General features: G+C 39.9%; 1 protein-coding gene across 3 annotated transcripts; it reads left to right on the top strand.

Annotated features, from left to right (window-relative positions):
• The first annotated feature begins 44,567 nt into the window (after nucleotides 1–44,567).
• On the top strand, nucleotides 44,568–130,889 carry PRRX1 (paired related homeobox 1). 3 transcript variants are annotated; one of them, XM_070385312.1, is made up of 5 exons: nucleotides 44,576–45,879; nucleotides 105,155–105,330; nucleotides 110,349–110,530; nucleotides 114,271–114,342; nucleotides 130,278–130,889. In XM_070385312.1, exons 1-4 carry the CDS (start codon nucleotides 45,639–45,641, stop codon nucleotides 114,323–114,325), a joined length of 654 nt encoding a protein of 217 aa, XP_070241413.1. In that variant the 5' UTR covers nucleotides 44,576–45,638; the 3' UTR covers nucleotides 114,326–114,342; nucleotides 130,278–130,889. The 3 variants fall into 3 exon arrangements, with proteins under 3 accessions (XP_005902453.1, XP_070241413.1, XP_005902454.1); XM_005902392.2 differs by lacking the exon at nucleotides 130,278–130,889 and adding an exon at nucleotides 120,066–120,202 and having other exon boundaries at nucleotides 44,582–45,879; XM_005902391.3 differs by lacking the exons at nucleotides 114,271–114,342; nucleotides 130,278–130,889 and adding an exon at nucleotides 120,066–123,380 and having other exon boundaries at nucleotides 44,568–45,879.
• The last annotated feature ends 13,290 nt before the right edge of the window (nucleotides 130,890–144,179 follow it).

Genomic DNA, 144,179 nt, shown 5'->3' with positions numbered 1-144,179 from the left:
CTTATTGGATGCCAGACATTGTGAATTTGACTTTGTTGATGGCTAGGGAGTTCTTTTGTTTATTTGTTTTCCTGTAAATATTTTTGAACTTTATTCTGAGATGTTATTAAATTATTTGGGAACACTTGGATCCTTTGGATCTTGCTTTAAAGTTCTGTTAGACATAGTGATGTTGAGTCAGTGACTAATTTTTCCTTACCTTGAGGGAAAAAAAATTCCTTCTCAGTACTCTGATCAAAGATCTATACATTATGATTTTTTTCTCACTCTTGCTTGCAGGATTGTTCCTTCTAATCCTTTTAGAGGCTTTCCCCTCAGTCTTGGGTATTTCATTGTACATATATGTTGATCATTAATTAGCTCAATATTTGAGAAGAACCCTCTACAGATATCCAGAATTTTCTCATTGTGCAGCTCTCTTCGCTCTGATACTCTGCCTGCAAAATCTAGTCATGTTTTTTTACCACCCAGGCTCCCATCTCTATCTTCTCAACTCAGGGAGAACACTCCATCTATAACTCCCCCAGTCTGTATCCTGATTGGAAAGTTTTTCTGGGCGTTAAGCTGGAACTGTAGGGCTCACCTACTTTGTCTACCATCTCTCAAAGATCATTTTTCTTCATTGTGTCATGCCTGATATATTGAAAATCAATTTTTATATGTTGTCTTGGTTTCTTGGTTGTTTTTATGTGGGATGGTAATTTATTTTGATGGTAAGTGGAAGTCTCCATATCTTGGACAAAATCTGACAGTGGTCTAAACTACTGGTTTCTTTGGCAATGTAATTCCTTAAAATCTTGATTGTCTCAACGCTTAAGAAATGTAGGAGGCTTCTCATCTACTAGCTCAGTTCCATGTGCCAGTTACCACACCCTAAATCTTACTGAGGCATAGTTTTCAGATCTGCTTTATGTCTTTGCTTTCTTATCTCTACACTTGTCTTTCTCAACTTAATAATAGCCACCTGAAGGCTTTTAGGCTCAGAAGTGAGAAATCTGAAAGTGACCACTTGTGCCAACAAGAAGGTTTTATGGGACACTTACTCTTAAACTTTTTTTCTATCTTATACTTTTTGAGGTTGATAAGTAATCAGTTTTTCCAACCCTGCATGATCCCAAATTTCTCACCTCTGTAATCCTTGTAACTTCTGCTTGAAAATTGGCCATTTTCCCCCACCCTGAGTTCACTTTCTTATAAGATTTTGATGAAAGCAATCAGCAGTAGTCAATATTCACTGCTAATTGTTGTCTTTTCTAATCTCTTCTGCTATGCATGTGGTCTAGCCTAATACCCAAGTTACCCCAAACGATAATTTTATCTTTACTTTTTCTTGGGGGTGGAGGTGGGGCTCTGAATAACATCAATTCTTTCTTTCCTCTGATGTCAGTTTTCTCACTGTCTGCTTCACACTAAAATGAAACATATATTTTAGATTTTTTAATTTCAGCAATATCTCATTTGAAAATATTAATCTCTGGATTGCGATAATTAATGTAGCTGCCATAAGAGAAACATTTCAAAGACTTAACAAAATAAGTTTAATTTTCCTCATGCAAAGTTTAATGTAGATTGGCAGTATTTCTCAGACTTGCTATGCCATCTGGCACATGTAGCCTCCAAGTTTTCCAAAGCAAGGGAAGGGAGAATGGCAGGAAACAAATCATTTCTTAACTGCCTCATTTTTTTTCCTCTCAGTTCATTGATCAGAGCTTGCCATGTGGCTCCAACTTAGCTCCAAAGATAGGAAATGTTGGGAACTATAAGGAAATAATTGGGAGAAACAAGGGAGACATAATAATTAACTAACTCTTCAACAGGATACTAATAACTTTGTATGGTGCCATTCACATTTGCTCTGTAGTCACATCCTTCTATGTATAAATGTAACTATGTAGATAATATACTATATACATATAATCTTATCATTGCATATAAATACATACATATATATATACACATATAATCTCATCGTTTTCTAAAAAATGGGCTCACGTTTATATACTATTTTTGTCTTTCTTTTTATTTAGAAATATCTACCGGAAATCTCTCCAAGTTATCTTCTAGACCTCCATTTTCATTCTTTTTAATGATTCCATAATATTCCCTGGTGTAGCTGTACCATAAGTTACTCTTTCTATACTGAGGTATATTTACTTTATTAGCTTATTCTTGTCAATATCAACTGTGTTTTAATGTTGTTGCTGTTCAGTTGCTTAGTTGTGTCCAACTCTTTGTGACCCCATGGACTGCATGCCAGGCTTCCCTGTCCATCACCAAGTCCTGGAGCTTGCTCAAACTCATGTCCATTAAGTTGGTGATGCCATATATGTTTTAATATATCTAATCAAATAAAATTCTTTTTTAGAAATGAATGGCTTTTCCCCTTCTATGGGATAGCTATTAAAGAGTAGAATTTACTGGGTTAAAATTTATGTGTTTTGTTAACTTTAATATTTTGCCAGATTGGTGGTCATAAAGGCTGAAAATATTCATGTTTTCACCAGCAATATATGAGAACTCATATCTCCATAAATGTGATAATAGATGTTTCAATACTCTTTATTTCTGTAAGTTTAATGGGAAGTAAAGGGAATTATGAAAATGCAAATTAAAGTAAGGATATCTTCATATATTGGTTGGCCTCTTCATATCCTTTGCTATTAAGATTCACATCCCATTTTTGTCAATTAGTAGGAAGATTCCATCATTATAGTAAACATCTAGTGATCTTCTGAATTGCAAATATTTTTTCCAAATCAATGTTTAAAATGCTTTGGGTATATTTCTAAATAACAAAATATTTAATATTAAAACATGTGATACATGACATTTTGTCATTCAAAATATTTAAAGTAATTTAAAATTAGAACTGTATATTAAAAATAAAAGTTTAATTTTCATATTATCAAAAGTCTTTTATACTGCTGAGTCTGTCCTGCTCCTGGATTGTACTTATTGTGTACTGGATTTTCTTGTCTTATTTTATTTTTTACTTATTTAAGGTTTTAACCCATATGGAATTAATTTTTTCTATAAAATAGGGTTCAGTTTTATTTTTTCAGATGGGTGCCTTTCTGTGCCAGCACTATTTATTAAATAATTCATTATTTTCTCTCTTTTCATATATCAAATCTTATATTTTCTGGGATTGTTTATTTTTTTCTACTGATCTATTTGTTTCTTCCTATGCCTATAACAATACTAATGCAATTTCAACTGTTTACTTGTAATATTCTGATAGTAAGGCAAGTCCCTACCACTATCCATCTTTATCAAAATTTATTTGGCTCTTCTCAAAAATGTTTGCTTCCTTGTAAACTTTGAAGTCTTTTCACTTTCCCCAAATCTCTGTAAGGATTAAAAATGAGATTACTTTAAATGTAAACAATAATTTTAAAGTTTGTGGTTTTATTATATCAGATATTTTCATCAAAGAATGTGGAAAACTTTTCAAAAAATGGTTAGATAAAAATTAGTTATGAACACATCTGTTTCTGGTACTGTTTTTGATGGTAAATCTTTAATCTTTTGACAGTCTCTTCTGTGGTGATTAATCATTGCAGTTTTCCTGGATCATCTTTGGTAATTTAATTTTATTAGGAAATTATTATTTTCTAACTTCTCCAAATTTGTTGCTAAAAAGTTTTATGTAATACTCTTTTATAATTTTTCATCTTTTATGAATCCATGATGCCGCTTTTAAAATTCCTGCAGTTTTGTGAGAGTTTTTAATCACATCACTATTTTTTTCTTTTTAAAAAATCTGTTAGGTTTATGTCTTTCCCCATCAGTCCTTTAATTGAAGATTAGACCTTTATTTGAACTTGAAGGAATCTAATATTTTTTTACTGCTTCACTTCCTTTTGTGATCTCTTCTTTCAGAACTTCCATTATTTACAAGTGAGGCTCCTGCTCTGTCCCCCAAGTTTCTCCATGATTTCCATATTTTTGAAATATTATGTTGTGCCTTGAGATATTACTTTTGTTTGCTATCTTGGGCCACTACTTTGAGTCTAGGTGGTAACCAACAATTCTACCAACTTATTTACTGAAATGCTTAGCTAAAAAATTACGATTTCACATACAGAAGATATTTTGGAGTTGCATTTGAAGCTTTATGAATTGCGTTCTATCTCCTTAAGCAGCTGTGTGGGGAGTTTCATGCATTATTGTCTACCTTCTTTTTGTAGACTGTTGGGCTCTCGTCAACTGATCGCTTTTCTTTATGAGCCCATTGACTAGTTGTTGGACCATCTCAAGTTGACTATAAGCTCTTGAATTGTGCAAGGTGAAACAGACTTTACAAACAAGAAGCTGACTCTTATTGAAGGACTGAATGAAAACCTTCTTGCTTTCTAGCCTCCATCTCGTCTAATCCCAGGTATAATGAGAGTTCAACCATTGTTTTGCTTCTCCTTAGCCTTTTGAAGACAGAAGACTAAGTACCTTCAGTGGAACTCATGCCAAACTTCTTCCATCCTGTTTTAGAACCAGGTACTTTCCCGGTTTCTCAATCTTCATCTTGGAGATCTCCAGGCTCTCCAAGACCATATAGAAGAAGGCCCTATACAACATTTTTTCTCTTGGTGTCCCATAGAACTTAGGTTTCATTAGAACATGAGTGTATACCAAACAGCTTCAGAGGTCTGGAGACTCAAAAAGCAGACTAGACCAAAGTTGAAATAAAAGGGAGGGGGGTGAAATATACATTCTGGTTACCACTTTCCTAGAAACTTCCCACTATTTTCTATAGAAATTATGGAAAACGGGAGAACACAGTAGCAGAGTGATGACTGTGGAAAACAAGGCACTCCAATTATTGCCGACTGGGAAGGCAGACACTGTGTTGCTACATCTTTCCATTTTTTTTCAAAGCAATCATAAATCCAGAATTTTATGTGCATGTGTGTGTGCTAAGTTGCTTCAGTAATGTCCCACTCTTTGTGACCCCATGGATTATAGCCTGCCAGGCTCGTCTGTCCATGGGATTCTCCAGGCAAGAATACTGGAGTGGGTCGCCATGCCCTTCTGCAGGGGATCTTCATCTTCCCATTTCAAAATATCAATGATTTGTTAAATCTTGTGGTTTTTGTTAATTCTTTGTGAGCTAAAACAAGTATGTCTGTAAGTAGAATTTAGTCTATAGGGTCCTAAGTTAGGATCTGTGGAGTAGATGTTACTCTGAGTGACAGGTGGACATCTCTAATGTTTAGGTTCTGTACAATGCAGGGAAACTATCATACTTTCTCTTTAGACAAGCTCCTTAGAGGTAGATCCACATTCTCTGTTTACTTTTGTATTTCCCAAGGTTCCAGGTGCAGCATAAAGTATGCACAGAACATTTCATGTATATTTATGAAACTAAAAGAGATAACTCTTGGTGCCATTGTCAGAAATTAATGGATCATTGTTCTAACTTTTATAAAAATAAACAGTACTGGAGTAAAAGGAGCTACTGATGTAACAGTTGAAGATATAAGAAGGATAAGGTATGGTATCATGAAAAACAAATTCCCTGAAATTCCTTTCAGCAGAGGTAAGTTGGATAGACAATTATGAGTGTTCTACAAGAGAAGAATATTTTCAAAATCTCAAGTGTCCATCTTTTCCATAGCAAAGAGTTAGCTGAACAATGCTTAATGAATGAGGAAGACAGAAAGTTCTGTCCCAACCACGTAAATTTTAAGATTTCATACAATCACCTTAATGCAAAGCTTTGTCTAGTAAGGTAATATCAGGGTGAACTCAATGCAATGGATTTTTATTATTTTTCTATTTGCCATGCCCCTCTATGAGACCTTGGTAAGGAAAAAGATACAATAAAACCATTGTCCTATATTACAGAAGCATGGGGTCTGAATATTATAATGCTGAAGAAATGATTATCTGAAATGAGAACTGAAACATGATTTCAAAATTGAAGGGAGAAAGGTCCAAAATTCAAGTTTTGAATTGCAAATCTATTTAATCTTTGATTGGGCTCTGATAGTCCATTCACCATAGTGTTGCTTCTATTAACCTGGGCCTCATTCCTAACTACAACCTGCTTTTGGAGTTTCTGGATGACATCAAGATGTGTGGGATTAATAGACAGTACCAGGCAAACTGTGTAACAATTGTGGCAAAAGAGTGTGTTCCCTCAGGAGCATGGCGAATAATTTCCTGGGTCAAAATATTAATGTCTAGACTTTCAAGGCTTCTATTATTATTCTGAGAAAAAAAAGCATAATTCTGTTGAGTCAACAGACTGTCCCGGATTTATCATTGAACCCATCTCATTTTACTCTCTAATCTTAAATTTCTTTGTTTCTCTCTGAGAAACTTGAGTTTCAAAACAGACTATTATTAACCTCAAAGATTATTGGGTCCACTTATACATGCTAGAAATATAATGTGTATAATAATACTACACATTTATTTATAATCTGTCTGCTTTCAAAGAAAGGATTTGAGGTGTGCTATTTAGAGTAAATGAAAGAGATTCAATCAGCCCTTTCTGTCTGGGAATTTGAGAATCTAAGTGTACCTAAAGAATGCCAAATATGGCAATTTTCTCCAGGACTGTCACATTGCCCTGCTTCCAAAGATATGACATCCAAAGAGTTCACAGCTGTGCTGTCATCACAAGTTTAAATTTGACACTGGTGATATCATAACCATGGAAAATAATTTTTTTAAAATATCACAGCTGAGTTTTTGGATTACTCAAATTGTCTTTAAAAAATAAGCTCCACAGAGTTTGATAGAGACTATACTGACATTAAAGGATGCTCAATGAAGGAAATTTACTTTATGAAGGAATCAGCTGTGTCAATGCTGTGCTAGCCATTCTACATCCAATATCTTATTTAACCTCATAATGACCCCACTGACTAAATATTATTATTATTCTTATTCCATACATCAGCAACAAAGTTCAAAGAGGTTAAATACCTTCTCCAAGATCACACAGCTGGTAAGTGACAGAATGAGGAAGCTTACTCATGTCTACCTGATTCCAAAGCTTCATGTGCTCTTTCCATTACAGCCGGAATGTTTGGAATTCAGATTAAATTCCATGTGGGGCCTGGATTAAAGATCTGCTCTGCGGCACCTCTCAGGAGTCAAGCAAAATAGAGGCAAATGAAAATGGTCAATTCACCTCCTTAACAAAGCATAACACACCACAGTAGCAAGGGACGGGATCTCACTATTAGGACAAAATCATGGAAGACTGAAAGCCTTTTTCTCAGTCATTTCCTCTCAGAGAAATCATGATAGATAAAAGTCTGCTATGAGTGTTTCTTCTTCATGCCCTTAAAAAAAACACAAAAAAACCTATTTCTCTAGAATACAGGAAAGGTTTATACATGAAATAAATTCATATTCAGGCCTTTTGTGAGTAATTGGATATGCCTTCTTAGGAGAGAAAAGATGGTCAACACATTTTTGGTATGTGGGAAGCAACAGGGATGAAAAGAAGAATGGAAATCCAGAAATGAGAGAGTATTGCCTGTTTATGCTATCTCTTGCTTAGGTCAAATCCTAAACATAATACTTGGGGGGAAAAGGAGAAAATAAGGTTCTGGTTTATCTTTCTTGGATAATCTAGAAGCTTGCAATGGGTCTGAAATTTGTAGCCATGTTTGTCTGAAGAAAGTCTGCCTGAAGACAATCAAGAATTTTTATTCTGTTCTAGTGATCACTAATAATTTATATCATTCTACAGGTCAAGAATTGCCATCAAGGTCTTTTCTGAGTTATTTGCTTTTATAATTTTCAGAATCCTATACATGAAAGGCACACTTTGAAAACTTAGATTTCTTCCCCCTTTCTTTGTGAATTTGATCTTTGATAGTCTTTATGTTTGAATCACAAATTATGGATTTGACTAACACTGGTCCTAGGTAGCAAATTATGCAAAACTATAAGGATACAAAAAGACTTAGTGATTTATTCTGTCGCATTGACTTTCCTGCTCAACTAAATATTAGAAAGTATAATGTAACTAAATATAGAATGTACCACAGAGCATAAGGGTTAAAAGACAGCCAAATTCCAAGCACTGCTTATAGTTGGCAACACACAAAGTTCCATTTTTAAACAACTTTCTTCAAAGCTTCTAAAAAATTATCCTGCTCTTTAGAAAGCACTGCCTAGCCCCCTCACATTGAGACAAGCCTATGGAGTTGGCAGCCATCTTGCACAGTGAAAGACAAAGTGTCTGGCTCTGAGCCAAGGAAAGCCAAAGTGATCAATATTACATTCTGAAAGCACCAATGGACCCTTTGTCCCAGGGCTAGCACTTCTGGGAGATGTGCCAGAAGATTCACGTGTGCACATATGTGCACACACGCACAGTAACACGATGATTCAGGAAATCCAGTCATATGGGAAGATCAAAAGCACAGCAGGGTATTCCTGTGACTCTGGCATTGGTCAGCAATACTTCAATGTCCACATCCAAATATGAAGGCAGCTTAAAGGGTCTACAGATGGAAGATAAACAGAAACTTGAAAAAATGTACTAAGGCAGCTTATTTTTACCCCGTTGTCCTTCCACCTACCATGAGCAGCTCTGGTGCATTGTCAATCACTCCCTCACAACACTTTGAAGTATGACTCCGTCCCTGAATCCTACAGAGTGGATGCCAGCCTGGCCTGATCTCACCTTTTTAAGCCTCTGCCCTTCAACACACTCACAAGTGTTTGGAACATATATTGGGGGTAGAAGGGAATATGATCTCAGCCCCAGGTCCAGACAGCTACTAGAACATGTCATGTGTCTGGCATTGAACAAGATCACATTGCAATTTAAAACTAACGAAATGACCTCAGTTTGGGGGAGAAAGGAAGAGGAAAGTTCATGTGGCTGATGAGAGAACAATGAAAAGATATCCACCCACCCCCCACACACAAAGACAATTTACCTAAAAATCAAGGTCATATTTGGGACCAGAAAAAAAAAATATCCAGTGGACATTAATAGAAAAACCTAATGAGGCATTTTTGCTACTGTTGTCCTTACAAATAAATTTTAAGAACACATTGAGCCAGGGAGGAAATTGGTATTCAATTTAGAACTTTTTCATACATTTAAAATCTGCCTCTCTCATCATGTTTGCAATTTTTACAGTCTTTGTTATGAATAGCTTCTCATCACATTTCTATGAGGGAGATCATCATAATTACAACCTTATGTTATGGGAGAGCAAAAAGAAGTGACTTGGCAAAGGTCATGTGGCAACGCAATGTCCTAGACAGGAAGGGAACTGATATATCTGGAAACCATTGTGAGTTGTGCATTCCAGTGTGCCTGGCAGAAAGTAAGGCTCAGGTTGCCCCAGCCAAAGTGTTGAGCTTATTCAGAAACATGAGTGCTTGATATGGATATGATGTCACCAAGAAGAAGAAATCAAACTTTTACTAGTAAAAAATTGAGCAAAATCATATTGGAAGCAAGTTCCAAAATTACTGTTACTGTTGGGAGTGTTGGGAGTAAGATAGGGAAAGGATGAACAGCCCTTAAATATTGGGCATTTGATTTAGCATTTAAATTGCTACAAAATCTGCTTTTAGCTAACAACATATCCTTTCTAAAAGTATTATATTAATTCATCTAAGGGTGGTATCTCTTTCATGAGATGTCCAGGGGGCTATTTCCTTGTGTTCTTGTATAGTCTTGTATAGTCCTCTTGGTGATGGGATGAACCAAAAATTTTATTCTAGGATGCTGCTTTGCAGTAGAAACTAGGTGTTTGAAAGTTTTACAAATAAAATATCATGAAGTTCATAATTCCTGAACAATGAATGAAGCTTTGCCCATTTTCTCAGAGGGTTCTTTGACTTTTTTAAATGTATAAGAGTTCTTAACACATTATAGATACCAATTCTTTGACAAGTATATGCCTTGCAAATAATTTATCTCTATTATGCCTCTTTATTCAATTGTTTATGTATAGTTGTATTTAATGGCATGCCCTGGCTCCATTCTTTAGGACAATTCCCTTACTACACAGTTAATGACCCAAAGGAAATTTTACAGCAATTTTGCTTTGCTTTCCTATCAACTCCATTCTTATTCAGTTTCAGATACAATTTGCTTCTGACCATTGGAGCTTCTTGCAACTTGCTCCATTTCCCTTCATTGGCCCCAAATCTGATCTGTTGTATGACATTTGAACTTAGATGTTTTGATATTCTGAAACTCCATGAAACACTTGCTGAGTACTCAACTGTAGTCAGCTCAGCTCCTTAGTTCCTTATTCAGATGTTCTGAATTTGTATAACTCATGTACCATGTTCTCATAATAGTAGATTCTTTGGTCTAACATTAAATTTCCTAACAAATAGTAAATCTTTTATCAACCTGATTTGTTTTCTTCAGGCATATATTACTACCCTAAATCATTTTGTCCGTGTCCAGAGTCAAAGGAATACTTTCGTTTCTTTATCATCTGTTTCATGCTCTCTATCCTCCTACAACTATGTAAGCTTCATGAGGTCAAGGATTTCATCTTTTCACCATGGTATTTTCAATATTTTTGGAATGAATGAATCTACATATTCTCTGCACAACCTCCAAATTTTGGAAAGCTCACTTTAGCACACTCTTTGCAACCCCATGGACTATATATTCCATGGAATTCTCCAGGCCAGAATACTGGAGTGGATAGCTGTTACCTTTTCCAGGGAATCTTCCCAACTCAGGGATTGAACCCAGGTTTCTTGAATGGCAGGCAGATTCTTTACTAGTGAGTCACTAGGGAAACCCAAGAATACTGGAGTGGGTAGCCTATCCCTTCTCCAGCAGATCTTCCAGACCCAGGAATCCAGCCAGGGTCTCCTGCATTGCAGGTGGATTCTTTACCAGCTGAGCTACCAGGGAAGCCCTTCTAATTAAAGTTCTATACTATTCTCATACTATAATATATAACTAGTTACTCTTAGCTAATCATTTTTGTTGTCATTTTATTCCCATGACACCTTTAATAAGTATGGAACTTTTAAAAACATGACTGCAAATTCTTTGATAATTTCTCCTATAAAGAAGTCAGATCTATGTCCCCTTCTCTTGATTTGGGTAAATTTGTGATGCATGAGACTTCTGGTTAAAAAAAGGCATGCAATTTCCACCTTGCTGCTGAAGCACTGCTCATGGAATCTTGAATCACCAAGTAAGAAGTTAAACAACCATGAGGCATCCATGCTATGAGGAAACCCACACCATATGGTCACAGGGTGGGGTTCCAGTTGACACTTCAAGTCCAGCCTTTGAGTTATTGCAAATGAGTTAACAGACACGTAAGAAGCCTCCAGATGTTTCTGTCCCCTAGCCATTCAAGTCACTCCCAGTCATTTGAGTTTCTCCAGCTGAGACCATTTATACCACGCAGCAGAGACAGGTCATATACACTGTGTTCTTTCTAAATGTCAAAGGATACCTGGATAAGAAGGATGATAAGAATTAATTCTTGAGGTCAAGAGTCTGGTATTTAGAGTAGATGGGTATGATAAACAACATCCTAAGTTAAGATTTCTAACCAAGGTGACGATTATTTGGATTTACCAGAAATTAAAACTCCATCCCAATAGATCAACTAACAAAGAAGAAATATTGCTTTCTATACTTCTTGGCTATTCTCGTACATCAGGAGGTATAGAAGAAAAATAAAGAATTTAAGACTCCAGAAGACTTAGGTATGCTTCTAAGATTTCTAATTTAAATAATGCATCCTGGAAGAGCACCATATCATGACCTGATAATGACATGACAATGCCCTCCAGTCTCAAAGCACTCTAGAGCTTGTACAATGTAGACCCAAGACTTCATTATAGAGGCTTACTGCTTATAAACACCAAAATTCCAAGCAAAGACTCTTAATATATAAATGAATAAAGAGTCAAAAGAAATGAAACCAATATCTGGGGTTTTCTGCTACCTATCTGGCTTTTTCTTCTAAGTGTTCTGTAGGACACCGCTTCTTCTTGGCTATTCCAAGCATGATTCTAAGCCTCTGTTCATCTCTATTTCACTCACATTAGTGTCTTAATCTATTCAATAAATAATTGTTGAATATTTATTAAGTGCCAGACCCTGGTACTAAGAAAAAGGAAAAGAGATAAAAGGAAATATTTCTACCCCAAAGAAGTATATAATTTACTGAAGATAGAGAAATACTACTTAAAATTTAATAATACTGTAAGATAATAGCTATAAGTGGCATATGCACAAAGTTAAGTGGTATTTTAAGGGAAGCACCTGACTTTATATACGTCCAGCAAGGTTCATCAGAGGACACAACATTAAAGCTGAGATTTAAATGGTTAAAGCAGTTTGCAAAGGGTTGACATCAGTGTGGACAAAGTTATAAGGAAGCACACTATATATGAGAATTCAAGCTGATTTGGTATTACTAGAATTTAGAGTTAAAAGAGTGGGAAGTGAGGATAAGGCAGTGGACAGAGTCAAATAAAGGTCTTACATGACTGGCAAAAAAGGTTGTTTTGTGTTGTGACACACTTTTTTTTTCCTCTAAGCAATGTAAGTTCATTGGAGAACAGGTGTCCTGACAACAAATTCCCTTAATTTTTGTTTGCCTGAGAAAACTTTTTATTTCTCTTTCACTTATAAAGGATAGTTCCACTGAGTAAAGAATTATAGATTGGTGGGGTTTTCTTTCAACACATTATTTCACACTACTCTCTTCCTTACATGGCTTTTGAAGATAAAGTGAAGTTGCTCAGCCATGTCCGACTCTTTGCGACCCCATGGACTGTAGCCTACCAGGCTCCTCTGTCCATGGGATTTTCCAGGCAGTAGTACTGGAGTGGATTGCCATTTCCTTCTCCAGGGGATCTTCCCGACCCAGGGATCAAACCTGGGTCTCCCACATTGTAGACAAATGCTTTACCATCTGAGCCACCAGGGAAGTCCAGTCTGACGTAATTCCCATCTTTGATTTTCTGTAGGTAAGGTGTTTAAACTCTGGTTTCTTTCAAGATTTTTCTCTTTGTCTTTGATTTTCTGCAATTTCAATATTATGTCCCTATGTGTAGGTTTTTTGCTTTTTTTATTCTGTCTTGCTTGGTATTTTATGAGCTTCCTGGACCTATGGTATCTATCACTAATTTTGGAAAATTCCCAGTCATTGTTGCTTCAAATATTTCTTCTGTTTTTATCGTCTTTATTTTCCTTCTAATATTCTCATTACATGTATGCTACACCTTTTGTAGTTGTCCCTAAGTTCTTGGGTATTCTGTTCAGTATCATTCTGTTCTTTTCATTCTTTTTTTCTCTGCATCTCAGTTTAGGAGTTTCTACTGATATTTCTTCAAGTTCTATAATTCCTTCTTTAAGTTGTGTCCAGTCTATTGAGGAGCCCATCAAAGCATCCTTCCTTCTTGCTACAGTGTTTTTGACTTTTGGCATTTCCTTTTGTTTCTTCAAACTGTATTTTTTGTCTTTTAGTATGTCTTGTAACTTTGTATTGAAAGCTAGAAATGGTGTACTGGGTAAAAGGAACTGCCATGTGTGAGGTTTTATGTTTATCATACTAGAAGTTAAAATGTATTCACTGTTTGTTGTAGCTGTAGATGTCAGAGGCTAAAATTTTCCTATGGTAGTATTACAGTTGTCTTCCTTATTGTCTTTGGGTTTCTTTAGTGATATCATTTTTTTAAAAGTCTACTGCTTCTCAGTAGAACTACAGAGAATATGCTGATACCTCCAAGAAGAAATGGCTGATTGGTGCTCAGAAGGATAGAAAGTATAAGAAATCTCACCAAGAAAGGGTTCCATGCCCCAAATATGTGTGGCAGCAGTAGGAATCTATTGGTATTGAAATGTTCATGTGGAAAGTATACATTTCAATGGGTATGAGTATGGCAGAAAGATTAAAGAGGAGGCAAAAGACTTGTACTACAAAAAAATATGTTGATGAAAGAAATAAAAAATTATACAAACAGATGGAAAGATATACCACTTCCTCAGATCAGAAGAATCAATATTGTCAAAAGACTATACTATCTAAGGTAATCCACAGATTCAGTATAATACCTATCAAATTACCAATGACTTTTTTTTTTTTTTTTACAGATCTAGGACAAAAAAAAAAAAAGCTTAAAATTTTTATGGAAATACAAAAGACCCTGAGTAGCCAAAGCAATCTTGAGAAAGAAAAATGGAGCTTAAGGAATCAGGCTCCCTGGTTTCAGACTATACTATAAAGCTACAATAGTCAAAGCAATATGATATTCAATGTTATGTGTCAGCCTGGATGGGAGGGGAGTTTGGGAGAGAATTGATACATGAATATGTATGGCTGAGTCCCTTCGCTGTTTACTTGAAACTATCACAGCATTGTTAATCAGATAAATCCCAATGTAAAACAAAAAGTTAAAAAAACCACAAAATCCCAAAACAGTATGGTACTGGTACAAAGACAGACTTACAGATCAATGAAACAGGATAGAAAGCCCAGAAATAAATCCATGTATCAGTGACACAAAGAACATACTGTAGAGAAAAAGCAGTCTCTTCAATAGCTAGTGCTGGGAAAGCTGGACAGCCACATGGAAAAGAATGAACTTAGAAAATTCTCTAACACCATACACAAAAACAAACTCAAAATGGATTAAAGATATAAATATAAGACCAGATACTATAAAACTCTAAGAGGAAAACAGGTAGAACACACTTTGACATAAATCACAGCAGTATTTTTTTGGATCCACCTCCTAGAGTAATTAAAACAAAAATAAATAAATGGGGCCTAATTAAACTTAAAAGCTTTAAGGAAATTATAAGCAAAGTGAAAAGACAACACACAGAAGAGGAGAAAATATTTGTGAAAGAAGCAACCAACAAGGGCTTAATTTCTAAGATATACAAACAGCTCATGAAGCCCAATTTTAAAAAATAAAAATTAAAAAATGAGAAGAAGATCTAGACATTTCTCAAGAAGACATACATATGGCCAAAAAACACATGAAAAGATGCTCAACAACACTACTTATTAGAGAAATGCAAATGAAAGCTACCATGAGGTATCACCTCACATTAGTCAGATTGGCCACCATCAAAAATTCTATGAGCAACAAATGCTGGAGAGGGTGTAGAGAAAAAGAAATCCTTTTGCCCTGTTGGTGGGAATGTAAGTTGATACAGCTACTATGGAGAACAGTATGGGGGTGTTCCTTAAAAAACCAAAATTAGAGCTACCATATGATCTAGCAATCCTACTTCTGGGCATATATGCAGAGAAAATAATAATTTGAAAAGGTACATGCACCCCAATGTTCATTACAGCACTATTTACAATAGCCAAGACATGGAAGCAACCTAAATGTCCATCCACAGATGCATGGATAAAGATGTGGTATACATGCACAATGAAATATTATTCAGCCATTAAAAAGAATGAAGTAATGCCATGTCCAATAAAATGGACAGACCTAGAGATTACCATACTAAGTGAAATAAATCAGACAAAGATAAATATCACATGATATTTATATGTGGAATTTAAAAAGTGATACATATGAACTTATTTACAAAACAGAAACAAATTCACCGATTTAGAAAACAAACTTATGGTTATCAAAGGGGAAAGATGGCATGGAGAGATAAACTAGGCGGTTGAAAGTAACAAATACACGCTGCTGCTGCTAAGTCACTTCAGTTGTGTCCGACTCTGTGCGACCCCATAGACGGCAGCCTAGCAGGCTCAGCCGTCCCTGGGATTCTCCAGGCAAGAACACTGGAGTGGGTTGCCATTTCCTTCTCCAATGCATGAAAATGAAAAGTGAAAGTGAAGTTGCTCAGTCGTGTCCGACTCTTAGTGACCCCATGGACTGCATGAAGCCTACCAGGCTCCTCCGTTCATGAGATTTTCCAGGCAAGAATACTGGAGTGGGTTGCTATTGCCTTCTCAGTAAATACACACTACTGTACATAAAATAGATGATCAACAGGATCTACTTATTACAGGGGACTCTACTCAATATAAAAGTATTGGGAAAAGAACCTGAAAAATAATAGATCTGTGTATGTATAATTGAGTCACTCTGCTATATACCAGAAAGTAACACAACACAGTCAATCAACTATACTCAAATATGAAATAAAAATTAAATTAAATAATTTTTTGAAATTTACAATAAGGAAAAGGAAGTTGCAAGATTTCTTTCCAGCCTGAATTTGTAGACATATTCACATTTTTATTAGATTCCCATGCTCTTCTTTAAATCAGTGGGTACACATCTACATTCAAATGATTTCAGAAAGTTATTTCTCAATTCTCTTTTAATAAGATTCATTTTCTAGAAAATTAATAAACATGGAACAGAAGTTTTGAGCAAACTAGAATTTATTGTTGCAAAAACCACTTTGGATTAAACCCAACCTAAATAACTCAGTAAAAAACTATAGAAACTCAAAAGGAATAAGATAAAATAACAAAATGACAACAAATAAGAAACTCAAAACGGTCAAACACGCTAATACTGGACAGTACGATGAGCTCCTTGGCCAGCTAGATATGACTTAAATCCCCTATGAATATGCAGTGGAGGTAATGAATAGATTCAAGGGATTAGAACTTGTAAACAGTGCACCTGAAGAATTATGGACAACGTCCATAATATTGTACAGCAAACAAAACCATCCCAAAGAAAAAGGAAAGCAAGAAGGCTAAGTGGTTGTCTGAGGAGGCCTTACAAATAGCTAAAGAAAGAAGAGAAGGGAAAAGCAAGGGAGAAAGGGAAAGATATATCCAACTGAACGCAGATTTCCAAAGAACAGCATGGAGAGACAAGAAGGCTTTCTTCAATGAACAGTGTATAAAACTAGAAGAGAAAAACAGAAGGGAAAAGACTAGAGATCTCTTCAGGAAAATTGGTGATATCAAGGGAACACTTTGCCCGAGGATGGGCACAACAAAGGACAGAAATGGCAGAGATCTGGTAGACACTGATGAGATCAAGAAGAGATGGAAACAATACACAGAAGAACGGTACAAAAAAGATCTAAATGAACTGGATTATTATGATCTGGTGTGATCAGCCACCCAGAGCCAGACATTCTGGGGAGCAAAGTCAAGTGAGCCTTAGAAACCACTGCTGTTAATAAACTAGTGGTTGTGATGGAATTCGAATAGAACTATTCAAAACCACAAAGGATGATGCCATCAAAGTGTTGCATTCAACATGTCAGCAAATCTGGAAGACCCAGCAGTGGCCACAGGACTGGAAAAGGTCAATCCTCATCCCAATTCCCAAGAAGAGTCATACTAAAGAATGTATTAACCTTAGGACAATTGCACTCATTTCCCATGCTAGTAAGGTCATGCCTAAAATCTTGCGTGCTAGGCTTCAGCATTATGAGAACCAAGAACATCCAGATGTCCAAGCTGGGTTTACAAAAGAAAGAGGAACCAGAGATCAAATAGCCAACATTCACTGGATCATAAAGAAAGCTAGGGAATTCCAGAAAAATATCTACTTCTGTTTCATCAACTATGCCAAAGCCTTCGACTGTGTGGGTCATAATAAACCATGGAAAGCTCTGAAAGAGATGGGAATACCAGACCATCTTACCTGTCTCCTGAGAAACCAGTATCTGAGTCATGAAGCAACAGATAGAACCCCATTTGGAACAACTGACTGGTTCAAGATTGAGAAAGGAGTATGACAGGGTGCTGTCATCCTGTTTGTTTAATTTATATGCTGAGCGCATCATGAGAAATGCCAGACTGGATGAGTAACAAGCTGGAATCAAGATAGGCGGGAGAAACATTAACAACCTCAGATATGCAGATGATACCACTCTAATGGCAGAAAGGTAAGAGGAATTAAAGAGTCTCTTGATGAGGGTGAAGGAGGAGAGTGAAAGAGCCAGCTTAAAACTAAACATTAAAAAAATTAAGATCATGGCATCTGGTCCCATTATTGCAAATGCAGGGGGAAAGGTGGCAGTAGTGACAGATTTCCTCTTCTTGGGCTCTGAAATCACTGCAAATGGTGACTGCAGCTATGAAATCAGAAGACATTTGCTTCTTGACAGGGAAGCTATGACAAACCTAGACAGCGTGTTGAAAAGCAGAGACATTACTCTACCGACAAAGGTCCGTATAGTCAAGGCTATGGTCTTTCCAGTGGTCACGTACTTGTGAGAGCTGGATGATAAAGAAGGCAGGGTGCTGAAGAATTGATGCTTTCAAACTATGGTGCTGGAGAAGACTCCTGAGAGTCCCTTGAGCAGCAAGAACAAACCAGTCAATCTTAAGGGGAATCAACCCTGAACATTTGTTGGAAGGAATGATGCTGAAGCTCCAGTATTTTGGTCACCTGATGAAAACAGCCAACTCGTTGGAAAAGACCCTGATGCTGGGAAAGATTGAGGGCAGGAGAAGAGGGTGTCAGAGGATGAGATGGCTGGATGGCACCACCGATGCAAGGGACATGAACTTGGGCAAACTTTGGGAAATAGAGACAGAGAGGCCTCGTGTGGTACAGTCCATGAGGTTACAAAGAGTCAGACACGACTGGGAACTGAACAACAATAACAACATGAGCTCTTATTATTAATATTAATAGTGTCACAACTTAGCCCTGTTTTACGTCATTGCTACTGTAGTTCTTTCCATCCAATGTTTCTACCCATTCAAATTCTCTTGTCTGAAACATTACAGCTGCTATAGGCATCACATAAAAAGTTGCTGCAATCATTAGCTTTTCAGTTTAATAACTACCTAAGCATTTTTTGTTTAATCATTCTGAACTCTTCTTCTCTTAAATTTCCAGTCTCCCTTGCCTCTGGATCTTGGTTTGCTCACCTGTTGATGGCCCAACCTCAGACCATCCTGATTGTTATGAGTTGAATTGTATCTCTCCTCCCCACCCAAGTTATGCTGGAGTCCTATCTCCCAGTACCTGAGACTATGACCGTATTTGGAAATAGTCTTAATAGAGGTTCCCTTGTAGCTCAGCTGGTAAAGAATCTACCTGCAATGCGGGAGACCTGGGTTTGATCCCTGGGTTGGGAAATCCCCTGGAGAAGGGAAAGGCTACCCACTCCAGTATTCTGGCCTAGAGAATGCCATGGACTGTATAGTCCATGGGATCAAAAAAATCAGACATGACTGAGCGACTATCACTTTCACTTTAATAGAGGTAATTAAGTCAAAATGACTGGTGTTCACTATGACTGGTAGCCCTATGAAAGGGGAAATCTGGATACAGACAGAAACATATAGAAAGACAATGATGTGAAGAGACACAGGGAGAAGATGGCCATCTATAAGCCAAAGAGAAAGGGCTGGTACAGATTATTCCTCACAGTCCTTAGGACTCAATCCTAATGACACCTTGATTTCAGAGTTCTAGCTTCTAGAACTGTGAGATGACAAACTTCTATTGTTTAAGCCACTCAGTTTGGGGTACTTTATTATGGCAGTCCAACAAACTAATACGCTGATCCTTATCTGATAGCACCTTGTGTGTGTGCTTAGTCTCTCAGTTGTGTCCAGCTTTTTGTGAATGGTACAGCATGCCAGGCTCCTCTGTCCATGGGATTCTCCAGGCAAGAATACTGGAGTGGGTTGCCATGCCCTCCTCCAGGGGATCTTCCCTACCCAGGGATCAAACCCAGATCTCCCACACTGCAGGTGGATTCTTTACTGACTGAGCCCCCAGGGAAGCCGAAGAATACTGGAGTGGGTAGCCTATCCCTTCTTCAGGGGTCTACACCTTGGGATACAGCTCTGATCACTGTTCCTCAGCTCCAGGCACAGAAACCAAATACAGGATATCCCATCCCACAAAACACAGCAGCAAAACAGTATTCCTTATGCTCTCTATCAGGAGAAGTAAACTGGATAGCCACACTTTGGGCTTCAAGAGCATTTTCGTTTTATGCCTCTGTATGAGTAATAATTATTAATCTCTTTCAAAACACGTAATTCACTATTGCATTTACTAGTCAATATTGTTAAAGGTATTGTTCACCGTATCATCCATAATCCTACATGGAATTCTGTGTGAGAAACTTCTGAAATTCAGTGTTTCATAATTTGGCAATATCTATGAAAATTAGAAATGTAATGATAATCTATGCCCAATAATTCCACATTCCCCTTAAGGTGGATACAAGCTTGGAGTGTTTGAAGATCAAAAAAAAAAAGGCCAGTCTTAGTCTTTCACCTTAATGAACAATCAAGAGTGGAGTAGAGTAAGAAATATTCTCTAAAAAATAAACTATTTTCTATTTGATCTTTTTGGATCCTTGGAATCTGGGGCATTTAGACTAAGAGTTTCAGTTCAACGTATATCTTGCCCATGCCATGTAGGTGTGACTCTTCACTTTGTGGATCCTCAGATATGAGAGTAAGACTACTTTCTGATACTGTTATGAAACGGGTCAGAGAGTCAAGAAACCCATCAGATGTGTCTTATAAAGTAGCTCTATAGTGTAGCCCAGATAGCACTCAAACTGACATATAGCAAGAATAGGCTGCTTATAAATTATTAATATGAAAGCTCAGAAGCCTTATACACCCAGAAGAAACAAACACTTTGCACCTGCTTCTGTAATTCTTACATAAGTGAAGGAAGAGCTGAAATTTAGACTGTTTTGTGGTTTCTTTGGCTTCTATCTGCCCCAAAGAAAACAAATACACACACAGCTGTTATAGCACTTGCTTTCTGCTCCAGAAGAGGATAAATATGGAATAGAAATCTTGAGTGCCTGCAGACGTTGCCTAATAACTAAAAAGAGACAAACACAGCAGGTCTCTCCTGGCTCCAGTAAGGAGGCAGTAATTCACTAAAGAAGGGACTCTGCACCTGCTGTGATGGCTGCTTTATGCTCATGTGTGCACCAGAGGCTGTCTGTGCATAACCATATAAGTGTAAAGTGGAGGAAGTAACATCACTACTGTGGGTCTGGAGGTAGAGAGCTGTATGAGGATCCCAAACAAAAAAAGGTAAGTGACCAGTCCTACTGAGATGAAAGCAGTCTCCCAAGCTTGGTCCCATTAAGCCAAGGGTGCCAAGGCCAAGTGTGACTCCAATTGAGAGGTAGTGACGAGAGATGGAATCAGTGCAGTTTTTTAAAAGTATATATTTTATTTTTTACATTTCATAAACCAAAGATTTGTGAATTTCCAGATCATGTTCAATTTAAACATTTTCAAAGGGTCATGCAGTTGCAATACAATAAGGTGGTTGGCTGGGGTTGGTGATGTTAATAAATTTAACACTTGTTTTTGACTGTTATTTCCTGTTGTAGCTATTGGTTGTATTGGCCAAAGATGTTATTATTTTTTTTTAATGCCATTGATTACAGAGAGACAGAATAGCCTTCAAAGTTTCCTTTGGAAAGCCCTTGCTTTTTCTTCTACTATAAATAATCTGGCAGTGATTTTTAATAAGAATCATTTGGCAAAATATGAAGATATCAATCACAAGTGCTATGAAACATTTCAGAAAAACTCATCCATTCATTCATCCAACCAGCTTTGATTGATTGCTGAGGTGACCTTGAAACTGACACCTGAAGGATGAGTAAAGCTAATCTGAAGCAAGGTAGGTGTGATGACCATTATAGATAAGCAAATGGCATAGGTTCTGATATATGAAAGGGGCTTGGAGGTAAAGTTACTCCAGTTAATGAAAGGATGTATGCTTCTAAACTCTGGTAGAATAGAGGACAAATAAGGAACAGTCCCTGCCCAGTGGGAGCTTACATTCCAGTAGGGGGAACTAGACACGTGAACTAATAAAAGTAATAGAATGTGATCAATTTTGTGATAAGAAGGTGAACTATGGTTTAAAAGGGCCCAAAGATAACTCTACCAGGCTTTCTATAATGCTTGAGCTGAGTCATGAAATATGATCACATACTCCCCAAATCCCCATTTGTCATTTCAGAGAATAGCAAATGCTCCAGACAGAGGAAACTGAAATATGAAGGCAGAAGTTAAAATAGCTTGATACATTCAGACTGCTGAAGCTAACTCCATTTAGAATAAGGGTTCATTCATATACTCATTTATTAAACAAATTTCTGAGAAGAGTGAACAAGATGTGTTCAGTCTATGCATGCATGAAACCTACTTTATAATGATGGAGGCAGATTTTTAAAGTAAAATAGGTAGCCAGTGGGAGTTTGATGTATGATGCAGGGAATCCAAAGCCAGTGCTCTGTGACAACCTAGAGGAATGGGAAGGGGAGGGAGATGGGAAAGGGGTTCAAGAAGGAGGGGACATGTGTGTACCTAGTGCGGATTCAAGTTGATGTATGGCAAAAACCATCTCAATATTGTAAAGTAATTATCCTCTAATTTAAAAAATAAAATATAAAAATGAAGGGGTATAAGTCATGGCCCCCCCAAAACAAATCACTGTGTAAGTAAAGATAAAATTACAAATTTTAAGTGTTCATAAAGGAAAAAAGTGAGAGCTAAGGTAGATACAGAGAAAGGAACACAAGGAGGAACAGAAATATTCTTTAAAGTCTAGGAAGTGCTCTTGTAAGAGGTGACTTTTAAAGTGACACCTAAAGAATGAACAAAAACTAATCTTAAGCAAAGTAAGTGTGATGACCATTATAAGTAAGTAAATGGCATAGATTCTGACATGTGGAGAGAAGGGTGGGAGGTAAGGTTAATTTATTAGTTAAAGGAACGAAGTGCATGCCATCACTTTACTAAGGTATTTAATCTCAGTCTTGTAGGCAATACAGAACCACAGGGTAATGTTGAAAGAGACAAATATGATCATATTTGCATTGTTTCTTGGCAGGGTAGAGAGGTATTAGCCACGAAGTAACCAGTTAGGAAACTGATGCAGAGGTCCAATCAATGGAGAAAGGAATGATAGAAGTGATGTTAAGGAAGGAAAATAGTAGGTGTATAAAACAAGCCCACATTTACTCAAAAAGCTGTGCGATTCGGAAAATTTAGGGCAAAGGGAAGATCAAAAAACGAGAGGAAAACTCATTGGATGTTATTTTTCATGGGACTTCTTTAGGGCCTCCTTTGTGACCCTAACGATTCTTTTTCCTTGGTTTTGAGTTTGCCTACTTAGCATGCCATGTTTACCAGAGGTCTACATAACTTTCTAAATATTTCAGAGTTATAGTTTTAGTTATGCCTAGGGCAATATATTTTTACAAATTTAAAATTTTAATTTTCTGTTAATTGTAATTTATTTTCATACTTTTCAAAAGGAAATTTTGAGCTTTATTATCTTATGGTCAGAAAAGACCTATTTTATTTCTCCTTTCTGTGGTATTCTTTATGTCATAAACTGTAGTAATAAATGGCTCTTGATTGTAATAACCACAATCAGTTCAACTCTTCTTTGTTTAATCAGTCACAGAAGCCAGTCTTTGACGATCTAAGATTTATATCTGACTTGTTAACAGAATCTTATATGCTCATTAAGAAGTTAGTTCACTCCTGCCTGAGATACAAAAACAATTAAATTCAAAAGGTATAATATCAGGTAACATTGTGTTTGCCTTCAAAGTGTCTATAAATTTCAGCAGGTGTCTTTTGGGTACTCAAACTAGCTAGCTTTATCCCAGCATCAAAGAGAATTGAGAATTGTAACATGACTGTATTCACGCAATGATGTTCTACCATTAAACTTTATTAATCAAACGTCTTTCAGCATGGTATAGCTGAGCTTCTGCTCACATGGGGAAAGGGGGAATAGGGTCAGCTGGTCATAGGGTGAGATGCACAGGGTATCAGTGACTTAATGGATCACCAAGTCCCACCAGAATTATCCTTCCTTAGGCCTGTGCATGTATTGTACACTTCCAAATATATTCCAAAGTATTCAATGTTAGTAATACTTTTTGTGAAAGTTGCTGAGTTGTGTCCAACTCTTTGTGACCCCGTGGACTACACAGTCCATGGCATGCTCCAGACCAGAATACTGCAGTGGGTAGTCTTTTCCTTCTCCAGGGGATCTTCCCAACCCAAGAACTGAACCAAGGTCTCCTGCACTGTGGGCAAATTCTGTACTAGCTGAGCCACAAGGGAAGCCATTTGATTTGTACTGATGTTAAAGATGATAAAGCAACATTATCCTACAGCCTCTGAAGTCTCTTTTTTAATTAATAAACTGTATGATAGCTCCCCACCTGATTTTCCTTCGGTCTGGGTGGCTTATTGGAATAGACTCTACATTTTAGACATTGTCCTTGGAAAATTTATGATTTATCAGTGAAAATCCTAAGAAATAATAATAATGAGAAATTTGATTGAATCTCTTGCTTAAGTTTTCCAAAAGAAAGCCAATTATAGCAATTTAATTATCTTGTTCTTTGACCCTAATATCTATAAAGTTATGTGTTCCTTCTTGGTGTTTCCATTGTAGCTTATGCGTCTAAAAAGGGATAATGTATTTTAAAACACTGTGTACTTGCATGTTATAAAACTACAAATATATAATTTATTTTAAATGTCATCAGATAAATATACATAATATGTAATAAACATTAAAATATAAACCTTTCTTTTCTATTTCCATGTAACTTTCTGTTTATTAGGAAATATCCATCTGCTGGAAATGGCAAATAGAAATGGAAAAAAAGAGTAGTTGATATTCAACTACTGACTACCAAAATGGCATTTTTGAGTCATTTTTTATGACAAGATTCTTAGAAGCCAAGCACTGTGGAAAGAGAAAATAAATCTCTAATTTTTTTTTCTACTCTTCTGAAATATCAAGAAGCAGGACAGGCTGACCTGAACATCAAGTTCCCATGGATAGAGAGAATCAGAAGACATACATCCTTTCCATATAGGAAAGTGAACAAATTTTACTTCTTTCAGCATAAAAGACTGTGGGAAGAAAAATTTAAAGAGACATGGAGGAAGTTCAGTTCCTTAGGCATTCTCCCCACAAAGCCCCACCTCCTCCATTTTCCCACCAACTCCAGGGGATTTTCCTCCTACTTTCTATTTGCAACTCTTAAAAGAGATGATCTCATAGGGTACTATCTTGTATCAAAACAAAAATAAAGAGCAAACTACATAAAACCAGAAAACAATGGAAAGAGTTGGCTGTTTATAAGACTTGAGCTAGCCCTGCAAATTCTCCATCATCTCCTTTAGTGTATGAAAAGATTCAGAAATTTGTATGCAAGAGGAGGAGCCATAAGGAAAGCAATCAAGCCATTAGACTTATATGGGATTGCTGCAACAGTGTTCAGAGCTCTTATCAAAAGGATCCTAATCTTAGGAAGCTGAGTACAGTGGGCTGAAACTGAGAGGGTTATGCAATGCTAGACAAGAGCCACATTGGAGCTTAGTGAGCTAGGGTGGAGCACTGGGGCCTAACCAGCTAAGAGAAACAAAAGCACAGTAAAACCTGTGAGAGAGAGAGGAAATAAGTCCCAACCAGCTTTGTCATAGAGGACCTAGAAATCAATGCAGGATTTATTCATGGGCAATGGATCTTATTTGTGGATCTTAGATTCTCTCTCTCCAGCCTTTGTGAGACTTGAAACCCCTAACATTCTCAGAAGCTATCCTAAGGGAAAGCCAGGGGTATGGAAAGCAGGCTGAAAGAGTGAACATTAGAATCCTCAAGGATAAGGAATTATCTCTGGGAAACTATTCAATCCCCAAGAGTCTGTGATACCATTACTTACTGAATTTAAGTTTATTTTGGCCATCCTGGATGAAGGACTAGGGGAATAGATCCATTTTAGAAATGAAAGAAATTACTTTTTTTTAAATTGAAAAATAAAGTGTTCAATCATCAACTCTACTACACAAATCATTTTCTAAACACGTTTAGATAGTGAGTTAGATAGCGAGTATATTGTGTAAAGACCCGAGTTTTCTGTTTGTTTGCTTGTTTGTTTTTTTTTTTTTTAAATCTTCAGTGCAGTGTTCAGAGCACTTATCAACAGGATCCTAATCCTAGGAAGCTGAGTACAGTGGGCTCAGCTTTCAAAAATGGCACCTTTCAAAAATGGCAATGGGTGTGAATATAGAGAAAAAATAATCTAAGTATCCTTTGATTTATAGGATATATAAGCATACATTTTATAATCCTTTCTTTTCCATTTTTCTACCAAGAAATTAGATTGATTATATTCTTTGCATGTGTTAAGTGAGTGAATCAGTGAATGAATGAGTATCTAGTGAAGAAAGGCCTGGGGAATCATTTTAAAAGTACACATTTTGCTGGTTAGGATCTGAGGTAAACAGACATGAAAAGTGCAATGAAGACAGACTGTTGAGAAGGAAAGCTCTGGGTGAAGAGATGAATACTTCGAACCTTCCAATATAGAAAATTAAGCCTCACAAGGATTACCGCATTGAATTATATTTGCCCTTTAATCTCAAATGCCATTAAAAGCAACATAAGCAAAAAAAGAATGTTGGAATCTTCACTTCATGTGCTGTCTGACAAACTATACTTTTCATTTGAACTTCAATAAAGCTCTCTTTGTTCTCTTACATGAGTAATGGGTTCAAGGTTTTTATGAGTCTTCTTGCTGCAGCAGGGTGCAGTAGCTGAACTTCTTCAACCTGTATGAGTACAGAGGATATTATCTCTAGAAGGAATATATTTCTCCAACACAATTCAAGAGCAGAGTCATGATAACAAGTCTTCCCAATGGTCTAAGAACAGGAATCTGGCTCCTGGCAGCTGAAGAACATGCTGATGCCAATATGACAAAGGCATCTTTCACTGCAAGTAAAAAATGGCACCTTTCAAAAATGGTAATGGGTGTGAATACAGAGAAAAATAATCTAAGTATCCTTGGATTTATAGGATATACAAGCATACACTTTATAATCCTTTCTTTTCCATTTTTCTACCAAGAAATCAGATTGATTATATTCTCTGCAGCCAAAGATGGAGCTCTATACAGTCAGCAAAAACAAGACCAGCAGCTGACTGTGGCACAGACCATGAACTCCTTATTGCCAAATTCAGACTTAAATTGAAGAAAGTAGGGAAAACCACTAGACCATTGGGGTATGATCTAAATCAAATCCCTTATGATTGATTATACAGTGGAAGTGACAAATAAATTCAAGGGATTAGATCAGATAGAGTGCTTGAAGAGCTATATATGGAAGTTCATGACATTGTACAGCAGGCAGGGATCAAGACCATCCCCAAGGAAAAGAAATGCAAAAAGGCAAAATAGTTGTCTGAGGAGAACTTACAAATACCTGTGAATAGAAGAGAAGTGAAAGGAAAGATATATCCATTCGAATGCAGAGTTCCAAAGAATAGCAAGGAGAGAAAAGAAAGCCTTCCTCAGCAATCAGTGCAAAGAAATAGAGGAAAGCAATAGAATGGGAAAGTCTAGAGATCTCTTCAAGAAAATCAGAGTTACCAAGAGAACTTTTCATGCAAAGATGGGCACAATAAAGGACAGAAATGGTATGGACCTAACAGAAGCAGAAGATATTAAGAAGAGGTGGCAAGCATATGCAGAAGAACTATACAAAAAAGATCTTAATGACCCAGATAATCACGATGGTATGATCACCAACCTAGAGCTAGACATCCTGGAATGGGAAGTCAAGTGGGCCTTAGGAAGCATCATTATGAACAAAGCTAGTGGAGGTGATGGCATTCCTGCTGAGCTATTCCAAATCTTAAAAGATGATGCTGTGAAAGTGCTGCATTCAATAAGCCAACAAATTTGGAAAACTCAGCAGTGGCCACAAGACTGGAAAAGGTCAGTTTTCATTCCAATCCCAAAGAAAGGCTATGCCAAAGAATGCTCAAACTACTGCACAAAGGCACTCATCTCACATGCTAGTAAAGTAAAGCTCAAAACTCTCCAAGCCAGGCTTCAACAGCATGTGCACCACAAACTTCCAGATGTTCAAGCTGGATTTAGAAAAGGCAGAGGAACCAGAGATCAAATTACCAACATCCAATGGATCATTGAAAAAGCAAGAGAGTTCCAGAAAATCATATACTTGTGCTTTATTGACTATGCCAAAGCCTTTGACTGGGTAAACTACAACAAACTGTGGAAAATTCTTCAAGAGATGGGAATACCAGACCACCTGACCTGCCTCCTGAGAAATCTGTATGCAGGTCAGGAAGCAACAATTAGAAATGGACATGGAACAACAGACTGGTTCCAAATGGGGAAAGGAGTATGTCAAGGCTCTATATTGTCAGCTTGCCTATTTAACTTATATGTAGAGTACATTATGAGAAATTCTGGGCTGGATGAAGCACAAACTGGAATCAAGATTCCCAGGAGAAATATCAATAACCTCAGATATGCAGATGACACCACCCTTATAGCAGAAAGTGAAGAGGAACTAAAGAGCCTCTTGATGAAAGTGAAAGAGGAGAGTGAAAAAGTTGGCTTAAAACTCAACATTCAGAAAACTAAGATCATGGCATCTGGTCTCATGGCATCCGGTCCCATCACTTCATGGCAAATAGATGGGGAAACAGTGGTAACAGTGACAGACTTTATTTTGGGGGGCTCCAAAATCACTGCAGGTGGTGACTTCAGTCATGAAATTTAAAGATGCTTGCCCTTTGGAAGAAAAGTTATGATCAAGCTAGATAGCTTATTAAAAAGCAGAGACATTACTTTGCCAACAAAGGTCCATCTAGTTAAAGCTATGGTTTTTCCAGTAGTCATATATGGATGTGAGAGTTGGACTATAAAGAAAACTGAGCACCAAAGAATTGATGCTTTTGAACTGTGGTGTTGGATAAGACTCTTGAGAGTCCCTTGTACTGTAAGGAGATCCAACCAGTCCATCCTAAAGGGGATCAGTCCTGGGTGTTCATTGGAAGGACTGATGTTGAAGCTGAAACTCCAACACTTTGGCCACCTGATGCAAAGAGCTGACTCATTTGGAGATGGTTGGATGGCATCACTGACTCAATGGACATGAGTTTGAGTAAACTCCGGGAGTTGGCGATGGACAGGGAGGCCTGGCATGCTGCAGTCCATGGGGTTGCAAAGAGTCAGACATGACTAAGTGACTGAACTTAATGAACCAGGAAAAATAGTATGCCTGAATGCTATGATACAACTTCTCTTTTTACTCTACCTCCAGAAAAAGAAAGCAAAGACTGAGTCTCAAACAGTCAATGGTACCCTACTTGAGAATGGGAACCCTTTGGTGAGACAAACAAAACGATTAAAATTCTGTTCCTCCCCATGATATATCTAGATTTTTCAATTGCCACTGTAGAGTAAAGTGACTCAAGAGAGTCAAGTGAGGATAAACTGGGGGCTAAAGGTAGGGAAACAGGGAGTTTTGAAGCTAAATCTATACCAAATCTTACATTTACAGTTTCAAACCATTGAACTGGCATTTCTTTACATCACTGATACACACCAGCACAACACACCATTTTGCAAGGTAGTTAAGATCGCATGCCTGACTGTCAGAGAGAACCAAATACTAATATGGCTGGGTAACTCTCCTGGGAAAATTACCTAACGGTAGTTTCCTTATCTAAAACAGGGGATAGTAAAACCTCCCTCCCAGGGTTATTGCAGAGATTAAATGAGATAATGGTTATAAAACACTTAGCACGGTGTTTGGCATACAGTAAATACTCACAAAATAGTAGCAATTATTACTATTATTACAGCTCCAAAGTTATGAAGTTGAGATCACCATGAACACCTGTGTAGCTAGGAGAACACTGTCATGTCCTTATATATTTTAGACATCTGTTTTCAGTGCTATAAACCTGTTATATCATTTAATCGAACACATAAAAGCATAGTTAAGGTTCTGCTAAATATCAGAAGGCAGTTTGTGAAAATGATTAATGCTTCTTAGACCAAGTGATATTTAAAGCATTTTTTCTTATGCTTCTACTTACTCTTACAGAAATTCTCTGTGGAAGACACGTGGTAAATGAGTGGCAGTTTCTGCAAGAAACATAATATGAGATATCTTCAGCTTTTGAAGTGGAACATGGAGGGAATCAACTTTTAAAAAAATAAATGGAACAAAAAATAAATGCTCTTTATGTCTGGAATTTTTATATCAACATTATCTTTGTGAGACCCATCCATACTGTTGCATGAAGCAGCAGATACTATTTAAGTATATAAATATGTACTAAGTTGCTTCAGTAGTGTCTGACTATTTTTGTGCTATGGACTGTAGCCCGCTAGGCTCCTCTGTCCATGGGATTCTTCAGGCAAGAATACTGGAGTGGGTTGCCATGCCTTCCTCTAGGGGACCTTCCTGACCCAGGGATTGAACCCGTGTCTCTTGCATCTCCTGCATTACAGTCAGATTCGTTACCATTAGCATCACCTGGAAAGCCCAATAACATAATTTATTTATGCATGATATTGTTGAGTATTTGGGTTATTTTCTCTTTGAGTATGTCATAAATAGTACTGTTATATATTTTTAAAATAATTTAAAAAAACATTTATTTGGGTATATATTTCATATGTTGAACTATCCTTGCATTCCCGTAATAAATCCCACTTGGTCCTCATGTACAATCCTTTTGATATGCTACTGAATTTGATTTGTTAGGATTTACTGAGAATTTTTATTTATGTTCATAAAACATATTGGTCTGTTTTCTCTTCTTATACTGTCTTTGTTAGACTTAACTTCCTGTGATTTTGTCTTTGATCCTTTGTTTAAGAGTGCATTATTTAACTTCTACAAATATGTGAATTTTCAAGTTTTACTTCTACTGTTGATTTCATTCTGTAGTAGTGACAGAATATAATTTGAATCATATCTGTCTTTTTAAATCTATTGAAACTAACCTGAAAAATGCCCCAGGTACAATTAAGGAGAATGCGTATGCTGTTATAGTTAAGTAGAGCGCTCTGTATATGTTTGTCGGATCTCACTGATTTACTGTGGTAAGTTCTCTATGTCCTTTCTTATGTTCTACCTATTATTGAGAGGGGAGTATTGAAGTTTCCTCCTGTTATTGTAGAGCTGTTTTCCCCTTCAATTCTGTCAGATTTTGCTTCGTAAATTTTGCGAGTCTGTAATTAAGTATGTAAATGTTTATAATTATAACATATTCTTGATGTACTGAAGCTTTTATCAGCACATACTGTTCTTCTTTGTTTCTTTCAACTTATTTTTGATTTAAAGTCTATTTTTTCTGATATTAGTATAGCCACTCTTGCTGTCTTTTGATTACTGTTTGCATGGACTATCTTTTTCCATTATTTCACATTCAGTATGTTTGCATTTTTGAGGAAAGTGAGTCTTTTAAAGATGGCATATAGTTTGGATCATGTGGTTTTATCCTTTCTGTCAGTCTGTGTCTTCTGATTAGAGTATTTAATATATTTACATTTAAAGTAGTTGCTGATAAGTAGAGGCTTACTTCTGTCACTTTGCTATTTGTTTTCTGTATTCCTTACAGCTCTTTTGTTCTTCTTTCCTGCATTAGTGTCTTCTTTTATGGTTATTTGATTTTTTGTAGTGAAACATTTAAATTTCTTTCTCATTTCCTTTTGTATATTCAATGGCTATGTTCTTTGTGGTGACCATGGTGATTGTATTTAACATCCTAAGATTATAACACTTAAATTTGAATTTATACCAACTTAACTCTGATAACACACGAAAAATTGAATCCTCTAGAGAGGATTCAACCTATTTTAGAAGGAAAGAAAGAGGAAAATCAGCTCAATTTAATCTAGGACTAAACTCTTCACAGCTCTGTCACTATCTGTTCCAGTTGCTGACATCACAAATTTACTGTTCATATTGTGTGCTCTAAGACCTAAATTAATAATTCTTTCTAGAAAATGCATTAGTCTTTTAAATCATGGATATGACAACATGTAGATTTACAAACTAAAAGTACAATAATACTAACTTTTAGACAATAATTAAAAATGTATTAGTCTCTTAAATCATGTGTAATAGAGAGTGGAGTTACAAATCATTGTATGATAATATTACCTTTTGTAGCTGCCATGTATTTAACTATTGAGATTTTTATTTCTTCAGATGGCTTCAATTTATTGTCTGACTTCCTTTCATTTTACCTTTCCTTTGCACATTTAACAGGGAAGTTCCAATGGTAACGACGTCTCTCAATTTTTATTTATCTAGGAATGTTTTAATTTCTCCCTCACTGTGAAGGTCAGTTTTGCTGTACATAGGATTCTCAGTCGACAGTTCATTTTTCCCTTTGAGCACTTTGAATATATTGGCTCCTGGCCCCCAAAGTTTCTTACGAAAAAAATCTGATGATCTTATTGAGTATCCCTTGTATGTGATGAACTGCTTCTTGCTGCTTTCAAGATCCTCCATTAATCTTTGATTTTCAAAAATGTTATTATAATGTGTCTTGGTGTGGATCTCTTTGAGTTCATCTTACTTGGAGTTTGTTGAACTTCTTAGATATTTATATTCATGTCTTTCATCAAATTTGGAATGTTTTCTGACATTATTTCTTCAAATACCCTCTCTGCCTACTTTCTTTCTCTTCTCTTTCTGGGACTCTTGCACTGAATAAGTGGTCTGTTTGATGGTGTCACTTAGGCTATGCTCAATTTTTCTTTCATCTTTTTTCTTTCTATTCCTCACTTTTAGTAATTTCCATTGTTCTATATTCAAGTTGGATGGTGTTTCTGCCTATTCAAGTATGCCTTTGAATTCTTCTAGTGAATTTTTCATTTCAGTTATTGTACTTTTCAGCTCTGGGATTTCTTTTTGGTTTCTTTTTATATTTTCTATCTCTTTACTGGTATTTTCAATTTGTTTACATATCAGCTTCTTGAGCATCTTTAAAACAGTAGTTTTTAATTTCTTCACCCTGTATTTCTTCCAACAGGTATTTTAAAGGAACAATTATTTATCTTTAATAGGCAATACTTTTTTGCTGCTTTGTTTGTCTTACAACATTTTTTGTTGAAAACTTGATGTTTGAATCTAATAATGTGAAAACTCTGAAAATCAGATTCTCTCCTTTCCCCAGGGTTTGCTGTTTTTCTTTCTTTCTTTCTTGTTTTATGTTTATGTTTTCTTTCTCTCTGTTCCAAGGATCAGCCTGAAGTGTAAACTTAAAATCTTCTCAGGTTTTTTCTAAGCGTTTTCCTTTCCCATGCATGGCCATTTTCTCATTTTCCTCTGTATGTGCAGTTGCTTTTGAATGCCTTAAGCTTTAGTGTCTGTCTCCCAAAAGGGGGGAAAAAAAAAAAGAGAGAAAAACAAAGTAAGGAGAGAGGGCTCTGGCCATTTAGGTCCCTTAGAAATCACTTCAGCTTGAGGGGAAGAGCTTGAAAATGGGGGAAATACAACAGTTGCCACCCTTCTTTTTGCACCTCTATGATCACAATCAGTGATCAACAATTACAGCACTATTTCCTGATATTTGGAGAGTAGGGGCTTTTTGCCTACCCCTGCTTCCACAAGCTGTGTCTAGCTGCTGCAGCAATGTGTGTATAGTTGCCTTCCGTGAGGCTGAGGCTAGGAGATGGGTAGTTACTACTGTGCTAAGAGCTAAAATTGACTCGTTAACCTCAATTTACTGTCCATGCTTTCCACTGAAAGTTGCAAGCCTTCAATATATTCCAGAGTTTTAATTTAATTACATAAGACAGATTCTGCCAGCAAAATTGTTGTCACAGTAGAAAGACAGTTTTCTGGTGCTTTCTATTCCTCCAACTCCCTAGAATTCTACTTCTCGTTATTTCTTTTCTCCACACTTCAGACTGGTTATTTTCTTCTGATCTATTTTTCAGCTCACTAATTCTCTCAAACCGTGTTAAACATCTAATTAAACCCATCTAGTCCATGGGGTCACTAAGGGTCGGACTTGACTGAGCAACTTCACTTTCACTTTTCACTTTCATGCATTGGAGAAGGAAATGGCAACCCACTCCAGTGTTCTTGCCTGGAGAATCCCAGGGATGGGGGAGCCTGGTGGGCTGCCGTCTATGGGGTCGTGCAGAGTCGGACACGACTGAAACGACTTAGCAGCAGCAGCAATTGTTTAAGTTCACTCGTTGTATTTTTTAGTTCTATAAATTCCATTTGATTCTTACCGTTTCAGGGGCAGAATTCCTAGCCTATTAAAATATAATTACTTTGATTATATTAATTATTGCTATTTTAAATCTGTGTCTGCTACCTCCCATATTTGAGGACACCTTGTTTCTGCTGTGTATTTTTTCTCTTGGTATTATTTCCTAATATAGCTTTTTTTCCCAAATGCTGGCCATTTTGTATGAAAACAATAGTGACTCTGGATGTTATATTCCTCCAGAGAGTATTCAACCTATTTTAGAAGGCAAGAAAGAGGAAAAGCAGCTCAATTTAATCCAGGACTGAGCTCCATCTTTGTAAGTTTCAATCTTCACCTAAGTTTCTTGCATTCTTAGGTTGTAGGTTTCTATATTTCCTAACAGAGAGCCTGAAGAGTTTCCTGAGGATTCTCCTCCTTGATATGCCATGAATTTCAATTTTGGTCTCCTGACCCTTTTGGATTGACAAAATTGCTAATCTGCTTTTTATTCTCATTATGTTATACTGAGCCTTTTGCCTTATGGAGATAGTTAGCAACATCCTGATGGGGAAATGGTATTAATGTTGGTCTTATTTGTCTCAGCCTCACTTCTCTATGAAATCTCAACAACCCCAAACTCTAATTTGTCTTTCTTCATGTTCATACAATTGCATAAAGCTCTGCTGGATTATCTGCTTCTTAGCAGGTACTTTTTCTTTTCTCTTTTTAAAAAAGTCTGTTGTTCTATTCCAAAATGTGGCAGAAAGTGGCAGTCAACCCAACAATTAAGGAGGCTTGGAGAAAGTTTGGTTTACTTCAAAAAGTATTCTTCTCTGGAAGACGATTTTCAAGTGTTGGTTGCCTTGGAAGCTCTTAGATATTCAGGGTAAGGAAGATATAAGTATTTCAGATTTTCTAGTTGCTCTTGTAAAGAGCATTGTTGGTCTGCTTTTAGCTACTACCTATTAGAAAAAGGGGGAAATTTTGAACTTTTGTTGAGTATTTACTATTGCCAGGCATATAGTAAGGATCTGCCAGGAGTAGATCCTTACTATGTTACATTTTTTTCAGCAGTACCTTCAGATGCTGAGACTCAGATATTAGACTCAAAGGGGCTACATAACTTGCTCAAAGTTTTTAAGAGGCAGAATCAAGAAATACAGTTCCAATGTTTTTAAATCTTTTTTCATGATACTAAACTCAACATGGAACATAATAGACTATCTGGTAATGATTACAGGTTAATGTTAAAGTCCTACTTTATGCCATTTGGCTACATATAATTGGATATCTGAAGTCCCATATAATAATTTTAATAAGGAAACTGAGATAGCCAACAGTAATGAAAATTAAAGAGGTCACTAAATTTTGCCCTTCAGATTCAGGTAAATGATTCAGACTTCTGGCTTGAAGAAGAATATGCTTAAAAGAAAAATTGCAGCAAGAGGAAAAAGTAAAAATATGAGTAGAAAAGGGGAGCTATTTAAAATTATGTATGTTGGAGAGAAGTGATTCTTGTGTATTAAATGCAGAACTGGACATCATGTTTAAGAAAAGCAAAGGTATAATTTGCATAGAAGAGGTGAATAGTAACTTAAAGTGTTGAAGTAATAGGTTCATGATCAGCGAAGTGTTGAAATAATACATTGTTTTAGACTTAAAAAAAAAAAAAAACAGATTTCTAAATTCCCTTATGTAAATTCTTCCTTCTTATCTGTAGTGGTGAAAAGCAAGAAAAGAAAGAATGGCAGGAAAATGTGACTGGAGGTAATAATCTCTGCAACTGGTATACATACGCATTACCTCACAGCACCCTTTTGAGGCAGGCAAGAAAAAAAATGTGAAATTTGTTACTACTATTTACTGTTGAGCAAAATCTAAAATAAGGCAGATATAGATGTGTTCAACATAATAGATAAAAACTTTTAAAGGAGGTAAAATATATACATACCTAACCAAACAAATAAAAGACAGAAATAGTATGGACTTAACAGAAGCAGAAGATATTAAGAAGAGGTGGCAAGAATATACAGAAGAATATAAAAAAAGATCTTAATGACCTAGGTAACCACGATGGTATGATCATTCACCTAGAGCCAGACATCCTGGAGTGCAAAGTCAAGTGGGCCTTAGGAAGCATCACCATAAACAGAGTTAGTGGAGGTGATGGAATTCCAGCTGAGCTATTTCAAATCTTAAAAGATGATGCCGTGAAAGTGCTGCACTCAGTATGCCAGCAAATTTGGAAATCTCAGCAGTGGCCACAGGACTGGAAAAAGTCAGTTTTCATTCCAATCCCAAAGAAAGGCAATGCCAAAGAATGTTCAGACTACTACACAATTGCACTCATCTCACACACTAGCAAAGTAATGCTCAAAATTCTCCAAGCCAGGCTTCAAAAGTACGTGAACCAAGAACTTCTAGATTTTCAAGCTGGATTTAGAAAAGGCAGAGATCAAATTGCCAACATCCACTGGATCATAGAAAAAGCAAGAGAATTCCAGAAAAACATCTATTTCTGCTTCATTGACTATGCTAAAGCCTTTGACTATGTGGATCACAACAAACTGTGGAAAATTCTTCAAAAGATGGGAATACCAGACCACCTGACCTGCCTCCTGAGAAATCTTCATGCAGGTCAAGAAGCAACAGTTAGAACTGGACATGGAACAACAGACTGGTTCCAAATTGAGAAAGGAGTACGTCAAGGCTGTATATTGTCACCCTGCTCATTTAACTTATATGCAGAATACATCATGCGAAATGCTGGGCTGCATAAAGCACAAGCTGAAATCAAAATTGTCAGGAGAAATATTAATAACCTCAGATATGCAGATGACACGACCCTTATGGCAGAAAGTGAAGAGGAACTAAAGAGCCTCTTGATGAAAGTGAAAGAGGAGAGTGAAAAAGCTGGCTTAAAACTCAACTTTCAAAAAACTAAGATCATGGCATCCAGTCCTATCACTTCATGGCAAATAGATGGGGAAACAGTGGTAACAGTGACAGACTTTATTTTGGGGGGCTCCAAAATCATTGCAGATGGTGACTGCAGCCATGAAATTAAAAGACGCTTGCTCCCTGGAAGGAAAGCTATGACAAATCTAGACAGCATATTGAATAGCAGAGACATTACCAACAAAGGTCCGTCTAGTCAAAACTGGTTTTTCCAGTAGTCATGTATGGATGTGAGAGTTGGACTGTAAAGAAAGCTGAGCACTGAAGAATTGATGCTTTTGCACTGTGGTGTTGGAGAAGACTCTTGAGAGTCCTTTGGACTGCAAGGAGATCAAACCAGTCAATCCTAAAGGAAATCAATCCTGAATATTCATCGGAAGGACTGATGCTGAAGCTGAGGCTCCAATACTTTGGCTACCTGATGAGAAGAATTGACTCACTGGAAAAGACCCTGATGCTGGGGAAGACTGAAGGCAGGAGGAGAAGGGGACAACAGAGGACGAGATGATTGGATGGCATCACCAACTTGATGGCCATGAGGTTGAGCAAGCTCCGGGAGTTGGTGATGGACAGGGAAGCCTGGCATGTTGCAGTCCATGGGGTTGCAAAGAGTCAGACATGACTGAGCGACTGAACTGAACTGCTGTTGCTGCTGCCGCTGTTAAGTCACTTTAGTCGTGTCCAACTCTTCACGACCCCATGGACTGCAGCCTACCAGGCTCCTCTCTCCATGGGATTTTCCAGGCAAGAGTACTGGAGTGGGTTGCCATTGCCATCCCCGCTTAACTGAACTGGAATGAACCAAATGAATGGAACAGACAACAGAAGGTGCAATCAGGATGGTTGTTGATCTATGAGCTAATACTATGGGAATAGTGGAGAAATTGGGGATGAGAAGTGAAGACCTGTTTAGAAAATTAGAGATTTATAGGATTCAGGAGAGGAAAGCAGGTGGAGAATGGGTTGTGCTTGGTTCCAGATTTATGAGAACAGCAAGCCCAAGAAGGTTATCCAAAGTGGTACACCCACTGGATATGCTATAAATAAGCACTAAAGTCAGCTGAAGAGCCTTATGTTTTAAATTGGCAGATTTTACCCAGGCCTGAGGCATTTTGTACCTGTCCTATAAGAGTCTACCCCACTTTTCCTTGGCTTAGAAACAGAGCTCTAAGGGCCCAATGTTTGGGACTCTGCAGAGGCAGCAAGCCAGCCTGGGCCCTCAACTCAGATGTGTTATTTAGGGCCAAGAATCCAGTGAGCATGCAGGTTCTCTATCAGATTGTGGTTATTAAAAAAAGCAAATCCACCAGGCTTGAGCCCTTCTGAACAGGACTGAAGGGTCAGCAATGGTTTCCCTGGCAGTGCAGTGTGCTGCTGCTTGCCTAGAACCATTCCCAGTTTTAAGCTTCCTAGTCACAGGCAATTCCCCAGGGTTTTTCTAAAATAAGAAGATAGCAAGAATTTAGTGTCCTATTTTTCCTTAGAGTCCAAAGGAACCTTTACCTGGCCATCTGAGAAAGGAAATCAACAAAGCAGAGGAAGGGAATTAACATTATTTAAATGATGACTATGATAAGGTGATTCTGCTTTTGTTTTCTTCTTGTCTAATCCTCCCTATGGCCATTTGTGGTTTATCTGAATCTGACTGTTGATTAAGACTTGATTTCGTTAGGACAGAGAAGGTATGGCACCTGTACATTCATGTTTCCTCTGAGAGCATTTGGCACATCTTCCTGACTACTGATTGTTATTATGTTTATAAATATAATGTGAATATCCTAAATATTATAGCTACATCCTCACATGTAATGTTGCCTATTCATTTGCTCCAGTGTTACTTAAACATCATTTGCAATTTGACAAGCACTTATTCAACTACTTAGTGGCTCAGACAGTAAAGCGTCTGCCTGCAATGCAGGAGACCCGGGTTCAATCCTTGGGTTGGGAAGATCCCCTGGAGAAGGAAATGGCAATCCACTCCAGCAGTCTTGCCTGGAAAATCCCATGGACGGAGGAGCCTGATAGGCTACAGTCCATGGGGTCGCAAAGAGTCCCACACGACTGAGTGACTTCACTCACTCACTTATTCAACTACTTAGTGACAGGATTGACACTAGATAAAATAGGCAGAACTGAGTGGTTACCTGGATAAGCTGGAGGTGGTGTCAAAGCGAGAGGAATTTGAGGTAACTGCTAGGTTTCCTACTGGGGAAAGGGGAGGAGCATGGGAAGATAAGGCTGAATTCAGTTTTGGACTGAATTCAGTGAGTTTAAGGTTCCCTAATACAGTGCATGGGCTTCCCCGGTGGCAAGAATCCACCTGTCAATTCAGGAGATGTGGGTTCCATCCCCTGATTGGGAAGATCCCCTGAAGAAGGAAATGGCAACCCACTCCAGTATTCTTGCCTAGGAAATCTCATGGACAGAGGAGTCTGGTGGGCTATAGTTCATGGGGTAGCAAAGAGTCAGACAGGTCTTAGTGACTAAACAATAACAAAATGAAGTGCAAGTTCATCAAGAAAATAGCTATTCTTTTTTTCAGGGTTTACTATACAGTAAGTACTATGTCAAATAACCTGCATGCATTCTCATGAATATTTGTGGTTTGTCTAATTTGGAAAGATGAGTAAACTGAGGTGTAGAGAGGTAAGTAGCTTGCCCAGTTTGCCCAAGGTGACAGTGAGTAGGTGGCAAAGCTTAAGAGTTAGATGTTAGGGTCACTGACAAACCAGTGGTAATTGACTCATGAAAGTATGAGATCTTCTACCCGTTTATTGGAAATGACAGAGAGGATGAGGAACAGAACTCCGATAATATGAATATTTAAGGCGTAAGCTGAGGGAAAAGAACCCTCTATGAAAGCCAAGAAGAAGTGGTTAGAGAAACAGAGAACCAGGAGAAATCTCGAAAACAGAGTGCTCAATACTGTCAGTTACTGCAAAGGCATTTAGCAAGTGAAAGTCTGAGAGTGCATTTGCCAACGTGCAGGTCCCCAGTGTTTTTAGTGGCACATGCAAAGTCAGCATCCAGTGATCTGAAGAATATATGGCTCCATTGAAACCACATTAGGTCCCGTGTGAATATGTTGGGCTTCCCAAACTGTAACAAAATGAACCTATTACCAGCTCACTACTTGGAAATGTGTTTTTAGTCCTACTTTCTTTGATTATTGCAAAATTCCCAAATAATCCAATAGGGCTATTGGATGGAGGTGGGATGAGTAAAAAGCATTTACCCATGCATAGGAAAAATGTGTCTAAAATGCCACTTATGATAAGAACCAGAAGTGGGAGGGCAAAGGAAAGTTTTTTCCAAGTCTGGCATAAAAAATCACCTCAGAAACACTAAAGTATGGGAATGCTGCAGAGTCTATCTTGCATTTTACTCTTTCCCCCTGGTTTTTTTTTTTTTTTTTTGGTTGTTGTTGTTGTTAACGAATATATATACTAGAATGTCAACCACGAGGAGTAAAGCATTTCCACCCCTACAGCATGTTATTTGCGTGAGGGTGGTATTGTCTTGTTTACATGTCATGGAACCTGTGACCTGTCACACGTGATTATCATGTCAGCTTATGAAAATGTCAGAGACTGCAACTCCTGGCTTCCACCTCAGAGGGGAAACTGCTTAGGGTCGGGGTGGGGGGCATTCTGCTAGCCAGATGAGGCAGAGTTCTGCCAACCCCCAGTGCCAGGGAACCCCTGGGCAATAATCAATACCAAACCTAACTATGAATAGGACCACCCAAGGGCACATGGCTGGAAACCAAACCTCCTTCCTACCTTGGTCTGATCTCTTGGCAAGTTTCCTTACTAGTCCCAGACTTCCTCCCACTTACTTGGGGAGGAATCTAGAAACAGGAGTTATTTTTAAAAGGTTAGGGCAGGAGGAAGGGTTGGAAAGCCACTCTCAGATACTGGAGCAGTCATGAGGAAGAGAGTTCCGGTTAATTACACAATCCAGAGCTTCACATTTTAATAATCGCTGATGGATGGATGGAAGTCAAGACAAAAGCCAAGGAAAGATGTACACATGTTTGGAGACTTTGAATTAGAAATGCTCTATTCTAACTCTTCCCCAAAGGAAGTCACATGGGGAAAACAAAGTAGTGATTAGGGAACTATACAGGCCACAGCCTTCTCTGAGGCCTTCTAAGTTCCCAGGCAAAGCCTGCCGCCTACTTGGGAGATGAACATGTGCTCAGAGCCACAGCTTCTCCTCTTCTGACATCTTTCTGCCAGATGGTTGTTCTCGCATTCTAGAGGTGCTTGGCCCTCCTGGTTCCTGCAACCTGAGCCCAGAGAACTTTGATCCACCAGTTTTCCCCTCCCTCTACCCTGCTGATGATCAGGACCTGGCTCCTAGAAGAAAGGAGAGGCCAGGTGCAGAGACCCTTGGTGCTCAAAAGGCACTCCCTCGCCTGCCTCTGTGTGCTCGAGGTACCGTGTCCCCACTGACTCCAGGGCTGACGCTGAGGGTTCCAGGTCGGCCATCTCCCGCCTGGCCAGCTGGCAACAGGAATGGACACCTTTTACCATTTACCGGGTGAATGAGCTCCTTGCTCATGAATTTCCCTGTAGAGTTATCCCGATGGCTTTTTATTACAATCCAGAATCTCAATACATTACAAATGTCTTGTGTAAACATAATAAGGGTGTGGATCCAATCCACTAGTAATTGTTAATAGAAAAAAAAAAAAGGCAAAACCCCCCACAAAGACCTAAACAAGCAAAGATCAGTTCTGCAGGATTTGTGCCAGAAGGATTTGCTTTCTTGGGGACCTTCCTGGAGGGTCCTCCCAACTCACCCTGCTTCCCTAGATCCCTGCGGTGAGAACTCTGGGACTTGGTCTCTGCTGTTAAGGCCTATGGATACCCTTGAAGGAGCTGCCTTCTGGAGCAGTGAGGAGTCCTGGGGACCTTTCCCACAGGATTTCAAGAAAGCATGCCTGACTGCAAGAGGTGGAGGTGGGAGTGGGGTGCCACCTGCCTTCAAACCTGGTCCCAACCTGGCATCTCTCTTCCCTTGGACACCCAGGGAGTCTGACCCTTAGTTCCAACTTATTCTGGGAATCAAGGACACTCTGTCTACCTTCTTCCCCTCAAGTAGCTCTCGAAGGCCAACCCATTCCTGGAGCGGGCCTCCCAGGCTTCGGGACTTAAGCGCAGAGCAGACAGCCCCGCTGCGGCAGCCGGACAATCCCGGCACAGTCTGCTGGTATTTGGGCTCTCGGTCCAGAAGACATTTTGGGGAAATATTGCGCATAGAAATGTACATATACATATGTATAAATTACATATTTGGTCGACAAATGTTAAGCAAATGTATCTGGTATTTCGTTGAAATTGTTAGCATCTTGGTATTGGCAAGATCGGTTGATATTATCCCAAGGGGATGATATTAGAGAGCACCTGGTTTCCCTGGAAAACACGGCGGAACAGTACTGGAGACGTTCAGTTACGTTTCCAACTGTTCATCTCTTCCCAGTCGCTCGCTACCTCTCGGTCACCAAGCAGGCAGACGGCACACCCTGGACAAGGCAACTTTCTCCGAAGCTCAACCTCCTCTCAAATGACGGAGGTCAGTGGGTCTTCGGGGTAAGTGGCAAGTCCTGTGGAGTGTCAGAGGCCTCTGGTTCCTTATCCAGACCTTTGTCACAAAGCGCAATTCGGTCGGTATCAAGGACGAGAAGAAATAGTAAAATAGAACTGTGTAATGAGGGTGGGGGAGGAGAGAAAGGCTAGGGCCTGCTCCATTTCTGGGAAGATTCGAGGAGGCTGACTCGGCTCCGGGGACAAACCCAGCGGCTCCTCGCAGTGCGTGGAAAGAAGGGAGAAACAGCCCCTCGGCCCTTTCACCCAAGCGCGTGCAGCCGGACGCCGGGTGAAAAGCTCTCTATGCGATAAAGTCGCGTCCGTTCCAGCCGGTGGCACTGACACACGTGGCGCTCGGCTTCGGGCGCGCAAGCAGCGGTTTTGGAAATCGCGCAAGGCACCCGGCTCCAACGCTCCCACTCCTGCGGGCCCACCCGGGAGTTCGTCCGTCTCCCACCAGCCTTCCGCTAGCCCTGCCGCGCAGCTCGCCCGGGCCCAGACGCGGACAGATGTTTAGACTTGGAGCCGCGACCACTGGGGAGACGGAGCGACGGGCTCGGCGCAGTGCGCGACGCTGGCGGGGCTCTGGGGCTCCCGGTCGGGGGTGCGAGCTGGCGGGTGCGGAGGAGGGGGCGGAGGGGGTAGGAGGGCGAAGGGATGGAAAGAGGAGGGGGGAGTGGGTGGACTAATGATGAAAAAGTCTTCTCCATCCCGGCTCCTTAATTAAATGCATGGAAAGAACCGAGGCGAGCACATCTGGTTTCAATCTGCAGCCCTTTGATGGCATCAAATGTTCTTTTCCTAGATCAGGGCTGGAAGTTCTGGGCTAACGATGGCCGTTTGGAGCCCAGAAACCATTTACACACACCCGGACCCTTCTTTCTCTCCAGCCCAGCCTCTGGGCTATAGCAGGAAAAGTTTACTTATCAAGCGAGTGGGGGAATGTGTGTGTGTGTGTGTGTGTGTTTAAAGAATATAAAACGCCACAAATAAGCACTTAATATTTTACTTACTCGTCATATAGTAACTCATTTCTAATGAGACTATTAAAGCTGTTACTAAATTCCAACAGGTCATGAAAAAATCGCTCAGCACCTCTCTGTCCTCTGTCAAGTTAGGGCTCAGCAGTCGGACGACAAAGCCTTATCCGTAGATTTAGACGCGAGTTGGTCCACCCCTCTCAGTCCTTCCTCCCCTCCCCCATCCCGCGCCAGCCGGCCTGGACCCTGAGCCTCCGCCCGCAGCTGCTCTTGGAGTGCCCTGCTTCCTCCGCATCTGGGCAGCGCGACCCTCTCGGCTTAGCGTTGTAGCCTGGGGAAGCAACCTTGGCCGCACCAAAGAGGTTACGAAATTGGCCAGGGTTGGGGGAAGGGTAGCAATTATGACAAACTCCTAGAGTCCTTTCTTCCAGCTAAATAAATATGTAAATTTCCTACTGCCTGGCCCTGGGATTCCTAGCTGCGCGGAGAGACTCGAATCGATTCAGCGCCTTTTAGATCTTCCCCAACCTGCCTTTAGTCCACGGAAGAAGCGTGGAAGAGCCTTCCATTATGATCGCTCTTGTCATTTTATCACATTATTTAATAGACTCTTTGCAGAACCGAATGTAGCCTTAATCTCCTTGCTGTCTCCCCTGCTCTTAGGCGCTCCTTCCACCCCCACCACCCCCAAATTGTTAGAACAGCAGGAAATGTTATTTAAAAAAAAAAAAAAGCAGAGAGAGAAGAAAATTTGATTGAGACAGTTGTGGATTTTTTCCAACAAATTTCCCCGCAGCTGTTATCAAAACATGCAAATGAGATTTTCCAACAGGATCTTAAATCTGGAGGAGTTAATGCCGAAGCAAAATAATCAGCCCGTTTGAAGTGAATGTGGGTTTCAGTTTGTCTTTTCTCCCCGTGATACTATTGCATGGGAATGATAATTAGACCTTTACTTAAAAAATCCAAAGGGGCTCTCTTCCTTTCTTTTCCCTCCCTCTTCTCCCCCTCCTCCCTCTCTCCCTCTCTCGCTCCCTCCCTCTCTCTTTCTCTCTTGCTCAGAAGTTGGCAAAGGGGGTTTTCTTAATCAGACTGTTTTCTGGTCCGGGGGAAAGGAGGAAGAAGGAGATTGTGATGGAGAAAGGGGGTCTGTAAACCGTCAGGCACCGCACAAAGGCTTTGCCACGTAATTACAGGCTCCTATTAAGTCGAGATCTGCCCTCCCAGGGGTCTCCAATTTTCTTGTATTCCCTACAAAGCCTCCTCTGCATGCCAGTTTGTGCCTTTTGAAGTGCCAGAGAGCTTCTTGATCCAACTGAGAAGGAAAAGGGAGCTCAGCGAGAAGAGGGGGAGAAAGCGAAGGGAACGGGGGAAGCCCACTACCACCCTCCTTCGGACTCTTGGAGCCCCCCGCTTTTTTTCCCCCTCCTTACGAAAAGTAAAGTGAGACTCCTGCTCTCCAATACATCTGCAAGACATCACCCTCTCCTCCTGAAACTTTAGTCACTCCTGAGAATCCACAGGAGTGCAGAGAGGGGGAACACGTTTTCTTGAAGATGTTTTAAAGCTGGAACAAGCCTTCTTCTGTTGGTGCTTGAACTCTTGCCTGGGAATAACTTTTTTAACCTTAAAAAAAAAAAAAAATCCACTTTGATTCTTCTCTCCCACCCCTTCTTCTTCTCTTCTTCTGTTTGCCTAACTCCCCCGCCCTGCTGGCCTCTCCTTTCCTCTCCCCCTTATTATTATTTTTAGTGCGTGCGTGTGGACGCTTTTGGAGAGCTGGAAGGGATTTTTTTTTTTTTTTTCTCTCCTGACTTGAACATAGGGTGACTTTTCATTTTATTTTTTGGTGTGGATTATCTCTTTGGACCGCGCCGGACTTGGCCTCAGGAAAGCAACCGAGGCTGTCGAAAGCTGCTGGTGCAGAACTCTCTGCTCTTACAGAAGGGGGTCCCCCGCCCTCTTTCCACTTTTTTTTTTTTTTGTTCTTCCCCTCCTTCTCTCTCTCTCTCCCTCTCTCTCTCCACTCCCCCCCTCTCTCTGCCCCACTCGGCTCCTCTCCCCCCTCGCGCCCACAGCGTTTGGTGTTGATTCGAGCGGGAAAGGGGGGTGGGTGGGATCGGAGGGGAAGACCATGACCTCCAGCTACGGGCACGTTCTGGAGCGGCAACCGGCGCTGGGCGGCCGCTTGGACAGCCCGAGCAACCTCGACACCCTGCAGGCTAAAAAGAACTTCTCCGTCAGTCACCTGCTAGACCTGGAGGAAGCGGGGGACATGGTGGCGGCGCAGGCGGACGAGAGCGTGGGCGAGGCGGGCCGGAGCCTACTGGAGTCGCCGGGACTCACCAGCGGCAGCGACACCCCGCAACAGGACAGTGAGTGAGGGGGCGCGTGCCCGCGGGGTGTGTGTGTGTGTGTGTTTGTGTATCCCGGATCGGGGGCGGGGGCGTCCGGGCTGGGTGGCTGGAGCTCGCCGGGCGCCGGAGGGAGAAAGTCCGGAAAGAGGAGAGGTTGGTGGCAGTGGCCAGAGGAAGGGCCGATCACAGACGGAGGGAAGAGGAGGGCTCCGCTGAGGAACGAGCCCGGGCGGACGCCTGAGGGAGGCTCCGAGGCCCCGGCTGGGGTCGGGGACACTGCCCGCCGCGGACTCTCGCAGAAGCCGGCTGCGCTGCCTCTCCGTCCCGGACGAGCGCGGCTGGCGGATCTTCTCTCCAGCCGGTCGAAAGGGCTGGGCAGGAAAAGGGTCCCAAATCGGTGCAAACTCTGGGAGCCCGCCCTGTTTGAGAAGACATCGGGTTAAGGATGCTGAGTCGGGTCCGAAGGGCTTCTCCTGGCTGGCATAAGCGGGTTGGAGGGCGGAAGGGACCGAAGAGGCGGAGGGCACCGCGTAAAGCGAGCTAGACCCGCGCTGCTTCCGCGGCGCAGCGCGCGCGGGCTCCGAAGGCCGGAGGTGCCAGAGGGGCGGCCCTGGAGCGCCCAGCTCGAACGCTGTATCCGCTCTCTGTTTAGGAATGTAGCCGACACCTGCCTAAGGGTTTAAGACTCTCGGTAGAATGAAAGGCCTGAATGACAAGGGAAAACTCAGACGAAGCAAAGGGAGGGTCCTTTAGGGGTGAAACCCGAGCCGCTGCCCCGCATGGTCCCACACAGGAGAGATGCGCGACGGAGGCCCGGGCTCCAATGCCAAGCCCGGTGTTACATTGGAAGAACTCTCCCTAATAGCTCTAAGATTTCCAGAAAAGTCCATGTAGAGTCTCCTTTTGGCACTCTCCTTGATTGCTATCACGTCCCCAAGGAACTCTCGCCTTGTTACTAGCTGTGCCTTATAAAACGTGACTTCAGGTATATCCATACGTTCTAGAAGAGTCTGTAACAGACCTGTCACATGGCTTATCCCAGGTGAAATGGGGTTGGATATTTCCTCCTCAGGGTTGCAAGAGTCAGAACTTGGCTGAAAGTATTTAAATGAGGCTGATCCCTTTCCATTCTATTATTTGCTGACTGCTCTTTTGTCTTGGAACTCAGAGGCTGTGGAACCGGGGAACCCACTGGCAATCTATGGTTTTCAAATAACAGTGCCAAGGTCAGACTCTTGGAAAACACATAGCAAAGCAAACAGGATTTAGAAACAGCTGGAAGCAAGTCCTGTGCAAAGTGGTGGGAGAGCAGCGCTGAAACAGGCCGCAGGGAGAGCCCATCCCTACCGCAGGCCGCCTGCCCGTCGCCCTGCATCCCTGGTCCAGGCCTGGGCTTCCCTCAGTATTTTAGCCAGAAGCAAACTAGGGCCCATCCACCCTACTGTGGGCATGGGCAGAGGGTGATGGGGGATCTGACCTGGCCAGGCTCTAGGGAAAAACTGAGGAATGAAGACCGGGTGTCCCCAAGTCCTGGATAATGGCTAGGTGCAGAGGTGTCCTTGTTGAGGTTATTGGCACCTTCTGGGGAGCTGCTCGCTGGTGGCACAGGCAGGGAGCAAGTTAATAGATGGTGTAGGCACTTGTAGCTCAAGAAAATGCACTGTGAAATAATATTTAAACACTTTACTAGGGAATATTTTACCAACTGAGCTATCAGGGAAGCAAAGAGTAGGGAGAACAGTATTCTGAATTTTCACGTGCCTATCACTCAGCTTCACAGCTAATTATTAATCACAGCATTTACCATTATTCAAAGAAGGCTGGAGCCACAACAGAAATCAAGGTTGTGAAGAAACTGCAGCACAGAAGGTCAGGGTGCATTGAGGGAGACCAGCCAGAGTTGCTTTGTCCCAAGAGCAAGCAGAGGGCTGTGTAAAGCAGGCCCAGGTAGGTGGCCAGAGCAAGCCCAGGGTCCACACAGGCCAGAGCTGGAGGGATGATGATCGTTCCTGTCTTTTGACTTTATGTGGATGCAAAGAGAGGAGAGTTTGGGTCCACGGTGGCCTCCTAGTGGGTATCCAGCAAGGCTGGGTTGAAGAGACCAGCTAGGAATCACCCCTAATCTGAGGTGAGGCTGCAGGCTGGCGTGGGGAGGTGACTCAGGGATGGCTTCTTCTAGACCCAGGCCTGAGGCTGGGCTGAGCACGTGGCAACTGTGGGGCGCTAGTTCGCTAGGGGACAGGCAAAGGGCAGCAGGAGAAGTCGGGGACGGTCTGTCCTGAGGAAAAGGGATGAGACCTGTGGAAACCTGCCCACTTGATACTTGAGTACATCACAGAGTTTCTAGGAGTAAGGAACGACCCAGAAAAGGAAACAGATTCTGGGGGAAAGCGTGCTTGAAGAAGAATGGTAGACAAACAGTTCCAGCAGGAGGCCACAGAATGCAGTACGAAGTGATGGGGATGAACTTTTGGACATCTGGGGAAGTAGCCAAAATCACACACACACCCAAACACCGCCATAGGCCTTGCTTTCTGGGGATGACCAGGGCCCATCCTTCTAACAAATGGGTAGTTGCTTTTAGAAGCCGTGTTTCCTCAACCTCCTTCCCTATCTCTGGGGTGAGAATAAGAGGGTCTGGTAAGTTGAGTGGTTGCAAGTGTTCAGGAGGACCTTTGTCCTTAGTCTTGGGCCCCAACCAGGAGATGCCAAGGAAGCTGTCACAGTTACCCAGAAGTCAGGACTGGTGGAGGGCTACTGGGCTTTCAGTTTGCCATGGACAGTGAGGCTCAGACTGTGAATCAGAGAAGAGTCTCCAGGCAGAGGGCAAGAGCTAGGCTTGCCAGCTGCAAGGGACAGAGGATGGCACCAAGAGTCAGGCACTTTTTGCAGCATGCTGGGTGTCTACTCAAGTGAGAAACCATAATCTCCTTTGGAGAGATGGGGAACATTTCAAAGACCCCTTTTCTTCTCAGAGCTATATAGAAACACGTCCTCCCTAAAGTTTCTATTCAACTCAAATAAGTAAAACAGACTGTATTTACACTTGCAATGTTAGATTATTAATTTTGCAGATTTTCCAATTACAAACTGGACCCATCTTAGCAAAGAGGAGCCAAGCACTGTCCAAAGTGAAGGCTTCCCACTGATCCCCTGCAGGCCACACCACAAGTCTGTTTCCCCCCTTTTTATTCACTCCACTTTCCTCTCTGTTGAAGTATTTCTTTCTCCTTTTACTGATATTCCCAACCTAGTAAATTTCTCAAACTTCTGGGTTCAAACACTTTCAGTGATTTAAGAAACGGTTCTTTAACATCGTCAGAAATCCAGTGGCTAATGGGGGAATGTGGCGTGTGAAGGGTGGGTTGGCGGTACAACAGAGGTAGTCAGGGAGAGGAAAGAGGAACAGGGCATAAAAATAGGCAGAACTACCCCTAGGAGGACGGTGCATCCCGCTGTCATTTCTTAATCTGAACTTCTGCAAACTCTTAAAAAAGCGCCTGCCTTCCACGTTCCCAACCTCTAAATTAGTGAAACCAGATTGTCCTAATAAGACCTTTTGTTGGAAACACATGTAGTCATAAAAAGGTAGACGGAAAGTCAATTAGACACGCGCGCGCACACGCACGCATTCACAAGGCGGTGCTAAGTGTGCGCCCGGAGCAGCTGGGCCCCGGGCCGCTGTGCGAGGCAAATACAGAGCAGCGGCGCGGGGAAATCGATTTGTCACAAAGGGAGAGGTGTAAACGCGGCGCGAAGGAATCACCCGCCCAACCCGCCTGCCGCACTCCCGGGGGCCCATTTCTGCCGGCTCTTCAAGGCCAGGGAAGCGCCCTGGAGAGCACCGGGCGCTTGCTTCCCTGTTGGAATTCACATCGAAACATCGGTCCCCTCCGGAGTCTCTGTATTTGCAACACCTATGGCACCAGAAATCTGCGGCAACACCCCGGGAACCTGGAGCCGGTGCCGCCACTCTGAATTTGGGCCTCAGTGATCTCGATTCAAGGGGGAGTCAACGAAATAGACCGTTTTAAGCGTAGCCTGGAAATATTTTTTACTCTTTAGAGGAGGCAGTGAAATCCAGGATCAAGGGAGGTCACTGAGTCCCCAGCGTCGAATGTCAAGTCCAGAAAAGATGTGGTGAATCTTGTTTATCTCACATGCAGGAGCAAGGGGCTGAATGGCCTCAATATTTCGAAGAAACTGACAGTCTAGTGACTTCCTCCCGCTTTGGAGCGAAGGGCGCTTGGAGTTTGAAGCGTCGGGGAGGTGAGCCTCTAAAATCCGAGGCCCCGGCTGCTAATATTCCCCGGGGCTCCAGATCCCCCAATTTTAGAAGTCAGTGAGTCACTGGCTCTATCGTACATTTCGCTGAGGAGGCCCTGGCGAGACTCCGGAGCGCCTTTCTCTCACCTTGGGCGTCATGCAACCCTGCTTTTTTGCTTGGCGACCTTAACCTTCCCCCGGCAAGCTCAGTTCAGAACTAGGGGCGTCGGGCGGGCAGCAACAGGTCACACGGGTCCCTGCAGTTCCTTCGTCTTCCCAGGGGCGTCATTTTAGATTTTACGACACGGGTAAATAAATCATCTCCAAATCAGCAAGAGTCACCCCTCTCCCGCCCCTTGCGAAAAAATACCTCAGCAATTTCAGAGCCAAAATTATGTTTCTACTTCACCGGCTCAGATCCCCTCAGATACGAATTTTGAACGTTGCTTTGGCCAGTAGCCACCTCCGAGAACATTACATTTTTTCACTTTTAAATAACATCTATAGATTTTCAACGATGAGGATCTCTAGACCAATTTGATTTTTCCTTTAAAAGATGTGTTCCTTTTACAGTTCCTCTCCCCTCTCTTGTTTACCTGTTCCCTCTCTTTAGTAGGGCAAACCGTCTAAACAGACCTGTAGCTCCCGGAAAACCCCAGTCCTTTGCCCGAGCAAGCGCCAGGGCCTCGGGTACAAGGAAGTTGCAAATGTGTGCGCGCCTGTGCGTGCGAACCTCGCGTGCCTCCCGTTCCTGGAGGTGCGCACTTTTAATGACTCTCAGAATATGTATTTATTTTTTACCCTTTAGTAGAGATGGGTCAGTAAAAGCCATAAGAAGTACACATTTTAGGAATGGGGGAGTGGATTTGTAGAAAAGGAGATAAGGCTTGCATTGTGCTCATATTTTTCTTTGCAGAGGGTGGAAGAGCTTTGGGGGGAGGGGGTGACAATCCTTCCGAGGAACAAAAACGGAGGTTCAGCATCCTCCATACAAGTGATTTGTAAGTTCAACCAACAGGATCCTCAGATCTTTCCTCCGAGCTAGGGATCCCGACATTTACAGGAAAAAATTCGGTAAAGGTCCAATTCCCAGTTGCCACTTGGTGTCCAAACATTTACAGAACTACCTGTGATTGCGCACGATTGTAATCTGATTGGACGGGTTTTTGTTTTTTTTTTTCTTTTTCTTTCTTTCTAATTGGGGTTTTAATTTAAGGTGGGGCGAGTGCCAGTCCCATAGATTTGGTACCCCCTAACTTTTAAAAAATTCAAAGAAGATGCACATGTCAACAGCATTATTATTATACACAAGATTTTGGATTCTTGTAAAATCAAATAGTTTGATGAGCAGGTTAAAAACACTCAATTAAAAACCAACCATCTCAAACAGTAAATAATGGTATCAACAAACCACCACGACCTCCTTTTCTCTGAATGCTGTTTGTTATAAAATCAATAAATGCGGAGATACAAGGCCGGGATGTCTGAGGGACAGTCATCGGTGTTTAGCGGTCAGAGGGTTTGCTTTTCACGTATGAAAATTTTTGAGCAAGGAGTCTCCACCGTGGTCTGAATATTAGATTCTTGGCGTCGTCATTTGTCCAATTTAGTGAGGCAGCCTGAAGGAAGCAGTCGTACAGAGAATTATGGGCTATCAATTTTAGGTTTAAGACCAAAAGAAAGAAAGAAAAAAATCCCACTACATTTCACTTGTCCTGGAACCACTTTTCTTGATGAAAAAATATTTGGGAAGCCGATTATAGGGGCAATAGCCACTTTAGGGGAGGGGAAGGGGAACAAAGGCACAAGTGGTGGTGAGTTAGGGAAATTTTATGAAAGAAAATAAAGAAAACATGTCAGAACAAATCAATCACAAACACAAGTGGCTTCTCAGACGAGTCTGAGGACAAGCAGAGTCAAGGATTCCGCTGCTCCCCCTGAAGCTCTCAAATGCAGGAATTTATGTAGGTCTGAGTTGGGACCAGAATGCTGTCTTTGGGTCCTTGGAGCACCGGATGGCCCAGTTGCTTTGCTGCACCACGGTAATGAGGGAGCTCTAATTCTTAAGAACTTTGGGCCTCCTTTTTACCATTATTGGTTTTCCCCAGACTCAGCTCCAAAGGAGAAATACGTTTGAAAAAATGTGTATTAACTTGAATCCCCAGGACCCGAGTTATGAGAAAAGACAGGGACAGCTTCTCTGGTTCCTGTTTTGTCTACTTTCATGGAGTTATTTGCAAGCGATGTTCTTAACAAGCGGATGAGAGACTGTAGTGAAACTTTCATGCAGGAATGGCGATCGCACTGGCCAGAACTGCAGACTCTGACTCTTTTTGCCGGGTGGGTTGCAGGCGATGTGGCGGAAGAAATAAAGAGTAAGGGAAAATTAATTCAGTAAATCAGCGAAGATAAATAGAACCATAGTATTTTAGATTTTAAAGTTGTCCATCTCTGCTGGTCTGGACAAAGATGCAATCCCCCGCCCCGTCCCACCTCAACCCTTGTCCTTCCAATTCCAAGGGCGCTGGGGCGCAGCTCTCAGCTAAATCGGTCTCTCGAGCCTTCCTAGAAGCTCCTTTCCTTGCTTCCTCTCGCCGAAAGGGGGCGCATTCCTCCCAGGTCAGGGCTGGAACTTAACCCCCGCCTTCAAAAACTCTTGGGTGCCAGCAGGAGAGAGAGAAATACTGTAGAGAGAAGACCCCTCTACACAAGTAGCAAGAGATGGGAGATATCACTAGCGTGCAGTCACTTCAGGGACTGCTGAACTGTATGCTCCACATGCGTTTTAACGGAAACAACTTCTTTGCAATGAAAATGGTGAGGATTCCAGGGTTAGCAGGAAGAGGCAGAAGGAGAGTGGGACTAGATGACCTTGGATAAGTGGGTGATTGGGCTGACGCCTGGGTCCCATGGAGAAGGAGAAGGTTTGTCCCTGTGGACGTGGGTGAGACTTTTCTGTAGATGAACTCCAAGTATTTACAGAAAGAGGGGCAGATTTGAGAGACAGGGAGCTAGCCGTATCAGTGAGACACTGCAAAATGGCCACAGAAACCCTCATAGTACCTGGAATCCTTAGATAGGGCTGAGCTTTGGCCACCTTAGAGTTCCTTTTCCCCTCAAGAAAGAACAGTAGCTGCCCCCACTGTCTTATGTGTGCATGCAACTTGGGCATTTCCAACCCCTGAATCTAACTCCTGGCCTCCACTGATCCTTCCTTTTGGGGCAAGGGTTTCAAGAGACTTACGGGAAAGATGAGGATATACCTTTAGCAAGTCTTGGGATTTTTCTACTTCTCTCTTGGTTTATTTCTCACTCTTTGACCTTGGAGGGTCAATAGGACAAGTCAAAGCTGGGAAAAACAAAGTGGCAGAATGAATATTTTGTCTTCTTAGCATCCATGGTGGTTAATACGTACTTTCCAAGATAATCTTGAGCTTGGGTATTCACTAGAAACAGAAGCATGAGGCCAGAACTGGAAGGGAAATTGCTTTCCCACAAACGTTTGTCTGAGCGTAAGAACATTTACCTCATTCACTTAATTTCTCACCATCAGCCATGTCATTATGTTTTAAAGGACCTCACAGGGCTGGAAGTTCTGTGTAGTTTTACAAATAAGCATAAAAGCAGATGGGTGCTCTTCCAGTGCTCTGAATACATATGGGGAGGCCAAATCTTTTCAAAGACAATTGAGATATAAAACTTAAAGGCCAAGGGGCCCAACTCAATAAAAATTTGAGCCAGAATATGCTAAGTTCAATCAGCTTGACTATGGGCAAAGTGAAGGGCCTAGCCAGCACTTTGGATATATACAGAGAACCATGTTTTCTCAAGTTTCCATTGTATTTATCCACACCAAGTCATGCTAGTCTACAAAGGGTTTAGTAGAATTGGCTTGGGCCTGGTGAATGGTAGGGAGACAGTGTCCTGCCCTTCTGAGCTTATCCATCATCCTTTTCTTTGAATTCATTCCCTGTACCCCAACTGGCTATCCACAACCTGTGTGCTGCAGAAAAAACTGGTGCCAGGAGGCCACATGCTAAGTCACTTCAGTTGTGTTCGACTCTTTGTGACTCCATGGACTGTAGCCCACCAGGCCTCTCTGTCCATGGAATTCTCCAGGCGAGAATACTGGAGTGTTTTGCCATGCCCTTCTCCAGGGGATATTTCCAACCCAGGGATCCAGAAGCCTCTTAAATCTAGAATCCTTAGAAAAGGTGAGGACTTTTGATCAATAATGTACCAGGCATTTTCTCATATTTGTCCTCTCTAACAATTCATTTTGTAATGGCCTAGTTAGAGACTTCATGGGGACTGAGGTTTGGGGAACTGGTTACTAGTCTGTTTCTTTTACAAGTAGCTCATAAATATGTGAAGTTGAGCATTCCAGTAGAAATAGGCATTGAATCTAAATCTTTATAACTGGGCACTGACACACATCACCATTAATCCAGACTGGGAGGTGACACTAAATAATTATGTACATTGTGACTTTTCTTTCAATTTTCTACCTGTGCTGCTTCCCTAAATGCTGGATTATAACAGTCATATACCGCTGGGCCAGGTGGCAAACTCTCGCCTGTGCTCAGTAAATGTTTATTGTCATAGAGTGAGCTCCCCAAGTTTAGTGGATCCCCTTGCCAACCTAATGTAAGAACTAGGTCCCCTCCCCTCCTCTTCACGCTCTAAACCCTTTAAAGGCTTTAGCGATCTCCTCTGTGTTGCATGCTTAGTTGCTCAGTTGTGTCCGACTCTCTGCAACCCCATGGACTGTAGCCCGCCAGGCTCCTCTGGCGTTTTCCAGACAAGAATATTGGAGTGGGTTGCCATTTCCTTTTCCAGAGATCTCCCCTAGGCTCACCATTTTAGTAACCATCTATATACAAATGACTCCCAGGATATATCTTTAAGGCCCCCCTTGGAGCTGCAGATTTGTGTATGCAGCTACCTAGACATTTCCATTTGAACAACTCAAATGCTTCAACTTCAAAACAACCAAAACATGGCATCAGTGAGCTCATTTTCCCAATCTTATCCTCTGATAGCTTTTCCTATTTTCCTGTATCAAAACATGTGGTTGCAATACTCAGAAACTTTGGACTCATCCTTGACTCCTTCCTTCAAGCCTCTGTTCAATCCTACTCTAAATGTCGACAAATTTCTCTTCTCATTTGAATTCATCTCTTTTAAAATCTCTAAAATATCTCATTTGCTCTCTAAGCCAGCTTCCTAACTTATTGGGTCTCCCTGCATCCATTGGAAGCATTGAGTGGCCCTTCTGTTTATGAAATCTTTGTTGCAAGTAATTTTTAAAATATGAATAATACCTAAGTGTGATACAGGCTCATTTTAGAAAATGTATTATTTTACATTAAAAAGTTTTAGCGGGAAAATCAGGTCACTTATATTTCACCACCCTGAGGTAGACGCAGGTAACAGTTTAATATTAAAGTATTTCTTTTTATCTTTTGCACAAAGCTTGTATTAACATTCTTGATGGCCAATTTAAAAAAAAAATTTTTCAAAGATTGTGTTTCACCCAAATTAAGAAAACACACACACACTGAACCCACTTGCTCTCACCGAAAAGTTAAACAAACACACAAACAACAAACAAAAGCTCTCCAAAGATGATGAGAGCTGTGACATCACAGCTATTTCCCAGCGTTCTCAAGTTCCAGTGGGTACATTTCCAGCAGTAAAGACCTTCTGAGTAAACAGTTTCTTTTTCTTTTCTGCTTGTTCTAGCTGGGAACCTTCCCTAGACATGAGCACATGTCTCCTTTAGAAATTGGAAAAGCCTGCATAATACCTAAAGGACATTCCGAGACCACAGTTGGAGAGCTCCAAACAAAAAAACAAAAAAATTTGTTTTTACATGATTTAGTGAGGAAAAGTGCCACAAAGCAAATTGCAGAGAAAATATCTTAAGGGACTGAAAATTTTCTATTATTGTAGATCCCTGGATCTTAACTTTCTTTTATGAAATGTTTTGAGACTCATACATGTTTTTGTAGAAAAAGGAGGAGGAAAACGATATTTTTCTGTACCCTGCAGAATGATGATCAAGCTGGATAATGACCTATCCCAGCACACAGTAGTGTGTTTTGACAGAGAAAGAAGCACTTAGCAAAATCAAAGATAATGCATTTATCCAGATATGAAAGTCGGCAGTCCCCCAGCCCTTACTTAAAGTGATAATTGCAGAGAAAATATAAATTGTTATTATGAAATCTGTGTAAAAATCATTCCCAGGCAAGTTTATGTTGAAATATTTGCCTGATGAGTGCAAATATTTTCTTTAGGGTAAGTATTAGCAAGTGATAAAACATCATATGGAACAAAATTTTAAAATTATTATTCGATAGAGCTAAATAATTCACCTTCTTCCTTCTCATGAGAAAGGGGGAACAGGGAGAGTAATCATCATTTTTGAGGACTAAAAACCACACTTGCCCAATAAAAGTTTCTGCAGTTTCCCACATTGCCTAGTTCTAAAGGAGGGGAAAAGGAGAACCACCCAGAGCGCTTTGCCTACAACCAGATGTGCTGCTCAGCTGCTCTAATCCTCAAGTTCGAGGGAAGACCACAGGATGAATCCTCCACACATTTAAGAAATAAAACGTAATTTGGTTCATTAATCATGAAACTGAAATCTGCAGTCTTGCTGCACATATTTCAAAGGCTGAATCTCCTCTGACAACAGAAAGAGAAAATAATATCACTGCACGTTTGACTGTTCTCAGCTTCCCTCAGGGAAGAAGAGATTTTTCTGTGTGTGATCATTTTTACTCAAAATATATGAAGTGTTATTTAAATTTATAACTTTTTCCCCTTTACCCTAACATTCTCCTTTCTCAGGGTGGTGAGAGTATCTGTTGTCTGCACTGTTTTGGATTTTTTTTTTTTTTTTTTGGTTTGAAGATTCAAGGCTACCTTGAACAGCCAGGAAATTCCAGCTGTGTTCGGGTAGGCCTTAAAAGTATAATAATTTAAACTGCAGTAATATACTCAGACTGCTGGTTTACTTAATTCTTTCCCTTTATTACTTGTATAAATCGATGACCTACTTTGTCTTAAAGAATTAATAACATTAATAAGAAGGATAAAGTGAGATAAAATATGAAACTACTTCACAGATTCTAAGAACATATGCCAGTGCTATTATGTTTTATAAAGGCAATTCTAAGAAATGAGTTGGGATCACATAATTCTTTTTATTTTACAGATAAGGAAACTGTGGCTTGGAGAATTTTAGTGAACTACTGTTGAATGCCTTGAATCTTTCTCTCCTGATTCCATTTTATCTTTTTTTTTTCATTGTGTCCCACCACCTTTGATGTCAACAGATTCTTTTAGATACATTACTGTCTAGGGAAACAACACTGACTTAGGAGGGTGATGCCAGCATGCCACTTCATGGTACACAGCTGTGCTGCACAAATCTCTTTTAATTCTTCTGACTCTTATTCTTTGTTATAAACTGGGCATATAACTTCCACCATAAACTGTGCCTATCTTCCTCATGGGAATGTAGCAGGCCAAAAAGACATTGCATTTGTGAAACTATTTGAGAAATAAAGGGCTAAATTTATGTACATTAGTGTATGATAAGGAATACTAATAGAGGCTTTTCTAAATTAACGTAATAAATAAAGATCAAAAGTAAGAATGAATTTCAATATATTTAAACTCTGTTCTCAGAAACAAGAATATTTAATTTAGATTTAGGGACACTAGGAGATTCAGAGCATTTTACTTTGTTTCTAGATAAATCCATGTTAAATGATGGTTCCATTATTTAATTACTGGTTGACTTTAGACAATTCTCTGGGTCTTGGTTTTCTCATCGAAAGAATTGGCACATTAATATCTATCACTCGGGTTTATTGTTTGGAATGATGAGATAATGTAAACAAAGACCCCAATGCCTTACTCCCCTTCTCCCTGAATGCATGCCCTTTCCCTGTTCTGCACTTCAGTAGCATCTCTGAGAAGTTCAAGCTCAGTTATGTGTTCAGTGTGGTTTCCCAATCCATGCTGGAGGGCATTTAATGTCACTGAAATTAGGACTATTCCCATCCTCCAAAAGTCACAGTCTTACATCATATCCCTTACTGAATGACTAGGGAACATCTGTTTTGATCTACAGTTAGGAGCTTATGCCTTACAATTTTTAGTGACACTCATAAGACCACACCATAAGTTCCTGCAGCACCAGGAGTCTAGCTCAGACATTCCCGACTAAGGTTATTTCTTTCAGGTCAACCTCCCCTTCTTTAGCATGAAACAGTATTACACACTTTTTTCAAGTTCGAGATGGCATCAGCCTCTCATATCTCCATGTGCTTCATCTATCACTACAGACCTTTATTGTGACTGAAGAAGACAAATACCCATCCCCAGTGTAGACATTGAATTTAATTATGACATATGCTTAGGATACCAGGTGTCAAGACTTCTTATCCAGATCTGACACAGCCAGTGAGTTTCTAGGAAGCCAATCATGTTACAGTTTCTCTGTGGTATAATATCTGTAACGTAGCTAACTGTCTTACCACTCCTATGAGGTTTCTGTGGGGTTTACTTAATTTTTTTGTACATGAATAATATCATGTTAACTGTGATTGTACATAAAATTGCCATTCTTTTTGCCAACTTAGACTTCCTAACCAGTTGAGTAAGATAAACATTCTGTTCTGAGTTTGATACGTGACCTGCTTGCATATGTATGGCTTTGAAATCTGATAAACTTGGAAGACATACAGACTGCATTTCTATATCATGAAGCATCCAAGACTCTTTTTTTTTTTTTCCAAGCAGTTAACGATTAACTCCCCCTGGCATTCTTCCAGAACAGAACAGCATGGCTAATGCTTGTGGTGCATGAAGAGAAAATGGGTCACTGTGGGTGAAGCACTTTGATGATGGTTTACTGCAAGACTTATGTGCTAGATGTCTAGGGAAGCAGGGTGCCATATATCTTCTGCAGACGACAGATGAGAGATCATCTCCTAAACATACTCAGTAGTTATTAGTCAGAGATTAGGAGCATAGCTCTGTCAGGATTATTGGTTTTGACATATGGAAAAGTGTTTGTGTGTTTGCTAAAAATACTTTGTGCACTTTACAGTATTATGTAGTCTCTAATTGGGGGTGTAGATAACTGGCTTACTGCCTTCATTTAGGGAGCGTGTAGCCCTCATCTAGGAAAATTGTCCTTTGGTCCTTGTAGTCTTCCTTTCTTTCTCCTGTATATGTCTCTCCCACGAGCAGTTCATTTTTAATGATTTGGAGAAAAAGGATGAAGAGAAATAAACAGATAATCTGATTCTTCCCCTAATGTGTTTGCCATCTAATCCTGTATGTCTTTTTAAAAATTTTATTTAATTGATTAATTTCTTTTTGGTTGTGCTGGATCTTCATTGCTATACTGCTTTTTCTATACTTGTGAGTGGGGGCTACTCTCTTAGTTGTGGTGTGTGGGCTTCTCATCGTGGTGGCTTCTCTTGTTGCGGATCATAGGCTCTAGGATGCGTGGGCTTCAGCAGTTGTGACACACGGGCTCAGCAGTTGTGGCTCCCGGGCTCTACTGGGCCCAGGCACAGTAGTTGTGATGTACGGGCTTAGTTGCTCCATGGCCTAGTGGGATCTTCCCAGATCAGGGATCGAACCTGTGTCTCCTGCATTGGGAGGCAGATTCTTCACCACTGAGCCACCAAGGAAGCCCTAATCCTGTGTATCTTAGAGTGTGTTGCCTAACTCATCCATGTGCATCCAAAGAGAAAGTCTTAAAATGCAGATTCCAAGACCCCATCCACACCCAGTGAATCAGAATCTCACAAACACCTGCATTTTAAATATCCTGGATGGTTTTTATACATCACAAAGTTTGAAAACACTGATGTACACCACTTTCGTTCATAGTAATTGGTATCAAATGATGTGTTTCTCTGTGGCATCCACTGTGTAATGTGTTTTCCATTGTTATGTAACTCTCCCTAAGTGTCAATCTTATCTTCTTAACTAGGTGTAATATAGTTTTGAATACAAGGGCAGAGAGGCAGATATTTTATAACTTCAGAGTACTTAGCGCAGTGTTTTTCATGTTGTAGATGGCTTAATAAAAAGCAGTTATTTAAAAAAATAAATGTATGAACAAAGTGGGAGATAAAAAAAAATATATACACAGAGCACTCACTAGGTGCCTGGCACTGTTTTAAATGCTTCACATAAAACAAAGAAAAACAGTTTGAGGCAATTATTTGGAGTTGTAAAAATCCCAACTGTGATGAATTTTCAGTGATTGTTATCTCAGCTCTTCTGGGAGAAAACCATGTGTCATAGAAGGGGCAGTCTATCACTCAGATACTAATATTTGCAATTACACTTTAGTTTTAAGTAAGTTTTCAGATGAAAATATTGCACATTTAGAAAGTTATAATTCTGTATTTAATACCTTATTGTCTTACAAAGTTCTTCCTTTCTGATGGTGGATAAAGCACAGTTTTTCTAATATTATGCAATTTTGTGTACTTCTGCATGGTCTGAGGAGGCTAAAGTTTAATTTACCCTTTTTTCAGACATTGTGGGAAGGTTGTATTTTGAAATTTCAACACTACTTTTCCAAGTTTGCCATGCTTAGAGACAAATTTATTCCATTAGCGGGCACATACATTAGCTTGGCACATACTAAAGTTACATCTCAAATGTCTCCTTTTAAGGTGTGCGCCAGGGTTTTTGCCCTAAATGGACTTTTCTGTTAAATGTCAGGCTTTGCTTTTTTTCTAATGAAGTATATGTAAGTCATAGATTGCTGTCCAAAGAGTGTGTGGGGAGATGTGGATAGCCTTTTAAATGACAGATCATTCAGTTAAAAAGGAGTTGCATTTGGAAAAGCAGGGTAAGTGTGATTTTTAGAAAGCTCAGAGGAAGAGAACAAGAAAGGAGGGCCTTTACAGCCATGAGAGGGGCAAAAAGCAAGGGGAAAGCTTTCCTGGAGTCATAGCTGCAGCAGAGACTACTGCTGAGTTAGAGGCCTCGAAGCCCATCTGGGATCCTTTGGTGACATAAACTTTGCTCTAGCGGTTTATGACATCACTGGAACCCCCTGAGTGGAATTACAACTCCATAATTCACAGTTAGCTGTTGTTTATTTTATATTTAATCATTTGTGGAGCATACTGGCAGCATACTCAGGGGAACTATGTGGTTATGCTCCTGCAAATCTTGTTGTTGCATAATTAAGTACGTCAGAAGTAATTCACCAGTGTCATAACATCCCATATTTCAGGTCTTGCAGATGCTGGCCTTGCTTGTGATTGTCCTGAAAATTATCTTTGTTGACTCACCTTATCAATGAGTTTTTCTCTGAGCTGAACAGTTATGAAAGGCAGCTGGGCTTTCTGGTTTAAATGATTTTCTGAGTAGCAAGGATAATGCTTCATAGAAAAAAATAATCCCCTATGTGATATCAATTTCTATAGTGTATCTGTAAAGTGTGCTTCAATTCCTATTAACCCCAAAGAACATAAAATGTATCAATGAGATAACAAAGAAGGTTCTTGGATTAGTAAAGTGAATTTAGATTAGTCTCTCTATTTCCTTGTGTTTGGCCCTGTGGCTCAGAGATGATCCCGCTTTAACATCTTTGGATTTTTTCAATGGAGGAAGGGAGATAAAGGAAAGAAATTTAGATTCATTGAGCACTCATCATGAACAGGTACTGTGCTGGGTGATTTATACTACTTATGCTGTTTTATTTTTCACATAATATTAAGTTGTAGATATTATCATGTCCAATTTACAGCTAGGGTTTTGAGATTCAGAGGGCGTTGAGGAACTTGCCTTAAGCCTGACAAAACCAGAACCTGCCTTGACCCCTCTGGTACCCTGTATTCCATCACCCTATCGTTTATCCTCCAGTGGCTGGAAAAGTGGAAGAAGATGGTTGAGGTGAATGTGACACAGAATGTGGCTCTTCTGTGACATTTAGCGGTATGTGGTACCCCTGTAACTGTGGTACTGGGCTATGTATTGGGATTACAGTTTAAAAAAAAAATAGTCCTTTAGAAAACTGCATTCTCACAAAGAAAACCTCTCATGACACTGGATACTTCAATGACAATTAAGCAGCAATGTTTTTAGTCACTCAGGCATGTCCGGTTCTTGCAACCCCATGAGCTATGGGGCTCCTCTGTCCATGGGATTGCCCAGGAAAGAATACTGGAGTGGGTTGCCATTTCCTCATCCAGGGGACCTTCCCAACCCAGAGACTGAACCCATGTCTCCTGCATCTCCTGCATTGGCGGGCAGATTCTTTACCACTAGCTTCCCTGGTGGCTCAGATGGGAAAGAATTCGCCTGAGATCCCCTGGCTACCCACTCTAGTATTCTTGCCTGGATAATCCCATGGACAGAGGAGTCTGATGGGCTACAGTTCACAGGGTCACAAAGAGTTGGACACGACTGAGTGACTGCTCACTCATAGTTTCCTGCTATGGAAATGATTTTTATTTTTTGTAGTGAAAAATAAGGTTTTATTTAAAAGAATCAGTCTGATTTGGTTATTTGGAATTGAAAATTCATTTTTCCGGATGCAGTGTTATAAGTAGTGATTAGGGTCCCAGGACTAAGATCCCACTAGGGGCTTCTTATTGACTCAGTTGGTAAAGAATCTGCCTGCAATGCAGGAGACCTGGGTTCAATCTCTGGGTCAGAAAGATCCCCTGGAGAAGAAAATAGCAACCCACTCTAGTATTTTTGCCCTGGAAATCCCATGGACAGAGGAGCCTGGCAAGCACCAGTCCATAGGGTTGCAAGAGTCAAACATGACTTAGTAACTAACCCCCACCAGGTCCCAGGAAGCCGCCCTCCAACGAGTAAATGTGTGATATAGATGAAGACCAGTGACAACAGGGGCGTCCAGAGAGCTGTGTCCTGGATGAGTGTCCCAGTGGCTCAATCGTGAGGAGGACAGGGGTGTCTTTCTCTTTTTACTAGTGTAAGTGCTGGGAAAATTTAGAACTGGATGAATTTAATCTCTGGGCAGCTGTCTTCAATTCCTACCTCCTGAACAGCCGTGTCTGACTCCATCCCTCCTCTCTAAGTGCTCTCATTTCATGTATGGCATGGTCACATTGCCCAGTTTCTTTAAGAATGCCACTGAGATTTCAATGCCTCAGTCATTCTGCTTACCCCTCTTCTCTCTTAGTTCCAGGAAGAATGAAAAACACACAGAACCAGTAGTTTAATGGGAAATAATATACTGATTTGCCATTATCTAGGCAAGTACTCAATAAACCCAGGGCTGCCCAAGGCTCTGTCTTCTGAGATTTGCTAATGAAACAAATTTGGAAACCTAGGTTGATGTCGGTCATGATTGTGGAAGACTCCTATTCCATCGTCTTTCTCTTTCTGTCACTCATTTCCTCGTGTTTGACAACTATGTACTGAGTACTTGCTTGTGTGCCGGTCACTATTCTAGATGTTAGAGATACAGAAGTCGAACTGTCACAGAGATGAATTGTTTCTTCTCAGAAACCTTACATTTTCTTGGGAAATAAAGGCAATAGACATGTGAATAATGAACAATTAGATAAATGATTCAACTACACATGATGCTAAGTCCTAGAAAGGAAATGAACAGGATTATATGAGCAAGAATATAAATGAAATAAATGAGCTTACCACGATGAGCATAAAGAGCCTCTCAGGCAGTGGGCATGAACAGCAAGTGCAAAGGCCCTGTGGCAGGGACAAACTTGATGGGTCTAAGGGACAGAAAGAAGGTCAATGTGACTGGAAGATAGCAAGTGATAGGATGTTTGGCAGATGAGATCATAGACATAGGGAAGGGACTGGTGATAGTGACCTTGTAGGTCAAGGTGAGACGATGATAGCCATGGGAAGCCAGTGGAGGGATTTAAGCTATGGAGTTTTAAAATCTGATTGATGTTATTTAAAAGAACAATATGATTGCTATATGGAAAATAGATATTAGAGGAGAAAGGAAAAGCAATTAGGTTATTGCAGTGGGCCACGTTGGGGGGTGAGAGATGGCGCTATTGAACCAGTGTTATGAACCGACCATATGAATATAAAGCTGAACATAGGTATAGGTGGCAGGCACCAGACTGTGGCTACTCTAGGGGCTCCAGAGGCAGCTAGGAACCTGCTGGCTTAGTAGATAAGAGAGGCCTTAACTACTGGAGGACTGACCCCAGGTGCTTACTTTTCTTAGCCTCATCTTTTCTGTATTTCCTTACCCAGGTTTTCTCTCAAACTTACAAGCCTTTTCTCAGCAGGCTTTCTGGAGTCAGTTGACAAAGAAGCGGGAGTGGTTGGGTGCAGCGGGGTGTGAAATGAGAGCAATTTTTTTCTTGAGTTTGTGATTTGAACAGTTTGAGTCTGTAATTCAGGTACTGCCTGTAATTTTCCCAGAAAGGAAGGGTTCTGTTTTAAGTTATACAAAAGTGTCCTCTTTATAATTTAGCAAAACATCAGAAAGCAGTTTTGCTAAGGACCACAGTGCAGATGCGTGATAACTGAAATGTCTTGAGACATTAGTTGTATTTCCTAGGTTGGAGTACCCACCTCCCCTCCGCTTTTAGTGCATGTGCGTGAATACGCCAAAGGTCAGAAGTCAGTGAGGTCTTTTCTCCAAATGTACGCAGAGTTCAGCTGAGCTGCAATCAGCACGTTTTACCTACCACCGATCGTTCAGCTAACAAGTATTTGTTGTGTTTAGCACCATGTCAAGCACTTTGGAGGATTCTAAAGATACATATGACACGGGCTTTGGTCAAAAAAGTCACTCATCTAACTGGTGAGATGAATCTAATACTGGCCTTCACATAGCTCACTTTTGGTATGATTTTAATACATCCAATCTTGAGATCACCAGTCCTCTATACCTGTTCCTCCTCTTCTCCCATCACACAAGGATACCGTAGGCTACCAGGTGGAACCAGCTCCAGCTTTCAACAGAAACTGCAACCCCTATTTGTCTTCTATTCTACATGCCTGTTTCTCAGCTCAGACATTTCATCTCACAGGGGCTTGATCAGATCTTTCCTTATAGTTCTTTACAGATGGAATTTTCTATGACCTGAAAGTGGTTCTAAACTGGAGGAAGAATTTTAAACATGTGAGAAACTACTAGTTGGAAAGAAGAAACTTTGAATAGATACATCTTGCTTCTTAAAAAAATATTTTAAGAACTTTTTTTATCAGCATATAATTGATCTAGAATGTGGTGTTAGTTTCAGGTATACAGCAAAGTGAATCAGTTATACATGTACATATGTCCATTCTTTTAGAGTCTTTTCCCATATGGGCCTTTACAGAGTATTGCATAGAGTTCCTGTCCTTATTAATTACCTGTTTATATATAGTGGGCTTCCCTTGTGGCTCAGCTGGTAAAGAATCCACCTGCAATGTGGGAGACCTGGGTTCGATCCCTGGGTTGGGAAGATCCTCTGGAGAAGGGAAAGGCTACCCACTCCAGTATTCTGGCCTGGAGAATTCCATGGACTGTATAGTCCATGGGGTCACATAGAGTCGGACATGACTGACTTTCACTTCCACTTTTCACTTTTTAATATATAGTAAATGGCAACCCACTCCAGTACTCTTGCCTGGAAAATCCCATGGACGGAGGAGCCTGGTGGGCTGCAGTCCATGGGGTCGCAAAGAGTCAGACACGACTCAGAGACTTCACTTTCACTTTTCACTTCCCATGCGTTGGAGAAGGAAATGGCAACCCACACCAGTGTTCTTGCCTGGAGAATCCCGGGGATGGCGGAGCCTGGTGGGCTGCCTGGCGGAGCCTGGTGGGCTGCCGTCTCTGGGGTTGCACAGAGTTGGATACGACTGAAGCGACTTAGCAGCAGTAGCAGCAGCAGCAGTGTGTATATGACAATCGCAGTCTTCCAATTTACTGCCCCCCCCCCTGCCACTTACTCCCTGGTAACCATAAATTTGTTTTCTATATCTCATCTTGCTTTTGAAGAAAATTTCGAATTACCAGTACTTTAAGCATTGTGCAGCTTGTAGTACTGTGAGAGTTAAGAAATGCCTCATTATCTCATCTTCCCCATCATTCTAAACCTTCTAAACACTTCTCATGATATTTCAAGTTATTTGGCAAATGATAAGTTATAGTCAGCATAAACATACAAGTATGCAATCGATTAAGCAGACCATGCAGAAAAGTTCAGTATTTGGAAAGAAAAGCTCAACCTCGTATAAACTGAATCTTGGAACAATATTTCAGACCCCTGACTTCAAGAGTAGAATTCAGAGACAGTTTATTAATTTCTTCACACAGGGAACTTAACAATATGTTTCCTGAGACTGAAATATTGACTTTGCAACAGGGCTTATTTGAAGTTTTATTAGGCTTCTCGCGTCTTCTGAGCTTCCACTAATGTCTTTACTAATGATTTGAAAAAAGGAGCAGAGGAAATTGGGTTGGAATAAATTGTTTTACACCAATGGTAGCTAGAACAACCAGCTGTGCACATCTCCTGATTCAGGGGGACTTAAAGGATAGTGTGAGGTGGGGAAGGCCTGTAGCCTGGGAAGGCTGGTCACAGGGTGATTCAAGTCCTGACTAGTAGCTGACTAGGGACCAGCTCAGCAGTTTTCAGAAGGCTGACTCCAAGCCAGGGGATTTATAGAGACAATCTGCAAGACACATTTAGAGGAAAGATGATTTGGGAATTACAGTGCTTTCATCCAGACTCAGAAGTTTAAAAAAAAATTTATTTCAGTAGATGAAAAATAGAAGAATTTGGATTTTGGTATCAGATAATCTAGATTTTAATCCTGCCTTTATTTTTGCTTATGTGTGCTATTTTTGGCCTTTATTATACCCGTCTATAAAATGGAATGGTAATGCCTGCTTGATTTGTCTTTTTTTTTAAATCATGGAGTCTTGAAGGGGGCATAACTTAGAAGAAAAGATGTATATGGTTTGAGGTCTGATTAACACTAATATAAAAGCCTAGTATCACAGGAGGGTAACAAACTGCTAGGGAATCAGAGGGTAGATTTTTCAAATGAGCAGGAAGACACGAGGAAAGGCTTCCTGGAAGAGGCAGCATTTCAGCGGGACTTGGATATTGTAGAATTTTTTTACAAGTCAGAATATGGTGAGTTAAGAATACTATAAACACTAGGCAAGCAAATTTCAATGGACATGTACCTGTTCAATCCCACAGAGACACTTCCAAGCCTAAGGGGGGGACCTGTGAATTTCCTTGGCAATAGCTGACATTGCTTCTCTCTGCTGTAGTTAAAGATACAGACCCTCTTCCAGGCTGCCAATCTGGGCACTTTTCAGCAGCATTAAGCTCACTTAAAAATGACTTGACACAGCCTTACATTTTTAAAAAAAGCCTGGTCAATTTTTCATCAAAAGTACAAAAAACAAGTTGCTGTTTGTGTTCCAGATATTTTTTGAAAAATATGGTCTGGTGAGTGGAGAGTGGCACCTTGGGAAAAAAGCTGGCTTAGAGGACTGAAAACCTAAGAGGGCAGAAGCGGGCAGCTCTGCACTTTATAACCCAGCTCTGCACTTTATAACCCCGCTTTTCTTTAAAGGAGCTATTGGCAACCCTGGGAAGGGGTGGGGGAAGCAGAGGGGAAGGAGAGAAGTAGGGAAGAGAATTTCTCCTTCAAACAATCCCATGGTTTTCAGCAAGGTCAAAAGTCTGAGAGTTCTGTGGTGCCTTGGGGAGTGGGACTAAGGAAAATGTGACTTGGCAAGGTCAGCAATTTCTGACACTCATTCAAATTCTAGCCTTAGGGGGGGAGCTATTTGATGAGAACAGAGGAAGAGGTGGCATGAATAGATGACATTTAACATCGGTAGGAGACAGGCGGCTGCAGCAGCTTGTGCACTCAATTCCAGGGGAGACATTTCCAGAACAAACAGAGTCACCTCTTAATTGCCTGCATATGGATTTCCCACTTGGTGGATTCTTTGAAGGTCTACGGGTTGCCGGTTGTCGACTTTAACTTGCACACTCCAGAGGTACTTCATTTCATTATCCCAGAGACTACATGTTGAGAACCCCAAATCAGCTGGAATCTAAACCTAGGCTAAACTTGTTAGAAATGTATGCCTCCTAGGTAAACGAAAACAAAGAAACTGTATAATATTTTTCAAGTGTGAATATAGAAGGCTTCTTGGACTACCTTTCGTTTTGGGGAGTAGAACTAACATTGAATACCTTGTAAAAGGTCAAGTTTTTCTGCTCGCCCTTAGTTAGAACAATCAAGAATTGATTGGACCTCCCTCCCATTCACCTCTTCAAGAGGGAGGAAATATATGTATACGTATAGCTGATTCATACGTATTCATATGTATACGTATAGCTGATTCACTTCACTGTACAGCAGGAGCTAACACAACATTGTAAAGCAACTATATTCTAGTAAAAAAATGAAAACTAAACTTACATGTGAGATGAATACCACACACAGAAAGAGTTAATTGAACACTTCCTCATCCCCATCTCAGATGTCATTTAAGCTTTTTTTGTTAATACTAGGCTCTTTCCAGAGTAACACAAAGTTAAACAAAAAGCATAGTTTTCTATGATATTAAGAGCTTTTGAAAAAAGGTCACCTTGACCATTTAGGATTCTTCTTTTTTCTTACAGGTCAGAGTATATTGTGAGTGGAGAACATAATAAATACAAAAAAGGCAAATTTCAAACCCCATATGTGAAAGCTGGTTTTTAAATAATGAGAAAATGTTGATGTCGTACATTTACAGTCTTTTGATGTTTTGTTTGGTGAACAAGTTCATGGGAGGTATTCAGGGAGGTTAAACAAAAACTTTTGGTCTATAAACCCTCTCTGGCCTCTAGACTTTGGATGTTCAGGGATGCTTCACAACTTGTGAATTCTTTCCTCTCTGTCCTGTGCTAAGCCAACAGGAGAAGAGCTTTGTTCTGAGAGAGCACCAGGACCCACTGGCTAGGAATGTGGACTTAGCACAGCAGCCCGTTTTGTTTCGTTGCCTCACTTCACTTTCTGTGATTACTCTCTGAGCCTCACTTTCCTTTTCCCCCAAATGAGGAGTGCAAACCCTCCCGTTTAGAGCTGTTGTGAGCATCCAGTGACATAACGTATTGAGAATGGTTAGCAGTGTGCCTGGTGTGTAGCAAATTCTTACAGAATGGGAGTTATTTTATAATAAGCACTTGCTTGTTATTTTACAATGGAACAGACACTGTGGAGTCCTTTATCACTCAGCCATAAAAACTGTGTGAATATTTCCTTGAAATATTTGTAAACATCTGGAAACAATTTAGTCTGAGGACAGTTTAGGTAACTAAAGGGACTCATTCTTAAAATGAATATATAGTCTCTGGAGACTCCGGGGTCAGAGAGCAAGTGACCAAATACTTCTACTCAATCCAGAAAGCTTTGTGGGGATAGAGAGCGAAACTGAAGGAGGAAGAAAGAGAATGGGTTGGAGAGAAATAGATTTTGCTTAAAGCTAAGCTTCAAGCATATTTCGTTTGAGAAACAACATGTTGCTTACTCTGTGATTTCCAAGTCAAAGCATCTAGGTTATTTATCTATTTATTTGCTGAGTGACTTCTAAGTCCAGTGCAGTACCTCTCAAAACACTATTACTGTTATTATTATTATTAAATCTATTAACCTAGAGCTCTTGGGAGATAAAGGTTAGAACTGCCTACTGAATTTGGACCCAGTAAGCAGTATAAAATCACTGAAGGGAAACATTAGCACTTAGAGTACAATGTGGATCAAAAAATGAATGTTTCATAGTGTTAAGAGATAGCTGTGAAATTAGGATACATGTGCAAAAATGAAAGCATTGGATTTTTTCTATTTTTATTAGATATTGCCTTTACTTAAACAATTCATTTGCAAAAGCAATTGGATTTTTAAATTTTGCTCTTGAAGATAATATAAAGTCGGGTATGTTTTAAGGGGTTCCAACTTTTAGCCCTTTAAAATTAACTTCAGATTCATGCTTGGGATAATGTAGACTTTAGAAATTTATTTACTTGTAAAATTTTATTTAAAAAAATTCTGGGTGCCCTTACTTATTTAGCCAAATAAGGACATTTATATAAAACTCATATTCTTTCCTGACTATATTGTTTCATAAAGTAAAGGATACTATAGCACTAAAATAATAAAATGAATAAAACACAGGGGCTTCCCCGATGGTTCAGCAGTAAAAAATTTGCCTGCAATGCAAGAGAGGCAGGAGATGCGGGTTTGATCCCCGGGTCAGGAAAATCCCCTGGAGGAGGAAAGGGCAACTCACTCCAGTATTCTTGCCTGAAAATCCCATGGACAGAGGAGCCTGGCGGGCTACAGTCCAAAGGGTGGCAAAGAGTCAGATACGACTGAAAAACTGAGCATGCACGCACACAGAATAAAACATATGGGGATACTCACTGTTTTATACTTATTTCCTTTCCAATTTATGTTGGAATCTTGAAAGCTTTGTCTTCGTTCTGAGGACTCTTTTTTTGAAAGTCTCTGACTGAGGTATTTTTTGCTTCCTATATATTCACTGTGTAATTACTGATTTCATTATTGAAACTCAATATTTCATGGTGACCCAAGTTCAAGTAAAATTCATATTATTCTTTAGCTATGCATTTTCAGTTCTTAGTTCTGTGTCCAAAAGAAACGTTATCATCAATATTCATTAACAACCAATTACTATTTAAAACCAGATGGGAGATAATCTGAGTTAAAAGTAGACGTACATTTGCACCTCTTTTTTCAGGAATTATTGATTTGTTGTTATTGTTCAGTCACTAAGTTGCGTCTGATTCTCTGCAACCCCATGAACTACGGCATGCCAGGCTTCCCTGTCCTTCACTATCTCCTGGTTGTATTAAATCCATCAGGATATACTTTTATCTTATCCACTAGTACCCAATCTTAGATTCCCCAACTTCTTACAAGCAATGATAGAAAAACTTCTAATTTTCAGTTATTTCACAACACCTAATGGAAATACATGTTTACTCTCTAAAGACAAAGAAAAATCGTGATTTATTGATTGGATTGATATTAATTTACTGTAATTCCATGGAGCTTTCTCTAGCTCTTAAAATACAGTATGTGCCTGTAACTCTATGGACTGTTGCCCACCAGGCTCCTCTGTCCATGAAATTTTCCAAACAAGAACACTTGAGTGGGTTGCCATGCCCTCCTTCAGGGGATCTTCCTGACCTAGGGATCAAACCTGCATCCCTTATGTCTCTTGCATTGGCAGGTGGGTTCTTGACCACTACTGCCAGAATATAGCAGGGGGCTCATTAAAAAGCTGATTGAATGCATAATGAATGATGATATTCCTGGCTGTCACAAGCTAAATGACGCCATAGACTGACAATTTTGAGTTTACTTAATGCACCATAACAAATTATAGCTTATTTTCTGGTAAAGTTTTTGCAACACGGAATCTGTGAGGGTGGGGAGGTGGTCCATGGAGATGAAAAGATGGACAACATTCTTTTTTGTGTGTGATGATGTGAGTGGAAACAAGGCTGTGCTTTGAGGGAGTTTTGTGTATTTAATTTTAATGTTTGTGACCAGAAGTCGTGCCAAGAAGCATGTGATTTTTTTTTTCACTTTCAGTATGATTCTAAGGTCCTGATATTCATCAGCTTAAAAAAAAATTCTTTTTTCATTTCTTAGATATTTTTCTTGCATTTGGACACCAGGTGGCGATATGAGGTGTGGTGTGGGGAGCTTGGGGCTCTGAGGTTGGATCCTGTCATAGAGTGCAAGGAAGCAGGTAATGATCTGGAGAACAAACTGATCAGATATAGTAGTGTGTGTGTTTAGAAGACAGATAAGTTAAAAAGGAAGACGTTGTAATGATTTGGCTGTATTTTGGCTAAGAAAGACTAAGTTGGCATTCATCATCTGTATGAAAACCACTGTTCTCACCAGATTCCAGACAGTTATTTCCCATGGAAAATTCAGGAGTTACCAGAAGGTGTGTATCTCCTGCGAGCCATTTTGATTAGTATTTCATAATATACAAGACCTACCTTCCTCCCTTCTCACTCTACATGGAATATACAAACCTTGGGCTGAATAATGAAAGATCAGTTCAGTTCAGTTCAGTCGCTCAGTTGTGTCCAACTCTTTGCGACCCCATGAATTGCAGCACGCCAGGCCTCCCTGTGCATCACCAACTCCCAGAGTTCACCCGAACTCATGTCCATCGAGTCACTAATCACTTAGAACAGATTGGGGGAGGGAAGTTATTATACATGATAGCACATTTTGCCACCACAAACAGTTCAAGTCTGTGTGGCTCTGTACAAGAAAAATTGGTTGAGTCTTAGCATTTAGCCAGAGTCATACCCAAAAGCAATGGCACCCCACTCCAGTACTCTTGCCTGGAAAATCCCATGGACGGAGGAGCCTCGTAGGCTGCAGTCCATGGGGTCACTAGGAGTCGGACACGACTGAGCAACTTCACTTTCACTTTTCACTTTCATGCATTGGAGAAGGAAATGGCAACCCTCTCCAGTGTTCTTGCCTGGAGAATCCCAGGGACAGCGGAGCCTGGTGGGCTGCCATCTCTGGGGTCGCACAGAGTCGGACACGACTGAAGCGACTTAGCAGCAGCAGCAGCAGCAGCATACCCAAAAGCAAAATCAGTAATTATCATTACTAGATTGGTTTCGAATTTGAAAATATGAGAGAATTCATGTTTGGCAAAACCTCCCCACCTCCTGCTATATATGAGGATTTGTGTGATAAAAGTAATTATAATATTAATTGGACTTTAAACATTCAAATGTTTTTACAGGTCAGGATGGATTAAATATGGGCCATCTAGATTTTGTGTCAGAAAGATCAGGAAGTGTGATTCTGGGAAGTTTGAATAAAATATAGTTTAGAAGCTAATCAGAGAGATGGGAATTTCAGAAGAGTAAGAGCCAGGAGAAAGAACAGTTAAGTTGGCTTGATGCATGCACTGCCTTTGGGGTCAGAACCAGAGTCCATTAGAAAAGGCTTGATGGCAGGGAGAAGGGACTAATGGTTTTGTCCCGACAAACAAAAAGTATTTAAAGATAATGTGATTTTTTTTTTTTAAAGGTGTTTCTTTGACAAAATTTGGGTTTTAGATTGCTGTGGAGAGAGTAGAGTAATTCTTCCAAGTGAGAGACATGTTTTGTTCACCAGTACAGTGGCTCAGTGGTAAAGAATCTGCCTACTAAGGCAGGAGACGTGGGTTAGATCCCTGGGTTGGGAAGATCCCCCGGAGAAGGAAATGGCAATCCACCAGTTTTCACGCCTGGGAAATCCCATAGACAGAAGACCCTGGCGGGACACGAGTTGGACTAGAATTGGACATAAGTTAACGACTAGATAACAACAGCAAACAACAATTTTTCCAGTGCCCATCACAGACCTGGAAAATTGTTCCTCAAAAAGTATTTGTTGAATAAAGGAAATAAAGCATATGGGTTGGGTGCCAGCAAGCAAACTCCAATTGGGTTAAAAAATGTTTTTTAGCCAACCTAGGTGTGAAATATAAAGTGATGTCTTAGACACTGCTGATGGATTTAATCAGATCAGTCTTAATCCAAGTAGTGAGAACCAACTTGTTTTTTTAGAGTGCCACTCAAATGAATGCTGACTTCAAGAAGATATTACATTCATTTCTTCCTTCCTTATTCCTCCCTCCCTCCCTCTTTCTTGCCCTTTCCTTCCTTCCTTCTTTTTTTTCTCATGTTTTTGTTATTATTTCAGTACACTGAATTACTTTGTTCCCATTTTTCCCTTCTCGCTCTCCTTCTTTTCCCCTTCCTTTTCTTTTTCTCCCCCTATTTTTTTGCATTCCCTTTCCCACCCTTCATTTTCTCCTCACCCCTTCTTTCTTTCTCCTTCTGCTTCTTCTCCCTCTTCTTGTATGAGTGAAAAATATGGAATTGAAATAAAAAAGCTAAAGGAGCACAGTCCCAAGGGTTTAATGTAACCTTGTACTCTGGTGGCTGACAGAGATCTAACAGCAGGTGTCAGGAGACCCGATTACCTTCTATTGCAGTGAGGAGAGCAATGCCTTATTCCAACACTTAAACCTGCCTTTTTGCAACGTTAAGAAATATTTAATGCACAATCATGTGTACATGATTCTGTGTTAACCATTCTGAGAACACAAAGTTCCTTGTCTCTCAAGAAACTTGAGTTGATAGATCTAGAATCTAGATTCTAGATTAAATAAACACAAAATAATTATAATATTAAACAGAAAGTGGCGTTATAAGAGAAGAACAAATTATTTGCTATGGAAGTTATTTTTATCTTGGAAGCCCAAAACTGAAGTAGGATTTATATTTCTGGGAAAGAATATGCATTTATTTTAACAATTTTCCAGAATCAGGAAGTTCCTAAAACTGACATCCTTATGGGTTAAAAATCTAATTATTTTTCAATAGTTTTAATATTTTTGATTAAATTTTTAATTTGAAGGGTTTAACTCAAGAGAAGAACCTTGAAAATCCCAATAAATGGGTTCAGTAAGACAGTTGAAATATTCTTCCTTGTTTCACTATTGAATTATATATTAGAATGTAGATCATTTTCTAGAATGTAGTTAAAGGATAACCTTACATTGTTATAACCCTATATTATAATGAGCATTATAACCTTATTACTAAATTCTGTATTACATTTATTTGATGAAAAATTAAAGCAGTTTTTATTTCAGGTTACTAGTATTCTCTTATTATTTTAGAATTAGATTTGTCCTAGTGTGGAATTTTTTTAAGATAAAAAATGATTGTTTATGACAAGTATTGGGAATTTAAATGGGTCCAATTGAGAATCTTCATGGAAGTAAGTTAAAGAAATCTTTTACTAATTAATGTCCCATCTCTCTCTCTCTCTCGCTCTCTCTCTCACACACACACACACACATACACACACCTCTGCCTCTCTTACACTTCTCTGCATCTGGGGCTTTTGGAATTTTTATATCATCAAAAAGGCTTACATTCTGCAGAAAGCCCTTGACCTTAAGGTACCTTGGGAAACTTTAGGAGCTGGCCTAATCCTATATATATTCCCGGCAAAATTTGACAGCCTTATTGCTTTTCATCATTAAGTGATCCTGGAACTTTTCCTAAATACTTGGGCATATTAATACCGGCATCTTGATTCATTTCCAACCCAACCTTCAATTTATTCCACTTAGGCTAGTCATAGCATTCTGCCCTGCTCCTTCTGTGACCTAAGCCATTCTGGGAGAATGCTGTATGTGCTGTTAGTATTTGTAGAGGTCTCAGGCGACAGAAGCCATAGAAAAGCCAAATAGCATGGTTTTGTTATTATTACTAATCACAGGGCTCTACCTCAAAGGAATGAGGGTGAGAAAAGATCATTTAGCTTTGATAAATGACTTGCAAAATAGAATATGCTGTAGAAAGATTCTAAATATTACTATACATAAAGAGTGGAGACAGCATGCAAATGTGATTAAGGAGGTGGGGTCAGAGGGCAAAACTGGAATATGGGTGCATTTGGGGTCAATGTGGCTGAATTGTGCTATGATGTAATTTCCTGCACATACCAATCGCAGAGTTAGGGTTTCAAGAAACAGGATATTTGATATGGCAGCACTGCCTTACTTATGAAGGGGACCAGGAAAGAACAACAGTTGACTTTCTTGCTGGGCTGTGATCCCCCACTTCCCCTACCCCAAAGCCCAATAAACTCAACAATCACTACCATAAATAATTTGAAAATTGGTATTACTAGATAAAACTTGCTCAGCCAGACTCTAAAAAGGAGAACTTCTAGGAATGAAATGGTTGATAGTATGGTTGGTATGATGAATGCATAATGAGCCATTCATTACTTGAAATTTCTTAGAGATTGAATTAAAAATGTGAGAAGATCAGACCTTGAATTGGACTAAAGTTTGAGATGAGACAAGGGATCAGGAAAGATCTATTCTCTCAGAAATCTGATCTGATTGGAGGAAAGTGAGACGTCATAGGAAAGCAATCAATCTACGTAGTATACATTGCAGGCGAGTTTTTGCTTACAAAACAAAGTGGTTGGGGGGCAGTAATTCCATTTTATTTCAGACACTTGGTTCCTAATTTCCAGGTTCTCTGTCTGCAAGAAGTAGAAATGGTATTGTTCATCATACATAGATACCACGGAGTTTTAGTTTTTGATAGTACTTCACAGTTTTTTTGGAGGAAAGTTGCTGCCACAAAGGATTTTATAACCACATTCTTTGGTTTCTAGGTGTAAGTGTGTCCAAAATCCTAGGTGCAAATGGATCCAAATTTCAGCAACACAAGGTTTTAGTTTCTCATTTGTGTTTGTTATAGTCCTTGCCAACACCTGGAACACAGTAGAAAGGTTGGATCAATTTTTAAAGCGAATTTAGGAGAAAACAGTAACTTACAGAATCTCTGAACTCAAGGTTGAAAGAGAACTTATAAATGATTGCATCAAATCTATTCTGGGATCTGGAATTCCTTCCCTGGTATTCCTGGCAGACAGAATCCAAAGCTTGCTTAAAGATTTTCACAGCTAGGGAGTGCACTCTCTAGTAGAACAGATGTTTTCTTGGTAGAATGGAAAGTATCTTTACAAAATGTATGAGAAAACTTTGTGCATGTATCTGCTTGTGTGCATGTATAATACATATGCCCATTTAGAAGAGGCATATATATTCCCTATATAACTTCATTTTCTTATTGGAAAGCTAGCCATATGGGCTAAGAAGTGTGAGCATGCTTATGGGGAAAATAAGAGAATTGGAATAGTGTTTAAAATCTGGGAAATGTGCCCACGGTATTGACCAGTCTTTTAAGAAAACATATTTAGGCTTTTAGTACCGAGCACATCTTTTTATTGACTCAGGACCTTCTACTATTTCACAATGAAAGCAGACTGTAAATAAAATGTTACTGATTTTCTTTTTTTCCTTTTTCCTGTAGTAACCAAATGCTTTCAGCCACTGGAGTCTAATGAGAAACAGCTGTGCTTGAAGTGTTGTTTCTATAGATGAAAAAATTTAAGTACGATAACATCTAAGGCTTTTTTGTTGTTAGAATAACAATAGATGCAGGAACTAAGAGGTGGCTAAAGGCATCAGTTCTTCTAATTTGTCATTCAGCTTCTTCATGAAATAAATTTGGAAGTGGCAGTCTAACAATCTGGTGCACTGGGAGAGAGGCTGAGGTTCTCTGACATAGCACGTAGTTGCAAGAACTTGCAATGGGAGAGACTAGTACACCCAGTGAGATGCCTTTGGAGGCCTGATTTATAAGATATCTGATATTAGAATGGCTAAATGCAATAACTCTACCCCCATAGACTAAGGGGCTGGAGAAGGGGTCCTTCCAGACCTCTTATTTGCAAATTCCTATTATATGAGGAATTTGAAGTAATTTGTATAAGATCAGCTCACTGATTGCAGCCGGAGCGCCTGTTAAATGCTTATTATTTTCCACCAATGGCTTTTCCAAAGCTGCCTTCTGGTTGTAACCACTCAAAATAAGATGCTAAACAAATACTACACACCTAAACATTTAGTCATTCCCCCATCCCCCCTTAGCAAAACCTTTCTGGAATGTATTTGATGCTGGTGTCGTCTCTGTGTTCACAACACTTGGTGAAGGAGTGTGTCTGTTTGGGTGGAAAGGTCATTCTTTCATGCTGCGAATACATACGCGCATGAAATTCTCAGTCACAGTTAGACAGAGAAGAATATTCTCTTCTTCAGAGTCAGGATCCAAAGCCTTTATATTGCCAGCTGTGCTTGAGGTCTCTTCCCTTTGGACACATCAAACTCCAGTCAATTATATTTCCTATTAGTTCTTTTCACTTGGACATATCAACTCCCAGTCAGCTGTATTTTCTACTACTTCAAATCACTTCCTATAATAATACTGTAAATTAACTATAATTCAATTAAAAGATAAATACAGATTAAAAACTCAAAAAGGAAGATAGAGACTATCACCACCAGCATTTTTGGATTTGAATGCTGGCAAGAGAGTCAAACATCAAAGAAATTTTGCTGCAAAGCTTTTAAATTCAGTGGGCCCTGGACTGTGCTAATATAAGTGAGGAATTGAAGTGGTGCTGTTCATTATTTTGAAATATTAAATCTGCAACATGTAAGTAATGATTTGACTAATAATTGATAGTGACTAACTATGGATGTGCTTTTTTTTACTCATTTCAGTGAGGAATCATTTTTAAAGTCTTAATTCATGAACCTGTAGTCTCATATTGGCATTAGATAGTTTAAGATATTCTAAAAATCAATCATTCTAAGTTACTGATAGATAATAAAAAGAAAATATAAAACTATATGTATTTGAAATCCTGAAACAATTTTATTTATTTGATCTTTATTCTTTAAAATAAAATGTGTACAGATTTAAGGTAAAAAACATCACTACCTATTAGTTTCTATTATAAAGTCATGTCTCCAGTCAACAATTAATTTATAAGAGGTATGAAATCACATCTCCCCGCCCCCCTCCACCCCCCCAGCTATCCTAATCACATCTTCTCTTTTCACTTCTTTTCCTGGGTATACCCCTTTTTTGCTGTATTTTCTGGGACCTTTGCTGGAACCCCAGCTGAGGTAGTGTAGCACAGGATTAGAACAACTTGGGATGATTTTTCTGGGACCTTCTAGATGTTTAGTGCAGAGAGAGAAAATATAGACATGCTTCCCTCTAGACTTCAGTGTAGAAGGCTTGGGCTTTTAGTTTCCTCTCCCTGTAATGGTGTGTGTGTTCAAACTCCAGTACAAGAGAGAGACAGAGAGACCCACTCTTCACACCTGTGCTGGTTACTCATGCAAGGTGCCAAGTAGTCAGGAGCAAAGGAGAGAGTGATACGTGAAAAGTCCCAGGGTCATATGACAGTAAGACAGAGCCCGGCGTGCTTGTCTAGAGCTATTTAGAAACTTGGTGGGTGTTACTCCCTAGGGTACTAAATTGTGTCATTAGTCACAACCAACAGTGACATGTCTGTATTAGAGAAAAAGAGGCAGTCTTGAATCTCAATATCATATTTTTTTTTGTCTTATGTTGCTTATTCCCTAGTGTACAGTTCTCAGAGAGGAATGCGCCCCAGTATTCCAATAGTTATGAAAAGATAACAGAAATACAGCTGCTGGTCCAGAAGGGATGTGGTTAAGATTTGTTAAACCTCTTGATGTCCCTTACAAGTAAAAATACCTCACTGATTAATTCTGATGTTTCAGTTTTCCAGTTAAAAAACAAATGGGCAAAGAACACATTTTGCCATTTGTGTTTGAGATTTGTATCTCTATTTACGTGCAAATTACTTTAAAAGCTAGGAAAACCTATAAAATCATAAATAGTCCACACTGGGGACTCAAACTAAGAGTATTTGTCAAATAAAATGAATTCTTCAAGATCTGCTTTGAGCTACTTTCTTTGCATCTAAGCACAGCCTCTCTTAGAGGAAGGAAATAGTAAAGTTCTCACAGAGAGAGAGAAAATGTTTACCACTCAGTAAAAATCCAGGGCCTTGCCGTATGAAAGCTTTAATTTAGCTCGGCTCACTGTTCCGTGAGTTAAGTTAGAGCACGAATAAAAGGAGATTATTTTTGGGCAGAGAATCTGCCTGGCACATTCTCTGAACCTAATAGAGATAAATAAAGCTATCCAAACGCCTGTGATTTTTGGAGGAGGTCACCCACAAGTGATAGCCCTGTGATAGTTTTTAAGAACACAGTGGACCAAGTGAGAAGGAACTTGCCCTAATCTGGAGAGGTCAGGAGCCTCAATATATGAATGCTACTGCTGCTAGGTTGCTTCAGTCGTGTCCGACTCTGTGCGACCCCATGGACGGCAGCCCACCAGGTTCTTCTGTCCAAGGGATTCTCCAGGCAAGAATATTGGAGTGGGTTGCCGTTTCCTTCTCCACAATATATGAATAGAGCCACTTAAACATACATTAACAGGAAAAGAAATGAACATGCAAGTGTGCCCGAGTGTACACAAACACACACATACACAGACACACATCAGTGCAGAAGGCAGCAAGAAGAGAAAGTACATAGGCTTAGAAGCAGAGTAAGATGTGTCTCAGTTTTAGCTGTGGTACCTACCTGGTTTCCATTGGGAGAGAGATAAACTTAATCTCTTTAAGTCTCAGTTACTTTATAGGAAAAATGGGAACACTTGGAGGGCTATCATATTGGATTGGAAAAGTATAAACATTCACAATCACCTTACAAGCCTAATATTTTAGTTTTGATTTTCTTCCTTGCCTTTACCTTTTCTGTTTTTTTCCCCCCTCATAATAAATGTAAGACAAACTCATCATTGAAACTTAGAGAAGAGTATAGAAAAGACAAAATTTTTCTATTGTCTATTATTATAACAATATATCTATTATTGCATCACTTAGAGGTGAATACTCAACATTTTGATTTATTTCCTTCTAGTCTTATTTTGTTGAATATTTTTTCACATAGTTAAGAATAAACCATATGTCTAACTTGCATGTATACATATGGACATAAATGTTCACAAGTGTTCTTTCATAACATTAAAAAGCCTTTATAAAAACATATTTTAATACTGCATATTCCTTCTCCTCATTTTTATCAACATTATTGCCAACATCATCATTATCATCATTTACGGATCACTATGTATAGTGATATATGTATGCTGCTGCTGCTAAGTTGCTTCAGTCGTGTCTGACTCTGTGCGACCCCATAGACAGTAGCCCACCAGGCTCCGCCATCCCTGGGATTCTCCAGGCAAGAACACTGGAGTGGGTTGCCATTTCCTTCTCATATATATATATATATATATAAAAACAAAAATAAGTGGTTTATATATATTCTTTTCTTTTATTTCATTCTCATAAAATATGATGTTTGTATGCTGAGACAAATATAGTCAATAAAAACAAAATATTGAAGGGAATAGTTATATTAATATGTAAGTCTCTGAGAGAAACACCAGGACCATTTAAGTTAAGTGGCAACAAGGTGATAGTAATATTGACAATGACCTCATACTTCTCTGGAGAGTTAAATCTAATGAAGATATACACATATGTTTCTTGAGAAAGATGCTGTATCATTTATATATACACTTGAGAATAATCTTTAAAAAAATTTAAAATCTGGAAAACAAAGCATCTTTTTGTTTTTCTGTTCCTAGGAAAGAAATCATTTAAAGATGGCTTAATGCCTTAGTGAAATGCAAAAAGACTTCTTCCAAGAATACATAGGCACCATTCAGGATTTGGGAAAGTGTTTTAAAATCACAGTAGAGGCCTTTTGCATATTAAAATTCACTATTTTTCTGACCAGTTAGCTTCTAAATGAAGCAGCTGAGAGGAATAAAACCATATTATTTCTTTAGTTTTCAGAAACCAATCATGTCATTTCCATTTTTATCAACAGAGCTCATTCAGAGCAGAATTGGAGCAAAGTTGCTGCTGACTTGATTTGGCCAAAGATTCCTAAACAATGCCTTAAACAACCACTGCATCTTTCTGCTGGCTTGCTGGTCTACCAGCCTCTGTTAGATGAGGTGAAGGGAGAGAGAGTGCAAGAGATGGGGGAGTCAGTCTTCAAACGGGAAAAGAGTGGGCGAGGAAGGGTCCAGGTGGCTCTCTGGGGAAGGAGCTGTTGGTGTTTAATGTACTAGTCCTCCCTTCAGAGTGGCCCGCTGGCCGCCAAGGCTGTGTTATCCTGTGTGCAATGTTGATGGTCTGTAATCCTTTGTCAGGGTAATTGACGGTGAAGTCTGCACTTTTGCAGCTAATGATAAATAGGGCTTTTAAAGGCTGTAATTTCTTGTTTAACTGATGCCAGTTGCAAATACTTTGTGCTGAGGAATAATTCCTCTCTGCCAAATAAAATACAGTGGAAGTCTGGGGCGTGTTTTTCAGCTTATTGTTAATCACAGCTTGCCTGACAGAGCACTTTCTATGTAGGAGATAAATGCTTGGGCCGTCTGGCTGCCAATTTCAGTACAGAAAGGACTTTTCTTATGGAAAAAGCTTTTCTGTTTCTCCAGCAAACATTAATAAACCTTGTTTATTTATTTTTTTAAAATTTTTATTCTTGTATAAAACTCTTTCAGAGAGGCAAATGTTTGGTTCCTTGAAAAGAGGGATTCTTTGAGTTTCTGAATGTGTCTCACTTCTTCCTCTGTTCCATCCTGGGGCCGTGGTTTGGACATAGCTCCTCCAGATAAAGGGCAAGAAGGCAACTTTCTCAATTCACAGAAAATTGAATTATGAGCAGTGGGGTTGAGGATGAGGATCCTGAGGGTTCTGCCCATTTCAAGAAAAAATGGAAAGTTATAGTGAAAAGGGCTGGAAAATGGCAAAGAGGAGAGAAATAAGGGTTCCTGGTGAGCTCAGAAAGAGACAGGCTTGCTTGGATTTGAATTGGAAAAGGCAACACAAAAACATGATGAGATATACCAGTTTGCCTTAGAGTATTTCTGCATTTCTGGCATTTTCATATATATATCTAATTACATTTTAAATGTACAGTAGAGTTAGCAATTTAAAAATATCCTGTAGTCAATATTTTGTCATATCTGATACTATGTTTATGGAAATTTTCATTTTTTAGAATAAATAAGTTGCTTGAAGTGAGACTCCTCAGGAGCTCAGGAAGCTCTAGTTCTCAGGTGGAGTGTTGGAGGGTGGAGGCAATTCCTGGTAGTATAGACCCTTTGATAGTGTTACTGCAGGTTCCTTATGGAGGGGTGCATGGTCTTTTTGGATATATATTTGGACTATTTGGACAGTCCTTCAAAGCTCTCCCATATATTAAAAAATGGTGCTTCTTCATGTCCTGAATTTGAACTTTGCATCTTCAGTAATTCAGACACACATATACTTAATAGATTGAAAGAAAGATGAGCAGGAGAGTTAAACACAGGTTCACACAGGAGAGTCAGTGAGAGATGATGGACAGGGATATTAAGAATCAGAGATGCCTAAAGCATCCTAAGCATTCAGAGTAGCAGGATGGACCACATTACTAGTACCAACCTTTGCAATCTATGTAACATCGATGTTTGCCACATGCGCATCCAAAATTGTCCTCTATGCAGTTACCAGGATGTTATCTGAAAGGCAGAACTGCTCCTGTCACCCACTCCCCTGCTGACTCCTGTGCACTAAAGGATGGAGTCCAAATGCATGTTGTTAAGAGGCCCTCCACTATCTGGTCTTACTTTTCCTACAGCTTCATCTTTTTCCTCTTAGATCTCCCAGTGCTCAGCTTCAGCAACTTTTAATAAAGTCAAGATCATGTCACTTAGCAGCTCTGCATTCTTGAGATACCTGCTTTCCAGAACTTCTAAAATTAGGACAATGCATGCTCCTTCATGGGGCTGGAATGAGAAATAAGTGAAGTGAAAATCCTCTATTAGGAATGAGTAATACTGCTTCGTAGCACTGCCTTTCCATTACCAGTAGTCTTTCCCCCCAGGTCAAAATGTGTATTTTTCCCTTCAAAATCCAGTGCAATTAGTTTCTTCTTTTCTGTGACTTTTTTCATCAATTTAGACACACTTGACCCTTGATTTGTTCCACAATTTTATAGTGTATGCCTCCATTACTTAGCTCATTTTTTTGAAGTTACTTGTTTATATATTTGTTTTTCTCAGTAAACTGTGAGCTCCTTGTGGGGGTGGGGGCCACCGACCTTTCATATCCACCAGCCAGTGGGTGTTCAATAAACATATGTTACACTGAATAGAAAGAAAACACAAATAGAAAACCCAAATTGATTCATCATTGCAATTTATTTTTAATTCCATGGTTTAAGGGCTCATATAAACTTTGGGAATGAACTCAGTTTAACTTGTTGGCTACTGATCATTCCATCTCTACTCAAGCCAAATGCTTTGCTTGCTTTGTTCAAGAACTGCACATTTGTCAGATTCCCCCCTGTGGAGTTGGCATGTGTGTGAGGTGCATGTGAGGGGAAAGCAGGCACACATTTCTGCTCACAAATGTAATTTCCATCACAAAAAAACTAAAAAGAGAACTACCCAAATTAATTTCTTAGTGGGGCTAACCAGATCCTTTGATTGAGGTTCTGATGTCTATGTTCATATGTCAAATTTTGATTTTGTTCTCATGTTTTCCATTGTTCTATCACACCCTTTCAAGGATAAACACTTAATTTTTTAATTTTATTTTGATAGCACTCAAGACAAAGACAGTATAATATGGTTCTTCCATAAATGGCAATAGCAGAGTATTTCAAACAACTGGGGATTCCAGAAAGCTGAGGTTGTGGCAGTTCAGTGATTGATGATGCTGAGTGTAATGGATGGGTACTAGATCTATGCAATTATCTTGTTCCCATTGGCCTTGTACATAATTGGATTTATCCTCCCATAATTCTGGGAAGAATTTGTAACTAGATGATCAGGAGAAGAATAGAAATATCTTGTAGGCTATAACTTCAGCATTTAATATTTTGCCAAATCAAATGCTCAGAAGTATTTCTCTGAATGAAACACCTCTTATACAAATCATACGATTGCAACCCAATCATATATATGAAGAAGTCGGTATATTTATGTATTTCAAATTCTCAGTTAAAATTATACCCAACACATGCCCACAAATTTCTGTGTACTTCTTAAAAGGTTCTTCTGTCTTTTGATAGCTTTAGGAAGGAAGTTTCATAATCTCTGCATTCTTTGAGGAAAGAATGACAGTTCTTTGAAAGACAAGCAGAGTAAAGCATTTTAAAACTTAGGCTCTGTAGCCAAACTGCCAAGGGTCAAGTGTCAGCTCTGTGCCCCTGGTCAGGCTGCTCAATCCCTCTCAGCCTAGGTTTCTTCATCTGCAACATGAGGATAATAATAATATGACCTCTTAATGAAATATAAAATAGTCCATATAAAGTTCTGAAGAATGATTCTTGGAAAATAGTAAGTACTCAGTAACTTTGTAATTGAGAAATATTAGTTAAGTACTTGGGAAATCATCTTAATGCAACATCACACCAGATCCTGGAAAATAGATAAGAAAGGTACAAAACATTGTCTCTGCCTTCACAGAGTTTACAATAATAGTGTCTTATTTATATGCATAGTATTTTAAAGATGAAAACCATCTTCTTTGAAACTCACAACAATCCATTAAGATTTTTTCATTTGTTAGTAAAGAAACTGGAGCATAGGAAGGATGTGAATTTGTTGAATGATAGTGAGGGGCAGACGAGATGGGCACTCAAGGCTCCATCTTCTCGTTAGTGTCATTTCCAGTACACGCCAGTCTCTCCCTTTGAGTAGCTATTGAGACAATGGTACGCTGTGTAACAATGTGTTAAATTGTGTGAACCAAGCACTTAAAGCAATTAGAGTTAAGAAAAGAGAACAATTGATGTGATCAAGAAGAGTTGGGACAAGTAAAATAAAATTTTTCATTAAAGATAAAAATAATGAATTTATCCACTGTCCATTTAAAATTCTGAATGCCAACAAACATTGGTTTCCCTTGTATATTAAATTAATGTTACTTAGTTTTGCTGAACTGTATTAAATTATCAATATATATTTTTCCTTAAAATTGTATTAAGTACTCTTCTCATTTCTTATACCATAAAGACATTTGGAATATAAATGAAATAACATATGTGAGGTGCTTTATGATCTTTGGACGAAAGACACCATATAAATGCAGCCTCTCAACCCTCAGAAGTTATGAACACAATTACATTGTCTCTCTCTAATGGAATTCTGTGCTCTCCAACTGCACTGAGAATAAAGTGGGAGACACAGATTTCTAGTTCTTTTCCTGAGGTTTAAAAATCTCTAGGCTGTGGTTAACTTCTGGCTTGAGACCACAAAAAACACTCTCCAAATATTCATCATATCCAAAGGTTAAGTAGGGTACAAAGATGGAATTGATTTATTGGTCAATGGTCACTGCAGTCATTGTATAGGACTCTTTGCAAACTTGCCTTCTCAGCTGTTCTGTATGCTTAGAGGAACCTTGCAAAGCAAACTAGACTTGGGAGAACCAGTGACATACGTCTTCCTGTCTCCTGTCCTGAGCCCCCACAAGGGATGATCCTGGAGAAACTCGCCATCGTGATAGTCTTTGTTGAAACAAATAAAATGGTAGACAGATCTGCCCCAACAGATCTGCACCTTGTGTGTGACAGACTACACACCAAACTCTTCTTAATCCTAAATGTCAGAGTTATTCTCTTAGCCTGGGGAATAAATTGTTTTTTTGGATTCTCTCCTTTTGGAAGAGGCATCAACTTGCAATGCAACTAACAGGCCTAAATTCTGTTGTTACTGGATCCATTGTAACATTATTTTTCCAGCCCTGACAAGAAACTGCTTTTCTAGAGGGACCCATAAAACCTACCTAGTTGCTTTGGTCTGGACTTTGAAACATATACTGCAAATGGTTCTAAAGGTTTGCATGTTACTTGGGTCCTGGTGGGATAGTGTCAATATATAAAGTCTCCAAGTTTAATTAAAAGCCTCCTTAGTGATTCATCTTTAATGCACTCCTACTCCTTTTATGTCACTTTCCTTCCTCTGTGTCTACGTTATGCAACAATTTAAGACTATCAGACGGTAAAGAATCTGCCTGCAATGCAGGAGACCTTGGTTCAATCCCTGGGTCAGAAAGATCCGCTGGAGAAGGGAATGGCAACCCACTCCCTTGGCAGATGTGGGCTACAGTCCACGGGGTTGCAAAGAGTCAGACACAACTGAATGACTAAGCACATTGATACAGCACTTAGTTGTACCGACCAGCACAACTTGGCAATTGACTTACTTGGAGCTTTATACACTCTGTCTTGGCCTATTTAAGTTTTAAACATCTGAAATATCTATTTAAGATTTTGTTGTTGTTGTTTACAGCTGAGTCCAGCTGGCACTGATATTACACGAGCCATTGTCTGTGAGCTCCTACCTAGAAACTAATATGTCAAAGTGAGTTACCAGATATAGCTGGCATGAGATTAAGTAATAATGATCGGTCTTTGCAGTTTCAGTGGGCTATGTGGAAAGCCCAAACAAGTAACATCTTTCACAATGCCAAGAACTGGTCCTTTCCACTGTGGGCAATTGGATCTGCTTCTGGTTCTCGTGTATATAGCACTGTTGCAGTTCAACCCAGGATTCTCTGAGTCATACACACACTTATACAGACACACACAGGCCCACACACATGCATATACACACAGACGTTTTATAAAATATGTCCCCCACCTCTAAATATCAGATTATTTTAAAATTTCGGAACTTTATAAAATGTTTTTTCATCTTTACTTTCTTTTGAATTGTTTGTGTATGTGTGTGTGTGTGTTAGTCATTCAGTCATGTCTGAGTCTGAATACCTGCTAAATCTAAACATTTTCTTTAAAGTTTATCTAAAAGAAAATGAGCATCTATGCAATGTTGAAATAAAAACATCCACAAAGATCATCAGTAATGTTATTTAAAGCATCGAGAATACTACAGATTTGACCACAAAAATGTGTATCCATGGGATTATATAATTATAGATTCCCAAATTTGAGATAATTAGGAAACAAATATATTATTCTTTACTATATACCTCTCTGAGGGCACAGATTTTTTTCACTGGTCAACTATTTGAAGAAGCATTTACAATTTAAAATCAGGAAAAGATATTTAAAAGTCTAATGACATGCCCTATTTGATAACAGTAGAGATGGAAACCAAGCTTGGCAAAGGTACATCCTTAAGATCACATGACTAGGAAAAAAAAAAATCACATGAATTTTTAGAACCAGACAGGTCAGGAACCCAGGTTATCTGACTTTTACCCACTGGCGTACCTCCCCACCCCAACCCTGCCAATTATATAAAATTGTCTTTATAATAAAATTCTATTAAAAGACATGAGCATCGGATTGCTAGGAAAGGGTATAAAATCACTATTGTGAAAATCTGATCTGGTGCTATGATTAATTAGAGATAAACTTTGATATACAAATAGACTCTCTCTAGTCAAAAAGTTAACTCTACCGATGCCACTTGGTGACCCCCTAGGCTTAGTGGCCAACAAAGTTAGTGCCCGTTCAGCTTTTGGGAAGTGCTGAGGCTGGTGCTAAAACTGGACATCTTCAGGAGAGAAAAATCATGATAATCCTCCAGCCAAGCAGCTTTACTCCCAGATTGACAGATCATTAGTAAAGAAAGAAATTTAATGATGTTTTCAAGGGAAGTATGACCACTAATTCTGGAAAATCTTAGTATGAAAACAACCAAATAGAATAAAGTGAAGAAGACTACCAGCGGGTCTGCAAAGCACAACTGAATAGCCAGAAAGGGACCTGATTTCCTTATAGGTAACTCCCTCTTTGGCTAGATTTCAAAAATGTAAAGCTGCAATTTAGGACGGTCTCACCTGCACTCCATATGCATACTTTCTTTAACCAATTTATAGCAAACATAACTTTTTTTCCCCAAAATCTCTTCTCCTACCTACATACCTAATCCATATTATGGTTTGGTTTTTGTGTGTGTGTGTATGTGTGTGAGTCACCTGAGTTCATAAAATCTTCCATTTTATTTCAGAGATACTTTGTTTTAAAGGTTCTACCTTTCGGTAAGCTACCCACATTGTCAAATCCTACACCATTTTACTTAGAATTGCAGAAGAATAGAGGGGAAAGAAGAAAGGCAGCAAATGAAAGTTCTATCAGTGACTAAAGAATGGTTTTGTAGTCGAATTCCACTCTAGTTTGTCCCGGTTTGTCTTTCTTCTTGGTTCAGCATATTGCTATGAAGTCCTTTCTTGAAAGTAACTTAAAAGCTGGGGAAGAAAAAAAACCTCAAGGCAGAGAAATCTTTAAAAAAAAAACTCAAGGATGTGGAAGGAAGAACGGCTGTATTGCATTAAAGACACACTGGAAACAGCTGTCAAGGAAGAGAGTGATTTAGGTGGTGACTAAAAAGCCACTGTTCTTACCCTTGGTCATCCTCCATTTCTAACTATCTTCTTTTTAATCAATAAAACTTGTTATTAGGTCTTTCCTCTCTCCTGGCTTCTTCCTGTTATTAGTTAAGCAGTATAAAGTCTTCTTGCCAACCCTCACATGATGGGGAGTTGGAAGTGGTGGCTATGACATGAGTCACAGTGACATAGAGATTACTCATAGATTTCCACTCCAGGCAGACAGAATCACCTATTAACAAGGAGTTCTTTAGGGCTGTTCAACAGCAGGGGACATGATTCAGTGGAATAAGATTATCCCTCATGGATTTTTGAGTGCTTTGCCCAAAATCTTTTTTTCTCTCAGATGACCTTAGTGCATCGGCTTCCTTACTAGTTAAAAGTCACATATCCCTAGAGAGGAAATCACCATATAATTAAGGTTTAGGTGTGGCTGACAGACAGTAATGTTCTTGTATGTTGGAGAATGAATTAGTCATGCTTTTTCCCAAGCTCCTTTACCAGTGAAAGGGAACAGAAACACAGTGACTAGAAATGACTAATTAGAAGAGAATCCAACCTAAAGCCAAACATGTATTTTTAGAACAGATATAACTAGATCAGGTCAGAACTAAAATGTTCAGTAATTCTATATGTGTCATCATCACCAAGGTCAAACATTTAATGAGTGCTATTGAGAAGTATAGAGCTCTGTTCTACATACTTACCTGCCTCAAGGCTTTCTTCTAACTAGAGAGATAATTACTGATGGGGAGTCATATACAAAGAAAGTGCATGAAAGCCCCAGATAACACATGCCTCTGGAATTTACATGCCTTGTAGAGAATGCAGTAACCCTTCATAACAGGAAAGTTTGTGTGCCAAGACTTTATAGAAGCTCATCCCTGAAAGGGCTGTCAGGTTTGATGGCTGAGTGTGAATCAACGAGGTGTACGGAATAGGCATTTTCACCAAGCACAGTTAACATATATTCATTCAGTCATTCAAAGAAAAGAGCCTAAAGTATATCAGGCACTAATGCTAGAGGGTGGGATACTACAGTTAAAAGTCAGAAAAGGTTCCTGCCCCCTTGAAGCTCATGTTCTAGTGTGTGAGCCAACCAACAACAATAATTACAAATTGTCACAAGTTACAAAGCAGATGGTTCATTCAGATGTTGGAAGGGCAATAGTTACACCAAGGTTACTTCTGCTTGGTGATCAGAGAAGGTCTCTATAAAGAGCTGACAGGTTAATGGTATAAAGAGTCAGTGGATATAGGGAAAGGCCTAGAATGTGTGGTTAGGCAAAGACATACAAGATCAAAGAAGAACATGAATGAAAAATGAGGAAGGTGTGATTTGTCACATCATCAGTTGCACAGTTGGAATGGGGTGAATGGAGGGACACGTCATAATGCAGCTGAGGAAGTGTTGCTGAACTCACACATGACAGAGAGAGGCTCATGCTAACTGTCTTCTCACCACCCACTTCTGTGTCTCCATTATCCTTCACTCGTTAATGGCTCTGATGGCCACCACATCTACTGGAATATCTTTTCTCTGTTATTACTTTATATTTCAAGGACCTGTGGCCTCATTTCCCAAATAAATTATAAAGTTCCTTGAAGGTGGACTATGTATAATATCTCTCTATTTCTCAGAGCATCCGCTTGCCTGGTGTGTAGTAGATACTTAATATTTGTTTGAATGAATGAAGACGTTGATAGTGAGAGGATGTGTAGGTCAAGAATAGGTGTAATTGTTCTCAGCGGCACCAATTTGGGGATTGGTCTGAAGTGGTTGACATAGACAGTGTTTCAGTAAGTCTGCTGTCACCCAACCCGTGGTTAGGTGGTCAAAACTAGGAGAAGTAGCAATAGAAACGGCGTTATTTTCATTTCTGTTTTTTTTTTTTTTCCCCTTTGCTTCAGTTGTATCTGACTCTTTGCAAACCTATACAGGTGGACTGTAGCCCACCTGGCTCCTCTGTCAATGGGATTCTCCAAGTAAGAGTACTGGAGTGAGTTGCCATGGCCAGGGGATCTTCCGGACCCAGAGACTGAACTCGCATCTCTCACATCTGCTGCATTGGCAAGTGGATTCTTTACCACTAGCACCACCTGATGTTAAAATAACTGCTTCTTTGTGAAAGTCACTCAGTTGTGTCCTACTCTTTGCAACCCCAAGGAATTTTCCAGGCCAGAATATTGGAGTGGGTAGCCTTTCCCTTCTCCAGGGAATCTTTCCAACCCAGGGATCGAACCTTCGTCTCCCACATTGCAGGCAGATTCTTTACCAGCTGAGCCACAAGGGAAGCCCAGGAATACTGGAGTGGTAGCCTATCCCTTCTCCAGGGGATCTTCCTGACCCAGGAATCAAACCGGGGTCTCCTGCATTGCAGGCGGATTCAACCCATTCCTGTATTCTTGCCTGGAGAATCCCATGGACAAAGGAGCCTGGGAGGCTACTGTCCATGGGGTCACAAGAGTCAGACATGACCGAGTGACTTTCACTTCTTTACCAACTGAGCTATTAGAAACCTCTTAAATTTTCTCTTTCCCTAGACTATACTTAATGGGTGAACTAATTTTTTGTTAAATTAAGATTCACGTTAATTTCAACTTGAAGACCTATCTCTGCAGAGTACTCTGAGCATGGAGGAACAGGTCAATCACCTCAGCTTCCTCCAGGAATGAGTAATTACAGAACAGTCTTCATCCAGTGCATCGTCTAGTGAAAGATTTTCCAAAACAAAGACAAGAACAAAACCAAACCAAAAGCATAACAAAAACAAAAGAACACGATTCAGTCATTGCCTGAAACAGACAATTGTTAAAAATTTTCTATTGGGCTAGATGCTGATAATTTGAAAGCAATTCTAAAAACCCACAATTCTGGATTTGAAAGAGATCTTTGTTACCAAGTCCAACCTATAATTTTTCCAGTAAGGACACTGAAGCCTAACATCAGAGATTTGGTCAGTAATCCTATTGAGTTAGGATCTGAGCCTCCTGATTGCTAACCTAAAGCCCCAACTGTCAATTTCCACAATTGCTTCATAACAGAATTTAAAGCAAAATAGGAGGAAATGTGTACACCTAGTTGTTATAATTTTAAAAAATGTATTGCTTATATCTTAAAGCAACTCATTTTACAGACAAAAATGTTGAAACCTAGAGATGTTATAGTGTGATAGAGTTCTCAAAAAATGTCCAACTTTAAATCACTGGTTACACTTTGGCTTTTTTAATTCTTTAAAGAGAATTTTAAATTCCCTTCTCTTAAACATTGTTTAAAAATATCAATCTTATCATGTTGACCATTTTGGCAAATTTTAGTCTTTATTCAATTTAGTTCTATTCAGTTCAATAGAGGACAGAATTGGTAGAGACCTAACAGAAGCAGAAGATATTAAGAAGAGGTGGCAAGAATACACAGAAGAACTGTACAGAAATGATCTTCATGACCCAAATAATCATGATGGTGTGATCACTCACCTAGAGCCAGACATCCTGGAATGTGAAGTCAAGTGGGCCTTAGGAAGCATCACTACAAACAAAGCTAGTGGAGGTGATGGAATTCCAGTTGAGCTATTTCAAATACTGAAAGATGATGCTGTGAAAGTGCTGCACTCATTATGCCAGCAAATTTGGAAAACTCAGCAATGGCTACAGGACTGGAAAAGGTCAGTGTTGATTCCAATCCCAAAGAAAGGCAATGCCAAAGAATGCTCAAACTACTGCACAATTGCACTCATCTCACACGCTGGCAAAGTAATGCTCAAGATTCTTCAAGCCAGACTTCAGCAATACATGAACTGTGAACTTCCAGATGTTCAAACTGGTTTTAGAAAAGGCAGAGGAATCAGAAATCAAATTGCCAACATCCAGTGGATCATCAAAAAGCAAGAGAGTTCCAGAAAAACATCTATTTCTGCTTTATTGACTGCACCAAAGCCTTTGACTGTGTGGATCACAATAAACTGTGGAAAATTCTGAAAGAGATGGGAATACCAGACCACCTGACCTGCCTCTTGAGAAACCTGTATGCAGGTCAGGAAGCAACAGTTAGAACTGGACATGGAACAACAGACTGGTTCCAAATAGGAAAAGGAGTTCGTCAAAGCTGTGTATTGTCACCCTGCTTATTTAACTTATATGTAGAGTACATCATGAGAAACACTGGGCTGGAGGAAGCACAAGCTGGAATCAAGATTGCTGGGAGAAATATTAATAACCTCAAATATGCAGATGACACCACCCTTATGGCAGAAAGTGAAGAGGAACTAAAGAGCCTCTTGATGAAAGTAAAAGAGGAGAGTGAAAAAGTTGGCTTAAAGCCCAACATTCAGAAAACGAAGATCATGGCATCTGGTCCCATTACTTCATGGGAAATAGATGGCGAAACAGTGTAAACAGTGTCAGACTTTATTTTTCTGGGCTCCAAAATCACTGCAGATGGTGACTGCAGCCATGAAATTAAAAGACGCTTACTCCTTGGAAGGTAAGTTATGACCAAGACTGATATGACTAGATAGCATATTCAAAAGCAGAGACATTACTTTGCCAACAAAGGTCCATCTAGTCAAGGCTATGGTTTTTCCTGTGGTCATGTATGGATGTGAGAGTTGGACTATAAAGCAAGCTCAGTGCTGAAGAATTGATGCTTTTGAACTGTGGTGTTGGAGAAGACTCTTGAGAGTCCCCTTGGACTGCAAGGAGATCCAACCAGCCCATCCTAAAGGAGATCAGTCCTGGGTGTTCATTGGAAGGACTGATGTTGAAGCTGAAACTCCAATACTTTGGCCACCTGATGCAAAGAGCTGACTCATTTGAAAAGACCCTGATGCTGGGAAAGATTGAGGGCAGGAGGAGAAGGGAACGACAGAGGATGAGACGGTTGGATGGCATCACCGACTCGATGGACATGGGTTGGGTGGACTCCGGGAGTTGGTGTTGGACAGGGAGGCCTGCCATGCTGTGGTTCATGGGGTCGCAAAGAGTCGGACACGACTGAGCGACTGAACTGAACTGAATTAGTTTGATGTCAGAGACCAGAGTAATACCTGAGAAGGGCTTTAATTTCCTCTTCAGCCTGCTTCACCTACTGTAGACAGTGTTACGGAATTATCCTTGGCTCCATCTTTATTGTGAGGAAAAACTAATTGTCTGTTCTCAGTGGCTTTCTCTGCTCTAGGCATCTGTCCTTTTAACTTGAGATGAAAAACATAAGGAAATAGAAGTCATGCTTCTACTCTTAAGTGTTCAAATGCCTCATAATTGTCTTTTGTTTTATCCAAATAAAAGAGTCTTGTTCTACCAGTACTGTCCTTTCAAGAGCTGAGCTGACTTCCTACTTATGTATATCTCCTTCATTGCTACCTGCCTCTAGCTTTATATATATATATATATTTTTTTTTAGTGAACTTTATAGATACATGGTTTTTTTTTTTTTTTCCTTGTTAATTTTCTGTTTAGTTGATCTATCCAGAAGTGTGAGTGGGGTATTGAAGTCTCCCACTATTATTGTGTTATTGTTAATTTCTCCTTTCATACTTGTTAGGATTTGTCTTACATAATGCGGTGCTCCCATGTTGGGTGGATATATATTTATAATTGTTATATCTTCTTCTTGGATTGATCCTTTGATCATTATGTAGTGACCTTCTTTGTCTCTTTTCACAGCCTTTGTTTTAAAGTCTAATTTATCTGATATCTAATTTATCTGAGTATTGTGACTCCTGCTTTCTTTTGGTCCCAATTTGCATGGAAAATCTTTTTCCAGCCCTTCACTTTCAGTCTGTATGTGTCCCCTGTTTTGAGGTGGGTCTCTTGTAGACAACATATGTAGGGGTCTTGTTTTTGTATCCATTCAGCCAGTCTTTGTCTTTTGGTTGGGGCATTCAACCCATTTACGTTTAAGGTAATTACTAATAAGTATAATCCCGTTGCCATTTACTTTATTGTTTTGGGTTCGAGTTTATACACCATTTTTGTGTTTCCTGTCTAGAGAATATCCTTTAGTATTTGTTGGAGAGCTGGTTTGGTGGTGCAGAATTCTCTCAGCTTTTGCTTGTCTGAAAAGCTTTTGATTTCTCCTTCATACTTGAATGAGATCCTTGCTGGATATATATTTTTAAAGAAACCTATTTTTTTTTACCATTTTCCTTCAGTACATTAAAAATTTTTACCCCCCAAAAATGAATCATTAAAAAAAAATGACTCATGGCAGTTGCCTCCCATAAAGACACCAGTTTCTACAGCTAATGTTGAGATTGATGTTGTGTCTTTTACAAAATGACAACAAGCCTTACTACAAAGGAAAAATGCTACCCAAAGAAGGCAGTGGCTTATGACTCCTCTGGAGCTTTGTTTGTAATCCTACTCAAATGCCCCACGCTTCCAAGGGGACCACACACCTGGAATATTGCAATTTTAGAAAGCTTTTAAAATCTCAGTCAGAACTCACTCCTTTCCCAGAACTTTGCTTTCCTTGGTTTCTTTGTATCCTTTTGGAATTCATCAAGGCGCTCAGACATTTAGAAAAAAAAAAGTCACTGAATAAATATTGAGTAATATGACCCAACTTTTGTGTTTTTAGACATGTGGCAACCAAATTAGTCAACCCAAGGCAAACAGCCTGAGGAATCATTGAATTTTCATAGCCTGGGTTTAGCTCTTGGCTGTCTTCCTTCTTCCTGTCTCTTTCTTTTTCACTCATTTTCAGTGAGATGACTTGTTAAAGGAGTAGGTTGCTTACCTGTCTTTGAGTGTTGGAATCTGCCTGCTTTCTGAATGTTTCTTTTCAAAATTTGTATTGAGAAAGGAAAATTGCCTTGTTAGAGAGCCAGGAAATTGATTAGCAGTAAGCAAAGAGATCCAAATGGGGCTTTCGGGACAAACTTCAATGCATGATTTCCTTGTACAATTTTGAGTTGATGGTCATGTTTCAGTTCTTTTTAATTTACAAAGTTTTTACTCATTTTTCAGCCTCCCTAGATCTCAACGATGCTCCCCCATCAAACCTAACTAAGCCATAGCAACATATTTGAATGTTTTTCTCACCATCTCCCCTGTTAGGCTGTGATAGAGCTCTTAGTGAGCACTTAGATACCAGCAAGCAGTGAATAGAAGAAAAAAACAGAATAAAAAAGGAAGAACAGCAGTGATTTTGACTAGTCCCTCTCCAAGGAAAAATCACAGCAGCCGTGGTTGCTGTAAAATCCACCACTTACAGATTGACTGCTATGTGTCAGTCTGTCTGCCTGCTCTGTGTTTGTTGAATTTTCAAATGACCCTAGGAAGTACATAGTCTTTATTCCATTTTATTGTTTTGAATATTGAGGCTCAGAGAAGTAAAGTGTCTTACCCAAGTCCACACAGCTGATGAAGTAGCAGGGCCTATTGGAGAACACAGGTCATTCTGATTGCCAAGCCAGTGACCTCGCTTCTCTATTCCGCTGTACTCTCCCGATTATAGTGTAGTTGCTTCTCATTAAAACACTCTCATTTCCCACTTTTCTTGACATCCAGAAATGAATTGAAAAATGGGTAAATAAGTGATTCATCCATAGAGAAATTGGGAGTAGTTTACATATCTGAAGCCAGAATTTTATGTCTTTATCAAAGAGAAGGTACTGAGTTAGCCAAAAAGTTCATGCTTTCTGTAACATCAGCTGGGAAAATCTGAACGAACTTTTTGGCCAAGCCAATATTATTGTGTACTCCTAAGATAGTTCTAATGTATGAATAATTTATATCTGATTACTACTTTGTATTCACTGAGTCCATTCTAAAGGAGATCAGTCCTGGGTGTTCTTTGGAAGGAATGGTGCTAAAGCTGAAACTCCAGTACTTTGTCTACCTCATGCAAAGAGTTGACTCATTGGAAAAGACTCTGATGCTGGGAGGGATTGGGGGCAGGAGGAGAAGGGGACGACAGAGGATGAGATGGCTGGATGGCATCACCGACTCAATGGACATGGGTTTGGGTGAACTCTGGGAGTTGGTGATGGACAGGGAGGCCTGGCATGCTGCAGTTCATGGGGTTGCAAAGAGTTAGACACGACTGAGCAACTGAACTGAATTGAACTGAGCATTGGAAAGAGCTTCAATTAAATACATAAACTTTGTACTCTGAAATTACAGTCTAAAATAGACCCAGAGTAACATGGAAAATGACAGCATAGGGGAAATTATCAACATAGTCCCAGTAGAGCCACATGGGAAGATTTGCTTTTTACCAGATATCCTCAAGATTCTGGTCAGCTGTCCTTTCAGAAAAATGTCTTAAGACAGTTAAAGTAGATAAGGTGATGTGGATTGTGTTGGTATTTTTGACTCTATGGAAATGGATTTCCTACAGAGGTAAAAGAAAATATATAAGATGAAGTGAAGAGCAGTACACACTATTATGATGCCTCATATTTGCCAGTGTTTTCTATTTCAAATGAGACTTGGCTATACTCAAAGAGCTTTCAACTTTTACCTGAATCTGCATGAAACCACTACAGCTTTACACAGAGTCACTGATCCATATTTTGGGTGAAACCCATTCAAAATAATGTTATTTCACACATTTCTAAAACATTTTCTTCTGCAAAGAACATTTACTCTCCAAATATTTAAGGTGTTTTAATCCTACAATCTAAGGTTTATGACTCATACTTGACTAAAAGTAAACCACGTGTATACCAAGTTGATGATAAAGGAAATCTGTACTCGTCAACGATCATCATGCAAAGTTCAGGTTCTGGCAGCTGAGATGTGATAATTCACCATAAGATGAATCACAGCTGTACAGTTGGACATTTGTATTGCCTGAAACCTGGTCACTCTCCTTTGTATCTTGTATTGGGGTTTTGTTGTTGTTCAGTAGCCAAGTCGTGCCCGACTCTTCATGATCCCATGGACTGCACCATGCCAGGCCTCCCTGTCCCCCACCATCTCCCGGAGTTTGCCCAAGTTAATTCCATTGCATTGGTGATGCCATCCAACCATCTCCTCCTCTGTCTCTCTCTTCTCTTTCTGTCTTCAGTAGGGCTTCCTTGGTAGCTCAGATGGCATTGAGGTAGAGCTGACTAATAACATCGTGATAGTTTCAGGTGAACAGCAAAGGGACTTGGCCATACATATACATGTATCCATTCTTCCCCAAACTCGCGTCCCATCCAGACTGCCATCTACCATTGGCAGTGTTGTTTCATTCCACTCCATTGGAGTGGAGTTCCTTGTGCTAAAAATCCTGGTCCCTGTTGACAGTTGCTGGCATTGAGTGGTGGAAGATCCTGCGTATGCTGCTGAGATCTGGATGTGCTACTGAACTTGGCTTTGGTCACTGGGATGTGCTAAACTCAGTCTACAGTCATCCCAGTGAAGGACCTATGTGCCGTTTATCAGAGCACTTATTAAAAGGATGCTGTCCTAATTAGAATTGGAGCTTAGTGTAACCAAAGAAACACAAATGAATGCCACAGCTGTATCTCACTGCTTTTCATAAGCCTTGCAATAAAAGCTAAACAGTTTTTAGTGGCTTTTACAATTATACTTCCCTTCAATTTTCCAAAGGTTACAGGGCCTGAACCACACAAATCCCATTAAAGTAAGTAGTTGTTGTGCAATATAAGTTCCTTTGAAAACATTCTTCAATGCCCATAAAATGATCAGCGGGCTCCTCTGTAGATCTGCTTGCTTGCCATGTTTTCAACCAAAAGACAGATGACAGGCTTTGATGTGGTGGTTGGTTTCTGCTACTGAAGCTGGCATTTTATCTTCTTGCATCAGATTTCTTCTCAAATGGATGTGACTCAGGCATATGAAACACATTTTTTTCTTCAGATTTTATCCCTAAAATATGTTTTTGCTGTACCTTTAAATTACATTTGGCTGACCGATTTGGAATCTCGAGTCTCCCACAAGATACAGAGCAGGAGAGGGTCAGGGTCTTTGGGAGTTAACTGGAGCCCAAGTGGGGAGTACAAAGCCTTAGTGAGGAGGGATCACTGTCTGCTGTCTGGTCCTCAGGCTTGAGGCTGACACTCCTCCCTGTCTTCTCCACCCTCCCTTCAGTGTAACTTCAGCAGTCCCAAGTCAAGTTCTGAGTGAATTTCAAGCTAGAGTCAAGAACGGAGCTATTGTTCTCTTTAACTTCTCCATGAAAGCCTGAGGCGTCTCCTCACTAGAATTTAGAGCTTTCTTTTCTAAAGAGGAGCTTGATAAGTATTCTAACATCCTATTCCATTGGAAACTCCATTCTCTTTAAGACTCTTCCTCCTGTTTGTTTCAATTATTCATTATCTTAGATCTACTTATCTTGTAGGAAATAAAAATGAAGGACTAGCTCCTTCATTTAGGGAAGAGTCAGAAGCTCTCTCCCATCTTTAAATCTGATGATGAAGCTATTTAAAAGAGAAACATGGTAAAAGAATGTTTTCTTCCTCTACAGATAAATAATTTTACCAGGGACAAAAAGATAATGTTAACCTAATTATTTGCTATATGCTATTAAAAAGACTAATTGGAATTCAGACATGATTCATCCTCTTAAACTTTAGTTAAATCACCAGGGTGGGTCCTGGTGGCTCCGATAGTAAAGAATCTGCCTGCAGTGCAGGGGACCCAGGTTTGATCCCTGGGTTGGGAAGATCCCCTGGAGAAGGGAATGGCAGCCCACTCCAGTATTCTTGTCTGGAGAATTCCATGGACAGAGGAACCTGGCAGACTACATGGGGTCCATGGGGTCAGAAAGAGTCAGACATGACTGAGTGACAAACACACCCACAAATCACCAAGGTTCTAATTTTCTGAAATTACTTCTATACCACAATACTCTTTCAAATTTTATTGTCACTTAATTTATCAAAAGACCTTATGTCTTTTTTATAGAAATACCTGAGTGCATTGAGGTGATAAAACATTTGCATAGAAAGAAATGAATCATACTTTTAAAAAATATTTGATTATACACTAAAATATGTATAGGAATTTAGATATGAAGGAATCAATATGGATTGGAGGTATCAGCAAATTTTATAGAGAAAGTAGAATTAAAGTGTGTCATAGGAAACAGATTTTGCACTGTGTCCTAAAAGGAAAGAAAGAGAAATGCTAATATGAATGTGGGGAGAAGACAGAAGATGAGGGTTTACTGCTGTGTGAAAGTAACCCTGCACATGCTTAACTGGTGAAGCAAGGACTTACAGAGGCCTTTGAAATGGAAATCCAAGAACATCTCGATCAAAGTAGCTGTCCTACATGAGAATTGTTGCATTTTTTTTAATGGCTTTTCTGGCAGAAATAACATGTAGAACACATGGACCCCCTTCCTGAGACCCTCTTTATATGACTAGTATCGATAAACCTTTTTACTGATACAGAGTTTTCCCGGGGTAGTGTTTTTTTACTTATATCTCTGACTTAATTGTCTCACTCCTGCGTGGGGCGTCTATTGTCATTTGCACTTAAAAAGTAAGGTGGAAATAGAAGTCCTGGCTTCCACACTACTATATATAGAATGGATAACCTACAAGGACCCACTGCATAGCACAGAAAATGATACTCATATTTCGTAATAACCTATAAGGGAAAAGAATCTGAACAATTATGTATATATTCTTTTGTACATATTGTACATATACTATATATATTGCATATATAAGATACTATGTAATATATAAAGTAGTATATATCACACATATACAATATTGTATATTATATATAGAAAATATTATATAAAATACATACTATATATAAAATAATATATAGAGAGAAAATTCATATACATATGGATATATATTTGGATATATATATCTGAATCACTTTGTGATATACCTGAAAATAACACAACATTGTAAATCAAGTATACTTAAATAAAAAAAAAAAGAAGTCCTGGCTTCTAGCTCTGGCTCAGTTTCAGCTTGTATTGTGATTTGAGGCAAATCACTTCATTCTTCTGGGCCTCACTGACCTCATCTATAAAATAAGAGGTTTGAATTACATAATTTCTCTGGTTTTATGTGGTGCCAATATTTTATGACTCATGAATCAAGTGAAAATTCACCTGTTAATAAGATAAACAGGTGATCTTATTTTTTTTTTGCTTGTTTTTGTTGGAAAGCATGAGAATAACTACGTTCTTGAAATTTACACAATCATAACATAATCTTCCATAAAATCTGTAAACACCTTGGATTTGAAACATAATTTTGATAAATATGTATCCATATACCCTGGTGGCCCAGTGGTAAAGAATCTGTCAATGCAGGAGACACAAGTTTGATCCCAAGGTCAGGAAGATCCCCTGGGAAAGGAAATGGTAACCCATTCCAGCATTCTTGCCTGTGAAAACCTATGGACAGAGGAGCCTCATGGGCTATAGTCTGTGAGGTCGTGACAGAGTCAGACGCGACTGAGCGACTCAACAACCACCACCACCCTGTGGTTATTCTGCGCTTTGGTGAATCCTACCTGTTCCAGAATTCCAAGTGTGTGAAGTTGCTCAGTCATGTCTGACTCATGGACTGTAGCCTGCCAAGTTCCTCTGTCCATGGGATTTTCCAGGCAAGAATACTGGAGTGGGTTACCATTTCCTTCTCCAGGGGATCTTCCCAATCCAGGGATCGAACTGTAGTCTCCCACACTGCAGGCAGACTCTTTACCATATGAGCCACCAGGGAAGCCCCTTCCAGAATTCCAAAGAATTAGCCATTTCCTGATGTCCAGTTGGCTGTCAGTATCCTTGAACAGCATCCTTCTAAACTGACCTTTTATAGTAGCTGTTTTTACGAGAAAGATAATATTCCAGCAATAATAAAAATACACTAGTTTCTCTCCCCTATATTCAACCAGAGTTTATATTCTAAGTCTTTATCGCAGGTGTTTCAAATGTCTCACATTTGTAAATGTGCTGTATTTTGTCCACATTTCCTTTCAAGCCGCTGATGAGACTGTACGGGATCCTGTTCTGTGTTCCTGGGGGAAAACAGGGAGCTCGTAGTTCGTGATTAGTGAGCAAAGACAGACAAGCCCAGGGCTGCCGCTTGAGTGGTGTCTGCTGGCCCCTCACTGTCTCTTCCTATTATATTACACTTGTGCTCTGAAGGATGTTTACCAGAGCCACACTCTGTGGACCCCTGTCATTTGTGTGTCTTTTCTCACCTTCAACATGATCTGGACTGGTGTTTTCATTTGTTAAAAACAACAAGGACATTCACTGGGAAACTTCTGCTGGAATCCTTTCAGGTCATCATAGCTATTTATTCTCTGTCATAAACTATAATTCTCCATCCCCTTACCCCCTCGTCAGGGGAGTCGGTGGTTTATGGTGGACAGTCAGTGGGATTTGAGTGAGCAGTGGAAGATTTCAGAGAACTACTGAGAGGTTCTGTAGCAGGTTGTAGCACTAAGAACAAAACATAAAACCTTCTTGTTCTCCATCACAGTTTGGCAGTACAAGAAGAAATGGGCTTCCCAAACAGCATAAAGGATTTAGAATTTGTGGCTATACCTGTGAAAACAGTTCCTCTGAGGAAAGAAAGCAAATCATGGGATTGGATTAATAAGAAATTTCCTTTACATGATTAAAATGGCCCAGGGTCTGATCACTGGTCTCAGTCTGGGGTCGGTATGGAAGTTAGAGATTTTTTCAGACTTCTGTTTAACAGGAACATGAAACGCAGTTGTGGTGCTGTCATAAAGGCATGAATGACCGAGAGAGAGAGAAGCCTGAAGCACAAGACATGTAGAACTGTAAACAAAAAGATTTGGAAAGAGAATGGGAGCAACAGGAATGCCTCCATATATTCAAACATGAAGGAGAATACAAATGCAAGGCAACAACCGAAAGATGTATGATCCTAGGTGTTTGAACTGTAGTGTTGACATTGTTGTAAAGTAATTTTTCTAATAGCTAAATGGTGGTAAAATCAAGGGTGTTGTTGAAATATTCCAGGCTTTGATTGTTGTTGCTGCTGTTGTTCAGTCACTCCCAGAAATCATGATAATCAAACTGGCTTCATTCTCAAGACGCCACTGATCTGACCTTCTTTCTTATTGAGAGTGTCACAGAAGCGCCTTCAAAGCAGGGCTCCTGGTTGAGGCACCACCATGGAAAGAACCAGAGAGGTGGTCAATTCTGAAGACAACCATATTGATGAAAGAATGAATGTCAGCAGCTTCTTAGACACGGAATGGGGGGACGGGGTTGAGATCATATGGTTTTTTTCCTACAGAAACAGTTTCCTCAAGACAGGGAAAGTTTCACATTTTCCCTGGACACAAATTCAGCAAGCACTGACTGTATACGGGTGCTCTACCTCTCAGGAGGGAACGAGCAGTCTCTGTTCTGAGCTCCAAGGGCATCACTGGTGAAGGAGCACTCGTGGAGAAGGTGGGCTCTCAGCAGAAGTCTTGGAGGCCTCAGGTAGGCACTGAGAGATCTGGGCTGGGAGCTCCTAGATTTAAGCTGTACTCTGAATCCCCACCCAACTCTGGAACATGCCCCCAGTCTACAGGAATTATACTATAGCTCAGGTGTGGATCATTCCTCCTGGGACATCAGGATTCACACTAGTAGTTTTCTTGAGTGTTTGTGTTTTCATAGTTACAGAGGGTCAGGAGACTTCTGTTGTTGTTCAGTGGCTCAGTCATGTCTGAGTCTTTGTGATCCTATGGACTCTAGCCTTCCAGCCTCCTCTGTCCATGGAATTTCCCAGGCAGGAATACTGGAGTGGGTTGCCATTTCCTTCTCCAGGAGGTCTTCCCAACCCAGGGATCGAACCCATGCAGGTGGGTTCTTTATCACTGTGCCACCTGGGAAGCCCTCAGGAGAATTTACATGTCGAAAAAAAGCGACTTGAGAGCTACTTCCATTGAATGTGGAACAAGTGGCCATGCTCTCTTTCCCTCCATCCTCACTTTCACTCCTTGTATTTTTCTTCAAGATGAGTGGGGAAAGCGATTGGAAGTGTGAGTCTGGTTCATCAGGCTGAGCATGTGACTTGGGCCTGAGCAACTCGAGCTGTAAATCTCTGAGTACTTCAGGGGCTCTGTGGTGCCTTGAGTATGAGGGTGAGGGCTAAGACAGTGATGTTAGCACAGCTGGTATCCTGCTCAGCTCCACAAGTCCAACGCTCCTGCTGAACCGAGGGAGGGCAGCCGGACAGGAGCACACTACTCTCTCACAGCCCTGGGCAGGCTGGACCAACTGGCCATGGTGCCTTTGGGGTAACTCCGAGAAAATCAAGGAGGAATCTTGATGGCTAAAAACTTGAGGACATGATTCTCCAAAGGTTCCTAAGACTTCAAAGCCCTAGAACTCAAATTTGGGGTGAAACTGGTTCAGAGGTCTTTCAGGACTGTTCTTGAGTTCTTGGTGAGTTCAAGGACAGCGTCAGCTGGGGTGGGTAGGTGTTGTAGCACTAGCCCTGATCTAAGCTGATGCCCTTGATGCCTAACTCAACAACAGCATGGAGCCTTGAACAAACAGTGAGGGATTATTTTCTTTTTCCAGGAAGATGCATGGGAAAAACAGAAATCCTTCTTATCTGTTTGAATATGGCTTTTCCTTTATAACTGCATTTGTGTTGATGTGGGTTTGTTGAGGTGACATAACCAGGGAATTGTTCGGCTCCTCGGTTATGAAACTGTGTGAATGAACATAGCATTACCTAAGACAAATGAAGTCCAAGGCAATCTCTTCTCCTTTCCCCATCTCTGGAGATGTCCAGAGAATATAGAGAGGAGTGAAATATTTCTTTAGCCCTCTTTGACAAAACAGGCTTCAAGGAGCATATGAAAAGATCTCTCTGACAGTTCAGGTCTGGTTGAAGATTTAGAAGCAACAAATAAACATCAGAACTGCTGTGGGTTCTTGGTGTATGAACTTGAGGGCACCAAAACCTGTATTTGCACCTGGAAAGTGGCATTTGGCCCTAGCACTTTGATGAGCATGGGAGCCAAGGAAACAGTTTTACTGTGGATACACAGTGAAGAGGTATAAACCAGACCTCTGACATGACTTTAGCTCCTTTATCATCAATTTCTTGTATTCCAGATGATCAACTGAACTCAGAGGAAAAGAAGAAGAGAAAGCAGCGGAGGAACAGGACAACCTTCAACAGCAGTCAGCTGCAGGCTTTGGAGCGTGTCTTTGAGCGGACACACTACCCAGATGCGTTTGTGCGAGAAGACCTTGCCCGCCGGGTGAACCTCACTGAGGCCAGAGTGCAGGTAACCAGAGTACTCCCCACCTCAAGGGCACATCTCTGAAGACTGTTGAAAAACACCACTTGTAGATTTCAGACCAGAGCTGATAGTAAGAAAGATTATAAATGGGCAGCATGAGGACAGAATCAGTTTTTGACTGTGTTTCTTTTGGCAGAAGCATATTTTAAAAAATCAAAGTGAAGGCCTTTCAGTAGGGCAGAATATGCCTTGCTAGCGGTCTCACTCCTCTCATTGTTTCCCGCCTTTCCAGATTCATGTTATAAACATTGTCCATCAGCGCATTTGGCTCTGCACCTTCCCCACCACCTTGCCCCAGCTTTCAACTTGAGCAGTCAGGTGCTCAAAGAGATGAACTCTCTGTCCCCCACCTCAGTTTTCTTCCCCAGACTTTGGGAATGTCCAAATCTCCAAGAAACATATTTATAGTGATGGACATGGATGGCAGTGGGGAATGAACACATCAAAGATCTTGAACTTAGAAACTGCATTAAGAGCACATTTAAGTAGGTGATTTTGTGTTTCTGTGAAGTGAAGATGGGTAAGTATGTAAAACAAGGTGAAGAGAGAATAGTAATTCTTTCAAATATTAATGCCATGGCTCATCAACTACAAGCCAGGCATCTAGAAATAGTACAATCTGTGATTAGAAATAATAATGATGATAATAATAACTAATATGAGTTGAGCCCTTATATGCCAAACAGTGTCCTTAGTTACATAACTGATCTGTCTAATCCTCACCCCAATTCAGTGAGGTGGATAATATTATTCATCTGACAGATACGGAAACTGAGACTCAGAAGTTAAAGGATTGTGTATCACGTGACACAGCTAGGAAGGGGCTGAACTAGAATTTGAAGACACATATGCAGATCTGGAGTTCATGTTTTTAAGCATTACAGTAGGTTTTAAATAAATACATAAATACAAGTCCTCTGGCTACATGCTTTTTCAAGCAGTGTTTTGCTATCTCTGCTCAGAGTCCAGATTTGATTATCTTCCATATTGCTAGAGGTAGGCTTGTCTTCCCTAATAAATTATTGTTTGTAAATCTGTGTCCAGTCTGAGATTGAAGAATTTCTTCTTGAAAAATACTTTTTTAAAAAATGTATTTACTTTTGGTTCTGCTGCATCTTCATTGCTGTGCGGGCTTTTCTCTAGTTGCAGAGAGCGGGGGCCTACTCTTCATAGCAGTGCATGGGTTTTTCATTGCGGTGGCTTTTCTTGTTGGGGAGCATGGGCTCTAGAGCACAGACTCAATAGTTGCGGTGCACGGGCTTAGTTGCTCTGCAGCATGTAGGATCTTCCTGGACCACAGATCAAACCCCTGTCTCCTACTTTGGTAGGTGGAATCTTCATCCCTGAACCACTGGGGTAGGCCCTGGGCTTGAAGGATTTCTTTCTGCAAACGATAACTCTCTTGATGGGGGACTTGGGCTAGGGTGTGGACGGGTGTGGAGGCTAGGAACTGTATGCAGAACCCTATACTGTGAGAGATATTTGTTGAGTTGAGGGAGAGGGTCTGAGAGGTTGCCTCAGCCTGAAGACAGTGTGCAGGCATTGTCCCTGTGAAATGGGGATTTCACCCAGAAGTCCTCCCCAGGAGAGAAAAAAAATGTCTTTGACAAAAGGAGTAAGTTGCCTGGGCGCTGTGGTACCCACAAGGATAGGTTAAGAGAAGGCAGATGTGAGGATGCTGATATTACTATGTGGGAGTCTCTCGGGGCTCAGATGAGAGTGGTCCACAGGCACAGACTCAGTTGTGCTCTCTCTATCCTGCTGTCCAAAGCACAACTCTGAGGTCTGCCTTCCCACACCCTCTTCCCCCATGCTGCTCACCACAGATCTCCAAACACGCTCCCTGTTTCTACTCTTAAATCCTTTCTTCTCTCCTCCAAAACCCATATTTTTTATGCCCCAGGCTTGTCCTACAGTGGCATAATAAATAATTTTAGGTCAATAACTCACAATGCCTGAAAGTACCACTTTTGCTATGGCAATTTGAATTTTAAATAAGGGAACCTGAACAGGGCAATGCTGGGAATTAACAAAAAAAGGTGTAAGAGCAATTTTGGATTAGGGAGCTAAATTGGTCCCATCACAATAAGCAAATGACTTTCTTATATGTTGAAACTGTTTTATCTTCTTCCTTTTCCATCCTACTATGTTCTAAAGTCTTTTAGAATTGTGAACATTTCCCATGTAAGCAGGACAGAGTTCTCCCTTTGTGACTTTATTCTTCCTCTGTGAAGACTTACCCTTTGCCAGTCTGAACTACTGCCTCTGAATCTGGCCTTCTTTATATTTATGGCCTTTATCACAATGTGACATATATTATATTGAGTTGTATGCAGGCCAACTTCCCCAGCTAGACTGTGAAGTTCTCTTGGATGGAAGCCATATCTTATCATCTTTACAATCTCATTTTTTCCCTGTCTTTTTTTTCTTTCAAATATTTATCAAGCATCTGTTATTCTCTTGGAACTGGTTTGGGTTTGCTGGGGATAAATAATAAACACTGGCTCTTTCCTCAAAGATGTTCCAGACTGGGAGCAAAGAAGACAAATGTGCAGATCATACTGTTATCAGAGCATAAGATGATTCCTACACTAAAGGAATGTTCAAGAACTAGTGATAGATCAGAGGAAGGAATGATTAAATCTGCCTGGGGAAAAAGAAAATATATGAACGTTGAGTAGTCATTCTATGCCAAGTCTCACAACAACCTGTGAGTTGGTATTATCATCTTTACTTGATTGTGAGACAAAGGATCAGAGACATATATAACTATCCAAGCACAAATCTTTAAGTCATGGAGCCAGTATTTTTCTTTAACTCTGGTAGATTTTAAAGTCACGTTCCTTCCACTCTAACATTTCACAAAGAAGATGATGTTCAAGTTAAATCTTAAAAAAAAAAAACATGTCTTTGGCACCTGGATAAAAGGGGAGAATACTGCAGACAGAGAGAACATTGGGTGTGAATACATATAGGTGGGAAAATAGCCAAATGCATTTGGGAGTCTTAACCCCAGAGTAAGATCTGAAATGATGAAGCACCAGTGCATGAGGGCCAAGTGATACAGAATGTGGCTGAATCAATGGACAATGAGCTAATTCTTGAACAGTCTTTGTTCTAGAATAAAGATAAGATATTATCTTTGATATGTTTGATAAAACATTTTGATTTTATTCTGTGGGTGACAGAGTCAGTGGATGATAGAAAGCTAAAGAGAAGCACTAATATAATTATATCTGCATTTAAAATGATAACTCTAATAGGAATGTGAAGGACACCTTAGAAACAAAAGAGCTGAAGCCAGAAAAGATTCTTCCTCTACTGATTTGCGCCCTGGCCTTCCATGGGGCACCAATCACGTGGTACTCTATGTGAATGTTGCCAGCTAGCGCTGTAAAATTGTCCTACTCTGCACTGTAGGATTTCTTTCTCCCACACCTTGTCATGCCTTTCCAGAACTGTACCTAAAATTCTTGCATTGCTGTCTTTCAAATTTACATGTCTATCTTCTTTTAGTAGACTGTGAGCTGCTTATGAGCAGAGAGTAAGTCTCGTCTCTCCATCGCAGTATTTAGGCCAGGAACTAGAATGCAGTCTCCACAAAGACTTTGTGAATGAGTAAATGAAGAAATAAAATTCCACAGCAGTACAAAAGAGTTGTCAGATCATGAGTCAGATGTCCTTGAGCTCAAAAACTCAGCCATTTTTTACTTCTGTGAACTTCAACAGAGTCCATATCATTGAGATGGTTTTCTCAACTCTGAAATAGAAATAATAACACCTAATTGTGGAATTGTCATAACTATGAAAAATGTAGGTAACATGTTTGTATAAATTCTTAGCCCTAGTAGCACTTCGGAGAAGGCAATGGCACCCCACTCCAGTACTCTTGTCTGGAAAATCCCACGGATGGAGGAGCCTGGTGGGCTGCAGTCCATGGGGTCGCTAAGAGTCGGGCACGACTGAGCGACTTCACTTTCACTTTTCACTTTCATGCATTGGAGAAGGAAATGGCAACCCACTCCAGTGTTCTTGCCTGGAGAATCCCAGGGACGGGGGAGCCTGGTGGGCTGCCGTCTATGGGGTCGCACAGAGTCAGACACAACTGAAGCAACTTAGCAGCAGTAGCACTTAATAAATGGTAGAGTTTTTATTAGCTGTCCTCAATGGTATCAGTGCTGCCCATTTCCTTGGAAGCCTGCAATTAAATATACTCCAACCAGCTTCCAACTTTCAGTATCTGAATTTCTGTTTTACAAGTTTCTTTCTAGAACTTCAGGAGACATGCCAGAAGTGTTGGAACACTAATAACCAGTGACTGACAGGAGCCAATGTATGAATCCACAACTCTTTCACCCCTCCAGTGGGAGGTGTGTGCCCTGTGTTACCCTTAGGGTCCCTCAAGGACTAAGCTCCCACAGACAGAGCTGGTTCAGTAGCACACCAGTTAGAGGCTGCTTTTCTTCTGTTACTTCCTCCCTCTTCTGTGGTTATTCCTTGCACCTCCCAGATAAACAATTTGCTTCTGAAATCCTTAACGCAGGGTCTACTTCTGGGAAGATGGGAGATTTTCTTTAAATATCCAACAAGTGTCATAAAAGCAGATGATGTTTCTGCCCTTTGAAGAACTTTGAAGAAACTTTAAAAACGTCATTATACCTGTGGCAGAAGTCTGGATGAGATTTTTCTTTTTTATTATAATTCCAAAAGGAATTATAATCCACAATTTGCTGTCAAATGGGCTCGTCATGGGTTCAAATGGGTTCCCATATCTGGTGGCTTGATCATTGGAAGCACCTTTTAGTCTTTGTTCTTAATAGCCCTGGTACATGGCCCACTGGGGAAGGATTATGGCATGTTCTCGAAAGAATCCCATGCTTAGTCTATATCTTCCTTGGGAAGGTATTATATGGTAAAAATCAACCAGGAGTTTATTCATGGAACCTCTCCTTTGTTTTTCCTCTCGCTCCTCATGCCCTTCTCTCCTTCTGACAATCTTCCAGGTGTGGTTTCAGAACCGAAGAGCCAAATTCCGCAGGAATGAGAGAGCCATGCTGGCCAATAAAAATGCTTCCCTCCTCAAATCCTACTCAGGAGACGTGACTGCTGTGGAGCAGCCCATCGTACCTCGTCCTGCTCCAAGACCCACTGATTATCTCTCCTGGGGGACGGCCTCTCCGTACAGGTGAATGACTGGCCCACTCTCCCTTGCTCCACCTCCACACATTTCTCAGCGGTTGGTCACATTCAAAGCTGCTTGTGCAGCTGGCTGACATTTCTTACTGGGTTAACCTCTTCAGAGACATTCAACTTGCTGACATCCCCAGATTTTCACAGGAGATCACTAGTTGCCCCAGGAGCAGGGTCTGGGGCAGAAGAGAGAGGGGCAGGCCAACAGCAGTCTCCTCTTGGACTCAGGAACTCTTGCAAAAGGTTTCAAAGATGGGGAAGAATCTAAAAGAAAAAATCATTAAGCTATGCCCAGAGTCCCTCTTGCAATCATTCTGGAACAAAACTTTATTCCATTTCCAAACTGGATAGATCGGTTGGATTATGCTCAAGTAGGAATTTAACACATAAGGCTCTAAGTGTAGGACCAAAGGCAAACTTCACAATAAAACTGATGTGGAATGAAAAGAAGTAAGGAAGGGGAAAAAGAAGGAGAGAGACAGAGAGAGAAGGGAAAAAACCCAAGATCATTCAGATCACTCTAATGGCCATAGTTCTTTATTAATAGGTGGGAATGTCTTATGATCCAAGATGCTTTCCTATTCTATTGCTAGTTCTTGTCAACTTATTTGAAGTTCTTTTGGGGTTAGTTTGTGTGGGTTTAAGAAATATATATATGAAAGCAGTGTATAATTTTCACTAAATTTTTATATTTAAAAGGTGAAAATATGAAGGAAGCAAATAACATAATATTATTTCAATTGCTTGGAAAGCTTTTAACTTTCATTGATTATGCTGTTCAGAAAAAAACAGACAAATGCCAGAGGGAAGCTGAAACACACGTGCCTAATGCATTGTCATCAGTCTAAAGTGTCTATTTGAACCTAAGCCTGAGTACTCTTAGAAAACAGGTCAAGGCTCTGTGTTCTCTGGCCAATTGCAGCAGAGGAAGAAGTATTTACAAACCACTTACTATTCTCCTGTTTACCTTTTTATTGTTAAGGTTAATTAAGAGTTTAAAGAGAGGTTTTAAACTAAGTATAAGAGATTATCTCCCAGTTGATGCTGAGTTCCTGATGTGAAATGCAACATTAGTGAAATGCTGATAGTTTCAAATTTGATCTAATTAAAGCAAAAACCTTACCTAAATATTCTTTCTGTTTGAAATCAATTCCTTGAAAGAAATGCCATAAATGCATTTGGAAATTTCTTTTCAATTCCCCATTATGAAATTAGCCTGAATTGCTTTGGTCTATGCTTAGGAAATTGGAAATTACTATTGCTCTTAGACATAATATGCTTTGCTAATTTCAAAAGATTAGTCCTATTTGTGTGTCCTTTTTAAAATTTAGACTCCTCTCCCAAAGGATTTACTGAAAAATATATTTTGCAGGCCATTACAAAATCACATATTCTTTAATTTCTTAAATAAGTGAAAGATTGCTTTGGTGGTTTTTTTTTTTTATAAATATTGATAACTCATAGACTCATTAAATGGTTTGGGAAATGGATGTGGATCAGAGCTTGAAGTCTCTGGTTTGAATTTGGTCACAACCAGGAAGTTTAGCTCCTTTTTATTTATTCCTGGATCCTAGTAAGGAACTTTTTTTACCAGCTGTAATAACCCAGATGGCTGTCATGTGGTCCTTACCAGTGAGAGATGGAGGGCAGTATACTGCATAGTGGGGATGAAAACCTTAATATTGGACTAGATTACCTGGACCTCAGCAGAAGTTCAAATCCCATGCCTGCATTATACATACTTTGTATATGGGCATCTAACTGAAATTATTAGCATGCAATTTATGTATGCCTTTTGGGAAAGTGTTATATTTTAATTTGAAAGATTGTGTAGAAATACTAGATACACTTTTAAAAAAACACTCATAATTCCACCATCTTGAGATAACTAGTGTTTATTTTTGCAATTAGAGTTCAGTATTTTATATAGTATAGACATAGTGTAAATACTATTTTGTATTCTGCTCCTTTCACTTAAAATCGTATAACCTAGTTACTTCTTATTCAATTCATGGTATACTTTTATATCTTTTCTCTCTTAGACACAGAGTTTGTTAAAAAATAATTAAAAATTTCACAGAATCTGACTGTTCATATTCTGTATGAAGAATAAATTAATCTCCAGATTTAAGTAGAAAAATGATGGTTTAAACAGTAATTTAATCAACAATTATGTTTTTGACCCAGTGTTGACTGAAGTGTTTATATTTTGATTAATTTCAAAAAGTGGCAAAAAATTATTTTGTTCCTTAAAGATATTTCTGCTGTGTTTAGAGCCAAAATACTCATTATGATCTCACATTTTGAAGCTTGGTAGGAAATATAAGTGTTTTTAAGGAAATATAAAAGAAAACCAAGTGATGAAAAGCAAAGGAAATGATAAATCTTTTGTGTTATGGAAAATTAACTCGCTATTTCTGTTGGTACTATTATGTCAAATTAGTTATCTCACATGTGACATTCATTAAAAAGCATTTCTCTTGGTTAATCCTTGGATGCTCCTGTGTGGCAGCTTTGTCCTTGATCTGGTTCCAAAGAAGAGACTGAACACTTGCCCAAATTTAAGCCTTTGGCACGCAGAGTTAGAGCCAGGGCTCGTGAATCCTGTTTCTGTCTAATGTATTAGGCCATATAACCCTACTTTCATTCACATTAAATCTTACTCTATTGAAAATAGTAGAAAGAATAAGACTGGAAAACTACGTAATCATGCCTGTTTGATTCAGGATTTGTCTCAGATGTGGGAAGCATGCCTGCCACTGAGGTCCATGTTCTGGAGTGTGTGGGCATTCCCTGGCATGAGTGAGACATGCAACCCAGGGACTTTGAGGAGACAATTTTGCCAGAGAGGACAGTTTGCTGACTTCCACAGCTCTCCCCTGGAAGAAGAGAGGAGGAAACCAAGTCTCAAAGCAGATAGCTTGCGTATGGTCAGAATTATAACCTGGGAAACAGCCAACATTTTTTTTTTTCTGGGTGTCTTTTATATCCAGAGTGGTGGTTGTATAATTAATCATCCAAACTGGGACACTTGTGAGAGTAAAAGGGGGGTTCTATTAATAATGACACAAGGACAACAGGCTTAAACTGGGATTTTCCCTGGCAAACTGAGACATATGGTTCACTCTATTTATAGCATGTCCTGACCTCCTTCATTACCTCGAGGATATTAGAGGTGATGATGTCAGGCAGGCAACTGAGTCGCCCAGAGTAGCAAAGTAATCCCTAACTGGACACTACTGTCCTGGCAGGTGTCTTCTTTATCTACCCAAAGCCAGTTGAAAAAAGCTTGTCTTCAGCGCGCATACTCACTGGTTTGCTCAGAACTGTTTCCTTAGGCAACTGAAAGCACACACAAGCACCAGAGTTATTAAGACTCCTTGACTTGTACAGTTTTGCCTCTTGGGCAGCAGTGATTTACCAAGTCCTGGACTTTTGACTGTTGTTTTGAATGAAGTAGTCAAGAAACCTTTCCTCAGGGACATCCTTTCCTGTGAAAGATAGATAAAGAATGGTCTGGCTCTGCAGTACTGGTCTGGAGTGCCATTTCCAGAGGGAGGGCTGGGCTTCAAAGGAAACTAGTGACAAGTGAAAGAGAGGCCAGTGATCCTTATCCACGATTTCCCTCCCCCAACCTTCTCCTCCTCCTCCCCTCATTTGATCGTGGTCACAGTGCTGCCTGACATCTGCTGAACGCATTTGGCTCATTTCTCCCTTTCACACTTTCAAAAATAGATCCTCCTCCCTCCCAAGATGTTGTTTACACGAGGGGCTTCATAACGGATTCTAACGGAAGACACTGAAAAGGTAACTTGTCAGAGGGGGAAGAGGGTGGCTGCTGGGGGTAGGGTGTAAGTGGGAATTAAGTATGTTCAAGAAAGCGGGGCTTACAGTCCTAGACATGAAAGCGGTGAGGTCTTCCAGTGGGAAATACTATTGGAAACCAGAACTGCAAGAAAAATATGTCCATAGAGTTCAGGGTAGCCTGATAGCCTAGAGAAGGGCTCTTCAAGGATTACTGGGCATATGAATCACCTGGGATCATGTTACAGCGCAGACTCAGATTCAGTGAGTCTAGGGCAAGACCTGGGAATTGCACATCTAACATGCTCCCATGTGATGCCCAGGCTGTGGACACTTGGTACATGCTTTGAATAGTGAGGCTTTAGAGGATATAGGACAGAGGTCAGAAGAACTATGTTCTTGTCCTGGCTCTTGTTGCTCTTCAGGCCAGTTGAGTCATGGATCTCTTATGTGCCTTGTATCTAAGATTGAGCTAGTAAGAATTTCCCTATTATATATCACACAGGGGCGTTTGGAACCTATGGTTAAGCAATGTGCATTTCAAAAAGAAAAACAAAAATCACTGAGACAGCAGAAAGATGCAAGACTTCATATATAAAACATTTTTAGAGGAAAAATGTTTACAATGGCAGATGGATCACTGAACATGCAGTGCAAACTGAAGTCTTAGTAATGAAATATGGTCCAAATGTGTCTACTTTAAGAGCTAAATGCACATTTAAAGAGATCAACTTCTAAGTTTTAAAAACAGAAGTTGGAAATGATTACTTAAATTACAAAAAATCACTTCCCAAAGGATTTATCGGGTCTCTCTTTAAAAGTTTAAATTCCCCTAGGAAAACTCATATTGAATTTTATGAGATGGAAGCACGTAAACCTCTGTTGTTCTTGCACTGACAACAGAACAAACCCAAGAGATGATCTCCAACCTTTACACATCACAAACAGACTCACAAAAACCTCAAGCTCTATAGCCTTTGGAAAAATCTGAGAACCCCTAGGATCCCAGAAAGACACACAGACTTCTTGGGCTGACAGATCTGTCTTTGGGGTGAATTTTTCCATAGTTTGTTATCATTTGTTCGGAAGAATCAAATAGAAAACAAAGAGTTGAAAACTGAGTCAGGTATTATCCACCCCCACCCTCAGCTCTCCTTAATTGTTTTGTGATTGGTGGGATCTACATTCTGGGTGACTGGAAAGCAGAAGGGGAGATGTTCGTAAGTTTCCTGGCTTCCATACCATAGTATTTTCCATACTTCCTTTGGTGTTAGACAGGCATTTTAACATATTATTCCTCAGGACAACCTCTCAAGGTAGGTTGAAATTATCAAAAATTATTTGTCCCCAAGTGAAAACAGAACTCTAACCCTGCTGGTGGTTAGCATTCTGCTGTCTATGGCTGAGCTCCATCTGTTAGGAATCTCCAAATAAGGAGATGGAAAAATTTCAAGCTTACTTAAATGTGTCAGCTCTGTGCAAGTTCCAGAGCAGATTCGCTGAATCAACAGATGGGATACAAGTATTTCTTTTTCATCTCTGATTCCTCAATGCCTTTTATTCATCAGTGTGATTTCTTGGTCACGGACACAAAGAACTTTACATTCTTAAAAACCAAATAGAAATGCTGCTTTGGCCAAATGCTATAAGCCCAGTCTTAGTACTTATCTCATGTCTCCATCCTGTTAGGGGAATAGGCAGAAGGTAAGATCAATGGGCAAGATCTCTAGGTGTCAGTAAGCAAGCTTTTTGTGTTATCATGTGCTTAATAAATTAATTAGTTTTAACCTCATCTTTTTAGCCCAGGAAACTTAATCCTGTTTAGGAAGGCCATGATCTGAATTGCCCCCAAAATTTGGTTGAAAACAGCTTATTAACCTCATTGGTTTCTGTCTTGTGAGAAAACATTTCAGAGTTCTCTTTATTTTCCTAACACAGAGCTTCAGAAGTTTTGATGACATGGAAAACAGGTGGTCATGAACAATCTTTCAGATTGGCAGCCACTCAAGGCTTTCTTGCATCTGTTGTTACTTTTGGAAGTGGGTCCTCTCCATCATATTTCTAAGGCTTTTTAAAAGCATGACTAAGCTGCTTTTAGATTAATTTTGTCTTTTCTGACAGTAACATGTCTTGATTGGCACTGGTATGTCAAGGGACTGGTCCCTACTTGCCTAAATGGCACTTTTAATTTAGGTTGAGAGACTAGACTCATGTCAAACTACTGGAGGGAAAACAGACTCATTTTCTTTAGTACATGCACAAAATATTGCTGAGGTCTCTGCCTATAGAGTTGTGTATTCCAAGCATTTATTTAGAGGCTGTGAATTAAGACAGTCTCTGTTTCTTCATCTTACTTCTTATGGCTATGCAATGCTGAAATGTTAGACCAATTTTTGAAAGTTTATAACTTTTCTAAACATTTATCAAGTGAAAATCTTATCACTTATCAAGCATCTAGGATATTGCAAAACTCATTCATTAATAGCAACTTCTTTCTTTTTTATTCTGATAACTTTCTAACTTGAGAAATACCTATAAGGCATTACCATGGTATCAAAACACAGTGGTGTCTTTATAAAAGAACCACAGTACAATTAGACAAGAGTGCTGTTCTCAACTCTGCAAACACAGCCTGTTGTTTAAGGAAAGGTGTCTCAGTGAAAATCTAGTCTCCCAGATAAAATACAACTCTAATTTCACTAATTTGGGTTTGAGATGGGAAGTGGATCAGCATTCATCTCATTTGGAATATTAACATTTGGCCTGCATTAGAGACAGAGTCTCAATATTTCCAAGAAATGTGTTACCATACTAAGTCTTCAGACTAGAAAACCAGATGACACTAGTAAATTATGAAGTGTACAGCAAAATGGTTGTATAATAGACAAAATTGAAATCACAAGTAAAATACACATTTCTAGAAAACAGTAACAGCATTTTCAGCAAACTAATCCCCCACAGTTCTAATTCCCTTTGTCAACTAAGGAAAATGGACCACACCCTTGATTATCAAAAGAAAAAGAGAATCTCTATTAAATGAAACTTTCCTTGTCCAGAATCTCAAAGAATGTCTCAAGAAACTGAGTCAAATACTTAAAAGCACAGTATTCCATGTTTGCCATATTTCCAGTTTGCCATCAGAGAACTTTTTCTCTTTTTGCTCTCTCATGAAATTTTACCTTCCTGTTTTCAGAAGCCATTCAATTTTATTCTCAGTATTTAACAAAAAAAAAAAAAAAAAACCAGATAACTCAAGATCCCAACTTATCTCCTATACATTTAAACTGGTACCATATATCATCTTTAGGACTTAATTCTCTCACAGAAATCTGGCTAAGAAAGGCTGATTTGGTTGATTTCATAATATACAATTTAGGCTCATTTCCTAAATCCAGTTGTCTCTTTTCTTAGATACGTAGATTTTTTTCTTTGAAATCTTAGATTTCAGTATATCCTAGAAATTTCTCAAGTATGTGATTTATGGATTTGCATTTCTTTCTGATAGGGTCTTGAATGGAAGCATGTAATTCATATAGAATTTGAATGACAATATGTAAATGGATTTTGAAAATAAGTGAAACTTCTTGGTATATTGTAACAAAAGAAAAAAAACTTGTCCCATTTTAACAGGTTGTTCTGATTATTTTTTTTTCACTCCTAATTAAAACCTACTGAATTGAGACTGTTTTTCAGCTGTTGTCTTTTGGTAGATAGTGGTTGGAGTAATAGTCTATTCTGTAAATCTAACCTGCACCAATATTTATTCATTTTTGGGTTACTGTTAAAAGCTATTTGTGGTGGATTAAGAATATGCAGTCATCAGCCCCTGCTTTTGTTATGTCCCTTCTGATTTTTCTCATTCTAGTAAGATGCCAAAATTAATGGGAAGGACTGGTTCCTTAAAATCAAAGTCTGTTGGTAAAATACTTTTAGAAATCATTACTCACAGCAGGGTGACAGAGATCACTGATACTGAGCAGTAATCAGTTTAATCATACAGTACCTAGATATTTCTCAGTTACTTATCTATTCACTAAATACTTTCTTGAATGCCAAATATGTGCTAGATATGGTGTGAGCTCTACCTGGAGGCACAGTGGTGAACAAGGCAGATGTGGTGTCTCATCTATGGAGCTTATAGTTGAGGAATTAAAATTAAGTGCTGAAAGGAAAAGTACAGGGTGCTATAGATGAACCTAACTTTGTCTAGACAGTTAAGATCAGGTACCCAGAAAGGAGTAAGAGTTTTCATTTTCAAAAATGAAAGAGCGTAGCATTATTTTGGAATGCTTCCGAGTCTTCCTCCTGCGATAGGACACCCATATAAACACTCACACATACCAGTGTTATAAGGGTCTTAAATTAAGGATGTATTTTCTAGTAAGACATATTATAATTTTTAACCCAGTTTTCCTGGGTTAATTGCTAGTAATTGAGCTGGAACAAGCTATTGTGAGTCTTGACTATAATTCTTGACTTGAAGTCTTGACTGCATGGTATCCCAAATAAGTATTAATGATATGTAATCTTCCTATTTGTAGAGTAGCTTTAGTTTTTTTCTCTTTCTGGTCCAACACTTGATCCCCAGAACCACAAACTCCTGTGTGGCTGACAAAATTGCACAGGAATGCAGGCACCAGCAGAGCACATGTCATTCCATTTATAAGTCTATCTCATTCCAGCCCTCAGTTGAAAGGTATTTTGCTAATCTTAGAAACAACTAGAAATATGTTCATTTAATTAAAATGAGTTGTTCCTTTATATCTATTTAGTATCAAGTAATAGATACCTTGCATCCTAGTCTAAGAAATCTTTACATTTCCTTTTAAAGAAATTCTTAGATGCAATTAACAGAAAGCCACTAATTACAAATTTCTGTCCAGTGGTATTCCTAGGTCTTAATTACAGTCTCTGACTTTGGGCTTTTCTCCACAATAAGAACAGTCAGAAACAATTACCTCTGAGGTCAGGAATACTGAAACTGGATCATTTGCTAGTTTATATAGGATATCTAAACATTTCCAAAATAATGGACACGGCATGCAGTGTAAGCTGCTCAAGTACTTTTGAGTAAAAGTTATAAAATGAAGGCCAATAAGGATGGAAACTTCTTGATTATGCAATACTTGGTACCATCAACCAGTGGATCAAGAAAGCCAGAGAAGTCATCTTAGGTTGTTTAACTGGTTCTTCAAGGAAACTATTTAATATGGTATTCAGTGATTATCTAAAATGCGTTAAAATGTGTTAGAATTCAAGTCAGCTACCTAGAGTGAGGAAGGCAAAATGTCCTTTAGTTTCTTTTTCCAAATGCCTCCTTCTCTTCCTTCTCACTCCCAGAAACTATTGATAGAGGCAGGACAAGATTAAATACTGTTTTAATTGGTCAGCTGATGAAACACCTGCTATCCACCATAAGCAGCTTTCGTCTCTCACCCCAGAAATAAATCATTACTCACTGTATCCAACACAGAAAATACTTCCCCCCTGACCTTGTTCCACTCTCCACTGCTTTCCCCTGCCCTTCAAAGCACTTGCCACTAAGGACCTTCAACACACTAAGGGCCTTAGACTAATGAAAACCTGGGGCTGTGAGGGACCTCAGAGGTCATGTAGTCCAACCTGCCTGCCCCCATCCTGAGAGTTGCACCCAGCTGGGGCACAGACTTGCGACTTCATGAAACTAATGCCTCTTATTCTCCCTGCTCTCTCCTTTGTCCCTACAGCGCCATGGCTACTTATTCTGCCACATGTGCCAACAATAACCCTGCACAGGGCATCAACATGGCCAACAGCATTGCCAACCTGAGACTGAAGGCCAAGGAATATAGTTTACAGAGGAACCAGGTGCCAACAGTCAACTGAGGAAAAAAAATAATTAAACAGGCCTAAGAAGAAGTCAAAAACCATAAGACACCTATCCTGCTCTGTCATTTCTACATCTGCTGGAAAAAAAATAAATAAATAAAAACAAACAAACAAACAAAAACCAGAACTAAACTATTGGGACCATGGCAGAGAAAAGCAGGAGAGGAGCAAAATGAAAAGTAGTTAACAAATGTTCCTCCTCCCTCTGGGATACCACCACCACTTGCTTCTGTGTGTGTTAATTTTGTTTTTCCTTCTATTCATATGCTTTGCTTAATATACTCTGAGCTTCTTCAGTTAAGTTCAGCCCACCCACCCCCATGATTGTATGGGTTTTAAAAGAATCGACAGCAGCCAAAGAAACCATATATGTATATATATATTCAGAATACTTGCCTATAGTCTCCTCAGTGAACCTCAGTGCCTTACCCCACCCTTCTTCCCAGTTCTCTGAACAGAAGCTCTAGGAACTTCTGAAAAGCCAAAGTCTTTCTGAAGAATTTGTGCCAGACATAATTCCTTTGCTCATTGTCTCCATCTCTGTTGGTCATGGTAAGGTTCCATCAGCTACTATGGGGTGGGGGGGTGGGAAACAAAGCAGTTGTATACAACATCTGGTCACTGGCCTGTCTAATCCAACGTGATTGGCTACATCTGGCTAATTCTAAGCTCTAAGCTCTAGATTTAAGCTCTAAGCAATAGAGGATAATATCACCTCACTACTACCCCTCACCCCTATCCAAGCAAACAGCCATCTTAAGTTAAAGATATTTGTTGTTTCTTGAGTAATTTGCTAACATAGGCTTATTTGATAGAAGACATATTTTTCACTTGAGAGAGGAAGAGACATTTCTCTAGGAAGACAAACACTAAGTTGTGAAAGGCATGGCCTACATCTCTTTGGTGCCTTAAGGGTAGTCAGATGCACACTTATATATATACTGTATATATTTATATATTATATATATATATATAAAATATTCTTACAAGCTTGAGTTTGCAGTTTCTCAAACACTACCAAGAGCAAATTTCACACCATCATCAGTGTCCTTATTTCTACCGTGGTAAGACTTTTTATTAGGGATCTTGTTTCCTTTCCTTCTCTACACAAAATTCTCACTATGGCCACAGAGCAACTGATAAAGCAGCTGTTTGAGAACAGTTATAATTTTCACATTAGCATTTTAAATACATTAGAAACAATCGAGGCTATGAAAATGTCCTTGAGTTTGGCACCTGAACTCTGGTGAAAGGCTGATACATACTAAACTAGCATGAGAATTAGACTTAGCAGAGGAAAAGCCATTTAGTTATCTGTCCTTTTCCCACTCAACAGGAATAGGAAAGATACATGATTCAGTGAAATACTTAAAGGTTTATCTAAATTCTAAGAATCTGAAAGGCAATTGTTGGCTATTTGTGTCTTCTAATCTATTGACATAAAGTTTAGTATCTAGGACTGATCTTTTGTTTCTTTCTCTTTGTTTCCACCCATGCTTTTGTAACTTGTCAGGTAGACATGACCAAACCACATTCTCATGCCATGCCTTGGTTTACCTTTTTTTTTGTAAAATGGGTTTAACAATACTTACCTACCTCACAGGGGTGTTGTGAGGCTCTAATCATTTGCTCCTTTATTCTTTCCTGTATTCTCTGTATGTCCAGCACTTTGTAGCCATGGGAGGGAAGGGACTATGAAAGTAAATGATGTTAATAGAGGGCTATGGTACCCAGAAGCCTTGTTTTCTAGCAAGGAGAAGCTACCTTGCTGTAAATACTTATAACCTTGCATTTGGAAATGAGAAATAGGCTTATATTTGCAGACCTCTCAAAAAATCACATCATTTGACCAAAAAATAACTTGAGACACACAGAACAGACATCTCTTTGACTTATATTTTCATCTTGACCAACTTGGATTTATAATAATTTTTTAAATTAGTTGAAAAGCTTTAGATTGATTTTGGCCAAATATGCCAACTGTGAGTAACAGGCAAGGATTTGGGATTTAAGGTGCACTTTCAGTACACATTCGTGATTTTCCCTGGCATATCAGATTGAACTAATGGTGGTATTTTCAGTCAAACAGTCATCGATCTGGAAATGTATTACCAATGTTGATTCTAAACTTCTTTTAATAAGAAGGAAGCCCATCTTATATGCATTTTGCTTTCATCAACTGATTTCCTCTTCTTTTAACATACTATTAAGTCATTTCTTACTGAATGGTTTATGTAGGCTGGCCGAACAACACACATTACTGCTTCCTAAAGTATTCTTCAACTAATTCTCTTGTCCCACTAGCTGCCGTGGATTATCAAGTTTTTATCCTAGTAGATCAAAACATTCTTTGTGAAAAGAGTGCAGTCCAAGAAACTAGTGAACCTTTGGAGTTTGGGGAGAACAACTAAGAGAAGGTTTGGGGTGTATAGTGCAGGGAAGAGACATCACAGGTGAAAAGACTTTGCTAAAAATGGGGGGAGTCTTAGAAGAGGGAGTAAAGAGGTAGAGGATCATGTAAAACAAGGTCATTTGAAACTTTTGTCCTGACATTCATTTTGAGTGGTGAAGAGAAAAGCGTGAACCCCCATAACCCCAGTGCTGGATGAAATTAGGCAGTGCCTGGGCAAGTGCTTGCTGTCCAGGAATATCATAGAATAATCAATGCTGTCAGCCATAGGAGCTTTTATTGCTAGTCAATCAATACCACAAACATGGACTATATAAGGATCTGATGGAGAAATGTACACAGGGTACCAGCACTCAATTTTGTTCATTCATTATTGATTTAAAAAAAATAGAAGTTTCATATGTGATTTGAAAGAACAGCATGCTGGCTCCTAAACCAGGTGTGAGAGGGCCTCAGGTCCATGAAGTTCAAAGGCATATCCCTGTTCTTCATCATCTATACCCAGATAACAGATGAATACATACCAACCGTCTGTGTTCCCAGTCCCTCCCCAAACAAGACACTGATATGTAGAGTACTTGGCAGGTTAAATCAAGCTGGAAGAGGTGACTGGATAAAAAAGGGAATGACATTTAGGGTATAAAGATCTCATAAGAAATGTAATATGTAAATTATATCTTGCTTTATGATGTAAAATATACATTGTTTGCGCTAGAATAGAAGTGATTCCTTTTCAATAAAAAGAAAGAAGGATACGACTATGTCTGCTGAGTCTGATGGTTCTTTTCCCTTTGAAATTTAAAAACAGATCTGCTAAGATCTAAGACTGCATTCAGAAAAAAAGTGAAGGTAAGAGGAATTTCTGAACAAGAGAACTTCTTAGAGTATAATAATATTTTCTACATATTTTGTTTGTTTCTCACAGACAAAGACAACAGTGAGATAAGGTGGGGGCATTTTTTAGTAGAATGGGTAAGTGTAGAGTGAACCTTTAAGGAGAGTTTTGCTATTTCTCACCCACCCCTTTAGTATCCACAATAATGTACATCATTAGACAAAACAGATTCAGTTCAGTCAGCTCAGTCGCTCAGTCGTGTCCGACTCTTTGCGACCCCAGGAATCGCAGCACGCCAGGCCTCCCTGTCCATCACCTACTCCCGGAGTTCACCCAGACTAATGACAGCCTTTTCTTTTAGAAAAAAGAAGTAACAAAGTAAAATTTCTTAAGCACCTATTGTTACAGTATTGTGTAGTAAGTAGGGGAGGAGGTGGTAGAAAAGTGAAATAGGAAAATAGTTCTTTTTCATACAAATTAAAGTAAATCTGATTTAAATGGCAACTATAGCATGAACAAATTTATGCAATAGAAAGTGAAGTCACATCCGACTCTTTGTGACCCCGTTGACTGTAGCCTACCAGGCTTCTCTGTCCATAGGATTTTCCAGGCAAAAGTGCCAGAGTAGGTTGCCATTTCCTTCTCTAGGGGATCTTCCCAACCCAGAGATCGAACCCAGGTCTCCAGCATTGCAGGCAGACGCTTTACCCTCTGAGCCATCAGGGAAGCCTATAGTTCAAGACAGTAAATGTGTCCAAGAAATAAAACAGATGGGAGTTCAGAAAAGGAAGCAAGAAAACACTGAGCTGAAATGGGAGAGAGTTTCACTGAGGAACTGGGACTTGAGTTTCATCAGCAGGGATCTGGGCAGGAGAAGGGGGGGCAATGGATTTCAGGTGGGAGGAGTGGTACAGAAGAAAGGGTGAAGGGAGGGATACAAGAATGAGGAATTTGTATTCCAGGACCATGGCAAGATGGGCCTAGAAGGGATGGAGAGCTTATTTTGAAGCAGAGTAGAAGAAAACACTGAAGATTGAAGTTGATTCTTCATCTTGCAATGTATTATGTGTCAAAGGAGTATGGATTTTTCCTCAGGCCATCGAGATTGATTGAAAGTTAGCAGGATTGTTGTGGTAAAAGGATGGAGATGAACTAGAGCAGAACAGAAACTGGAAGCAGAACAGATAGAAGAGGAACAGAAAACAAAGGATGCATAGGAAACATCTTGCAAGGAAAAAATCAGCAGAACTTTATGATGGGAGAAAGAGACTGGAGTCAAAGTAACCCTGATTTGAAACCTGGGCACGGCAGGGCAGATGAATCACTGACAAAAGTCAACAAAAACAGGAGAGGGCCAATAACAGGAGAAAGATATATTGCACTCTAAGGACTTCCCTGCTAGTCCAGTGGTTAAGGCTCGATGCTTTCACTGTGTGGGGCATGAGTTTGGTCCCTAGTCAGGGATCTAAGATGCCACATGCGGCATGGCATGGCCAAAAAAAGAAAAACCTGAAATGTAAGTGTTCAGTAAGTGAAGGAGTAGGGCTTAGAACTGACGTCAAGGGTGGAGACAGAAATTTGGGATTCATCTTTAAGGAAGTGACACCTTGAGGTATAAGTATGAATAATTCTTTGAGAATAAAGAGTAACATTGTGACTCAAATAATTATTTCAGTAAGTGCCTTTTGGAAGTAATTAGCCCAGGGAGAAAGACAGGACTTTGAAAAACACTTTCAATTAGGAAAAGAGCTACTGAAAGCAATTTACAAGGAGCTTTTCAAGAAATAGGGGAGAGCTCAGCTTCTTTGTTATCTCAGATTTAAGAAAAGAGAAGTTTTTAAAAAGAAGGGAATCACATTTCTCTAATAATTAACAATGTTGAACATCTTTTCATGTGCCTCTTGGCCATCCATATGTCTTCTTTGGAGAAATGCCTTCTGCCTATTTTTTGACTGGGTTGTTTGTTTTGGTGCTGTTAAGCACCATGAGCTGTTTATAAATTTTGAAGATATCACCTCACATCAGTCAAAACAGCTATCATCATAAAAAAAAAAAATCCACAAACAATAAATGTTGGAGAAAGTGTAGAGAGAAGGGAACTCTCCTACACTGTTGGTGGGAATGTAAATTGGAGAACAGGATTGAGGTTCCTTAAAAAATTAAAAATAGAGCTACCTTCAGTTCAGTTCAGTCGCTCAGTCGTGTCCGACTCTTTGCGACCCCATGAATTGCAGCATGCCAGGCCTCCCTGTCCATCACCAACTCCCGGAGTTCACTCAGACTCACGTCCATCGAGTCAGTGATGCCATCCAGCCATCTCATCCTCTGTTGTCCCCTTCTCCTCCTGTCCCCAATCCCTCCCAGCATCAGAGTCTTTTCCAATGAGTCAACTCTTCGCATGAGGTGGCCAAAGTACTGGAGTTTCAGCTTCAGCATCATTCCTTCCAAAGAAATCCCAGGGCTGATCTCCTTCAGAACGGAGTGGTTGGATCTCCTTGCAGTCCAAGGGACTCTCAAGAGTCTTCTCCAACACCACAGTTCAAAAGCATCAATTCTTTGGCGCTCAGCCTTCTTCACAGTCCAACTCTCACATCCATACATGACCACAGGAAAAACCATAGCCTTGACTAGACGGACCTTTGTTGGCAAAGTAATGTCTCTGCTTTTGAATATGCTATCTAAGTTGGTCATAACTTTCCTTCCAAGGAGTAAGCGTCTTTTAATTTCATGGCTGCAGTCACCATCTGCAGTGATTTTGGAGCCCCCAAAAATAAAGTCTGACACTGTTTCCCCATCTATTTCCCATGAAGTGATGGGACTGGATGCCATGATCTTCGTTTTCTGAATGTTGAGCTTTAAGCCAACTTTTTCACTCTCCACTTTCACTTTCATCAAGAGGCTTTTTAGTTCCTCTTCACTTTCTGCCATAACTCTGTAATCCCACACCTGGGCATATATCCAGAGACAAACATAATCTGAAGGGATACATGCACCCAAATATTCACATGCACCCAAATTGCAGCACTGATCACAATGGCTAAGACATGGAAGCAAGCTATGTGTCCATTGACAGAGGAATGGATAAAGAAGATGTGGTACATACATCTAATACTAGCCATTAAAAAGAATGAAATAATGCCATTTGCAGCAACATGGATGGACCTAGAGATTGTCATACTAAGTGAAGTTAAGTCAGAGAGAGAAGGAGAAATATTGTATGACGTCCCTTGTATGTGGAACCTAAAAAGAAATGATACAAATGAACTTACTTACAAAGCAGAAAGAAACTCACAGACTTAAGAGAACAAATTTATGGTCACCATGGGGGAAAATAGCGGGAAGGAATAGTTAGAGAGTTTGGGATGGATGTGTACACATTGCTGTATTTAAAATGGATAACCAGCAAGGACCTACTATACAGCATATGAAACTCTGCTCAATACTATGTAGCAGCCTGGATGGGAGGGGAGTTTGGGGGAGAATGGATACATGCATATGTATGGCTGAGTCCCTTCACTGTTCACCTGAAACTATTACAACATTATTAATTGGCTATATCCCAACACAAAATAAAAAGTTTTAAAAAATAAATAAAAAGAAAGGAATTCTCAATATACTCAAATGCTGTAGAGCAGACCAGCTAATTGGAGATAGAGAAAAGGCCCTTGGATTAGTGATTTTCTGGAGTACAGAGTACTTGAGTGCTGGAAGAAGGTACATTGTGGCAAGTTATGGTAAGAATAAGTGCTTGATAAAAATGGAAGCAGTGGTTGTATACCAGAGGCCCCCAAGCCCCAGGCCTTGGACTGGTATAGGTCCATGACCTGTTAGGAACAAGATGTCACGGCAGGAGGTGAGCGGCAGGCGAGCAAGTGAAGCTTCATCTGTATTTACAGCTGCTCCCCATTGCTTGCATTACTGCCTGAGCTCTGTCTCCTGTCAGATCAGTGGTGGCATTAGATTCTCATGGGAGCGGAACTCTACTGTGAACTGTGTACGTGAGGGATCTAGGTTGCATGCTCCTTATGAGAATCTAATGCCTGATAATCTGATTCCGCACTGTGGTGAGCTGTATAAGTATTTCATGTAATAATAATAAAGTACACAATGAATATAATGCACTTGAACCATCCCCACCCTGCCCTGGTCTGTGAAAAAAATTGTCTTCCACAAAACTGGTCCCTGATGCCAAAAAGGTTGGGGACCACTGCTATAGATCACTTGCTTGAGATTTTTGGCATTGAAAGTGTATTAATAAGAATCCTTTCAGTGGCAGGTGGCAGAAGCCTATCGAACTAGTTCAAATTACTCAGAGCTTTACTTAAAGGACACTAGGGTTGCCTACTGAACCCAGAGAAATACTGCTGGAGCCAGAGTAGCTCTTGAGATCCCAAACACTGGAATGAGGCCCATACCCTTAGGCCTAGCAAGATCCATACACCTTGCTCTGGGTCTCAGCAGCACTCCTCTGACTGCGCAAAGAATCTATGGGGCCAGATGAATGTGCCCACCTGGATTCTGTATCTCTCATTGGAGACCATCCTTCATGCACTTGGGGTTTAGAAGTCCCTTTCCAAATGATCTGGAATCCACTTTCAAGGTTTCCATTAGCCTCTTTTCCTGGGATGACTATTTGTGGGGGTTGGGGTAGATAGGTGGTCCTCGGATATGCATGCTGCAGTTATTCCCAGGTGGCTCAGTGGTGAAGAATCCACCTGCCAATGCAGGAGATGCAAGAGACGCAGGTTCGATCCCTGGTTTGGGAAGATTCCCTGGAGTAGGAAATGACAAGCTGCTCCAGTATTCTTGCCTGGAAAATTTCTTGGACAGAAGAGCCTGGCAGGTTACAGTCCATGGGGTCACAAAAGAGTTGGACACAACTTAGCGACTAAAGAACAACAATGCATGTCTACTTTTGGTGCAGGATGGGGCTGGGTGAGAAGAGAAGTGGGTAGGCTACAGGCTGCAGTCTAAGGCCTGGCCAGAGGCTCTCTACACTCCCATGTTCTGGAAAGGAACTACAAAGCAAACAGCCTGAGAATTCAGAATGAGAACCTGGCTTTTCCTGTCACTATAAATGGGTTCATTAATGGAGGAGGGTGGAATGTAATTTGTTTAACAGTTTGTTAGCTTAATTTATAATGTTAGTGTCTGGATGTGAATATGCAGGCCTTTATTTGTTCTCTAGCCTGAGTATGGCTCTAGCATCCCCATGGATGAGCCACCAGGCTTGGCTGCCTTTTGATTTAATTTCTGGAGATTACATTAACTAGAAATCAGTGCCAGAAAGCTTTCTGAGTCATAAATCTTCAATATGAACCCATTCTGGCCCCACATTTTTTTTCTCTCTTAGAAATTGGACTCAGACCTCTGTGCATCTGTAGGACCTCAGCTTGAAGGCTTCTTTCAAATCTTCCTTGGAACAGGGTGACAGGAGAGTTTTGAACAGAGTTTATCTGTCCTGTGGTGGCTCAGATGGTAAAGAGTCTGCCTGCAATGTGGAAGACCCAAGTTCAGTCTCTGAGGTGGGAAGATCTCCTGGAGAAGGAAATGGCAATCCACTCCAGTAAATTTGCCAGGAAAATACCATGGACGGAGGAGCCTGGCAGGCTACAGCCCATAGGGTCTCAAAGAGTCGGACACAACTGAGCAATTTCATTTTCACTTTATCTGTCCCCTATCAGTCAGCATACCAATTTATTGTGGTTTACCTGGGTTGTGGTTTACATTATGCTTGTGGGGAGACAGAACAGCAGAAAGGTTTGAGAAGGGGCCGAGAAGGAAGATTTCAGTTATTGCTTTAGTTCCTCTTAAGCCCCAGTACTTTCCATTGTGTCTCCTTGTGTTTCAAACTTCTTTACTTGACAAGGGGGGATTTCTGTTGCAATTCAAAGTTTTCTATGGTCTGACCCTTGGAGTCTTGCAGACCTGGCAATGGGTTGAAATCCTCCCTGTTGCACAGAATACCTCAGGTCATTTAGTTTTAGACTTGAAGGCCTGTAATACTCATTTCTATATTGTCAGGTGCACTTTAGTTGCAAGTGGCAGAAACCCAAGTGAAATTAGGTTGAGGTGGTTTAAATAGGGTGTTTATTAGCTGGATTTGGAGGTAGATCAGAGGAAGAAAGAAGGAGTCAAGGGAATCAAGGTAGCTCTGAGAAGCTCAGTCACTAGAACTGAGACTTGACATCACCAGAACCCTCTGTCTGTGTCTCATCTCTGCAGGCAGGTTTTCTCCATGGAGTAAGGAAAGTGGCTGCTGGCAGAGGAGACTTGCATCCTTTCAGCTTAGAAGAAAGATCTGAGAAACCATCTCCTGTTATAAATATCCTGGGAGATAACTTTAACGTCCTGGTTTGGTTTATGCACACTCATGATCCAATCACTGAACCCTAGGGGTGGAGATGTACTAAGTGTCTAGACCAGTGGTGTGTGCCTTTTTCAGGCACCACTTGAGCACCAGTGCAATGCCTCTTGTCCTCACTTCTGCATCTAGTCAGTACTGAAACACTCAATCCTCAGTATATTTCCAGAGTCTTGTAGATAGCACATCAACTAAACCAATGTATAAATGCTCCCCACTTTCATTTTCAGACATACCAACTTTGGACATCAGTCCCGAGTGATGGTGGCCACCTTGATAATGAACCCTTGCATTGGTTTTCCATTTTCATCCTTTTATTCCCTCAGCTCCTCAATCCTGCTCCCTGTGACCATTTTCCAAATAAACCATCTGCATGTCAGCCATTACCTCCATCTGTGCTTTTCTGGGGAGAGGGTGGGAGAAGGTATCTGAGTAACATGGAACTTTATCTCTTTTGCCAGGGGGCATCCTCTCCAAAACTTGGATTGAGTACTGGGAACCTGTTGTTACCAGAAGAAAGAGAGAATGAAATGAAATGTAGGCAGATAAAAATAACATAGGTTCTCCAGATCGAGGAAGGAGAAAAGAACACTTTTGACTGTCAATTGTTTTCCATCTCAATTGATATTGACTTGCTTCTTGCTGATGTTGACAAATGCTTGCTGCAAATACGTCAATTAAAACTGTACCAATTCCTTTCTTCATTCTTGTTGAAGAGACAACTAGCATTTCAACCAAGTCCGTTTACTCTTCTTTCTGGGCACACGGATAGGTTTCATTCCCTAGCATCCTTTACAGGTAGGTGTGGTCTTGTGACACCTCCCAGACAATGGAATGTGAGCAGCAGTGGTATTTGACAGTTTTGATCCTGGCTCATAATTCCGAACTGCATTTTCCCTTGCTCTTTCTTCCCTGTGGCTGAGTGCTAAGACAGCATCCAATCAACTTTGGGAGCCACATTTTAAGGATGGTAAAGCAACAGTCAACCTGGGACTGGAAATGTGACTTCAGGAAGAAAAGTTGCAACCCTTGCACCCTGGGAACAGTCTGGAGTATTATATGGTGGAGAAAATAAAGTTCTATTCTGTCAATCCATGTCATGACAAAGTCTATTTGTTAACTGCAACTCAGCCCAACCTAAAACCTCCTTTTCCTTTCTTTTCCCTTCTTCCTTCAATATCATGTGCATTTCAATATCCTTGTAACTCACAGACATATGAGTTACACATAAGCATATGGAAGAATGTGTTTGAATATTATAGTATATGGTTTTGTAGCATCTTGTGCCCTTTGTATAATACATAACTAACTGAATGTTGTAGTAAATAAATACACTAAATAACACTTTCAATAAATTAGTGCCTGACACTGTAGAGTTCCTGGAAAATATGTCAACATGTTATTCTACTTTTTAAAAAGGCAGCATTCCTGAAAGTAAGAATGCCAGGTCATCTACAAACTGAAGACATCTGAAAACTATTTATTAAAGTCACATATTTATCTGCTTAGTGACACTCAGTTACTCAGAGGTAAAATAAGGCTAGAAATCCTGGACAGCTAGAGAAACTCACATATGTGCACAGGAAGGCATGAATAGAAATGTTCATCATAGCACAGCTTGCAATAATAAAATATTGGAAACAAACAAGATGTCTGTCAAAGACAGAATAAACAAACTGTGATATATTCATACAATGGTATACTATTCAGAAATAAAAAATGAATAAATGAGAAATGGCTACATACCTCTAGTTGGAGACCTCTCAGAAACATCACTTTGAGAAGAAAAAAATAAATTGTAGGGATATATGACACTATTTATATAAAGTTTAAAAATAGATAATAAAATTATATATTATTTATAAACACATGTGTATGTGGTGAAACACGCATACATATAAATAAAAAATGAAAAATAATTTCAAAATACTAATTCTGAAAAAAGCAATTTCTGAGTAAGGAGGTAGGGGACAGAATCTGAACAAGCACACTAGGTGCTTCAAATAAATCTGAACTATTTCATTTCCTTAAAAAATATGAGATGAAAATAAGACAAATACTAAAGTTTGACAAAAGCTGGGTGGCAAGCACTGCTGCTGCTGCTGCTAAGTCGCTTCAGTCGTGTCTGACTCTGTGCGATCCCATAGACGGCAGCCCACCAGGCTCCCCTGTCCCTGGGATTCTCCAAGCAAGAACACTGGAGTGGGTTGCCATTTCCTTCTCCAATGCATGAAAGTGAAAAGTGAAAGTGAAGTCGCTCAGTCGTGTCCAACTCTTAGTGATCCCATGGACTGCAGCCCACCAGGCTCCTCCATCCATGGGATTTTCCAGGCAAGAGTACTGGAGTGGGGTGCCATTATGTTCAAAATACTGATCTCTGTAGTTTTGTATGCTTATGATATTTCAGAGTGTGTTAAATGTGGGAAAAAAGAATGGGGATGTATATCTCACAACCTCAGCAGAGGGTCATGCAAGACTGTTGGTGGCTGTGTTTGTGTGATCTTAGACTTTGCTCTAGGGCATCCCTGGCAGCTCACTGGTAAAGAATCTACCTGCCAGTGCAGGAGACTTGAGTTTGATCCCTGGGTCGGGAAGATCCCCTGGAGAAGGAAATGGCAAGCTGCTTCAGTATTCTTGCCCAGAAAATTCCATGAACAGAAAAGTCTGGGGGGCTGCTGTCCATGATGGGCTACAGTCCAGTCAGACACAAATTAGTGACTAAACAACAACAAGAAGAAGACTTTGCTGTAGCCAAGCGGGGAGCAAAGATGTTATAATACATTTTAAGAGGACTTAAAAAGAGTTCTACATATAACTTAACTCACTCAATCAAGCTTCTAGACATGGAAGAAGCAATGCCCCTTAAAGATTTATACCAAGAATATTTTCCTTGGCTTACTACTGTAAACCTAAATTTCTGCCTTCACAGGAAGGGTTTCCAGGAGTCTCCCATTATCTGGGCTGTATAGGTATCCTGTATATAGGCTGGAAGTATATATATATATATATATATATCTCAATTTATATTATATATAAATAAATATATTCCATATACATGGAATATATATATGGAAGCTACATTCAAGATATAACTTCTATATCTTGAAGTTATTATTAGCCATTATCACTCCTGCATGGTCTTAAAGGCATAGGACATAGTTTTGATGTGTGCGATGGAAGCAGAGGAGAAGTATGTGTGTGGGGTATGGGAATCCTGTGGCAGAATACCAAACATTGATGGAAAAATCTACAGAAGGGAATATTAGGGAATAATATGATATAATGGAAAAAGCATGAACCTTGTTTCTAGTCTCTGCTTTCTTATTTGTGGTGTAATCTTGGCAGGTTATTTATTCCCCATGAGTCTTTTTTCTTCTTTTCTAAAGTAATACCTACACTGTGGGCTTCCCTGGTGGCTCAGTGGTAAAAAATCCGCCTGCCAAACAGGAGACATGGGTTGGATCCTGGGTCAGGAAGATCCCCTGGAGGAGGAAATGGCAACCCTCTCCAGTATTCTTGCCTGGAAAATCCCATGGACAAAGGAACCTGGCAGACTGTAGTCCAGGGGGTCAGAAAGAGTTGGACATGACTGAGCACCTGAGCATGAGCACAGTTACCTACACCACAGAATGATGAGGGATGAAACAAGGCATCATATGGGAAGGATTAACATACTACTTAAATCACATCATAGATTTCCTTTTCTATTCATACTTACAAGCGACATCTCAGATACAGTAGACAGAGTCTTGGTTTGTAGGTTAGAAGGCCCAGAATCTGTGCGGTGACATAGCTGAAGGAATTCAAAGATGAGAGCTATGTAGCAACCAATGAGAGGAGGAGGAAAAACATGGAAAGGGAAAGAGGGAGTATATAGAATGTGTGTGACTGCCCTCTTCTTCCAGGAATTATATGCAAGATATTTCTCCTGTTGCCTGTGCTGTACTTAGTCGCTCAGTCATGTCCGACTCTTTGTGACCTCATGGACTGTAGCCCGCCAGGCTCCTCTGTCCTCCAGGCTCCTCCTCCAGGCAAGAATACTGGAGTAAGTTGCCATGCCCTCCTCCAAGGGATCGTCCCAACCCAGGGATCGAACCCAGGTCTCCCACATTGCGGGTGGATTTTTTTATAATCTGAGACACCAGGGAAGCCCAAGAATACTGGAGTGGGTAGCTTGTCCCTTCTCCAGGGGAACTTCCTGACCTAGGAACAGAATCAGGGTCTCCTACATTGCAGACAGATTCTTTGCCATCTGAGCTACCTGGGAAGCCCCTCCTGTTGCCTCAGTTCAGTTCATTTCAGTCACTCAGTCGTGTCCAATTCTTTGCGACCCCATGAATCACAGCACACCAGGCCTCCCTGTCCATCACTAACTCCCGGAATTTACTAAAACTCATGTCCATTGAGTCGGTGATGCCATCTCATCCTCTGTTGTCCCCTTCTCTTCCTTCCCCAATCCCTCCCAGCATCAGAGTCTTTTCCAATGAGTCAACTCTTCGCATGAGGTGGCCAAAGCATTGGAGTTTCAGCTTTAGCATCAGTCCTTCCAAAGAACACCCAGGACTGGTCTCCTTTAGGATGGACTGGTTGGATCTCCTTGCAGTCCAAGGGACTCACAAGAGTCTTCTCCAGCACCACAGTTCAAAAGCATCAATTATTTGGAGCTCAGCTTTCTTCACAGTCCAACTCTCACATCCATACATGACCACTAGAAAAACCATAGCCTTGACTAGGTGGACCTTTGTTGGCAAAGCAATATCTCTGCTTTTTAATATGCTATCTAGGTTGGTCATAACTTTCCTTCCAAGGAGTAAGCGTCTTTTAATTTCATGTTGCCTGCTGCTGCTGCTGCTGCTGCTGCTGCTAAGTCGCTTCAGTCGTGTCCGACTCTGTGCGACCTGCTAAGTCTCTTCAGTCGTGTCCAACTCTGTGCGACCCCAGAGACGGCAGCCCACCAGGCTTCCCCGTCCCTGGGATTCTCCAGGCAAGAACACTGGAATGGGTTGCCATTTCCTTCTCCAATGCATGAAAGTGAAAAGTGAAAGTGAAGTCGTTCAGTCCTGTCTGACTCTAGGGACCCTATGGACTGCAGCCCACCAGGCTCCTCCCTCCACCGGATTTTCCCCTAGCTACTCTTCAAATTGAAGCTGTTTTCCCTCCCTGTCCTTTGGATACAAAAATGAAACAAAGTTTACAAGCCTCTTTCCCCACCCCCTTGCAAATTCTACAGAGTAGTGAGTGAGAAGAGTTCTGATGAATTTTTTTCTCTTTTGTATTAACACAAAACAGTCCAGCCCCGCAGAGCTGATTCTTGAGTGAAGACAAAGCCCCCAGGTTAGTTCACTTCAACCCCCTTTCCCTACTGTTTGTTGCTGTGCAATGCCCTTGATACTCAAGGATGGAGTGTTTGGTGTTGGTTAGCTGAGGAGAATTTCCCTCAGCCTGGACAGCACTTCTGATTCCTCCTGACCCCTTACCTTCCTCTTTTGGTCTTCAGGTGAGTTTTCGGTTTTCTTAAAGTTAACTATTTTTGTGTAGTGAAAAGAAAAGCAGCCACCATAGATACTTAAGAGAGATTATAAAATGTCCCTTCCTCAAGCTTTAAAAAAACTAAAGTAGGGGACTGTGTCCCACCTGCCCCTGCTGCCTCTGTCACCAGGTACCTAACTCAGCCCCTGTCCTCCCAGGTAGAGAATGAACCTCCTTCTCCATCTTACCCCAACACCAAATGAATTGCTGATGGTCAGGTGGGATTAAGCGTATCCTGCAAATTTGCTGTAGACAAGAGATGCACAAAACACAGGGGTAGAATTTTGAAGAAAATGTAAATCAGTTGAATACTAGGCCAAAGAAACTGGTCTCTAGACAGATAATATAGACTGCTCCCCAGGTGGCTCAGTGGTATAAAGAATCCACCTGCCATTGCAAGTGATACGAGATTGACCCCTGTGTTGGGAAGATCTCTTGGAGAGGAAATGGCAACTCACTCCAGTAGTCTTGCTTGGGGAGTTCCATGAATAGAGGAGCCTGGAGGACTACATTTCATGTGGTCACAAAAGAGACGGACATGACATAGCAACTAAACAACAATATTATAGACTTTAAAGTCAAGAGTACTCTTAGGATAGGATAGATCATTCCATAAGGGTGAAAAAGAAAAATTCAACATGAAACCATAAAAATTTTAAATAATACTTAACAATATTTAATGACAGTCTTAAAATTTATAATCCATACACTGACAGAATTACAAAATAAAATTTAGAAATTCACAATACAAATTGGAAATTTTAACATACTTCTCTCAGTAAATGATAACCACTAAAAATTAGAAAGCTTATAGAAGAGTTGAACAATTCATAAGCTTTGTCTTTATACATATTGATTATATAAAATAAAATTTAAATATCAAAGAACTCATATGAGTGAAAGAAAGTGAAAGTGTTCATCACTCAGTTGTATCTGACTCTTTGTGGATCCCATGGGCTATAGCCCACCAGGTTCTTCTGTCCATGAAATTCTCCAGGCAAGAATACTGGAGTGGGTTGCCATATCCTCCTCCAGGGGATCTTTCCAATCCAGGGATCGAAGCCGGGTCTCTTGCATTGCAAGCAGATTCTTTACCATCTGAGCCATCAGGGAAGCCCCATGTAGGCAGCATACTATATCTTTTATCATAAATTAATTAAATGCAATATCATTAACAAAAGACCTATGATGGGGAAAACACTATGGGCCATGTTCAAAGTTCATAGACAGCATTCAGTATTCCAGAAGAGTAGATTCAGGAAGGTACTTCAATGTTTTAAGGAAAGGAGATAATAGGCATTATACCTATATGGGTATAGGGGATAAGCCCTACAACCAGTCAAAGGTCCTGATAGTCTGGCTCCTGGAAACTTCAGAGCAATTAACTCTTGTCCCTGTTGTGCTGTACTGGGTTCAGGTACATACCAGGACTAGACTCATGTTGGCCTATAGGAGTTGAGGGAAGTGACTGAATGTACTATATTGAATTGGTCCCAGCAATAATATATAACAGTAAGTTTGATGAACTCAGGCTTATATTCTGACAAGCCTATGCTCAGGCCTCCTCTGGTCTGTATAAGACTGAGAATGCTGGGTTTCCTGAAAAGTGATATTACTCTCATTCTTTTAGACATTATAAGCCATAACTGCAGGATGTTAGGGTGTGGAAATTTTCCCTTCCATTTGTGCTAGAAAATGTGCTGTATATCCTGACATCACTAACTTTATTAAGGATCCTTTAGAAAAATGATCCCAGATTGATTTTCTAAAGCAATATCTGTTTGAACATTCATAAGTTTAAGCCCCCTAATGAAATGTATTAAGTGTTGTTTGACTTTACTTCCCAGGAAACTATAGAGTGTCTGCTTTTTGAGAAAAAAAAAAAAAAAGAAACAAGAGAGTATGGCCACAAACAAGAGGATAGGATTTAGTCAGGTACTTTATGCTAAATTGGCAGGATTTGTAGACAGGTATATTGGGATTTTCATTCCTGGGAGACTTTTAAAAATTAGGAAAACTTATTACAGCAGCCTTTACATACTTTTTTACCTGATGACTTTATCCTCAGACTGGTAGCTAGAAAGTTGAAAATGTCCAAGAAAATTTTTGAATAAGTTTCTCATTTTTCAACAGAAAAAATAAGGAATTTTGAGATAGATAATGATATAGTACAGTTCAATATAATTTTTGACTGACTAGGATTTTTTCATTAGTACGTATTTTGAATCTATTACATGACATTCTAGAAAAGATAAATCTAACCTACAGGAATAGGAGTTCAGTGGGTTGCCTAGGGCTGGGGTTGGGAGGACTGACTACAAAGGCTACAAGAGATCTTCCTGAGGGATGGAACAGTTCTCTACCCTGACCTGGGTGATGGCTCCATGATGGCACACATTTGGTAAAGTTCATCAAGCCATACTCATAAACTATGTCAGTTCAGTTCGGTTCAGTCACTCAGTTGTGTCCGACTCTTTGCGACCCCATGAATCGCAGCATGCCAGGCCTCCCTGTCCATCACCAACTCCCGGAGTTCACCCAGACTCACATCCATCGAGTCAGTGATGCCATCCAGCCATCTCATCCTCTGTTGTCCCCTTCTCCTCCTGCCCCCAATCCCTCCCAGCATCAGAGTCTTTTCCAATGAGTCAACTCTTCGCATGAGGTGGCCAAAGTACTGGAGTTTCAGCTTCAGCATCATTCCCTCCAAAGAAACCCCAGGGCTGATCTCCTTCAGAATGGACTGGTTGGATCTCCTTGCAGTCCAAGGGACTGTCAAGAGTCTTCTCCAACACCACAGTTCAAAAGCATCAATTCTTCGGCACTCAGCCTATGTATTTGTATGTAAATTATGCTTCAATAAAGATTAAAAATAGTATGATTGTAGAAATCTAAGAAAATGCTAGCAATATCAATAAATCATCTATAATAGTAGTAGAAACAGAAGTACCTTGAATGACCCTTTGAAGAAAGGTTTAAATTGTAGGAAGGGGGAATCTAAGAACAGTTATTAATTAATGACTTGAGCTGCAAAGCAATGAACAAACTTTTGGTACATGCTGGTTAATTCAATTAACTGGGCATTCATACCAAAAAAATTCCCATTGTAATTTCAGAGAATATTATTTATTCAGAATTGTTTTGAAGGCCTTAAGGATTAGGGTCTACAAACAAGCAATTACAACTGTTATCATGATCCTAATTATTTTTAATTACATTTTCACTTCCCTTGGTGAATAATATATCTTATGTTCATATGGAAGTTTCCTGAAATTTAAACACAGTCTATCATTGGAAGATAATAACGTTGGTACCAAACACAAACAGAACCTGATTTTCCAATATGAGATAATGTGCTTCCATTTCACATGAATGGAAATCACAGAAGAATAATGGAGAAAACCTAGGGTGTTGCTTTTAAAAACTAAAATTCAAAGATGGATGTCAATCTATGAATATGAGAGCTTGATTGTAATTTAGGTAAAACCACAGACTGATCCTAGATGCTAAAATTTTCTCTGCTGAGACACAGTCAGGTTGGTCCTAGAAGCAAGCCTAACTCAAGAAGAGTTATACATTGTACTCTCTCCAGATGGAGGCTCACCAATTTTAGTGAAGGAAAAGTGACTTTTACATTTTATTCTAATTTTGAATTAGGTACCTATGAGGACAATTTTAAAATACCCTTTTTAGAGTATCCTGATATATTTTCAATGCTTGAATGGCTAGGCACCAATATGAGTAAAATGCCAGCAAGACGCCAGCTTCTGGTTAGCTAGCCGTTCTTTGGGTTCACTGTGGAATATACTAACTCTCAAGTTCGTTGAGTTTCCAAACCTCTTGTGGCAAAGTTAAACTCAAAAAAGAGAAGAAACAATCCTTTGACATATTTGCTTGCTGGGCAGTCCTATCACATAGACTTCAGAATTAAATCATTAGTGTTGATGAATTTTCCTAATTATGCTTGGGAGCCTGGCACACAGTTTTGAGAGTTGCTTCATGTTGTCCTGCCCAGCTTGAACTCTAAAAATTGTTCAATTGCTAAACCAAACATGCCCTAGGTTTGCCAAGGAAAATAATCTATTTTCCTATTTCCTGTGCTCCATCAGGGTACAAAACACAGAATAAGCCAAAATTCCTCCACAGTGGGCTTGCAGTCTTGAGGAGACCATTATTTTTGATGCAGAAAGTCAAATATTTTTTCCAGACCCAATTTTCTTGCTGACCACACCGAGCATTGAGAAATCAGCAAGCGCCTTCTTGGGAAAAATTGAATTGAAGAAGGAATTTGGCTTTAGAAAACAGGAAGTGGTTTTCTAATACTGTATAAGGCCAAGAGAGAAAGACATCTAAACCACATTGTCAAAGGTGTGCGAATAATCTCTAGAGGCAGTAACTATTCCTTCTGAAGCTTATCTAAACCAAAGCCATCTTTATCCATTATTCCTCATATAATGACACAGGATAACACCAATGGACTTTTCTCTCTGTTTAAGGAAGAGGAGATCGAGTTGGGAAAGACCAGTTCAACACTTTTAAGAAGTCTTTAGTACAAACATATTTCATCCATTAGGGTAATGTTTTCCTCAGGCTTGTCCAGGAATAAATCCCAATCTTCTCCCCTTAACATCCCAAAGACACAGTTGATTTGTTTTTAGTTGGGGCAATGAAATGTTTAAATGGGAAACACATGTCCATTTGGTCTGGAGAGGACATGCTAGGAGCTTCTTTTTTACGAGGCCCCCATTCAGCAATAATCTGACAGCCACAGAAAGACTAAACAAGCAACTAGCAATTAACTCCTAAATAATAGTTCTTCCTGGGAAGATAGTGGATTTTAAATCCACGTAGAACACTCAGTACCTAATATAAGATTTAAAAGGCTCTTTATTTCAAAAAGGAGGAAGTGCTGTTAAAAACCTTACTTAGTTGTTGTCCTCTTTCTTGGAACACAAACAATTTGATCTAACTGTTCCACTCAAATGCTCATGATGCTGCCTGTCCTAGGTGGTATTTCCACCTAGATATTTCTTCCCAGCATTTCTTTGACCTTTATATTCTTTTATAAATTCTAAAACCCAAAGCACAATCTGGGAAATTGGGAAGAAAAATATTATCTCCTAAGACAATTACCAGAGAAGGCAATGGCACCCCACTCCAGTACTCTTGCCTGGAAAATCCCATGGATGGAGGAGCCTGGTAGGCTGCAGTCCATGTAGTTGCTAAGAGTTGGACACGACTGAAGCGACTTAGCAGCTGCAGCAGCAAGACAATTACACTAAATAAATAACATAGAGAAGTTGCTGAATCAAAAGAATCTCAGGAGATGGTGACATGTGGAGTGGAAGTTTAAGGTCAGCATTTTTGGTACCAGGACAAGAGCACATAGGGGGATCACAGTTTAATCAGTCTTGCTTGTAGCTGTTACCATGGCATAAGTGTTTGCTCATGGCCCTGTGGGCTGTTAAGAGTGAGTCTGTCTTGTAAATAAAATATAGTAAGTTAAACACATGGAATATTTTATACAACTGCTGTGAGTGGTGTTTCTGGAAATAACAGGTTTTAGAGACAAAATAAGTTCTTAAACTGATAATGTTGACACATGATTTCATATACTACTCTTAACTTTGTTAGAAGATCTAAATGTTACATTATTTAAATCCCACCCAATAATGTTTTCTCGTGTTTTCCAGTGTTTGTGTATTTTCTATCAGACTATAGTTCTTTTTTTAGTACTCGATGGACGTGAGTCTCCGTGAACTCCAGGAGTTGGTAATGGACAGGGAGGCCTGGTGTGCTGTGATTCATCGGGTCGCAAAGAGTCAGACACGACTGAGCGACTGATCTGATCTGATCTGATAGTTCTTTTTTTAGTACTATTAAACTTAATATATATCATTTGTAATAATGAACATTAATACAGTAATAATAATAAATGTATTTATAAAGAAGGATTTCCCAGGTTTCTCAGTGGTAAGAATCCACCTGCTAATGCAGGAGACATGAGTTCAATCTCTGGGTCCAGGAGATCCTCTGGAGAAGGAAATGGCAATCGCTCTAGTATTTTTGCTTGGGAAATTCATGGACAGAGGAGCCTGGGAGGCTAAAGAGTTTGACACAACTTAATGACTGAACATGCATGCTTGCACATACTTATAACCAAACATGTTTTGGATATTCATAATAAAAAGTAAAGAGCATACAGAATGTTGAAAATATTTAAAGAATAATTCATGACTTTGGGAATTCTAATTTTTTGTTTCTAAATCCTAAGGTTAATACTTGGGAATTTGAGGCACTAGTCCTTGGTGAACTTGGGAGGAAACATCATTCATGAACAGAACACCAAGTTTCAGTATTTAGTGCCTTAGCAAAGAGTGGTGGTCAAAATGTTTTGAACTTAGAAATTGGAAGAGCTAGATTAAAAACCTTCTTACAGAGACATACCCTCTAGACAGCCTTCGGCAACCAACTGGCAATATGAAAATACTAACACTTTACTGGATTGTTGATGAGCTCAAAGAAGATTAAGAATTTCACTTTGTACCCTTTTATGTACTTTCAGGCAATTATCTCAAATAATCTTGCCAAATTTTGTGTGCCCACTGTAAAGTTGGAAGGAGCCAAAACTGAGGTGGAAGGCTGACTGGGACATTGGTAGAAGGAGCTTTGTGGGTAGTTCCAAGTATTCTGCCCATAATAGACTTCTCCATCTGCAAAATGGAATCAGGAAGGAGCATGGTGAATGGCTCATGGCTTTTGAGATTCTGGAGGTTTCTACTGACTGACTCCTACAAGTTTCCAGATTCAGTGGCCTTTCTTTTTCAATACTAGAAAATCTTTTACCAGCCTAATGAGAAAACAACCAGAAAAGAATCAACCAGAACAAAAATCAAAAATCAAATGTGACCCAAGAGACTGACATGTACACACTGTTATATTTAAAATAGATAAGCAGCAAGGACCTATAGTACAGCCAAGGAACTCTGTTCAGTATTCTGCAATATCAGCTAAAAATAAGGAAAAAATGTGACCCAAGCATACTATCCAAATATTTAAGGTCATTAAGATACCTTAACTATCCAGCTTTTCTACTGTTTCCAATTTCAACCATTCAAGTACTATATTAAACTTTCTACAACATCTGTATAACATCCGTACTCCTTTCTTTAATATTGCTCTTTAATTTCGTCCATTTCTAGTCTTGTCCAAAACAATAATAAACATGAAATTATTGATTCATGTGCAAATTTTATTTCCCTAAAACATATTTGTACAACTATTACACATATCATAACACACTGGCACGTAACTATTACAGTAAACAAATGTCCATCTGTCTACCATTTCAGATTATCTTGTCTACCACTGGACCACACTTTGATAAAGAGTTCTAAAGACTACTTTCACTGAGTTTACTAACAAAGCATAAGGAAAGGCATTTTGTCCTAAGTGAGTAAATGAAAGCAGACCTGTGAAGTCACACAGGACCCCATGCCCAGAAAGGTCCCATGTTTGGTGTAATACTCTGTTGTCACCTTCCTAAAATTCTTAATAATTTTTGAACAGGAAGCCCCACATTTTCATTTTGCATAATGTGCTGCAAATTATATAGTCAGTCCCAAAGGGATGCTAATGCTAATGCTAAGTCGCTTCAGTCGCGTCCGACTCTGTGCGACCCCATAGACGGCAGCCCACCAGGCTCCACCATCCCTGGGATTCTCCAGGCAAGAATACTGGAGTGGGTTGCCATTTCCTTCTCCAATGCATGAAAGAGAAAAGTGAAAGGGAAGTCGCTCAGTCGTGTCCGACTCTTAGCGACCCCATGGACTGCAGCCTACCAGGCTCCTCTGTTCATGGACTTTCCAGGCAAGAGTACTGGAGTGGGGTGCCATTGCCTTCTCCGCCCAAAGGGATAGAGGACTATAAAAAGACTGAAAGCCCAGAGCTAAATCAACACACCTATGGACAACTTATCTTTGACAAAGGAGGCAAAAATATACAATGGAGAAAAGACAATCTCTTTAACAAGTGGTGTTGGGAAAACTGGTCAACCACCTGAAAAAGAATGAAACTAGAACACTTTCTAACACCACACACAAAAATAAACTCAAAATGGATTAAAGATCTAAATGTAAGACCAGAAAATATAAAACTCCTAGAGGAAAACATAGGCAGAACACTCTCTGACATAAATCACAGCAGGGTCCTCTATGACCCACCTCCCAGAGTAATGGAAATAAAAGCAAAAATAAACAAATGGGACCTAATTAAACTTAAAAGGTTTTGCACAATGAAGGAAACTATAAGCAAGGTGGAAAGACAGCCTTCAGAATGGGAGAAAATAATAGCAAACTAAGCAACTGACAAAGAATTAATGTCAAAAATATACAAGCAGCACATGCAGCTCAATACAAGAAAAATAAACGACCCAATCAAAAAATGGGCCAAAGAACTAAACAGACATTTCTCCAAAGAAGATATACAGATGGCTAACAAACACATGAAAAGATGCTCAACATCATTCATTATAAAAGAAATGCAAATCAAAACCACAATGAGGTACCATTTCACGCTGGTAAGAATGGCTGCTATCAAAAGTCTACAAACAGTAAATGCTGGACAGGGTGTGGAGAAAAGGGAACCCTCTTACACTGTTGGTGGGAATGCAAACTAGTACAGCCACTATGGAGAACAGTGTGGAGACTCCTTAAAAATCTGGAAATAGAACTGCCATATGACCCAGCAATCCCACTGCTGGGCATATACACCGAGGAAACTAGAATTGAAAGAAACACATGCACCCCAATGTTCATCACAGCACTGTTTACAAG

The sequence above is a fragment of the Bos mutus genome, chromosome 16 (genome assembly GCF_027580195.1).
Source record: "Bos mutus isolate GX-2022 chromosome 16, NWIPB_WYAK_1.1, whole genome shotgun sequence".
Taxonomy (NCBI): domain Eukaryota; kingdom Metazoa; phylum Chordata; class Mammalia; order Artiodactyla; family Bovidae; genus Bos; species Bos mutus.
The sequence above is the reverse complement of the archived record's forward strand: the minus strand, read 5'-3'. Positions and strand labels throughout refer to the sequence as shown.

What these genes read in the sequence shown, in the direction of transcription:
- PRRX1 (XM_005902391.3), top strand. Translation starts at nt 45,639, where the DNA reads ATGACCTCCAGCTACGGGCACGTTCTGGAGCGGCAACCGGCGCTGGGC. An exon ending in CGACACCCCGCAACAGGACA is followed by an intron (nt 45,880 to 105,154) that starts GTGAGTGAGGGG and finishes CTTGTATTCCAG; the next exon opens with ATGATCAACTGAACTCAGAG. An exon ending in GGGACGGCCTCTCCGTACAG is followed by an intron (nt 110,531 to 120,065) that starts GTGAATGACTGG and finishes TTGTCCCTACAG; the next exon opens with CGCCATGGCTACTTATTCTG.